The sequence below is a fragment of the Lepisma saccharinum genome, chromosome 21, assembly GCF_977018435.1.
Source record: "Lepisma saccharinum chromosome 21, izLepSacc3.1, whole genome shotgun sequence".
NCBI classification, from domain to species: Eukaryota; Metazoa; Arthropoda; class Insecta; order Zygentoma; family Lepismatidae; genus Lepisma; species Lepisma saccharinum.
The window spans coordinates 24247672-24391850 of NC_139249.1; the positions used below are offsets into that span (position 1 = coordinate 24247672).

Here is a 144179-nt window from a genome sequence, read left to right on the forward strand (position 1 = left end):
GACAAGGCATCTCACAATGTTACCACCTTGTAGCAACCAGCAGTTCTTGATTGCTTTGCCTTTATCATATGTGGTATAAATGCCTTTCTTCCCAAGTGCTTAATATCATGGCTGCTGATCTAGTTACGTAGCATTTACCAGAAAACAGTGACAAAATTGTTTTCACTGGTTGTCCACTATGTTTCTGCAGGCAGCAAATTGCGTAATTGACACATGAAAGACAGTAATAAATTGTCTCATCTGATTTGGGCTTTTAACTTTTACCTCAGAATAAACTAGTCGAAGTTGGTAAATCAATTGGGAGGCCTCTTCAATGGTGTACTGGTAATGTCGTCACCTTGTAATCAAGACGTCCCGGGTTCGATATCTGGTGTAGGCACATATTGGCTGAGATCCCACTTTAAAATGTAGGTCCAGTCCTGATTGGCCTTTCTGTGCATAAAGTGGAGTTAAAAACAAACGTTGCAAATCATTTGGCACATCAAAAATGTGCAAAATTATTTAAGAAAATCAAAGTTGAAGAATAACATGTTTCACAAAGTGAATAACCATTAATTAAAGCTCACTTTGACACAATATTATAGATTTTTGTTCTTTATTTTTTAAAAGAAAAACTGCTTCAGAGATTCAATGATTTGAAAACAAATCTGCAGTAATTGTACATAGCTTTATGTATTAGAGTGCATGTTGGAGCTAATAGTCAAATCAGGTTCACAGTTGGAAAGAGACTTGTCTATATAAAGCTTGGTAGTGAAAGGAGTTAATATATGTGTGAGCTACATGATGTCCAATGAAAGAGCTGTACTTTGAAATTTTGCTTTTCATTATAAAATGTGCACCTGATGGTGCAAGTGTGAGGGAGTATACAATTTACACTTTGGTCTTACTGAATTTATTAGTGTCATTTCTATCACAGCTTCAAGTGTCACTTTTAAACGTTCCCATTGAAAAGAATGGACAGAAAAATGGTGTAATGTAACTATGCCTCCTAAAGAAACCTTTTTGTGAATTTTGTACACAAACGCACACACAAACCCACATCTCTGCATAGAAAAATAAATATTTCATTATGTGCAGGGGAAACAAAATTTAAAACATACATGTTACATTTAACACACAACACTGCCAAAATTTATATACATAACTATCACAGATGTTGACGATGAGGTAAATAGCGGTCTGAGCACAAGCAACACTTTCATACGTACATTTCTCCAATGTGCAAGATTGAACTAAAGTGAATATCTTTCATTCAGGAACTGCATCTACCTTTACCTCGTGAATGCACAACTTTCAGTATTCGTACACACACCTACACACATATCCATGTGCAATCTACGATATTAAAACAACTCAATGATGCCCAACGTTTCCCTTACAAAGAATACAGAGTATACCTAACAAATAACTGCAGTCTTACAGTCTGAAACATGTAAAGAATTTTTGTCAATATTGTCTCATCTATCTCCTTCGTAAAGGAATGAGTTTTCTCAAGATACAACACACATTTATTAAACACACGAACCACATCCTTTGCTAGGCATTATTAGAACGCATTGAACAAGTACTTTTTTTGGAAAACAAATGACATACATGACTTACTGTTCTAAGAAAGCAAATAATATTTTAAACAGCAGAGGCGAAAATATAATACAAGCACTTGTGTTTGCCTTATTTAGTTTCCAGGTCACTTGAGATTGTGCGCAAGGTGTGGGTAAAATACAATCATCCATGCCAAACTGGGGCAAGTGGAGAATATGTATGTACGTATTGTATTAAAATATTTTTTAACACCATGCTTCGTCACTGTAAAGTTTGAGTTTTTGTGTGAAGTCCACTTTATGCACAAATAGGCTAATCGGGACTGAACCTACAGTTTAAAGTGGAATTCCAACCAGTATGTGCCTCCACCCGGTATTGAACCTGGGACCCCATGATTACAAGGTGATGATGTTACCACTACGCCATCAGGGAGGCACTACCACTGTTAAGCAACAACAAACATTTTCAAGGTAAATTATTAAATCATGCTCTTTTAAGGAAGGTGATGAAATTGTAGAAAAATTACCTAACTTCAAAATTTAGTATGGTTTCACTCTATGATCAAGAAATGATAAATAAAATGTTTGTATGTACTACTAGAAAATTGCTACAAATGCAACTATGCATGCTGGAAACTTACTAATCAAATAAAGCATCAACTTTCCATGTGGATAGAATCAGATGTGTTAAAATTTGTAGAAAATAGAAATGAGCACACACGAAAGTTTTACCTATACTGACAAAGTACTGATATAAAATTTACCAACACCAATAACAGATATTCTACCCATCCAATAACAAATCCAGTAAGAAATTGCAAATTTTCCTTGAACTGTTCGCTATCCTCAATTAATGTATGTAATGAACTGACTACAATGGATGGTTTTTACCTCTGGAAAATAAACTGCATATTTAGACATGTACTTTTCCAAATCAGGCCATATGAATTTTGCATTAATGTCGATAAAAATAACAAATGTAGAAGTGTTTTGCAGTAAATTACAGCTTATTTATAGATATTTTGGATCATTAAAATTAGATATAAAACCAATATGCCTATTTCAGCCAACACTGCTGGAATACTGATTAATCTATTTCATCTCTAATGAAAAGTTAAGTCCTCTCCTGTCCATTGCATTGTACACTCTTGTTCACATAAAATGGTACATAGTATATGAGCAATCACAAAATTTCAGAATTGTCAACTTCTGTAGAACTTTTCTCTAAAAATATTGGATCGTGTTGGGAAACAAACCAAGTATATACAGGGTGTGGCAACTAAATCTGATGGTTTTTAATTACAAATAAGAACAAAACTCAAAACTCTTTCATACAATGAAGTCAATTTAATACATGTGCTACATCTCAAGGCATTTTAGGAAAATAACATGACAAGGACAGTTCGTTTTTTAAATACCACACCTGTGAGACTCGGCAACTAAATCTTACAGTTTTTAAAGCAAGACTGAACAGAAGTTGCTTGAGGTAATGACATTCACTTTAATCTGCATGTTTCTGGTCGGAATACCATTTCAGTGTGGGTAAGGAACTTTAAGGAGACGGCATCAGAAATGAAAGGAACACGTGGTGGACATCGTAAGGTTTGAAATCCCGAGTACATAGAACGAGTTCGGGTCTCTGTTTTGAGGAGTCATTAAAAAAATGAACTGTCCTTGTCAAGATATTGCATGAAACTGCATCTCATGTTATTTTACTAAAATGCTTTGAGATGTAGTACAGCATGTACTAAATTGACTTCATTGCATGAGAGAGTTTAGTTTCTATTTGTAATTAAAAACTGTCAGGTTTAGTTGCCACACCCTGTATATTTGTCTCTTTAATTTTAAATCTTGACAACCCCTGTTGTGAGGTAGGGAGAGTGTCTGGACCCAACATATCCCATTTCTGTTTGTTTGACTACATCTTGGAGAGGACATTTTTATGAACTTAAAGGAACCACTATAAACATTAATGGCTCCCACTCCATCTTTGTTCTGTGAGGGCACTGGAGATCTATACACAACCCAAGATACCAATAGTGCAAAAAAGTTCACAGTAGAAACCACTTAGTTGTTGAGTCTGAGGATACAAACAAGAAGTTGGTGGCATGTCATCTTTGTGATTCGCTGCAGAATGAACTGTTTATTCTTATAAAGAATAACAACAGGAATTTTCCAGCACAGGACATTGTCAAGTAACAAAAAAATTGTGTATATGTACTTATTGCACTCACATGCTACTTAACTTTGATAAGGCATGAAATAATAATATTTTTATTTTTATGTTAAGATGTACCAACAGTGCACCTGGATGAATAATTCTTCAAAATGTTAACAAAAAGTAATACTTGATTACATTAAATGGTTAATACTTAAATGAGTAAGTTTAGAAAGCAGTAGAAAGTGATATCGAACATCCATAATGGTTGCACGTAGTTATGTTTTATTTTTTTTCCTAGATCATCTTGAGGAAGAACCAAAATTTGTGTTTAAAAATGTGAAGAATTACACATCCAGATATTTTCCCGTAATTTTTTTTTTTCCTTTCAATTTGAGCACATATGTACTGCCCATTTTGGTACCACCTACATGTTCTCATGTACCTGGAATACTTAAAAAGACATGGACATTTCTCTGAGAGCGTTAATTTATTTCTAGCCTTCACAGTAATTACAATTAGTACAGGCCCTACCAAAAGTTTAAGACCACCTTGTCATTTGTTTTTCAGACAAACAGAAAAAGTACACATGCGAGTGCTTTTCATGAAATAAACACTTTAATACAATATTGGAATTATTATGTAATGTTATTGAAAGGTACATCAAGATCAAGAAAGTGTAAGGGCATATTAATGCACTTATAACTAATAGATGCAACTAAAGATACAATTTGTAAAATCATGAAATCTGAACTTTGAAAATATACTTGGAAACAAACATTTCTCATGAAATTAGATGAATGAAGTGTGAAATTTTAATAGTCTATAGGTCAACCTTTAAGTTTCAAGCACATTTGCACACGTTTTCTCATGCTGCGGACCAATTTCTGGCATTCTTGGGGCATAATCTCATTCCATTCTTTGGAGATTTGTTCACGAAGTTCCTGGACATTCCTTGGCTGGCATCTGGCTACACGAAGACCAATGGTATTACATAGGTTTTCTATAGGATTCAGGTCCGGACTTTGTGCTGGCCAAGGCAACAATGGGATTTCCCTCGCTTGAATCCAAGCCACTTCACGGGTGGCAAGTCTTGCAATAATCCGGTCCTCGCGTACAGACGTTACCCTGGGGCGGCTGCAGCATGGTATATCAACCACTGTACCTTGCTGCTTGAATTTGTTAATTGTGTTTGCCACACAGGTTTTATTCACATTCAATGCGACTGCAATTTCCCTAGAGACCTATTGCATCTGTACAGACCAATTATTTGCCATTTCATGGGCACAGATTTTTTCCCCATTATCACGTAGCTTGTGATTCAAACAGCCTGTTTATTATCAAGCATAACGAAAATAGTTTGGACTTGCACAATGCTATTACTCGAGATATATCTTTCTGCACCATCTATTGACACACATTTCAACTAATGACTGATAAAATTTGTTCACTCCAGCGTAGTCGCTGAGGAAGATATTGTTATCTGAAGACCTCTCAGTTTTCGCTGCATTTTTTTTTTGCGAATTTTAGAAAAAAAAATATAAGAAGAGATATATATATATATTTTTTTAAGTGCCAAAACCTTCATTCATGTTTCACAATACTGGAAAAAATTTAGTATTGTCAAAACGACGTCGGTTACGTGTATACACATTCATCTGTACTTCAAAATGCTGGATTTTTCAGTTAAGAAATTTGATTTTCCACTTTCGTATCTCAAGAACTACAAAACATATGCCAATTTTTTTTTGGCAATATATGCCTCACACACTACATATATTACTTCCATACAATTTCACTCCATATTTGTACCAAAAACTTTCAGTCAGGATTCATTTATATGAAAAAAGTTGGTGGTCTTAAACTTTTGGTAGGGACTGTATTTACTCCATGAAGTACATCATAGAATTTATAAACTTTTACAGCAGTGAGAAGTATCTAAGTCTATTTGCTTTTTACTAAAATATACGTATATATATATACACGAAGTGCATCCAGAAAGTAAGTTCCGATGGACTGTAAAATGAAAGACGAACACCAGAAGACAATGATTTTATTACTGTGGAGTTAGTGATACATAACTTACTTTTCAACATATGCACCATCCTTGTTGAGACATTTGTCGCAACACGGCACCAGCTTTTGTATAACTGTGTCAAAGAAGTCTGCCGCCAAGGACTAGAACCAGGATGTCACACCCGTCTGCAACTCAGCTGCGCTGTCTGGCCAGAAATCTTTTCAGGTGAAGGAACAGGTGGAAGTCGGAAGATATCCCAAACATATTGTTGCAGAGTAACCTGCGTGAGCCTTGCTGTATGGGGCGTGCGTTATCATGCAGTAATGTTATTCCTGCGCTCAGTATTCCACGTCTCTTGTTCTGGATTGCCATCCACAGTTACCGCAAAGTGTCACAATACCGTTCGTCAGTGAAGGTGTGCCCCTGGAGTAAGAACTGGATGAGGAGGACTCAGAAGACGATCTCATGCAGCGGGAAACGGGAGATCTGCGGAAACTGATATGAGAGTTCGGACATTGTGAACCGCCTGTTCTGCAACATTGCTTGCTGCACACTTTCCACCAAATCAGGCATCACCATGGCCACTACGGTGTTCGTTCGTTGTGCACATTGGTGTGGCCTACTGTGAAATTTCTGCACCATCTTCTGATCATTCCTTCACTCATGACATTCGGTCCATACACTTCACACAACTGCCGGTGGATCTCTGATGCCAAGAGCTTCTTAGAGTGGAGAAACCCGATTACCGTGCGTACCTTGCCCTCGGCGGTAAGACTGTATGCACGCAGCCATGTTTACCGTACCACAGTTCTCTCACCACTGACCCCACACGACTGTGCTCGTGCCAGGTTATGGCTTCGTGTTCCTCCTCCACTCCTGCACAAGCGCGTCCCGTTCTGACCACTCGTACCATCTTGGTGCACTTTTGGAACTTACTTTGTGGATGCACCTCGTATATAACTTGACCTTCTTACATTATAAAAGTGAATTTACAAAATATGTTACATAATACTGTATATAACAACTATGTAGACAACTTTTTCAAACAAACTGTAGCACCAGTTCATTAACTTTTCTCGCATTCCAAACTTTGTTTCTCTCTAGTTGTAAGTTTCAGACCATGCTGAACAGATGGCTTCATGCTTGCTCTGCTCCTTTCAAAGCAGCCTTTTGTAGTTCTTCTATTCTCTTGCTTGCTCTACGGGCTCTCCTTGCTTCAAGTTTCATCTGGAAATTCCTGTGAATCCTGTCTCGGTTTTGGATTCCTGTGTGAGCGATTCGCTCTATGATCTGGTGGTGCTCATGTGCCAACGATTCAGCATGGCTTCCTGGTTTGGTAAAAAAAATGAACATGTCAAAATACATTATGGCCAATAATTGTCTTTATTCTGAGCTTTCTTGCAAATGATAAATGAACCATCATTTGTTCCGACTTTTTAGAATATTAATATTAATTAAAAATTAACCAGCAGACCTGCATAAAATCAAGTTATGTCAAAATGTAGCTTGTTCAGTTCTGAGTTAATATATGGTAACAACATTTTATGAGTATGCCTTCATTTTTTTTATCATTGTGCGAACACACAAAAAAAGTGTCAGTTTTGTGGTGATTTTCCAAATTATCATTCTCTTTGAAATCCTATAAATTAAACTGTGTGGTCTGATCATGAAATATAAATACAGTGCAGGTAGAAAGGTTTAAAATAAAACTCTTAATTTTTAGTTGTTTTTTTTTAAATCGGTCAAAAATAAGTTCTTGTCGATTTTGTGAAACAGCTTTTTCTTAGTATTGGGTAGTTCTACAAATGCTATCTTCTTCTTGTTTTGAACCTCTTTGCAACTGTTTTTTTAAAAACATATTACCACTGTAGACTCACATTGTGAAACCGATTTTATACACATTAATATTAGGGCTGAGCTGATATCGGTATCGGAAAGTATCAGTTGAAATTTATCTGCCGATACCAGCCGATACTTGTCTGTCATATTGGTCATTACGGGGTTTGCAAAAATGGCGCAGGACACATTCATGGAGTACAATTATCCTGGAAATTATGCAAAATTCACACTTAATTTTTATTTTGCACCAATTTTGCATGAACAAAAAACTGTATTTTCTGACTACATAACATCTATTTTAATATTCTGATGTAATTCTTGAATATTCTAAACCAAATTTCTTAGTAAATTGATGCATATAATTGGAGAACATTTACATGCCAATATTGATCAATATTTTGAAAAAAAAAAAAATAATTATTGCAATTTTCAAGTATCAGTATCGATACCAATAGTGCAATACCACTCGGTTCAGAGTGGTATCGGCTCAACCCTAATTAATATTCAACACAGTAATGATATATGTTGAATGGGGCAACACTGCACGCACTGTCGCTGCCTGACGTGCAGTGAAAGCCTGCATATCCAACAGTTTAACACATATTTAATACAATGCTAACACAGTATGACATAATATGTTCATACTTTTTCATTGTTTTGTCCAAATTTCATTGGCGTTTCTATCGTAGTTAAGACTAAAAATTGAAGCTAATAAAGGCATATTTTAAAATCAAAATATTTACGGTTTCAATATTTTAAAATATATACATTTAGTCTCACAAAGCCATGCAAGTTATGGAATGCTATCAAAATGTTTGTGCCTGTTCGAACATAGAATTTGTTTTAATTAATGTAGAGTGGAAATTGCCAAAGAGTATGCACCATTTTAGCAGATTTTTGGTCTGTTGTTGACAGTAACACACACACGCACACACAGGTGTGAGCATATATATATTTTGTGAAAACTCACCATACATTTCAACAGCTGAAGGTAGAGGTGGCAGCTGGTCATTGGTGACTTCAGTAGGGCCCGCTTCCTTACTCTTAATGTAAAAAAATACTGTCAATTTTCATACTAAACAATACTATAATTACATGTAACTTACAAATAAGCATAATTTATGGTCAATGAAATTGATAAACTAATAAATTCTTTTTTTTTTTTTGGCAAGTTACTTAGAATTATTATATGTTCATGTAAGATGTGAATATGCTGCATGTTCTTTTATGCCATTGAAAGAAAATATATATGTACATAGTATAAACTAAAAATGCAAGCTGTGCATTTTATCAATTTTTCACTGACCTTAAGAGCAGAAGATGGAATGGAACAGCAAAGTTAAATGTTAATTGTGAAACTTTTTTGTGGGTTAAACCCTAGTTTTAAATTATCTTTCTTTCATTGTTGTTGATGGGAAATTGCACATGTTATGCATGTGTTTTAAAGCGAGGAGTGACAGGTTTGTACCAGGTGGGTATTTATTTCAATGTCATCTGAATGGGCACTGCTATTGAAAAAAAACTAAAACAGTGAGAGTATGAATTTCTCCCCATGTTACAAGTGGAAGCATTTTTAAGTTGATTAGTAAGCTAGATACGTTGTTTGAAAAATATGATAAGAATTTGCAGAATCCTATGTATTCCTTATGGAGAAAAGAAAGTTATCTTCAACTTCAAGGTACGACTAACCAAATGGAAATTTCTACTTTTCCATCTGCCAATCAAATCTTTAACCTGTCCTCCTTCTGTTCATGTGTTTTTCTGTGCCATCTGAAGTTTGATATTCCCGAGAGAACAAGTAAAATAATACTCCCATAAGTGTAATGCTAAGTTTTCTGCCCCTCCTACAACCATCCAGCATACAGACCTCTCTTTTCCCCAACTCGCCTCATTGAAAGGTCAGTGGGGAGGAGCAGTTTATGATCCTTGCATCTGGCTGGACATAAACTGTTCATCCTGTCCATTAATCAACTAAATATCAAACTATTAATATTTTTTTTATTTGTGATGTACCATACAAAAATGTTGATAGCTTCAGTTTGACGCATGGTCAAGCCATATATTTTATATAATTTCTACAATTGAGCATCTTCTACAAATGTTATTTTTAGTAGGGATGGGACCGATATCGGTGTACTGGTAAAATTACCAATTATTTTACCGATCCAATAAATATCTGATAATTTAGTGCAAAATTCTGCCATTTTGTTGCGATTTTTATGGATAATCTCCATGTCCTACTTTCTAAAAAAGTAAATGTCTAAATGTCCAACTTCTTTTTCACTGCAGTCACCTTGAAACACACATTTATTAAGGAGGACAATGTACCTTTCAGGTTCTTCAATGACCATTTCTAATTTTATATCGGATCGGTATAATATCGGTTATCGGTATCGGTAAATTTTATATCGGTACTTTATCGGTATCAGCTAGAATTTCATATCGGCCCATCCCTAATTTTTGGTATTTAGCATCGCTTTACCACTACTTTTGGCTAATTGCAACGATAAGGATGAGTGATCATTGGATGAAATTGATGAAGAGACATTCACCCATGCTGAGACTGGGGCCTGGAAACTTTGGTGGTGAATTCAAAAACTGTCTACTTAATGCACTTGCTCACCAACCTGGTGCTTGAACATCTTCCGTCTGTGCATGCCAGATTTTAGTATATAAATGTGTTGACCGGACAGTTGCATTTTTCTTCCTTTTTAAGTATTTCTCCCTCGTTTTCAAGAAAATATCGTTTTCCTATTGGCTGTTTATGTTAGGAGTGGGGGAACCACGCTACGTGTTTTTGGCGACATAAAAACTTCCACGTTGGCATTTTTAATTGTTGCCAACCTGAACTTTAGCTTACTATTGCTAATTAACATTGATGTGTTATGTAAATTATCAATTTTTCTTGTGTTATTTTATGTTATGAGTTTGTATTATTGTAAGACAGAACAATCTGTTATGCTGCGCCTCGCGCTTGAGGTAGCGGTTGGGGTCTTGCTATTAACTGTGAAGGCGGTGTGCGGACTCTCGTGTTAAATAAGTTGCTTATCACTGCCTACAAGCGTGCATGACCCAACAAATTATAATTTCTAACTTGTGCAAATCAGTATGTACGCGCGCGATTCGTGATTAAAGATTTTGGACATTTTAATTATAAAGTATTTGAATTTTATTTACTGTCACGTGTCGCAATTCGGTGGTTTCCTTCCTGGGGTAAGGGTGGATCGTCTTAATCCCGAACCCTGGGTGAGAACTGGTGCTCCCAACTGACCAGCCGGAGCAAGGAGCGGTGTGTTGCCTATTTGGATCTCCATACCCTGGAGTTATGAGTGGTGGCACGTTGCATTGTTTTTTATTACATTTCTGCAGTTACATTTTGATTGACAGACAAGACTACCACTCAAGCTTGTCAATGTTTCTTATAGTCCCAAGCAGATTTCTTGTACCCTGTGATTATCAGTAGCTACATGTATTGTGTCCACTTGTTTCTTAACTTTCGTTTCTGAACTAACATGTTCGATGGGTACATGCGACTATTATTTTGGGATAGAGGTAGTATATGCCCTCACTGAAACAGGCCTTTTAATTCTGTTCTGCATATCATGATTATGTACTCTAAAGGTAGTTCCAGATCAGGTCTGTGAACTTTCTTTTTTGAATTTCATCAGTTGCGTGTCTGTATATACCTTCAGCATATTTCATAAATCTTAATTTTTTTTTGATGCCTTGGTGACTAAGGACATTGAGAGGTTAACTCATGTTCTTGCCACCAAAGGTTCTGAATTTTGAGTTCTAGCCTGGCCATAAATGTTTCTTTGTGAGTGTTCCTTCATTGACATTTAACCATCATTCATCCTTGTTATTGCAATTAGCAATAGTAGCAGAAGCTTAATGCAAAATGAGAAAAATACAAAGTATCAATTTTTAATTACTACAACTACATGCTAAGCAAGGAATAATTAAATGAGTCCTAAACATAAATGGGCTATGATGAAATTCTAACCAATAATGATACAGCGTTATTACACAATTTAACAAACCCAGTGACCAATTTTCTACGAATGGTTCATTCGCCTCCTTAATTAATACCTATAACTTTGTGACTGCAATGGATGATATTCAGCGAACAACTTCCCCCACAATCATTGTGCAAAATCACGCTTCGCTGCCATATTTTGGGCAGAGTAGGAATCACCCTACTTTGAAGAAAGCATTGTATGTATTATCTTTGCCAAATTAATTCAAGGTATAATTATCATGATCATCTGAGGAATGTGTACAAATAAAACATTGCAAATTTCTCACTGTAAGAAAGCTTTTCATCCACTGTCCTTAACACGTGACAATATGTTTGCCTTGCGTTTGCTCGACTTCATGCTGTTTCATCCCAAAGTGCACTGTGTGATAACTTCAAGTTGAATATCATCAATTGTTTTTCCTTTAAGAAAATAAGTTGTGTATTTGAAAAGATTTACGAAACTATAGTACATGAATTATACTTTTGTGTGCATTTTAATAAATAGGAAATGGCAAAATTATGACTTGGTTACAGGCTATTTATAGAATTGATCAGTTTAGCACAATTATTGAGTTCCTCTATCAGCTGAGAATACTGAATATTTTCTCTCTCTTTCTTTTTTATATATGCATGCGCACACTTCGTGTATGAAGTAAATAATGTTTTCATAATAATTGTAATTTAATAAGAATAATTTATTGGTATGAGCTTGTATAAGCATGATAAAACAACTGCATTTTAAGCATTAGATGTAATTTCAGTCTTAAATTCTGACATCATATAGCATAATAAGCACAGCAACTGGTTGAAGCTGGCTTAATGTTGTTATTTCAAACTAAAAGTGTTTTATACTTGCACATAACATAAATGTAACATTAATAAGAAGTACTCTATTAGGTCATCTTTCAAGTCACTCTGCATGAATCACTTAGTTCCATTATTGTTGACAAATAGGCACTTCGGAGTAAAAATTGCATTATTATTACCTACATGGAGTTGAGTAATTGCCCTGAAATATCCCAATGGCAAGAAGTGGAACAAAATCACAACAGTTGACTGTATAAGACCCCAACTTAGAATTTTGAAAATGGCTTAAAGATGTTTCACAATAAAACCTGTAATGAAAACCTTGGCAGCTTGCACATTTTATACATAAAGGGTGATTCAAAAAGCGCGCCGGTTTGAAATCGCTCGGCATGTTGTTGTTACGTGGTTGGCAACAATGGTGTGTAGTACTATGTATTCTGAGAACCTTCCGATTAAAAAAAACGTTGGTTGAGAATCGCTCGCCATATTGTTGTCAACTGTGCACCATCAGAATTCAGTCTGTGTGTGAACATGGAACGATTCACAACGGAGCAACGTGTACTATTTGTGAAAACGTTTTATCAAAATGGAGAAAGTTGTGCTGCAACTGTCCGACGACTTCGTGCGAATTTTGGACATGATGAAGCACCAACAGTGCGCAGATTTATTAAAAAGTTCAATGAAACAGGAATAACAGTCAACTTGAAAACATCTGGGCATCCGCTTTCTGGACAGTCTGTTGAAAACATTTCATTGGTTCGTGACGGTGTGATTGTTAGTCCAAAAGAAATCGGTTCGTCACCCTTCCCAACAATTGGGCATAGTATATTCTTCACTGTGGTGAATTCTTGTCCATGATCTCCATTACCACCCTATAAAACTCAGTTAACCCAAGAACTGAAAGTGCCCGATCACCAGAAGAGGCAAGATTTTGTTGGCTGGTTTCTGAGAAGACAACAGGAGGACGACGGCTTTGCGAGGAAAATCTTCTTCAGCGACGAATCACACTTCCACTTAAACGGTTGTGTCAACAAGCAAAATTGCTGTATCTGGGGATCAGAAAATCTGTACACGGTTCATGAAAGGGAAATGCATCCACAGCGAGAGATGGTTTGGTGTGGCTTTTGGGCAGGTGGTGTCATCGGCCCTTATTTATTTTTTATTTTTGAAGATGAAGCAGGACAAGCAGTGACAGTTAATGGAGATCGATACCGTACACGTCCGGCGAAACAATTGCATTGCTTCTCGGGAAGTTCCTGGATCGGTTCATCTCCCTTCGTGGTGACCAGCAATGGCCCACAAGGTCATGTGATTTAACCCCTTGCGATTTTTTTTCCTTTGGGGTTATGTTAAGTCTTTGGCGTATGTCAATAAACTCCGAAACATCAGCGAGTTGAAGAATGAAATTCGATGAGTTATCAGCAAGATCGACATGCAAGTTTGTGAGGCTGTGATCAACAATTTCACGAAGAGAGTTTTGTCGTGTCAGCAAAGTAGAGGGGGTCATATGCCCGATATAATTTTCCATGCCTGAAATGGGAAGTGTTGATTAACATGTTTCTGTCCTTGGTACATGTATTTTTTCCAAATAAAGTTCGTATTTTGATATATTAAAACCGGCGTGCTTTTTGAATCACCCTTTATTATGTTTCAGATTTAGTAAGCACATATAGATATGCTTCAAGATCATAAATTTGTATTTTAACTTAGGAAAAGACCATATTTCAGAGACATTTTCTCCTACTAAGAATAAAATATTGTTACCACATTATATTTTTTTAAAAAGCAGTGCAATATAATTGTGTATTTTATGATTTGTACACTTTAAACATTTTATTGGGTGAAAATTACTTAGAATATGTATAACATTAAATTAGATAGGCAAAGAAGTTTTCCATAAACTCAACTTTTTAGAAGACATTATTTAGAGAGTATTACAGGTGAATATCAAACTGCATTGTTAAAATTGCCCCAAACTCGAATCCAGTAGTAACACTGTCAAACCTTGTTTCCATTTTTAATAAAACACTTAAATGCTAACCAAGGCAAAATTTATTGTAAAAATATACACTGGTGGAAATGCTACATTTATAGTGTATTATTTACAATGAATTTTGCCTTGATCAGCATTTTAGTGTTCTAATCCAGTGTTAACACTCTAGCATGGAGCTAATTTTACAATTATATTTAATTATTTTTTAGGTAAGGGCACAACTTATTTGACGATTGAAACATGTTTTAATAATTTATATTATGGTGTGGCCACAATTAACACATTACACTGTCTGTGGTGATAGGGACATGGTCGATGACTGTTCATGGATTGACGTGATGTAACTTGCCTGTTTTAATAAAGACATTTATTTTTATTTCATGCAAGATAGGTTTTTATTTATTTATTTATTCACATAAACATAAAACATAGAGAGGTCTTTCTCAATTTGTTATCTTATTCTTTTACATAAGTTCATTGTGCTGTGCATTCATAATTCCTTCATATTTTTTCTGCCTGCATGTTATTGATCTGGAACTTTCTCTTTCCATTAAGTTATGATTAGGTTTTATAGATGAAAGCTGCCTAACTATTCAGTCTGTGATTGTTAGGTTAGTTCAGTTTAGTTGAGAGTGAGGTTAGGTCAGGTTGTCTTCTACATGCAGGATTATAACACAGTTACAGACAACATATAACATCAAATCATATGAACTTACACTTCTCTCCTCCAGTTCTAAGAGAAGAGCATCATTCTCATCTTCTAGTTCTTCCAATATCTCCATTGTAACCTGTGTGGGGGACGGAGAACAAATGAACTTCAGAGTAAGAACCAAAGACTGAATAATTATGCAGAACAACAAGCAAGAAGCCATCATTTGTAAAATGTGTTCTCTCATAAAATCCACTGTTACTTCTTTAGAAGCAATAAAACAAACATTTTGAAGGTATTTTTTGTTATGAAAAATGCGAATTCATATTTGCAAAATGCCTAATATCACATGTAACAAGTGAACATTTTACAAAGAGATTCAACACCAGAATTCCAAAATAAAACTGTAGATGCATCAGAATTGTAGGAGAACTTGTAAACAGTTTATTTCCCTTCACAAAAAGGAAAAACTTCAAATGCAGGAAGTTTGCATGCACAGGAAAATTCACATGAGATGCAATGTGAAAACAAACATTATTGTGTCTGTTGTTTTAACTTTTCCATTGATAAAACACAGCAAAACAGTAAAATAGAAAAGGCCACAAATGTAATACCACATCCAATAACAACATGATGGAGCAGCAACACAGACCATATAGAAGAGAGTCAAGCAAAATATAAGCAGATGAGATTGTGTCCATTAGAAGAATGAGAGCAAAAACAAGAGAAGATGACTTCATAAACGATGTTATAAGAAACACTGATAAGCAAAATATAAATAAAATGGTAGATTGAATCACTATATAACAACCTTTAATGCCTTGTAACTGCGAAACTCAATATCAAACAAATTTATTCTTAGAATGTTCTTTAGTAGAGGGAAATAATGTATTCAGGCTTAATATGAAACAGAGCTCCTTGAACAATATCTATGCCTTCCTTACTTTCCTAAGAATAGTACAATATGGATATTATGTGGTTTTGCTGGAAGATACGAACTACAATATAACAGAAGAAAAAAATTAACTGATGCAACTAACTGTAAGTTGTATGAAATGTGTGTACGTGCAATGGAACCTCGATATTATGTATTACAGGGGACTAAGGTGGAAAAAATGGACAATGTACAATCCGGGAAAAAATTATGACATTTGCTCCATTGGAGCCATGAAGAATACATGTATAATGCTGGAAAAAGTTAGATCCGGGAATGTAAAATTGGGGTTAATGGCATAAACTGTGCTAATGTAAAGAAACTTGTAACAGTATTTTAAAAAAAGCAATTGCTGTAAATATCTAATATCAGAAGGTGTAGACGACTAATAAATAAATAAATGAAACACTATGGCAATACGAAGAACATCAATAAAGAGAAGATGAAGAGAGAAGCTGAAAAAGAAGTGGATAGTCACAGTTAAGATGGAAGTTGATCCAACTGAAGAATGAAATATGTACCGTGTATAATATAGTGGAGAGTTTTTGTTTATCAATACCTGAAAGATACGCAGAAATGACAACTGACAATGATGATTTACAGACAGTGCATGACTTAAAAGTGTAGTAAAAGGAGATAGCACTGGTCATACATGTTGCATATATTGCGTCAACTTGTTGGTATCATAGAGACAGGTCACGTTTGTGAACAACTTGTAGTTTCTTTGTATGTACTGTACAATCGGTACTGTAGTATTGATACAAGGAAAATAAGTGTTTCATCCCATTGCTCATGATTTTAGAAAAAAAGGTTTGTGACATGATATTTTTTACGTAGAAACAACAATGATATTTTTTATATCAAACTTTGAATAGTGGCTACACTTGAGGGGCCACCCTCTCCACTTCCACTCTAAAGAATAATCTGAAGCTAAATAATGTTTACCCTATAACCGTGCACTATACATATGACATAGGTCATATTAAAAATGTTACAGCTTCTCACAAAATATTCTTGCCTGTTTCAGTAATGTGAGTTTACTAGTTAATAATATTAAAGAAATACGGACAAGGGGAAATTATATCTTTGTTTTTGTTGAATATTGGGCTGACAGTGAATATTCCTAGTGCATATTTTTGGGTGGGATTGCAATAAAGACTTTTTATTTCAATAAAAATACAATCCTGTATTGTTGCATACTTAAACTCCATTAGTATCTTTCCTTGAGCATCCCAGAATTTCTTCTTTGTAGCTGATCAGTGTTAATTGATTCATGTTGAGATGTTGGAATTTTAATCACAGTTTTTAGTTTCTTTATACCTACATTTCAGACTGGTTGTGCCTCCATTCTCGGGGTAGTGTGTTTTGTCTCTAACTAGTTGTCAATCAGTAGTCCCCAAAAGGCATGGATATGTGGATATATGTTGTTATAGTGTCAAGTATGATATAAGCATTAGCATGCAATGTTAGACATTATGCATTGTCTAGTGCTTTAAACTATACTTATTATAACACTACGTTTCGAGAGAGCACGTCTTCAGGTGAAATTTCTTTTGTCTGTGGAGGGGATCGAACCTGTGGTTTTATTACAAATTCAGTGCTCTAACCAACTAATCCACTGCACGTTGTCATTCACTAATATATTTACTGTAGTAACAGACAATTGGCAAACGCTTCTGCTTACCTTCTGCTTTATAAGGCTCAGTCTCTCCCGTTTTAAGCCCAGTGCAGCTTCCCTTACCCTGGCTTCCATTTCTTCTAAGTCATGTCGTATGGAAGTGTTAATAACCTACAAAGAGATCATATATGACTTTCATGCAGCATAAATTCAGTCTTACCCCCTGCATATCATAGCAACATGTCATGAAGGCACAGGGGGGGATGATGTGGAGACAAGGCCCCCATACAATATTGGCCATTAGTGGAGTGTGATTGCACCATGCTCATTTGCCTTTACACCTCCACCAGGATTGCCATTTGTTAGAGGCTGGGTGAACACCAGAGTCGCTCCATTCAGGTACCAGTATATTGGTGGAAATATTTTCACCAGAAATCACCTACCTCTGAAGTCCAACTGAAGTCTCCCATGTGGCAGTCAGATGATGTACCAACTGGACAACCTCAGCTCTGTTATAACTACTAGAGAGTGTAATTAATCAATTAATTAACTGGAGAATAAATAGTTGACATAAGATTCCAACATACAGCGCCTATACATAAAATGAACATAAAAATAGTAGCATGTAGTAATAATAATAATAATAATAATATATCTTTATTGAGCGGGCAAGTTTCAGCGTACTCTGTTTTCCCACCTAAGTGTAATTGCATAGATCAGCACATGAAAATAACAAAAATACATACACTTTCCCCTAAAATGAATCTAGTGAGAAAAAATACAAAAATTATAAATGTATAAAGGTTAATGCTTGAAAAATCATGTTTGAATTGTTCCTTACTAATTGTATTTTTAATAATACAGTTATGATATACTGAAAACCAATATAAATTATTTCTTAGTTAATACTACATTTAGGAGAAGTAGTTATATTATTTATGCAAACTCCATAAATATACTGTCATACTTTAAAGTGGTATTACGTATTAAATATTTCTTACTTATAATTGTTTATGTAGATAACAGAATTATGGTGGTTATTAATAGTATTGCTTATCCTGACAATGTTATTTTAATATTTTTGTTTTGGAAAAAATAGCATAGTGAGAGAGGTCTTTTATGTGCATCTTACACAATAGTCAACAATATATGTAATCAGTGAATAATAATAATAATTCATTATTATTATTATTATTTATTATGTCAATAGGGTTACAATTAAGCCATACATTTCATTTTGAACAATATTAGTACAAATAATGACTTGATGCCCTATGCTGTAAAAAATATACAAAATCAGTCATTGATAACAGTGGGAGTGTTTGACAAAGTTGCTAACAAGAATTAGGAACAGATATTTAAAATTGTTTTTTAAATATATAATTTTTTTTAAAATATTTTTTGTGCTGGTTTGTTCTAACTTTATCTACAAAAGTGACTACAAACTTTGGTTGAACTGTTCGCAATGTAATTATTGAATTTACCTGTTTAATCCACTCGAGCAGCGCTGCTGATCTCTGTTGAAAAAGAGAGTAACATTCTCCAGCATGTGCATGTCGCTCTTCCGTCTGCATGTCAGTGAATATGTACTCAATAGCCTGAAGGGAGAAGCAGAGTTACTAAATATTATATAACATGTTCATATGCTTGTGCATATGTGCAAGAAACTTGAAATATCAGTATTCTTGAAGTAACTAACTAACTCTCTAGCGTTCTTATGCCCGAAGGTTCATGGCTGCAGCAACACAGGCCTTCCATCTGTCCCTATCGTGAGCAACATCTATATACTCTTTTCCATCCCTACCAATTTTCTTTAGGTCCATCTCAACATTATCCCTCCATCTTCGTCTTGGTCTACCTACTGGTCTCTTACCATCAGGTTTCCCAACGAGAATCCTATAAACTCTCTTTCCTCTCCCATTCGTGCCACATGGCCTGCCCACCTAAGTCTTCTTGATTTAATCATTCTAATAATATCTGGACATGAGTACAAATTATGTAGTTCTAAATTATGTAACCTTCTCCACTCACCTGTCTCTTCATCCCTTTTAGGCCCAAATATTATCCTAAGAATATTATTTTCCAATACTCTCAATTTATGTTCCTCTTTCAATGTAAGGGACCAAGTTTTGCATCCATATAATATTGCAGGAAAAATTACTGTTTTGTATATTTTAACTTTTAGTTCCTTAAATATTAAACGAGACGACAAAAGTTTATAAAGAGAAAAGTAACATGCATTTCCTGAATTAAGCCTGCTTTTTATTTCCTCTTTAATATCATTTTTATTTGTTAGTATTACTCCTAAGTACTTGAATTTGGAAACTCGTTCAAACGAGTTGTTATCAATAATTATAATTATATTGTATTCTTGAAGTACAAATTAAATTGTTGGTTCTACCTAAAGAGCTCTGATGTAGTGCAAGTGGCCCTGTGCTTGATTCATGGTGAAAGCACAAACACTTGGAGTTAACAGCATCATTGTGGATCCACTTAAAAACCATAGTAGCAGATTCACATCTTAGTGGCCACGAAACACCAGTGATGGGAATGATCTGCTTACTATGCATCATACAACAAAAACGTACTTAGCAGGTCTAGGCACTCAATGGGCTCTGCACACCACCTAGTTTAGTTTAGTAGATTGTACCTAAGTGTAAGGAGATTGTTTTGGAACAAGGATCCAATACAAGAAGGTAATCTCGGCATCAGAGAATGTTTGGTGGTTGCTTTCGATCTTCCCACCAAAGTTCCTGTGCCGACCTCCATTGTGGAGTGGTTAACACAGCATGCTATGAATAGGGTGACCATAATATTTTGACCCAAAAACGGGACGCCTCAAGGATGTAAGTTTACCCCCATCCGAAAAACTGCAACCATAGAACTATTATTATTATTATTATCATCATCATCATTATTAGTTATAGTATGCATCACATAAATGATACATTATAAACAACAAATAAAATATGATCTCTCATTATGAAAAGGATAATTGTGAGTGCACTGGTCAGCCTTTGATGTTAGGCCTACGCTAAAGTTGAAGAATGCCAGAACTGTTCATAATATCTCCTCCTCCCCTCCCAAACTCACACCCCCAACTCTCGGTAAAGTTAACTCGTACCAACAAGATAGACTTCATTGTTGAAACATGTAAGCAAGATTTTTTCATATGTCCACATATTGTTTAGGATTTAGCAAACACGCTCAACGGGAGTGGATGTGCAGTCACGGACACTTCTGGATGCAATTGGCTTCCAATTGAACCATTATAACCCAGAAGTGTTCATAACTGTTAGAGTACTGCATTGGACCACTTTTGCTCGAAAATATTCGATCGAATCTCCCACGCTCGAGCGTAATTCGCTCGAATATATAGAATATCAAATATAATTTCAATGGGACAATAATCGTACAAATTAATATGCAAAAATCCGTCCCGGTAGTTTCAGCCCATAATCATCTATTCATTTTCATATATTGCTATGTGTTGTAAAGATGGACTAAATTACATTTTAACATGAAAATGATGACTGTGTTCACTTCAGTTTCAATTTCAATGCATCTTTCACTTCACGATCCATGTTTGAAGGGCCAATACTACAGAAAAATTACGGTTACACGTGAACTATTGGGTTTCGAGCGTATACTGATCGTTTTGCCTGTTCGAGCGAAATTCGCTCGTGACGTCATGGTGATCGAAGTGCTGTCAGTTCGTAACGCTATCTAGCGTCGTCCGTGCGAACTATTTGCCGGTCGAGCAAAAAACACTCATTGCAGCACTCTAAATTAACTGTACTAGGCAAGCACAACACAATTCCCACCGTATTCAGAAGTTTGTCATACTTTTATATGGTCCTCTTCTAACTTACCAAAAAATCTGTACCCATTTATCAGACAAGCAAACTTTATTTTTATTTTCTTTCCAGTCTTTTTAAAGTTGTGTTACGATTCCTCTTGATCGAACGGTTTTGTTTTGTCTTCTGAACTAGAAAATATATTAGAATTCACTAATTCATTAGGAATTTTCTTTTGATTTTGTGTAGAGACGCAGGAATTTAAAATTCTTAGTGCAGGCCCGCATTGAAACGACATGTACGCTTCTTGGTCATACTTATTCGCTGCTCTAGAAATAACGGAACCCACACAAAACAAAATCCGCGACGCGAAACAACTTAAACAGTAAACTGCTGCCTGCTCGAATCTTCTCGGCGAAATTGTAGCATCTGGATTGTTATAACATGTTGTGATGTGCGTATTACTCACTGCTAAATAAAAATAAATCAATTAGATCAATTACTTACGTGTGTGAGAGTACGAAATGTCGATCAAAACAACGTTTCAGAGGTCAAGACTGACTCCTTCTTCAGGTAGAACATTTCGTACTCGCACATAAGTAATTGATCTTTGATCTTTTTAACGATTTCATTTTACTGGATTGTCATGCGCAATTAGCCAAAAGTGACAGAAAAGCGACACTAAATAATAACAAATTTCTATGAATAACTTGAAACAGAGTTTCCATGACACTAGTTTACAAATTCCATCGACTTTTTTTTAGCATGAAATATCTCAAATTTTGATTTAATTTTCGAGTTAACTTCTATGTTTTTATAAAATGGGACATATTGAGGATTGAGGACGTCTCCTAAACGGGACTGTCCCGGTCAAAACAGGACATATGGTCATGGCAACCTGAACATGGATGTTGTTTGTGAGTGTTCCTTCATCAACTTCTTCATATCATTCATCCTCATCTTCGCAATTAGTCAATAGTAGCAGAAAAGTGAAATAAAATGAACCAAATCAATCAATCAATCAATTAATCAATCAAAACCAAAGTTCCTGGGTTTCCTCAGCGTCTCAGACAAAAGTAGCACAAAAAGTGATGCTAAATAACAAAAAGGTAATAGTCGTACATTACACATACTATGTACCTATATAGAACATAGGATTGGACGATGATTTTTTTTTTTTTTTTTGTTATTTAGCATCACTTTTGTGCTACTTTTGTCTATTTGAGACGATGAGTATGATTGATGATTAGGGACACTCGTAAAGAACACACATGTCCATGTCAATACTTAGGCCGTGTCCGAAAGGTGCAAGACCGTACTTGAAGCGAGCATCCTCCGAGTATGGTCTTGGAGTGTGATCTTCAAGTCGTGGACTGGAAATGTTGTCTTTCGAATTGCACTTCGACTGCAGCGCCAAATACGATCAGGAGATAAAACTGAGTACTCGTTGTTTTCCTCGCCATTTAAACACTTGTTTTTCACAATAGACATCACATAGCATTTTCAAATGCTCGTACACAAACATTTCCACACATTAGAAGAACTATAACCAACAACTTGCTGGCCAATAACGTATATCTACCTGTACTGCCCGCTTTCTATGTCCATGGTTTTAAACAAATGAACAACGAGTGTGGAAACCACGTGACCTAGTCACCAACCATCTGTACTGCACGCTGTGCACTTGCGTCCTTCTGTTCTTGGCGTTTTCGAACTGTACTAGGTGACGTCACTTCAGCCAAGACCATACTTCAAGTCTGCACTTTGTACCTTTCGGACAGAGCCTCTGGCTGGGATTGAACCCAGGATCCCCTTGGCATCGTAGTATGCTATGCTAACCACTCTACCACAAAGGTCCGCATGGACCGTGAAGGAGAGTGCCAAATGAAAGATGAGATTCTGTAGTGTGTGGGAGTTGTGAAGCTTCAAACGCAATTGATGTGGTTTGGGCATATGAAAAGGATGAAGTGGGAAAGATTTGCAGCTAGAGGCATAATTATATAATAGCATGAAACGGCTGAGGGAAAGACAAACGATCGAGTTGGTAGAAAGATTAGGTGTGGAGAGTGAGAAAAGGAGAAGAATGCAGGATTGGAACATAGTTGAAAGCAGGGTCGTCATTAGGAATCAAAAGGTAATGTCTAAACTACATCTAAAGCCCTGTATTTTGAAGAGGGAAAAAAATATAGAAAATTTCCATTTCTCATAAAATTCAACAATAAAACCAACTTGGTTATCAGTGATTATGTATCTTATTTTAACAATTGTTATCTACATACACACATAGGTGTGTAGCCAGAGACAAAAATTGACAGCATGTAGAGAACATCAAGGCAAGCAATTGTTATTAATAACTTTTGCTACACTGGTCGAAGTTATTCTAAAATTTACAATATTCTAACGTTAAAATTGAACAGTCTGTGTATTCATTTACAAAAATGGGACATAACCATTGCTTTCCATGAGCTTAGCTGCTTGGTAGCTGCTTAAAACCCCTTACAGCTTACCCTCTTCCCACAAATATCCTATGTTCTTGATTTTTAAACTGCTGTATAAATTACTGATCTGAATGTTATGAGTAGTATTACTATTGTTATTATTATTATTGCTGCTATTAGAATGTTTTTACTAATACTATTTTTGGTTCTTTCAGCTCCTTGTGTTTGCTAAATTTCAACTACATTAAAACCTATCTTTGTGGAAAACTGTAGGCCTCTGGAAATCTGGGCGAGTCACATTTACACTTTATTTAATTGTTCAAATTGTCAGTTAACTTATTTCTCATGTAGGGCTACATCCTTCCCCCAACTCCTAATGTTTCTGACAAAAGTGTAAGGGTATCATTATTGTTGGATTATGTGCGATTAGTGTGTCAAGGTAGAACGGGAGCTACCAAGCAGTTATGAAATTTCAAAAACATGTGGAATATTATGAAAACTGGAGCTGATACCGGTAATTTATTTTGCTAAAGGCAGTGAATGTCAGTTCTCAGTGCCGATTACTATGTGCTTACCTTCAATAGAGTGGCGATTTCCTTTGCTGTGCAATATGGGAATTTAATGTTCGATAAACATTGTTGAGCACCTTGCATATTGTGAGCTGATTCTTGCAACAAATTTCTTGCTTCTTCAGCAAGTTGATATTTCACATCTTTGGACCTGAAATTAGATAAATTTAGGTTTGTTTATAGCAAAGAATCTTTGCGTGCTGAAATACATAGCCAAAATGCAATTTAGTACTGTTAAGCGACTGGTTGAATTAAAATAGTTGGATGTGTCGGAACATTAGGCCATTTTGTACCCTTCAATGTATACGGGAAAATATACATTTAAAATTTAAAACAAGGGATGTCAAAAACCTCTTGGGAAAAAATTAAAGTGCATGGTTGTGAAGTGGCCTGCACAAGACAAGCACAACACGTTAAAAAGTAAGAAAATGGTAAAAGCTTCCTCATAGACAGTGGACGAGTCCAGTTCTTCGCTAGATGCTAAGAACATTTGGTAAAACATTGTCGTCATCGCCCAACAGAGATGACGAAGATTAAAAGTCTTCCCGAGGCACATTCAACAAGAATATGCCGAATACTGAAAACAACATCACAAGGACAACACATCGGAGGGTCTAGCCCTTGCAGCCCATGGGTAAGATGGCTGTGTCCAATACGCAGTCGAGTGATAAGAACTTCTTCTCGATGAGAGTGACGGGACGCCATGCACCTATGGTGGGCTTAATGGCATGAAGCTTGTTCCACGTTACCGTATCCCACTCTTCCTGCCAAGTGTCAAGAAGGCAGCAACGAAACCATTCTGCAAGTCGAACTGGCAGAAGGTGGACGAGAACGTCGCCGTCTGCATCAGCAGATTTGGCTGCAGCATCGGCTGCTTCGTTCTCCTTTATGCCCACGCCACTAGAGACCCAGCAGAAGTGGACATTAGCACTGGCAGATAAAGGCAGTAGCGTACGCAGGATTTTATCAAGGGGGGTGGGGGTTATTTCTAAAACTTTCTCCAAATTCACATTACCATTGTTTTATTATACTTTAATTAAATAATAATAATCACAATTAATTAACAATACTTATAATTAATTAATTAGCTGAATTACTACTAATAATACTACTAATACCACTACTACTATTAAGTACTAGAGATCTACATAAATATAGTATTTACGAAAGCAATAGAACAATATCACTTTCTAGTCATTCGATTTTCATCAAATTCTGGGAGCATTTTTTTCTTTGTTACGAAATAATTGTCTGGTCAACGAGGTGAGACATTTTAAGTGTGAAGAAAATCCACAAAAACAAGAAAATATATTAAATTAAATTAAAATAATCAAAGTATGGAACTCATCCAAGGAGCTGCGGTGGTCTGGTCGATAGAGCGTCTGACAAACAAGCGGGAGATCCGGGTTCGATTCCCGGAATTGGTTGGAATTTTTCCGGCTTCTTCTCCTCATAAATGTCCCCGATAATTCACATCTGGATTGTCTCTCTGTTCTTACCAACAAAACATTTTGCAATAGTTAAGCTTATTGTCGTTTGAATAATTGTCTAGTCAACAAGGTGAGAAATTTTAAAAGAGAGACATTCAAACATGCTGCGGTAAACAATGGGAAGGCGGACTGGTGACTGTTCTTGTCCACCTAGCCTTTGTCTATACATTAGTCGCTTACAACGAACCAAGAACTTTCTTTCTCATTGTTCACACAAAAAAGTACATGTTCATTGAACACTGGCGTACGTAGAGGGGTGGCTGATGGGGTTACAGCCCCTACCGAAATTGAGAATATCAGAATTTTCAAATAAAAATCCGTTAAGAACTTTAAAAAATCAAAATGTGTAAATGCGAAACCTCTTTTAAAGTGAGTCCCGATTACCATTTTTGTCTTTGAATGCAATTTTAATAGACTGAAAAGCTCGAAAAACACGAGATATTTTATTATGCATCCTGCCCTCCAAAACGAAGGCACGTGCTATCCACATTTACTATTCCAGCCCATCCCTAAAAAAAAAATCCTGCGTACGCCAGTGTATTGAACATTGTTGCAAGTGAGATACAAAACAAGTTGTCTCTCTTTTAACTCATAGTTGCCCTCATATTTTATTTTCAAGAATACTTGTTAATTTTCAAGGCTTTCTCTCTGAAAGACGCATGTGTTTGGAATGCTGTGCTTTTCTCCGTGCTGCATGGAAATAATAATTCAAATTATTATTATTATTAGTAGTAGTAGTAGTAGTAGTAGTAGTAATAGTATTGTCCTAGATCTTTGACTGTGGTAAGTTAGCCATTTAATTATGTTTTCCACAGCATTTTTCATAACATTTCACAAGCTCAAGGGGGGGGGGTAACCCCCGTAACCCCCCTTGCGTACGCCACTGGATAAAGGCACAAGCCGTTGAAAGATGCGCTGCGATACCAGATGCCGGGAATTCGGCAAAATGATAAAGAAGTTGCATAATTATAAAATTGGTTAGTACAGTAATTTATCTACCCACCCACCAAACTGCCTCCCTAACACTTGAATCCTAAATTATTTGACTATCTATCATACATACTCTGTCATTCCTGGAATCTCCTCCCAGCAGTCGAGAGCTCTCTCCATCTGCTCACATGCTTGACTCACGAGAGACTCTGCTTCTCTCCAGTGAAGATCAGCCCCTGCCACAGCATCTCGCCAAGAAAGGATCTGGTCCATCTCGAGCTCCAGCCTGTTCTCCTCTTTGCTGCCATAATCTCCATCGAAGAGGCGAGCTGATAGAAAAAAAAATTAGCTGGTGTCATCACAAGCCTAGTTGGTCCTTGGCTCGATTTAAACTATGATTCATGCTAAGTTCTAAATCATTTTCTCAGTTAATAGCTATTATATATTTCCAGTACTTTTGCCCGATATCAGTGCATTCTATATTTGCTTGTTTAGTTATGACAGTTGGTCAACCTCCATGGCAAAGTGGTTAGCACAACACACTATGATGCCAGGGACATTGGCGCAACCACAGGGGGGCAGGAGGAGCATTGCCCTTCCCCCAACCTTGGTCGGAAATAAGTTCTAGGGGGCGGCAAGGGGGGCAAACTTTGACGGCCAAGTATACTTGCAGGGAGAGAACCGTAGCTAGGGGACGGCGGGAGACGGCCCTGGGCGCCGAACGATCTAAATGAAAAAAAGTTGTAAAATTAATTGGGTTTATTTTTTTTTGTCTAGTCTACTTTATGCACAGAAAGGCTAATTGATACTGGGCCTATAGCTTAAAGTGAGTTCCGAACCACTATGTGCCTCCACCGGGTATCGAACTCGGGACCCCTTGATCACAAGGCGACGATGTTACCATTACACCATTGGGGAGGCACAAAAGTTGTAAATGATATAATACCATGGCGTTCCGTGAAATTATTTGCGCCCTATTAAATTAATATTGATTTCAGCCTGCAAAAAATTGGATCCAAAAGTTTTCTTGCTCGCTTCGCTCGCAATTTATATTTGTTCGTTGTAATGCATTGTAAATCACCAGACAGAAAAATGAGACTTGTCTTAATTGATTTTGTTTTAAATGCATAAAAAGGTAAAGGTAAAGTACTCCCCTGTGCATAGCACCACGCCATGAAGGCGTATAGGGGGTGTGGGGGTAACGCCCCACACTTTCTTGATCCGGTCGTGAGTGGGGGTGATGTGATCAGCATCACGCTCCTGACCGCCTTTACCCCCCAGGGTTTCCCCAGGTACCCATGTCATTCGACGGTAGGTGGGCGCCGGGGCCGCTTCCATCGTTAGAAAAGTTCCCGGATTTGAACCGGCCGGGGATCGAACCCGTGACCTTAAGCATGGTAGTCAGACGCGTTACCGACTGAGCAACCGCGACCATTTTGTTTTAAATGCATGAACAATTGTTTTAAGGAAAGGGAGCGTGCACATTTGAGAGACAATTTATGTAATTTTTGCTGTTGGTTTATTGTGAGATATATGAATTGGTTGTGTAATATATTTAAATAATATATACTGTATATAATATTTATTAAATAAACTTTGAATGCGTACACAATTTAGTGTCCACGCCACTCACGTTACATATATGTGAAACATATATTGTGCATGAAAGTTATGTTAATGTAAAAAGGAATTATATTTGGAATGCATTTATCAAACGTTTTCTGTCTTTCAAAAATAGTTTATGTGCTTGTTTTTCGTAATTAATGTGAAATTGAACGTGTTAAAAAAAATGAAATCCTTTGTTCGAACACAAATGCTTTAACACAAACTTCTACCCCTTTTTGCGTAATTTACGAGGATAATAACGTCTTTGATACTAGCACTACTAATAGTAATAATGTTGGTCCTGGGTTCGAATCCCGGCTTGGGCATGGATGTTTGCGAGTATCCATTCATCATTTTCATCATACCATCATCACTCCTCCCCATCTTCGCAAATTAGCCAAAAGTGGCACAAGAAGTCAAGTCAAATAAAGCAAATCAATAATAATAATAATAATGTTATAACAACATTTTTAGTAACATTATCATTATTAAAATTATTATTATTATTATTATAGGTACGTTTATCCTGGTACTTGCCCCCCAGACAAAAATTCGTGGTTGCGCCTCTGACCAGGGATGCCAAGTTTGAATCCCAACCTTGGCATGGGTGTTCTTTGTGAGTGTCCCTTCATTAATTTCATCATATCATCACTCATCCTCATCTTTACCATTAGTCAAAAGTGGCAGATAAGCAACTTAAATTAACCAAATGAATCAATTACGACATACGATATTATTTGAGTTGAGTGGCATAAATGCGCAGGCACTCCTTAATTATTGATAAAGGAATTAGATAAGCATTTCCATCTGTTATTTTATTTACCTCCATCTAAAAAATTCATTTGCAACAAAATTCTTTTTAATTGCTTGATTTGACTTTGCCATTGGTAAAGATTTCTCAGCAATGAGGCCAGTTTCTGCGTGAAAGAAAGAGCTGTTATCCTTGGATTGCAAAGAGTAGTTGTGAAATACACAACTTATTATCACAGACATCAGGCCTGCATTTATATACCGGATGGTCCAAAAGTCCCGGAACGGTCACATATCGTGAGAAATACACATCAAATCGGAAAACGAAAAAATACGTGTTTAATAAGTGAAAGAAAGCTATTCAATGATATCACGCGTGATTCCCCACCCCCGCCCCTGGAGGTGGGGCGGGGGGCAACAGTGAAATTTAAAATGGAAACCCCTATTTTGTATTATAGAATCGGAAAGAGGACTTCATTCCGAGTCCAACGAGCTATCAACCATCCTCCTAGCTCAATTAGAAACGGAGATATGGCGATTTTAAATTTTCGCAAACAAAAAAAAAAAAAAAAAAAAAAAAATATATATATATATATATATATATAATTTTTTTAAAAAAATAAAAATAAAATAAAAAATGAAAATTTCATGAAACCCAAAAAAATTCCAAAGGGACGTATCTCTGCCCCTAATTGAGCTAGAGTGAAAGCGATTGCAGATTCGGAATCTGCACGTCAAGACCTTTCAATAGAGTATATGGAAGGGGGGGTTGTCTGTGAAGGCTCAGGTTAATATAATCGTGATAGCTATCGAGTCAACCACCGCTTGAAATAATCAATTGATTTTAGCAAATAGCAAAAGCCTTATATTTACTTTAGTTGATAAATTAAATAAACTTCAGTCAATAAGTATTCCAGGGGATGAACCAACTTTTGATCCCGAGTTCACTTACTGGCCTGGACATGAGTGAATGTGCCCTCATTACTTTCAAATAATCGTCACTCATCTTCATCATACCAATTAGCCAGAAGTGGCAGATAAGCAATGTAAAATAACAAAAATATAAATTCATATAATCTTTGCATTGGGCTACAATTTTGGTGCCTGAGATCATCACATTATCTGCAATTGTAATTATCATCTTCATCCCACCCCTTTACTGGGTCCATGATTGGCCTTTCCTTGTTACATTTGCTTAATCCATAGAAAAGATTATTAACACTTCTACGATCTAACAACTTCAGCATTCTAATTTGTGCCAACCATGCCTAATTCCCTTCCACTTCAATCGACACTTAGAAAACAGTAGCTCGTTTGAAATCCTTCATGGATGCCTACATAATATCTTGACTCAAAAAATATCCTGCGAAAATGTTATCTGTTACAGAGGATATTGTGTCTTTGGAATATCTTGTGACTCACCCAAGAGGCCATCTTGCTTTTCGTAGAGTGTTTGGAGATAGTTGACTTTCTCTGTGAGTATCTTTATCTCCTCCTCCGTTTCTTCTCTCTTCTGCTTCAGGTTTTCTATCTCCTTTTTGGCTAGTTGCTGGAAAATTGGAAACAAATGCTTAAATGCACACAGAAATTGAAATTCTGGCATTCCTGCAATTACTATTGAACCTTATACAATAATGAATTAGGGCCTCCTTGATGGCGTAGTGGTTCGATACGTGGTGGAAGCACATGGCATAGTGGTTCGGATTCCACTTTAAACTGTAAGTCCAGTCCCGATTAGCCTTTCTGTGCATAAAGTGGACTTAAAACAACAATTCAACAAGTACTTAAAATAATAATTACCATTGAAATGAAAATATTGTACAAGTTATGTAATTTTTCAGATGTATGAATGTATCAATGTACTGAATAAGTTCCATTCATTGGCAAAATATTATGAATGACTTCGAATTCTGAAGGACTGCTTGGTTGGAGTGCAGTGCGTATTACCATATTGTATAAAATGTATACAGTATTTATTTAGTTTTCAAACATAAGTGTTTGAAACTAAATTGTTCTAAACAGTTATGACGAACAGTTTTCGTATGTAAATTTTGCCGTCCCGTTTTGCCTTCAGGAGAATATGAAACATGTCCCGTTTTGTTGTTTTAAATATCTTGTCACCTTATGTCACACACATACAAAAGTAAGAGTTTTGAAAATACCATAGTTATATTGTTGTGGTTAACATAATCAGTGCACATGCAGCCAATATTTAGATCGAAATTGTTTACAGATTAATATTATTGGTTGTATTTCAGAAGTACCGTGCGTCCATTTCGATCTGCAGCCGAGAGATCGGGAGAAGCGTGGCGGGCAGCACTGACGGAGATGCCGACATTTGCGGCCTGAAATGCCCGCTTATTTTTATGGACATATGCAGACATTTATATAAATATTGCAAAACGAGCACTAACCTGTGTTATAAGAGTATGGTTTTAATTTTAGTAGCTTAGTGACTGTATGTGCCGATGATTTTGACACGCCCACCTCTTGTGAAACACGGCGTGGAGGTTTGTTTGGAGAACGTTCTAACGCTGCACCAATATCATCGAGTTTTGCTTCGGTTAGAATCCGTCGTTTTTGCTTAGGTGTTTTAAAATTTAACGATACAGTTTCTCGTAATTTAAGGACAAGATATCTAACCGTATCTCTGTGTGGAGTTGAAACGCATGGGAATTTCTGTACAAATTACCTACACACGTCTCTACACGAGTTTGTTTTCACGTAGGTACGTGTCATACATAAAAAATCTTTGTTCTAACGTGAATCTTGCGGCTGGCATTTCAATCGTCTCACTGACACGTCACACATACACACTACAATAACACAAACAAGTAACTGCAAGTAACCAAGAATAACACTCTTGCGCACAGTACGAAATTAACACGCTCTTGGTTTACATTGCTCGCCACTATATTTACAACTCTGTCTTCATCTAGTCGCGAAGGAACAAAAAACTCGAGCTCGGATATTTCGGATTGCGAGGAAGCTCACGAAAACCATTCACTTTTATCGGTTTCGTCTGCAGTGTAATCCTGATACAGTGTTGCACATTCGAAACCTCCAAACGATTCCCATCGCCACAAAACTCTTTCAAGGATATAAACTTAAGCAGGACGTTACTGATCAAAACCATGATTAAAATGCTTTTTTATCTGTGGCTCTTAACATCGTTTCTATAGCGTATTTATTTGTGTATATAAGAGCAGAACTTGGATGAATTACAGAAGAACTTTTGAGTGTTATAACACAGGTTAGTGATCGTTTTGCAATATTTATATAAATGTCTGCATATGTCTATAAAAATAAGCGGGCATTACAGGCCGCAAATGTCGGCTTCTCCGTCAGCGCCGCCCGCCACGCTTCTCCCGATCTCTCGGCTGCAGATCGAAATGGACGCACGGTATTTGTTAATACAGCATTATAATTAAATTATAACTATTAAAATTGTATCGTCCTTGGCCTGCTAAGTTGAGCCTAACCCATTATTTCTGTGTATATGTATGTATGTATGTATGTATGTTTACACACATTACATACACACACGGCCATGATTTCAGGATTTATTTAATTTTCCCTGGACGAAACAAGCTTTTTTTTGTGTTGTTTTAAATGTGTGCAAGTATAGAGATACACTTGGAAAGTATGCAGTTATTGCATGGCAAGGTAACTGTAACAAATTACTTTTTTTTAAGTAACTTTCACAATCCTGAAGAGTACTTCCCGCCCCCCTCTTCCCCCGCCCAGTTCGTGCTCTGGTTGCTGGATTACATAAATAATAGCAGCGACTGTTACTTTCATAAAACGCAGGATAAATTCTTCATGCTGACATTAATTTACAAGATAAAAACTTTTTACGTTTCTCCGGTGCATTGGGACATGTTTTTAGTGTTCATTATAATGGATCAGGACGACCGATCCCTTTGGGCTTTGACGTCACTCCAGGGTCGCGCCAAGGTTACTTCGCGCCGCTTCATCGCACCTTGTTGGCTGACTTCTTACGTCACGGCGCCTGCTGACGTCAGAGGGAGTCGATACCACCGACGTCATGCACGGAAGCGTCGAATTGGCCATAACGCATCGGTGCCTCGGTCTGGCGGAAGGTGGCTTGAATATAGACTCTTTATGTACGTGACGGTTCGCCACAACCTCCACCGATTGTGGTGTGGTCAGAAATTTTGTAAAAGGGAATGACGTGGGATTCTTTTTTGCTGGCTGTTCCTTATTTTTCCGGGTTTTTCCCGGGAGGGGTAAGGAAGGTATTTTTCCAAATGGGGTTAAACATAGTACTACCCCCTCAAAAACACTACTTCAATTAGAAGTTATAATGTTCCAGCAGCGCCATTATAATAAATTAGCATAAATAACTGTGATTGGAATGAAGTTGTGTGTGTCAAATATGTAATTTCAGGTTGACATTAATTTCTCAGGGGCGTGGGCTCTCTTCCGGACGTCCATGCTCATGGGCGTAGCCAGGAATGTTCTAAAGGAAAGAAGGGGTCGCATCGCTGAAGTAAACTTGATTATTTGTTGATTTCGTCAATTTCACGTCTATTTTCTTCAATTTTTGGCTGATCGCGACGATGAGGATGAATGGTGATAAAACGAGAGGGGTGAAGGGACAATTATCAACATACGTGAAGATACAACGTCCACAGAGAATTTGCTGGTTGCGAGTCCAAACGCCAGAGACTCGTTAGCCTACAAAGTGCAGTCCAAGATGCAGTACTTTTGAGCTTTTGCTTTAGTTCACTTTGTATACATATAGGTTATTTGGGATTGGATTTACAGCTTAAAGTTGGATCCGAACCACTGTGTGCCTCCACCCGTATCGAGCCCGGGACTACATGATTACAAGCCGACGACGCCTGACCCTGTGGCAGAGTGGTTAACACATCGCGCTGCGACGCCAAGGGTCCCGGGTTCGAATCCCGCTCGGGCTTGGTTGTTTGTGAATGTCCATTCATCAATTTCATCATTTCATCACTCATCCACATCTTCGCAAATTAGCCAAGAGGCACAAAAGGCGAAGTAAAATAAACTAAACCAATCAATCAAACAACAAAGCGACGACGTTATTACTACGCCATCGGGGAGACCCCAGATACAGTATGTGGAAGAGTTTGTTGCCATCCCTTTACACCACAAATAATAATATTAAATTATCATTATGTCGTTAGGAGCATTCGTATACTTGATCAGGCACAGACGTACCAGTGGCGTGCCAAAGATTTTCAAAAGGGTGGGTGTTACGTACCCGCACAAGTAAACCATATGGCCAATGATTGAAATAAGGAATCATAGATGGCAGCACGCGGAAGAAATATTAGGATCGCAGATTATAGTAACATTGCGCACGTGAATAGAACGAAAGTGTTTGGGAGAACTGAAATTAATTGTGCTTACATAATTTTATGAACTGAGATAAACAATGGAAATGGATAAAGGTGAGATAAAGAAATGATAGACACGTGCAGCATATGTGATTGTATGTTAAGATTAATGAAGTTAAAAAGCGATTACAATTTTATATCTACCGTCTTAGTAGGAACGAGCTTTTCTACTAGACATTTTTTGGTTGTTTTCCCCGACGTGGCGCCAACTCAGTGGTGGCCCCCAAGCACTTCCGTTGCGGCGCATATATTGCTGACCCGGATCGAGGTCGAGCGCGGGACAGGCGGCGCCCTTCGATAAACCCCTTTTTTCTGCTTGTATTGGTCTATTGTGCAGCAAAAATATCGAGTTGAATTATTGTTGTATCTTTGACAAAGCCCAAAAAGAAGGGAAATATAGCAGGGAAGATACGGGAATCAATCCAATGTTTAATAAATGAAGGAATTTGGATATAGATGCCTTTGTAAATAAGAGATATATTTACTAGAAGAATAAATATATGAAAGGTATACGATTTCATCGTTAGAAGAAGAAGTATATCAAATAATAGAAGAAGAAGCCTATTAACCAATAGATGAATCAGCATATTAATTGATAGAAGAAGAAGTCTATTAACTAATTGATAGAAGAAGAAGCTTATTAACCAATTGATAGACGAAGAAGTCTATTAACCAATTGATAGAAGAAGTATATTAACCAATTGATAGAAGAAGAAGTCTATTAACCAATCAACGATAGAAGAAGTCCATTACACAATAGAAAAATAAGTATATCAACTAATAGAAGAAGAAGCCTATTAGCTGACAGAAGAGGAAGTCTTTCACATATCCATAAAGAAGAAGAGGGAGCCTATTAGCAGAGTAAGAAGAAGCTTGTTAGTCAAATAGAAGAAGAAGTCCATCATGAAGAGGAAGTCTTTCACATATCCATAAAGAAGAAGAGGGAGCCTATTAGCAGAGTAAGAAGAAGCTTGTTAGTCAAATAGAAGAAAAAGTCCATCATGTATCCATAAAGATGAAGAAGAAGAAGCCTCACAGTGAAATATATTTAATGGGGATATATGTGACCAAGAAACAAAGAGAGCTCTAAATAGAATCCTCTATATAAATTTAATGTAATATGAAAATTAAGAATATACGGTGCATTGTACCTTCTGTAGTAGGTTAAACAAGTTGTTTCCTTTGTTTTCCTTTTATCCTTCTCAAATAAGTTATCATTCAGTTTTAGTTGCCCTGAGAATCTCATGTTTTACCCTGGCCTAAGCCGGACTGGTGTCACCCCTTCTCCGGGACGTGGCATGGGGTTACGTATACTTTTTTGTAGTAGTCAGCTCTCATTTTGTCATCCTTTCTTGCCTTTGACGATTTTTTAGGAATATTGAATCATGGGGGCTGATGAAGACCCACCAACCCCCTTTCGGCACGCCACTGAGGGGAACGATTCTCTTTGTCAATTGCCTAGACTGGATTTTTACTTCGTGTGTTCGGTTCCTAATATTATTGTATTATTGGCGATTTCATGTGTGTTTTTCCACATTCTGAGTTTAACAGAGGCAATGTGATCCTGGATTTTTCTCTGTTTCTTTTGCTTTACGTCGTAATTTATACCATTAGGATTATCACGACAATTTAATCAATTATGGTATGCCGATAGAAAGCGATTAATGTCGATGCATTGCTATGGATTCAGAGGCAAAGCTATCAATATCAGAAGCAAACATACCTCGGATTTTGTGCTATATTTAAGAATGTCCAAGTTTAGCGAATCAATTTCATAAAAATGTCCTGGATATGAGGAAATTTACCAAATATGTTTTACCTTAATACATTACTACAAATTATGCCTCAATATTAGCTGGATTAAATTATAATTAACGAAGTAGTAAATTTACTTTTCTAAATTAGCATTCATATGCAAGAGAAACTGAAACGATTTCCTCACGCCCCGCAATTAGATGTTAAACACGCCACTGCTCATTAACATTATGAGTGCTGCATCTGCATATCAGTACTTGTAAAGTTCTGGTCCCCAAAGCAACCTCACTTTACTTCAAAGAAAGTTCCGAAAGATCATTTTCCCCCCTTATAACCATATATCAGGTCCACGTGGAGTCCAGTAAATCCTCCCCTGAAACCTTTTCCACCAATAGTGTCCGTCCAAGAAATGACAGCTCTCGTCAACTTCACGTGGACTAAATAGGATGTTGCTAATTCAGTTTCTTTAGAGATTTTTGAACGCGGGGTTTCAATTCTTTATCTTTGATATTTTGTGTTATTGTGCTGTGCTATTTTTTTATATAATATAAAGACCATGGGAGTAAAAAGTCGCAGTGAATGAATGGATGTCTAAACACTGCAGGTAAAAGTGACAACAGCGCTTTGCCGAAAAACAGGTGGTGGCTCGAAACCAGATACGGTTCCGGTTGGCTTCCTCTGGGGTTGTGTCAAAGATGCCGAACTGGTGGTACTTAGAAGACTTAGGGTATAGCCTATATTGTAATTTGTGCTTTGAAGACACAGCAGTGCCTGTACAATTAAAGCTTGTTGAAAAGAGTTAATTATAAACAGGGATTAATCTTAGTTTTGCTTTTAAATGTCGGGTCTTCCAGGATATTGGACAAAACTATATTGGAATATAAAAATGCTATAAAAGCCACACTTAACAGAGATACTTTCATAAATGGTTGATTATTTATTGTATTTATTAATTATTGTAGAATATGTTCTATATGTATCCCTATATCCACATAAATATGTGTGTGTGTGTGTATATATATAATGTAAATATATGTATGTGGATAAGCTTAAGGATATGTGTCCATTAATATGTGCATGTATTTATTTCACTGTTGTTTCTATCCTATTATGGTCATATTTATTCTGTACATTCATGAGAAATTTGATAATATTGGTTGTGGATATATGAATAATTCATGTATGTTGTGTATATGTGTGTTGTGTATATGTTTGTATGTGTTTATATACAAGTATATTATATATGTTTGACCGAGCACGTCATTACTCTACGTTATATAAGATTCCTTATGTTATAGTTAATAACTATGTAATATGTATGCATGCTATTTAATCTCACTTATATTCATATTCACATTATTTATGTTATATTAATGCCTCTGTAATTGGAGATATCCTTTCTCTGTAGAAGGCAAATAAATCAATAAATAAATCAAGTAGAGGCCACAGGCTTTATGCTTGTTTAGTATCATTAAGTTCCCTACATGCGCCTTAACTTGGGTTGAATCATCCTTGTAAACCTTAATTGATAACAAAATATCCTAGAATTGTCGTCTGGTGTAAAATTGCAAAGTACTTGAACCTACGTCACACGAAAATTCCCGAACATCAACAAGTGGCTCATGGACCAACCTGCATGTAGCACCCTGGCTCGTGCAGAAGGGGCTACGTGGGGCTAGAATAGCTTTAGCAACTTGAGAGACATAGCGTGACAGCAACTTATGACGTCACGTCTTTGTCTGCTGTCTGCAAGCTACGCCAACAGCACTAAATCTAGGTCGTGTTCAAAAGGTGCAAGAGTTCAGTCTTGAAGCTTTGGACTGGAAGCGAAAATCTCTCGAATTACACTTCGACTGCAGCGCCAAATACGATCAGTAGATAAAACTAAGAACGCATTGTTTTTCCCGCGTTATAAACACTTATTTTTCACCATAGAATTCACATAGCATTTAGAAAGTTCTTCTTATACTTACATTTCCACACAATAGAAGAACCACAACTAACACCTGGCTGCCTTTCGACTTCCATGATTCCAAACAAGTGAACAAGTGCAGTAAACAAGTCTGCATTGTTGCGTACTGCATGCTGCCGGCTGCATTGACGCTTTCGAACTGCTCTAGGTGACGTCACTTCCAACAAGACCGTGCTTCAGGCCTGCTTTTTGGACCTTTTGGACAGCCCTAACGAGCCTAACCTATTCACATGCTTATCTCGGCTATTAGATGCATACGTGAATAGATTAGGCAGGCAAAGGTTGGTGCTGTTGCTACAGGAGGCGCTAGCCGCTCGTGAAGGGGTTGTTGAAGTACTCACCACCCTGTTGAGCGTCGCCACATACTCCTCGTGCTCCTGGGCCAGGTTCCCGTCGGCTTCCACCCCGAGTTCCTCCAGAGCTTCTTTGACGCTGTTGTCCCCCGCCAGAGGTCTGTCCGGTTCCCTAGCAACGGAAATGAAACAAACCCGTTTAGCCCTTCGCTTCCGGTTATCGCCTCCGCGGATAAGCCATCGACGGCTTCAGCGGCGTGGAAGGGCTCCTCGTTAAGGGCCCGCAAAATGACTCCCTCTGGAAGATGGCGAAGTTAGCCCTAAGATGTCTCGTTTCTACCTCCGTGTGCAGCATTACCTTTGAATTTTTGGAGGCACATTGTGTGTGTGTGTATTTATGTATATATACACAGTATGTAACATTCTTATTCGTACACAAGGATTTTCAAAGAAAATGCTTTAATATCTGAAAGGAAATACACTCTTTTGAAATTGTTTCTTTACAATTCAATAACTAATATCATTAGGAACATAAAATCTTACCCAAATTCTGTATAACCAATGACAATAATAAATTAAATGAAACTGAAAGAGAAACATGAGATTTTTTGTACAACTTTTCTATTCGTACACTTAATAATATAAAAGAAAAAGTTTATTCAGAACAAATTGACTGACAGTTCTAATACTTTGATGCGTATCCTTTAGCTTTAATTACTGCTTGACACCTGTTCTTCATAGAATTAACCCGTTTCCGACATGTTTCAGAGCTTATTTTATTCCACTCGGCTTGCACAACAGTTTTTAACTCTTGTTTGGACTTGACGCCTGCTTTATGGACTCGCCTCTTCAAAATTTCCCATAAATGCTCAATGGGATTTAAGTCTGGTCTTTGAGCTAGTGTTTGTAGTAGTTTGGGCACATTCCATGTTAGCCAATTCATGTTAACTCGCGCCTTATGCTTACTGTCCTTGTCTTGTTGGAATCAGTAGATAGGCGGCATGTCCATTTTTTGGGTACTGCTTTACACTGTTCTTCAATATATCCAGATAGACATATGCAGCCATGATACCATCAATAAACTGGATGGTACCAATACCTTTGGACGACATACAGCCCCAAATCATTAATGACCCACCACCGTGTTTAACTGTTGGAACTGTGTTAATGTGATCATTGCCTTTATTTGATTTTATCCATACCCTATTTATCCCATCTGACCCGTATATATTAATCTTGGACTCGTCTGACCATATGACACTATCCCAAAATTCCTGGTCCTTGTGGATGTGCTCTTTCTCGGATGAAAGTCTATTCCTGCGATTCACCTTATTTACATACGGCCTCTTTCGTAGTATTCTGCCATGATATCCATGCTTCTACAAGGCACATCGAACAGTTTGATCGGACATCATCTTGCCAGCAACATATTCTACTAACTGAGGAACACTTAGTCGGGGGTTTTCTCGCACTCTTTTTAAAATAAAGCATTAATCACTTTTATTCAACCGTCTCTCTTTTGGTTTTCTCTGTGTTAAACCTTCCTCTCTAAATTTGTTTACTATGTACTGAACTGTGGAGTGTGATTTATTTATTGTTTGTCCAATTTTTCTTAACGAATAACCTCTAAGGTCCAAATTTATAATAACATCCTTTAGATCGAAACTAAGTTCCTTCACCTTGCCCATTTCGAACACGCTGATAGATAGACGATAGGCCTACAATAATACCTACACCAGCATTCCGCTTGACGGGGAGCGCGTCTGCATGTTCAAACTTGTTAGGAAGTTGCAAACTGCACGAAATCGCCCGAATAGCGGTGGCGCTGTATGCGACGAAGATTGAAACTCTTGCCTGTACGAATAACAATGTTGCATGAAACAGCGTGTTTTTCTATTTCCACACAAATTATATGCTCTGTTTATTAGTAGATTTGGCATTTTTTCCCTCGAAAATTCTATGTGTACGAATAACAATGTTACATACTGTATATATATATATATATATATATATATATATATATATATATATATATATATATATATATATATATTGCATCAATATCTTAAACATACATAATACATTTTTATGGATTATTGCCGGTACTCAATCATTTTGGACGAATGTTTCCGTAAAATACAATAAACACAAATAAGCACAAAATGCCGACTTCCGTGGCGGAGTGGTTAGTACAGTGGGGTACGAATCCCGGCCTGGGCATGGGTGTTCCTTGTGAATGTCTCTTCCATTACAGTCCGTTTCGCCTTATCCCGTTTCGCAATATCCCGTTTCGCCTTATTGCGTTTTCAGCGCCCAATACAATTTCGCGTGATTTATGTGACACTAACTTTCTAAGACGAAACGGGACTTCATGGGACAAATCTCAGGATAAATAGTACCAAAATTACTAATACAGTTAATATAAATCCGTTTACATAATAAAAAAAGTATATATATCAATGTGGCATGGTGTTTTATTACATTAATAATAATGACCCTTCATGTCGATAATATTCCCTGTTGGGAAATTTTTTGTGTGTAAGGCTAAACAGGATAAGGGAAAATGGGATGATGTCCCGTTTCGCCTTAGAAAGTTCGTGTCACATAAATCACTTGAAATTGTATTGGGGGAGGAAAAAACGCAATATGACGAAACGGGAGGACACGGTCTCTTCATCAATTTCACCATATCATCACTCATCCTCCTCCTGGCTGGCACCGTGGCGGAGTGGTTAGCACAAAGCGCTACGACTCCAGAGGTCCCTGGTTCGAATCCCGGCCTGGGCATGTATGATTGTGCGTGTCCATTCATCAATTTCATCACATCATTATGGCACAAGAGGCGAAGAAAATTTAAAGTATATTAATCAATCAATCATCGCTCATCCTCATTTTCACGTTAGCCAAAAGTGGTAGAAAAACGAAGTAAAATACACAAAATCAATCAATCAACGTTCAAATATTCCCTCTACGGAACTTAATATGAAACAATATTGGACATTTTAATCGAATCAATCTTTCATTAATCAATAGGTTTTCATTTATTATGTCTACAACTTTTTCTTGCACGGTGTCATTCTCCAACACGTACGACTGTTGCAATCAGTTAAGAATGAAGATAAAGCATTTGTCTTTTTCCTTGCCTTTTTTGGTTATGCTGTGGTTTTGCAATATTTAACTGTTTTAATATACATGTTAGGTTAAGAATTAAATTTGTTTCTACTGAAAACTCATATTTCGTGTGCAAATTATTCGAAGTCAGCATGTAAAACTGTGTAATTATCAAAATGTTAATTATGTATATTGTAACTAATTACAGGGTTAAATTTTGAAAATTGAAACTTGGAATGCTCTTAATTCTCGTTATATTTGTTTTGCCCACCCATTGATACTCTTTTTATAGAGGGTCCCTTATTTAGTTCTGCAAGGAAGGTCCAAAGTAAGTATGACTCCCACTGTTGTCTACATAACCAGCACAAGCAGAAGTCGACTGTTAAAAAATATTAACCCCCCTTTTAGAATCCGCACTCGAATTGTTTTACAGAAGACGTTCAATGTACGGTTATTTTTTTTCGACAACCATACCGATTACAAGTTAAAAACAAGCAAGGCGTTACTTCCGAAGAATACATTTCGTGAGGGTTTGATCCCCTAACCCTTTTCCATTAATATGTATCCTCCCATCGGAGAAAAGCAGCCTTCCACAGCTTGAGACTTACGTCTTTTTAAGTATCTTCAGTCGATCGTCGGCCTCTATGATCTCCTTGTTGATCTTGTCCAGCCGATCCTTCAACAGCGCCAGAGTTGGTCCAGGAACTCCCCTTTCTTCCCTCTGGATGTCCCTCTCCACCTTTATGTATGCTTCCAGGATGGACGAGTCTGGGTTCATCAAGGGGATCTGGAAGACAAGCCAAGATGACAATTATATATTTAGAAGTGTACAGGGGAATTCAAATTAGGGGAAGGAAGGGTAAAGTGGCCATGTGAGTTTTCTTCGCTGTATAGCGCTTCCCCCACGCGGGAGCCGGGCGAAACAGTCGCCACGGATGCTGCCAGTTTTGTCTGTGACTTTGAAGCGGGAGGCTGCACTTTTGTAGATGTGAACTCGTTTTATTGTTTTTTCGCATGTCTGAAATTAGATAAGTGGTACAAATTGTTGATTATAGCTAAATAAAAGTAAGTGTTATAATTATATGTTTTTGTGCTGTTTGATCAGCTTGAAATAACCTTTTAAATGATGTGTGTTTGAAAGCGCTAAGTCATGTAAGTTAGACGTTAGACCACAGTTTTTGTAACGGCGTCATTCCGAGCAAAGTGGCCACGAAACAGACAGACTCGAAAGGCAATGAAGGGTGGATTAGATGTTTAAAATGTAAGAAGTGGGTACATGAAGAGTGCGCCGGTTGTGACGCAGAAGAAGATGAGTTTCAGTGCGAATTTTGCAAATAGGCCTACGCCTAATCCTTTATTGATAGACTATTGATTACGAATTGCTATTTACTTTATCTTGTAAAGATTTCATACTTAAGATAATACTTAAAAAACATAATACTTATTCTTAATGTGTATTACTTCATAAAAATGGGGTGTTTTTCCACATATTCGATATTGTAATGCACCAGGAACATGAAATGACTTTCATTCGGTTGAGAAAGGACCATTCTTTGAAAATTAGGCTAAATTTTACCTCTCATTCCCAAAATAGCGGGGAAAGAGGGGCAAACTTCCCATTTGTATGATTTTTTCATTGAAATTTGGGGGCCGCGGCCCACCCAACCCCTCTTATTGCCTTTGGCGTTTTGATTCCTGCACGGTTGCATGCCCTGATGTTTTAGCTGAAAAAAAAAGTTACTGGAAGTAAATTGGTCAAATAGTCTACGAGTTACAACATTTTTTCGGTTTCGTCGAGGCCTTTTGGCGCGAATTTTAAATTCGTACACTTATTTGACAAAAAAATGTTATAACTCGTAGACTATGTGACCAATCTACTTCGGATAACTTTTGTTTTTCAGCTAGAACAACAGGGCATGCAAGCGTGTAGAAATCAAAACGCCAAAGCCAATAAGAGAGGTTGGGTGGGCCGCGGCTCCCAACTTTCAATGAAAAAAAATCATAAAAATGGGGAGTTTTTTCACATATTCTATAATGTAATAGACCCAGAAACATGAAATGACTTTCGTTCGATTGAGAAAGAACCATTCTTTGAAACTATGGCTAAAGTTTGTGTCCTCTTTTAAGTATAGCGGGGGAAGAGGGGGCAAACTCCCCATTTTTATGATTTTTTCATTGAAAGTTGGGGGCCGCGACCAACCCAACCCCTCTTATTGCCTTTGACGTTTTGATTCCTGCACGGTTGCATGCCTTGATGTTTTATCTACAAGACAAAAGTTACCCGAAGTAGATTGGTCAAATAGTCTAAGAGTTATAACATTTTTTGCGAAATAAGTGTACAAATTTAAAATTCGCGCCTGCTTCCATTCGTAACTTTGGAGCCGGGGGGGGGGGGTTGCTGGGTGGGTGGGTTTTCTTCCACATGACATTTCAAAGTTTTATCTGAACGTCTGTTAGCGTTTACAACCTCACTTACAAGTATGAAGGTGCTAAAAGCACATGAACTTTTTAATCAGCACGATGGGTCACCAGTGACCCATCGGCCGACTACGCCTATTTTTTCTATGGGTCACATGGGACCCATTGGCCGAGTAAAGGTTAAAAACAGATAATTCCGAAACATATACAAACTCTAGATCTCGTTTTGGGCTAATTTTGAATGTGATGGAACGGAAAATCAAAAGTTTGTCATTGGAAAGTAGCGAACAAACATGCATCTATTCATTTTAATGCAGGGTACGATTTGAAGGGTCGATAGAAGGGATACCAACCTTGTTTTGAACCATCAAATCTCTGGTTATGAATGAAACATCTCAACCAGGGATCATTATTTCCAACCCACATGTGAACTATATCGTACATACGGTGTTCCAGTTGAATTCAATTAACATTAAGTATACCGTACCATAGCTACATACAAATATTTCGTTATGCAATTTATGGCGGCTGTGGTGCCAATTTATATGGGCCCGTGGGGTCCGAGCCCGCCCAATAATTTAGGGATTTCTTGTGAACTTATCATTCAAGTGTTTCAGCCTACCTAATGTTTTTGAAAAGATGGCACCCCTGGTTGTCTCTCTTTTAGATGCCATGTATTCGTATTCTTTCAGACTTCTGGTGTTTCGCAAGTACTTTTGTATCGAATAATAAAAGTAGGCTTGTTTTGACGTATGCTGGGTCGCTTAGTCGATTAAGGGAGGCAGTGTTGCCACAATCGGAGGGTAAAATTTCCCTTTTCAAGGAGTAAAATTTCCCTTTTCAAGGAATAAAATTTCCCTTTTCAAGGAGTAAAATTTCCCTTTTCAAGGAGTAAAATTTCCCTTTTCAAGGAATAAAATTTCCCTTTTCCGCCCAATCTTCCTTTCACGTAAAGAAATAATGATAACAATAATAAGAAGAATATAATATAAGTACTACTAATAAGTAGTTGTAGTACTGGTCTTAGTAGTAGTAGTAGCAGCAGTAATGCTTTCTTTGGCCCATGTTCGTACGTATGAAAAATGTTTAAAAAAATCACATAATGCTTATATAGATATCCTTCTTGCTACCGGACCAGATGTCCCAGGTCCGAATCCTGGTCAAGCATGTCCAGTTAATGTTTTTTTTCCATCTCTCGTGTCGATCATCACTCATGATGGATATTGAACTTGTACCAAATATAACCGGAACAAAAATCGAGCGCGATGTCTTCAAAATTCCTTGAAATTTTGGTATTTCTCATCGAATTTCCCATATTCCCATTTGCCATATTTCAAGAGACTCTACAAGTACTGAAAGTACTCTTATTGTGTAAGCAAAACCGAAATCCTCCATTTCTTAGAGCAAAGCAAGAAATTGACATGGCTACTCTTGAAACATTGAAAACGGTTGATTCACCGCGTAGGAGAACGGTAGTTCAGGAGATATAGGAAAACCATTCGTTCGACAGCATTTTTTTCAATCTTTGCTGGACAATATGAATAGCCGGTTTGAAGACTTGGGATTCTCTTCGCATGTAGTTCTATTAAATGCACATACATAGATTATTAAGAACGTGTGTTTTATGGTGACATATCAGGTGAAATTTAATGTAAGCGAAAGAATATGTGCGTCAATATACCCTATCCAAGCTAACTCTGTAGCGAGGCTGCGCATAGCGGCAGAGAAGGGGTGTAATCTAGTGGGCAGAGCAAAGCAGTACACGCTGCTGAGAATGCTGGTAACTGCAGTCGCTTCCCCCTCCATACAATCCCGTTCCTCTTGTTCATTGGTGGAGCCGTCACGCGTCACTACTTGCGCAGAGTTGAGTTGGTGTTTTAAGTCCACTTTATGCACATTACGGCTAATCGGGCCTGGAGCTACAGTTTAAAGTGGGATCCGAACCACTATGTGCCTCCAGCAGGTATCGAACCCAGGACCCACTACTTGCGAAGATACTTGTTTTCGTTAACCTGCTCCAGAGATAGATGGGACAGAGTGTAGTTAAAGATTTCCACATGTACAAAGATAATAAAAAAAAGCATTTCCACCTCACTCAAGGATAGTGTGAATTCAATTAAAATTTTACCTATTTCTACAGCTGAATGTGAGCGTGGGTTCAGTGCCACGAATCTAACCTTTACTGAACAGAGCGAGATTAAATATTTGCTTGGATCATAAAATGTATCGCCGTAAATCAATTTCGGTGATAAGCAGTTGGTTTTTTAATGATATATGAGCTTCAATTACCATTTTCAAATCTTCGTTTTAAAAGTAGTTATCGGGAACCATTTTAAGTTCTTTTTTCCGACTTCATTACCGCCTTCATTTGGTTCTTTTTTCCTAAAAATTTTGGGGGGAGGGGGATGTAGCCCCTTCAGCCCCCTCTCTGCGTACGCCAGTGGTTCGAGGCAAATAGTGGTTTTAAACTTTAGGTCCAGTCCCAATTAGCGCAGCTGTGCATCTCTTATACGTCAATATGAAAGAGGAAAATCATAAAAATTCATAACACATTACTACAGTCTAGCAGAATTAACTTGAGAGAAATGGCCGCTCTGTGAGTGATGCAACTGCGCTCCAATTGGCTAGAGCGGGGGATTTCCCGCTGTAACGGGCCAATGGAAACTCTACAAACTCTACTCTAGAGTTCCCGTTGGCCCGTTACAGCGGGAAGTCCACCGCTCTAGCCAATTGGAGCGCAGTTGCATAACTCACAGAGCGGCCATTTCTCTCAAGTTAATTCTGCTGGACTGTAGGAGCCATCACCTACGCTGTAGCTCTCCCAGCAAGCGGTATAAAGAAAATTGTTTACCCTTGGTTCGCCGAGGCAATCTGATATTACGTCACGTGGCTTTTCTTCTGGAGTTTAACGGTTAAATAAGCTGTATACGTGCCACAATAGTTTTAACGCACTGGTAAGTTTTTACAAAGTGGCACGTATCGATAATTTTTTAGGGGTGGGGGCGGGGGGCTAAACAGTGTTTTTTAAAGGGGTATAAACAGTGACCGCACCAGAGGGAGCAAAGGTGGCAAACGCCCCATAGCAAGAAAGAAAAAGGAGATATACAACTGCTCTTTTAGCTTCTTAGTATGGTAATTACGTGTTGTTGTCGTCGTATTTACTGTTCCGTTTAGAATAGTCCCCACCCGGAGATCGAATGGGGGTGAGTACTCCCATCGTAATAGTTCGTTTTCCTGGGAAAGATAATGCCCTGTTTTCAGTTGCCGTCCGCGTAGCTGGAAGGACCTCTACCGCAAGGGAGTGTAATAACTGCGAAAGGGATTACCGTAATCGCGAGAGAGCACAACCGCGAAACGTAACACAGGATTAAACGCGAAAGGAACAAGAGCGAAAGATTTAAAAGCGAAATGGAATAAGCGCGAACGGAATAAACGCGAAAGGAACAAGAGCGAAACGGAATAAACGTGAAGGAACAAGCGCGAAAGGTTTAAAAGCGAAATGGAATAAGCGCGAAAGGAACAAAGCGAAACGGATCAATCGCGAAACCAAAATTGAACACAGGAATAAGCGCGATAAGAATGACAGCGAAACGGATTAAGTACGAAACGAAAATTCAAAACAGGAATAAGCTCGAAAGGAACAATCGCGAAACCAAAATTAAAAACCGGATTAAACGCGAAAGGAATAACAGCGAAACGTATTAAACGCGAAACCAAAATTGAAAAGTGGAATAAGCGCGAAAGGAATAACAGCTAAACGGTTTAACGACGAAAATTTCACTTTCGCGGTAGTTCTGGCGACCCCTACCGCCCTCGAACCGTCGCTGTTTTCCGGAGTATATTACACATCAGTCTCACCCAACCCCCCGATATGAATGGAGGACAGCAACTGTTGTTTGATCAGCGGGTCCATAACAGGCCCGTAGCCAGGAATTCTTATTAGGGGGGGGGGGGGCGAAGTCAATCCTAGAGGGGGCACATTTTTAATATATTGTGTTGCATTGGCAGATATAGCAGGGTACAGAGGGGCACTTGTCCCCCTCCGCCAAAAGTGATATGTAACAGGAAAGGGATGATATCTTGAAACTCCAATGAACAAAAAAAGTTCGAGCAACATCAAATAACAATATTTCGATAATGACTTTTCGGAATACTAAAGAATACAAAGATAAAGTTTAACATAAATAGCGACCGTATCTACTTTATATTTACAGGTCGAAAAGGTTAATAGACGATTAATATGTACCAACAGTTTTGGGCTTCTCTGCAGAACTGATTAAGGAAGTCCATTATAAACCTTGCTTCATAATGTTTCCCTCTAGTTTCCAAGTATGCAATATTTTTACGCACAAAGGAATCTAACGAGAATCCAACAACACCATTGTGTTGTGTTATGCAAGAAAAATCGAATTAATTAAATAATAATGATTACATTACATCTACACTTTGATGAATTGTGTAAAAATTTGTAATACATTTTTTGTATTAGAAGAGGTTAAGGTACGTATCTCCGAGCAGCTTGTAGTAATATAAGCAGAAAGGATGTAAGTTTCGAGTGAGTGGAGGTTTACAGTCTTCAGCTGCGTGGCGGCAGTAGCATGCATGTAATACTAGAAAATTTCGCATACTGTGGGCGCTGTTGTGACGTGATCACCACCTTTGTTCAGTGGCGTCGCGTGCAGTTCGCATACGAGTGTTCACAATACTGTTTTTGTACTGAATGCAGATTTACTCCTCTCCCTTGTAACGTCATCTTCAATTGAAAAAGTGAGAATAACAGTTCAATTTATTTTCAACAATTTTCCCCCAAAATCACGGTATATTTGAAGTAAAACAAGAAGGACCCAGGGAAATTGTCCCCCTCCCCCTTAAAATCCGCCAGGTTTAGGGAATTCTCTCTAAAGTTTGCAACTATGTAGCATAGACCTTTTCGAGTCCCCCTAGACATGCCTTGTACATGCTGCACTCTGGTGCCGAATGTAAGAAGTATTGCCGCTTGCATCAGTGTTCACACAGCGAAGTGAACAGCCCCTTAGCTGTCAGCTCTATGCAACACACACAGCAATTGTGTTCAACGCCCTCCGTCGAACACCGTGGGAGCCAGTGTTACCAACTATCTAGAAAAGTGATCAGACGTGAAAGATGTCGTGTCAAGAGTAAATTGTGTGTATATACTTGTACATCAAACATAGTATTTTTTTTCGAATTAATATACGTATGTGTGTGTGTGCATTTAATATGTACGTAATTTAAGACATATACATGAGTGTTCACTTGCTCATGCGGACATTATCAGGCGACGTGTCTGCCTTTGTTACCATGCACATTAGCGCCGCCATGTTGCTGAATTCGAAACTTACATCCTTTCTGCTTATATTACAACAAGTTGCTCGGATATACGTACATTAACCTCTTGTATATAAAAGGTTTACTTTTCTGACATCTCAAACGGATCACCCGGTACTTTTCCAACATGTTCAATTTCATATTAGCTAATAATGGAAAACAAGCACACAAACCGTATTTTTTAAAGACAGAATATGCATGACGAACTTTTTTTTTTGTACATATGACACGTATAACTTTCATGTACAACATATATTTTACAAATATGCAACATGGAGCGACGTAAAATAAGAAAATACATATGCAACATGTTAACGCTAAATTGTGTACGTATTTAAAGTTTCTTTAATATATATATATATATTATTTAAATACATTACATGATCAATTCATACGCCAAATTGTCTCTCAAATGTGCGCGCTCCTTTTCCTCAAAAGAATTGTTCGTGCATTTAAGCAGCAAGAATCTGAAGTATATATTTGGCCTCACTTCTCTCTCTGGTAATTTAGAATGCATTACAGAGAAGAAGAATATTGGGATCGAAGCGAGCTGGAAAATCTTTAGATCCAAATATTTGCAAACTGAAAACAATATTGATTTAATAGGGCACAAATAATTTCACGGCGTGCCATGGCATTCTCTTTAACTTTTTTTTTTCATATAGATCGTTTTGGTTCCCAGGGCTTTGGATTATAAGAATAGCAGAACTTGCACTTGCGAAATGTACTTTTATTTGTATAAAATTTGAAAGTGAAGGGGCAATTGCCCCTCTGTGCCCCCTGCAACTGCCCTTGGCCGTCTGGAAGAAAAATTCAAGAAAAACATGAAAACTAATTCCATCTTGAGTATCCATTTGTACTTCTATTCTTAGATTCTGCTAGTCATGTTTCTTTACTTCAATGTTTGCCCCCTCCCTTAGATTGGACTTTCGATCAAAATTGGTGGGGGGATAATGCCCCTGCCCCCTGCTGTGGTTGCATCACTGTTTGTGAGTGTCTCATCAATTTCACGTCATCACTCATTGTCACGATTAGCTCGAAGTGGCAGAAAGGCAACGCTAAGTAACAAAAATCAAATATCCATTCCTTCTCCCTACCACATGAATCACTATTACCAATAGGTAGACTTCGGAAACTAGAGATTAAGCAGTTCAACCTTCATAGCAACACATCCAAGAAAAACATCCAAACACATTAGGCACCTTTCATACAAGACTTCTCAAAATGTCACAACTGTTCTAGATACTGAAAATTACGAAATCATTTCCCGAAGTCTGAATCAGGAAGGGATTTTCTCCCCGTAATCCTAGTACGACATTATTCGGAATTCCACACACCTTATTAAATCACAAAATCAATAAGTGTTTTTGTTCTGTTGCTAGAGTAATACAGGATATAATTGTAAAGATTAGTGAGAATTCCAGGTAGGAATATGTTCTGTATTTTTCACAGGGGGGGGGGCAAAGCAGGCTCTCGGGGGGGGGGAGCAATTGCCACCCCTGCCCCGCTCTAGCTAAGGGCCTGGTCCATAAGGACTTGCCGGGAGAACAACCGGACAGATTGAACCGTTTTCTTAGTCAAAATAACATGATTTAACTAAACACAAAAAAGAATGATCACATGAAGACTCTCAGCATTCACTTGATGGCTCGCAGGGTATGGGTAATATCTTTGTTCGTTCGTTGGTCAAATAAAATCAAATTCAAGTTTCTACAAAGAAAAATAAGTATATTTGACTTCTTAGCAAAATAAAACTACTTATGTGCGTAGTTCCATTGGAATTTCAAAGAAATAACAGCATATTACAACTCAGCTTGACCACTCTTTAAATCTCCAAAGTCCGAGGTCTCTCCCCGATGGCGCAGTGGTAGCGTCGCCGCCTTGTAATCAAGGTGTCCCGGGTTCGATACCCGGTGGAGGCACATAGTGTTTCGGATCCTACTTTAAACTGTAGGTCCAGTCCCGATTAGTCTTACTGTGCATGAAGTGAACTTAAAACACCAACTCAATCAATCAATCCAAAGCCCGAACCAAAAACTAAAGACAAAACACAGTCATAATTCCCATGGCAACAGCTCTTACAAGATATGTACATCAAGGTCAGCCACTATCCTGTGACATCATCAGTGATAGGTTTGTTTAACTATTGACTAGAACAATAAACATTTGTACAACATGAAAGCTAATTAGGAAAGTACGTGTCAAGATCAACCGACCTTACCCTCCCCACGTAACGCCACCTGTGGAGTGATCCGAACGCCAAAACAGGTATAGTATCTTATAAAATATCCTCTATCCCATTCTGCCTTACCATTGATAGTTTGCTACAATGCGATTGTGTGAGGTTCGTCTCGAAGGGCCTGTCTAAGAAGGAAGAATCAAAGAAAGAAAGATCGAATGGAGAAAGAAGGAGGAATCAAAAATGAAACAAGGATAAGAGAAGTTAGGAAGGAAGGAAAAAGGAAGTAGAAAACAGAAATCGAAGGAAGGGAAAGTAACGAGGGAAGGAAAAGGAATTGAAAGATAAAAGAAGGTAAAGGAGAGGGAAAGCAAGGATGAATGAAGAAATAGAGGAGGAGGAGGAACGAATTAAAGAAAGAGAGGGGAAGAATGAAAGGATAAAAGAGAGGGAAAGCATGGAAGAATAAATAAAATAGAGGAGGAGGAGGAACGAATCAAAGAAAGAGAGGGGAAGAAGGAAAGGATAAAAGAGAGGGAAAGCAGGGAAGAATGAAGAAATAGAGGAGGAGGAGGAACGAATCAAAGAAAAAGAGGGGAAGGAGTAAAGGATAAAAGAGAGGGAAAGCAGAGAAGAATGAAGAAATAGAAGAGGAGGAGGAACGAATCAAAGAAAAAGAGAGGAAGGAGTAAAGGATAAAAGAGAGGGAAAGCAGGGAAGAATGAAGAAATAGAAGAGGAGGAGGAACGAATGAAAGAAAGAGATCGGAAGGAGGAAAGGATAAGAGAGGGAAAGCAGGGAAGAATGAATAAAATAGAGGAGGAGGAGGAACGAATCAAAGAAAGAGAGGGGAAGAAGGAAAGGATAAAAGAGAGGGAAAGCAGGGAAGAATGAATAAAATAGAGGAGGAGGAGGAACGAATCAAAGAAAGAGATCGGAAGGAGGAAAGGATAAAAGAGAGGGAAAGCAGGGAAGAATGAAGAAATAGAGGAGGAGGAGGAACGAATCAAAGAAAGAGAGGGGAAGAAGGAAAGGATAAAAGAGAGGGAAAGCAGGGAAGAATGAATAAAATAGAGGAGGAGGAGGAACGAATCAAAGAAAGAGATCGGAAGGAGGAAAGGATAAAAGAGAGGGAAAGCAGGGAAGAATGAAGAAATAGAGGAGGAGGAGGAACGAATCAAAGAAAGAGAGGGGAAGAAGGAAAGGATAAAAGAGAGGGAAAGCAGGGAAGAATGAATAAAATAGAGGAGGAGGAGGAACGAATCAAAGAAAGAGATCGGAAGGAGGAAAGGATAAAAGAGAGGGAAAGCAGGGAAGAATGAAGAAATAGAGGAGGAGGAGGAACGAATCAAAGAAAGAGATCGGAAGGAGGAAAGGATAAAAGAGAGGGAAAGCAGGGAAGAATGAATAAAATAGAGGAGGAGGAGGAACGAATCAAAGAAAGAGATCGGAAGGAGGAAAGGATAAAGGAGAGGGAAAGCAGGGAAGAATGAATAAAATGGAGGAGGAGGAGGAACGAATCAAAGAAAGAGAGGGAAAGGAGGGAAGGATCAAAGAAGGAGAAAGGGATGAATCAAAGAAAGAGAAAGAGAAGAATAAAAAATAAAGAAATAAGAAGGAAAGATACCATCCCCAGCACTGGCTACACGTCACCCAATAAAATCCGCTTGGCAAACCATGGCTGTTACACCATGAAGTTTGTCTTCTTTAACATTGTTACACTTAGCTACACGATTTGATTTCAAATTGATACATTAAAAATTTTCTAATTATAGAGACAAAAAATTCGTGGAAACTAATATAGCAGAACAACAAACGAGCTGATGACGTAGGTAATCTGAAAACGAACAAAGAGAATATTTGCTGGCATGCAAAGGAATTATTGATCAGCTGGCTACCAGGCAGGGAATACGAATCTATAAAAGTATAATTAGATCCGTAGTCAGTGAAGCAGCATGAGAAAGAATGATGAAGAGAAAGTTTCTTTCGGAGCAGTCAACAAAAGAACGGGAACGGTAGGCGCAAGACAGATGATGAGATGAAAAATAAGGTTTGTTAAGTCGTTTTGAAAGAGCGGACCAGGATGTAAATGCAAAAGATGGCTGGAATGATGAATGATAGAGGAAGATCCAAACAAAGGATTATTCAAATGGTCAGAGAGGTTGGATAATTTATCTCGTCATAAGCTCTTAAGGCGTATGGAGGCAGTGGACAAAAACTAATATTTAGAAAATGTATACGAATGTAGTAGTGAGAGCGAATCAATCACAGAATGTCATAGAGTATCTTTGTCAGAGAATTTTGGTCGGGTGAGGTAAAATTTAGAAGAAATATTTTCTGTTTCTTTATCTCTCTCTTCCCTCTTTCTCTTTTTCTGTTTCTTTATCTCTCTCTTCCCTCTTTTTTGTTCCTTTATCTCTCTTCCCTCTTTTCTGTTTCTTTCTCTCTCTCTTCGCTCTTTCTCTTTCCTCTTTTTCTGTTTATTTATCTCTTTCCTCCTTTTGTTTCTTTATCTCTCCTTTTCCTCTTTCTCTTCTGTTTCTTTCTCTCTCTATTCCCTCTTTCTCTTTCCTCTTTTTTCTGTTCCTTTATCTCTCTTCCCTCTTTCCCTTTTTCTGTTCCTTTATTTCTCTTCCCTCTTTTCTGTTTCTTTACTTCTCTCTACCCTCTTTCTCTTTCCTCTTTTTCTGTTTCTTTATCTCTCTCTCTCTTCCCTCTTTCTTTTTCTTTTTCTTTTTCTGTTTCTTTATTTCTCTCTTCCCTCTTCCTCATTCCTCGTTTTCTGTTTTTTATCTCGCTCTTCCCTCTTTCTCTTTCCTCTTTTTCTGTTTCTTTATATCTCTCTTCCCTCTTTCTCTTTCCACTTTTCTGTTTCTTTATCTCTCTCTCTCTCTTCCCTCTTTCTTTTTCTTTTTCTGTATCTTTATCTCTCTCTTCCCTCTTCCTCATTCCTCGTTTTCTGTTTCTTTATCTCTCTTCCCTCTTTTTCTGTTTCTTAATCTCTCTCTCTTCCCTCTTTCTTTTTCTTTCTGTTTCTTTATCTCTCTCTTCCCTCTTTCTCATTCCTCGTTTTCTGTTTCTTTAGCTCTCTCTTCCCTCTTTCTCATTCCTCGTTTTCTGTTTCTTTATCTCTCTCTTCCCTCTTTCTGTTTTCTCTTTTTCTGTTTCTTTATCTCACTTCCCTCTTTCTCATTCCTCGTTTTCTGTTTCTTTATATCTCTCTTCCCTCTTTCTGTTTTCTCTTTTTCTGTTTCTGTATCTCTCTCTTCCCTCTTTCTGTTTTCTCTTTTTCTGTTTCTTTATCTCTCTATTCCCTCTTTCTGTGTTCTCTTTTTCTGTTTCTTTATCTCTCTCTTCCCTCTTTCTCATTCCTCGTTTTCTGTTTCTTTATCTCTCTCTTCCCTCTTTCTGTTTTCTCTTTTCCTGTTTCTTTTTCTCTCTATTCCCTCTTATTCCCTCTTTCTGTTTTCTCTTTTCCTGTTTCTTTATATCTCTCTTCCCTCTTTCTCTTTCCGAGTGTTCCGGGTTCGAATCACAGCCTGGTCATGGGTGTTCTTTGTGAGTGTTCCTTCATCAATTTCATCATACCATCCATCATCTTCGCGATTAGCCAAAAGTAGCAGAAAAGCGAAGTAAAATAAACCAAATCAATTAATCAATCTTTCTGGGTGTAGGCCACTGGCGTACGCAAGATTTTTTTTCCGGGAGGGGCTGAAATTGTGTAGATGGATGCTTTCATTGGCGCCAACTTGTCACGTGCCAGTTCGGAAGACACAATGAGAAATGCAAGGAAGAAATGTTTCCCGAGAGCGACGACAGATGGCAGCACGCTATAGAAAGAAGAGCAAAGTTCATTGTAGAAACTTGGAGCGGAGAAGAGCGATTATATATATTATAGTAAATGAAAAATACATAAAGGAAGAGTATAAAAATTATAGAAGGAGTGAATGAAATGTTGTATATAGCAAATTAAGATAATTAAGAATATGCTCATATATGAAACAATTAGGAAAGTTAATAAGTGAGCAAATGAATTCAGAAATGTATCTCTCTCTCCTTTTTGAACCTCTGACGAGGAGAACATCGTCAGCTTTTGTATTTGTCCGTCCCTCGGGGGCGCTGTGTTCAATTAGACGCCCCGAAGCACTTACGGTTGCGCTTCTTATTAGACGCACTGGGCCATAGGCAGCGCTTGCTGTTAGCGATCCTGGGCTATTCCCTTTTTGGTCGTTACATAGGAGGTGGCGCTATTGTCAGTTTAGACGCCCCTAATCGTTCTATAAGTATAGCTTGTGAAGCGGGGAAAGCGAGGGCATATATGTAATAAATAAGATTACGCTTTGAAAGGAAAGACAATAAATTAGAAAGAAGAAGAAGCCTTTTCCTAAATAGAAAGAAGAAGAAGTATTTTCCAAAAATAGAAGAAAGAAAAGAATAAGCCTTCTCCAAAATTAGAAAGAAGAAAAGAAGAAGAAGCCTTCTCCAAAAATAGAAAGAAGAAGAAGAAGTATTTTCCAAAAATAGAAGAAAGAAAAGAAGAATAAGCCTTCTCCAAAATTAGAAAGAAGAAAGGAAGAAAAAGCCTTTTCCAAAACAGAAAGAAGGAAAGAAGAAGAAGTATTTTCCAAAATAGAAGAAGAAAAGAAGAAGAAGCCTTTTCACAAATCAAAGATAGGAAGGAAGAAGAAGCCTTTTCCTGAAATTACGAGAAGGAAGAAGATTTTCTTTCAAGAAGAATATAACCGACGTAAAATTTGGAATCAGCATATACGAGTATGTATATTTCAATGTATATACAAAGCTTCGCTATATATTTTCTCTGTATTGTGTATAGTTTTCAGAATATAGATCCGCATTTAACTATATCCTCTTGGCTATAAAACGCTTTCTTATTTGGAATTCTCGAATAAAGAATCTATCCCCTGAGATTAAGATATCTGTAGCCGTGGTATAAATAACATTCAAGTACGTACCCCTATGAGGCGTAGCATAGTGGCGACCAACGTTGCGGCTAGTAGAATTGTGAATAAGAAAGCGAGAAAGGAAGAAAGCCAAAATGAAGGAAGAAAATAAAATTGAAGGCGAGAACAGAGAAACTATAATGGAGGAAGAAAATAATATCGAAGGCGAGAACAGAGAAACTATAATAAAGGAAATAGAAGACAGAAAGAAAATATTAAACTGCTGTGGAAAAGAGGGAAATAAGGAAGAAACTATCCTATGCAGCTCATGCGAAGAAATGAAACATTGGTCATGTGAGAAGATAAGAAGAGAAAAGTACATAGGAATAAGTGAAAGAGGAAATTACGGATGCAAAAATTGCAAGGAAGAAAAGATAAATGAAAAAGAAGAGAAGAAAAGGGAAAAAGAAGAAGAGAAAGGGAAGGAAAAACCAAAGAAGACAGAAGAGATGAACATGATAGAAATGTTCCAGAAGTTATCGATGCAGATAGAAGAAAGTAATAAAAAGATGGACGAGAATAATAGGAAGGCGGATGAGAATAGTAGAAAGATAGATGAAAATAACAGAGAAGCAAAAGATAATAATAGAGAATTAGAAACACGGATGGATGAGAATAATAGAGAATTAAAAACACAGATGGAAGAAAATAGCAGAAGATTAGAAAGAAAGCTCGAAGAAAAGATAGATGAAAATAGTAGAGAATTAAAAGAGAATAGTAGAAAGTTAGAAGAAAGTAATAAAAAGATGGAAGAAAGGCTCGAGGAAAACAGCAGGAAATTGGAAGCCTCGAGGTCCAAAACCCATGAGATGTTCTTGAGATTGAATGAAACGTGTGAAGGAAATAGAAAGTCGCTGGAAAGCAAGATAGAAGAAACAACGTTGTTAATCGAGAGTACAAGTTTAGATATAAATAGAAGAATAGAAGAGGAGGTTTCGAAAATAAACAAAGAAACGAAAATTTGGAGAGAAAGCTGGTTGAAAGTAAATCTCAAATAGAATTAGCCGTTTCAAAATAAAAGAAAATGAAAGCAAGATAGAGGAAGCTAAGATCCTGATAGAAGATAAAAGTTTGGAAGTGAATAATAGAATCGAAAGGGAAGTTCTGAAACTGAGAGAAGAAAACTCGCATGGACTTCAAGAAGCTCAAGAAAAAGCTCTGAGAATAGAAAAGGAGATTGTGGAAAATCGAACCAAAATGAATGCAGCAGATAAGAGAGGAAAGGAAATGGATAGAAAAATAAACGGAACAGTATCCAGGATGGATAAGACAGAGAAGAGAATGGAAGAAGTGGAAAGAAGATTAGGGAATATATCAGTAAGAGAAAGGAACGCTAGATCCAGTTTTCGATGCAGCGAGGAAGATACTTATATAAAAAAGGAGATAAAAGAAGAAAGCTCTAGCGATGAGTCTACAACAGAAGAAGGAAGGAAAAAAGATTATGGGAAAAGATCTCACCAAAGGTGAAAGAGAAAGTGGAAGAGTAGTGAAGAAGATAGCAACAATGAGAAATTTTTAGATACGCTAGAAGAAGAATACAAAGGCTGTGAAAGATATAAATCAAGGATACCTAGACCTCAGGAATTACAGCATATGCCTAAATTTAATGGAAATATATCAGAGAAATGTCCAAGGAAATTCCTGAAGGAGCTTACCACGGGTATACGTTTAATGAGAATCCCCGATCACATGACTCTTAGTCTCATTGACACGTGTTTCGAACAGTCAGCAGCCGGGTGGTACCAATTAAACCAACACAAATTCAAAGACTTTCGAGAATTCAGTCGAAAGTTTTTAGATTACTATTGTAGCCAAGACATCAAGGAAAGGCAATTGGAAGCCCTAAAACGAAAACACATCGACTGGTCAAAAATTGAAAGTCTGGAGGAACGTACATGGGAAACCTTGAGAAGCTTTAAGAATTTGAAAGAAGGATGGAGTGAAGAAAAATTAGTGAAACAAGTAATCCAAACGCTACCAGTAAGAATCCAAAGAGCTATAGCGGCAGTGAAAATAAAGAAAGTGGATGACTTAATAGAATACCTAAGGACAGAAGATATCTTGAAGAAAACTCAAAACTCTTTGGACAGAGAGAGGAATGACAGGGATGGTCGACCTTATTCAAAGAGACGCTATGATGACGAAGATAATCATAACAGGCAAAAGTTCTCGAGGTTAGAAATCTGGATTTGAGAGGTCAGGACCAGGATAGAGGAAGAGGAACCAACTTGAGAAATAGGAACGATTACGTCAGGAATCAAAAGTTTGTTGGAGATGGAAGGTACCAGGGATATGATAGGACATATAGAGGCCGAAATAGATTTCAGAGATACGGCAGAAGGGGAAGTCCTAGATAGAGAGAGGATAGAGAAGAAAGACAGCAGAATGGAAGAGCATCCAATGATGAAACTGAGAGAAGAAATATATCCAAGGAAGAAGAGAGAAACGAGGCAATGAAGTTAAGTAGAAGCTATTGTACTGATGGAAGAAAGTTCCAAGAAAGATCGCACGGAGAACATTTGGAGAACGCCCAAAGTAATCGAGCGTCAAACATGTAATGCTCTTGCAGCAATCCCCAGGTGTGAGAGCTAGTGAAAAGGAACATGAAATGAGGGGAGAGACAATAGAGAAACCCAGCGACAGTCTAGAATTATGTTTAGTAGGAGAACCAGACTTTGGAAAACTAAAACCTGGAAGAACGTTTTATGTTAACGCTGAAATAATAGAACTGGAAGTTAAATGTTTGGTAGATTGTGGAAGCGTAGTGGAAGTCATGAGTTACGAATGCTGGAAGAGAATAAGAGAGAAGTACCCTCAAGCTAGATTAAATACATGCGAGAAAGACAGGATTAGATTGGTCATGGCAGCCGGCAAGGTCGAATACAAGATACAGGGATCAATAAAAATCATGATGAATATTCAAGGTGAAAATTTCTCAGTAAATTTCTTAGTGGTGAAAGGATTACGGTGTGGGATTATTTTAGGAGTGTCTTTCCTAGAAAAGTATGATGGGCACATTCATGTCAAAGAGAGATGGCTAAAGGTGGAATTGGAAGAGTCGTGTAGACTTAATATTCCTATGGAGACAATATGTGACGAGTCGACAAAAGAAATGTGTGTTCGAAAACAAGGTCTTGTGGTTAATAAAAGGGACGTTATGTTTAAAGAAAGTGAATACGACGAATACAAATATAGAGAAATAAAGGAAAAAGAAAATGAATATGTAGCGTTCGTTAAAGAAATACAAGATAAAGTGAGCGAATGCATAGAAATCTCTGAAAACGAGAGAAGAGAATTGAGAGATGTACTTGTCAAGCATAGGAACTTATTTAGCCAGCGACCTGGACTTACGGATGTGTATTCATATGAAATAGAGGTCGACACAAATCAGCCCATAGTATCCCACTTTTTAATTGTAGGTCCAGTCCCAATTTGCCTCCTGTGCATAGGCTTAAAACTCATATAAAACGAATCAAACCAAAAAGTAGAAGCGACTCGGGAGTAAAACTTGACAACCCGCAAAGTATAAGTAAAGCTTATAAAAGTTGTTGTATGATAGTGAATGAAGTTCCTCCAGAAGCCGCTTATAGCCAGAAACACAGGGAAACACCTTGGGTAACCCATAAGCAACAGTAGCGGAAATTGGGTGCCAAAACTGTGGAGGGAGAGAGTCAAGGAGACTTGGTATACAAAGTGGGGGCAAATTCCCTGGACGCCCCCCCCTTAAACGCCGCCACTGCCCACAATGCAATAAATGAACTTTCACCTGCGTTTTTCTCGGTTTCATACTTTTCAGGCTTTTCAAGTTTTACTCCCGATCCGCTCTTGTAATAGAAATCTTTTTAGATGAAGCAAGCGAAACTCAAAGGGGGATTGAAAGTTTCATTACACTGTGGAAATGATGCTATACTCTGTCCCAGGTATCCTTGGAGCAAACAAAACAAGTCGCAAGTAGTGATTCGAGAGGGCTCGACGAATGAACGCCTGGGAGGGGAAGTGAGTGCATGAGGCTGCAGCTACCAGCTGTTAGGAGCAGCGCGTACTGCTTCGTTCCGCTCACTGGTTTCCTCCCCTTCTCTACCGTTATGCGCGGCCTTGCTCCACAGATTCCCGGAACAGAGTGTAGAGGGCTTTGAGGGCAACTGTGGAAGGGATATGCAACCATCCTGCATCAATAGAACATTAATATTTGATATGTTTTTGTTTTTCGCGTGCTTCTAGTCGAATTTTCATCATTCACGGATCCAAAACAGATGACGTGGGCGTTGAGGCTGCCAAGGGTGTTGTTTGCTTCGACGGGGGGCGTTGCTTCCCCCTCTCCCCCCCTCCCGCCACGCTCTTTCCTGCGTGGGAGGTGCGCCTACTATCGATTCGCAGATAGCATTGTGCACTGCAGGGCCGTATCGAGAGACCAACGAGTTATTTCCATTACTATACAGGGTGACCCAAAAGTAGGTGTACAGTATGTACCACTGTCGGCCTGGCATTGTTGTTTGTAAGTTCATTATCCTTTTCAGATATCTTACTATGAATGATGGCTGGTAATTTGAAAGTACACAGTCGTAGTACTACCATAACTTGTTGTTCATTAATTGTTAATGAATAAAGTCACTGGTACTGTATACCTACTCTTTGGCCACCCTGTATTTGCTCCTGTGCTTCCGCACCTGCAGTCTGCTGCCTGAATACCTATGCTTGTATGCAAACTTACTCCTTCTAGGAGCTAGCTACTCATGGTTACACGAGCTGGACCAACAAAACAAAGTAACAGCTGCTATTATGGAGCTCACTCGTAATGTATTCCATAGGCACTAATTAGTGGGGCGGGGTTGTGGGGGAGTTTTCCCCTCCGGAGACTTATTACACCACCTTTAGATTGCATATATCATATTCGCACGTGTATAGGTCGCACGAAGAATGGGGTGCGGCTCATATTCGAGATAACTAGAAATTGAGTTTTAAGTCTACTTTATGCACAAATAGGCTAATTGGGACTGGACATACAGTTTAAGGTGAGATTCGAAAAAATATTAGCCTCCATCGGGGATCGAACCCGGGATAATTTACTTACAAGGCGACAGAATTACCACAAACCTAACCTCTCTATCTTCCTTTACGATAGATATCAAATAATTTATTTCATCTTGTCATTGATTGGATAACATAGCCAAATGTAGGGTTCACCTGGTACTGCTCTCTGACACGACCAATGTTGCCAGTGAATGTCGTAATAATGTCATAAATCGTCTGAAAATTATCAAAATGTGCTAAAAATTTATCGTTCTTTCGATAAATACCCAAACAGACCATCGATACACATAAAAAAAAATATTGCAAGCGACTCCATAGCTGTCTTTTCATTCGTACAAAAACTTTTTAAACTTTAGTAACTTTTCCCCATACTAAACGTTCATGTAAAGGATCATGTTCTTGTTTAGTGTGTAAAAAATATATGCAGCTAAACTTCTCAATAACGGACAGGCCTGGGGTAAAATAAATGTCCTTTATTAAGAAGTATCCGCTATTCAGAAAAAAGTGTAGGATGTTACACAATAGGATAAGCATATTACAGTACGTCCTTTACAAACATAACTTTTTTTCCCTACATTCAAGGAACAAAATACTGTACTACGTACATATTGTGAATTTAAATTTACTAATTTACTAAAGTATCCCTACATACATTACAAATTTCAAGTGTAATCTTTTGTTAAATTACTGCATTCAAAATGACACACACTTCTCAAGATAACCACAAAGAATACTGTCTGCACTTTTAAAAAGAAATACGTTCGGTGTAACATGAAACAATGCGCGCTAGTTCGAAATACTGGCCATTGTTGTGTCAAATTCCAGGAATTGCGACAGTTTTCTTTCAGGTTGTCCGTTATTAAGAAGTTTTATTTGCGTTGGGGAGGTAGTTTTCAGTGTCTGCGTCAATTATTGAGCAGTAATATTGCCATTAAACCCCATGTATTTCTGCCGGGAAATTTAAAATTGTCCGTAATTTAGAGGTGTCCGCTATTCAGAGATATCCTTAGGAGACGTTTTACTGTACATAGACAACAAAGTTAATGCCGAGTGTAAGGTTCATGTCTCTATCTCTTTTTGTACAAAACTTACGTACGTTCAAAGTCTCGGTTCCGTGACTTTTTTGGACACGTACTTCCTCGCACCCGTGCCGTACAAAATCCGCAGTAATGGCCTGCCCTGCGAGGAATGTGCAGGTTACATAAGCTTGGAGAAGGACTTACATCTGGACATATTTTCTGCATTTTATAAATTCAAACTAAATTTAACTGTCAACTTTTATACTTATAACAGACTGTCGATTGATTTAGTATTTTCATTTGTGTTGTTCTGCATTCATAAACATGAAAAAAATTGCCGCAACAGGTCCATCTTAAAATTGCTATTGCCTTGTCCTTCCTACAGGACTCTTGCCATTAACTTTTTCAATGAAGATCCCGCAAACTACTTTTCTATCCTTTCCCATGCGTGCTACATGGCCTCCCCACTGAGGTTGTCTTGAGTTAATTAACCATGCAGTTAAGTAAAATGCAACCTCTTTCATTCGCCAAAATATCTTTCTTAAGATTTTTTCCCGTTGAATTACTTGAATAATGGTTTTAAGTCCACTTTATGTACAGATAGGCTAATCTGGACTGGACCTACAGTTTGAAGTGGGATCCGAAACAATGTGTTCCCATCGGGTATTGAACCCGGGACCCATTCATTAAATTATTTTTTTTTAAAAAAAAAACGTAATTTAAGTTCTTCTTTAAGAGTGAAGGACCAGGTTTCACACTCATACACCCTAGCAGACTAGCGAGGCCCTGGCGTCTGGGGACCTATGGCCAGTGTAATCTTCTATGGGACTAGCGCATCGGAAGTGACGGCGGAGGATACCTCGAAGGTAGTTCAGAGAAGCAAGGTGTGGTGACAAGGGAAGACAGCGTAACCAGCAGGGGTTAAGGTTCCCAGTTGTCCAGAGTATCGCCACAAATGGGACTAAAGATTGGATATGGATATCGACGCCCTCCATGCGTGCCACTGGCGGCCCTTTGGGTGTGTGCCAGAGGATTCTGGAGGAGAAGCAGCGTGATGACAGAAGATAGCAACCCGCAACACAAGAAATTAATCATTACATTTTTTATATTCTTTTCTGCTTGTTTCGGAACCAATGCTTCCTTCCTTTTGATGAACGGAATCATATATCTTTCCTTATTCATTGAGACACACAACTTACTCGATACGGCGAACCTAGGGCACCGAAGACGGAAGTCTGCGTGACCATCTTAATCGTCATTAGATTGTTGGCATTTCCGGTTTGCGCCAACAGAAGATGTTGTCTGAGCGCAAATATATTTTAGTGGTGATCTACTCTGATTAGAAGGGAAAAAATTAAGACCCCTTTCGTTTCGAAATTTTACCCTTTGTTCATATCCTATGCCCTAATCAACAACCACTATTTCAAAAAACATTAGCCACATTTACAGGTTTTGTAGTTGTGTGCTTGTGCGTATGTGTGTGTTTCTGTACACGCACGCACGCGCACTCTCACACACACTTTTTACTTTACCTCTAATTTTGCGTCATCATTCTCAATTTATCGAATACAGTACGATGTTGCGATAACGTAAATGCCTCCTTAAGGACGAGGCATGTAGCAACAAGGCAGTGTCAGTTCTCATTGAGGCTGGTACATACAGCCTCAACGGTGCATGCTACGTTGAAAATTCAAGCACATTATATTGAAAACCTCATATTTCCAACAACTTTCCCCTTTTTCCATTTTTCGCCATCTGCACTAATAACGCAGTTGTCCTATGGTGTCAGAGTTCTAAAACACCCTGTATATATACAGATTGTCAAAAACTGAACTATTATTATTTGATGGGCTTAGTCTGACACTATTTTGGATGCTACCGTTGAGTTCTGGCACTTCGAAGCCATAAGGTTTGATCCCAAACATGATCAAATAGCTGAAAGGGTTATTTTTGGACTTTTCGCGGCCATATTGGCCGCCATATGTAATATTATTTGATGAAGTTGGTCTTTTGAATTTCTCATTATCATAATACAGTTATAAACTGCAAATTAGGTGAAAATAAAATGTCACGAATGATCAATAACTGCAATAACTAACAGGTTTCAGGAATAGAATCTTCGCCATGACCTCCATTTTGAAGACGCCATTACAGACAAACAAGGGCTTAAAAACTTGGGGTCTGTGACGTTTTAGGTTCGGGAATTAATGTAGTATCAGCCCCCCAAAAGACACGTTCTCCGCCGGAAGTGAAATAATTTCCGACGTTCCGACCCCACTAACACAGCATTTTGCAGACTCGCTAGCTGTAACATCTGAATCCACAGCAAGGATTATAATTCTCTGTGTGGGTTGGTCTTGTATCGTCCAATGCATGCTTGTGATTGTCTCTTCATCCATCTCATTTTATCACCATTCATCTTCGCGATTAGACAAAATTGGCAGCAAAGCGAAGTAAAATCGAATCAATCAAACTTTTTCAACTTTTATATTACATGGTGTTAGAGTTGACGAGCTGTATCCTTGCGAGTGAACCCTGCCCAAGCCCGGCTGCGCAGTAGCAAGGGGGAGGAGCTACCGGCTGCGCGTCATTATCCTTGCGTTCTGTCCTTGCTGTCGACCACCCAAAGGGCGAGTAGGTGGCAAATACATAAACGTATCTCTCTCACACTCTGCGCGGAGTAGCCAAGGCCACCCGCAAAGATACAGCTCGTCAACTCTAGTGTATATGGAAGTGAAGTAAATTCACTGTGCACTGTAAAAGAGCAGACGCCTGTTGTGAGCACCATAAGAAAGAAAGAAGAGAAGTAAAATAACAATAAGGAGAGAGAGAGGGGGAGGAAAGAATTGTAATAAAAGTGAACAAGGGTAGTAGGCTAATAATATTATTTATCGTACTTTTATTTTTATGATTAATAAGTAGAACCTATTTATTAAATAATATAATTGATTCAAAGTACCCATTCTCAAGAGAACGCTGGGTATGTTAAAATACGAGAAAATAGCTCTTACATGATGTAAATAAGGTGACCATACGGCCCTTTTCAGAGGTATGCCCCGGTCGTCCCGTCGATATTATTTAAAAGCACGATTTGTCCCGTTTTATAAAAGTGAGTTAGCTTGAAAAACAAGTCTATATTTGATAGACATTTCATGCTAAATGAAATCTAGATGGAATTTGGTCTGCATTTCAAGCACTTCGTAACAATGAAAATGTTCCATTGTCGTGGAGAACTTTCGAGCAGACAGCAGTTTACTGTTTAAGTTAGCTCTCGTCGCGGGTTGTCATTTTGTGTGTGCGAGTTCCTTTATTTGTACAGCAGCGAATAAGCATGGTCATGAAGCGTACATGTAGTTTCAATACTGACCTGCAACAATAATTTAAATTTCTAAGTCTTGACAACAATCTTCGTTGTGTGTCAGATATGTAGGGACTTTTATGAAGGGTTGATGAATAATAAAGCTGCTACTGCTACTTTTGCAATCCTCAACTTCAGCGTAGGACTAATATTAAAGGTTGATCAGAAGGAACAGAAACAATGACATATATATATATATATATATATATATATATATATATATATATATATATATAGAGAGAGAGAGAGAGAGAGAGAGAGAGAGAGAGAATTATAATAATTAATATATTTTGAAAACGGGAGATAATATTTTATTTATTTTTTATGATGTATCATTTATGTGTTTCATACTTTAATAAATTTTATTAGATTATTAATTATAATAATTGTTATTAACGTATTATTATTTAATATTAATGGTAACAGTATGGTATAGTCAAAACACATTTCTTCAAATTTACAGGAGAAACTACTTACGAAAATGACTTTCTGTAGACTTTTGGAAGCTCGTGGAAGTGTTTTCTCCCTTCGTTCAACTTATTCGGCAGCTAAATCATGTATTTTCCGACATTAATGCACGATAGCTCTTGTCACCATTACAGTCGACTACGTGAATCAAATGTTCCGTGCGTTCGATTATGTAACCCCCTGTTAGTGTAGCAACCACGCGGTAGTTTTACAAGATGACGTGTGAGCGTTTTTTTTTTTCAATTTTATTTTCTAACCTAACCTAACCTAACCTTCCGTGAATGGTTTCGCTTAAAAACCTTCTGTGAATAGTTTGTACGGCATTTTTCGGTTAATAAGTTTGGAAACACTGCATATCAGCTGACACCGTGAGTCAAGATTTGCCCGCCATATTGTGTGTAACGATAGCGAATTAGCAACGAACAATAAATACTTGTAATGTGAAAAATTACGCTTTTTTCAGTGTAAAAAGCAAAATCTCACGTTCAAAAATGTTCCGCTATGCATAACAGGTAAGTACAAATGTAAATAATTAGGAAATAAACGAGTGAAATGTGTTTTCACTATACCATACTGTTACCATATTAATACCTTAATAACAACAATTATTTTATAATTAGGCCTAACCGATTTTTTCAGGACAAGCTGGGGAGTGGGGGGATTACCTGACAGCCTTGAGATATCCCGTTTTGGAGTCATAATATTATGATCACACTAGATGTAAATGAAAGGCGCGTGATCTCTGTCTTATGGAGTTCGTAGGCAGGAAATTGCCACCTGTTATCGATTGACCTAAGCAAACAGATTGAACAATCGATATCATTAATGTTGCAATTTAGCTTATATTTGTTAGGAGTACTATTGTTAGAACGCCAGAACGGTCGGTGTATATTGTTTGCTAAATCACGTGGAGACATGCGACGGCGAATTGAAATATACGTAGATAGTTCTTGATCGGATTAAGGTGACATTTACCAGATCTATTGATTGAGTCATTCATTTGGTTTATTTTACTTAGCTTTTCTGCCACTTTTGGCTAAATGCGAAGATATGGATGAGTGATGATGTGCTGAATTTGATGAATGCACCCTCACAAACACACATGGCCATGCCGGGATTTAAACCCGGGATCCCTGGCGTCGTAGCGCGATATGCTAACCACTCCGACATGGAGTTCGGCTCACTGGATCTATCAATTCATGTTTCATATCTGTAGTGCTGATGGTTTCTGAATTGTTGAAAGGCACGCTATATAAGTCTGCAGTCTGCAATATTGGGGTATTTCAGTTCTACAGCCATTGATGCAAGGCTATCGGCGTTCCGATTTAGTCGGGACAGTCCATTCCTTTTAATCCATGTCCCGACCTTTCTGCCTCGGCTCGGTCACAAATGTTTCACAAATTAGAATAGAGGGGAATTTTCTATACTTTTTACATTATGGAAGAAAGGTTCCTCAATGACTGCAATACAGAACCAACTATATATGTCCACCCGCACCGCAAGGTCTGTAATCCTATTTTCGCCACCACTGAGCAGAAAGATAAAAGAATACTTTATTTTCTTTCTCCGACATCAGGGTTTTTCTGCAACTTATGTCCATTTTGCAACTCAATGGCTTAGGGTTAATTAATATTATGTAAATGGAGAATCCACTTCACAGCAGAATCGTTGCTAGATTTTAGGGGCAAAGAATTGCGTCAAGTACTTTTAACATATATTGTTATTTGTCCAAAACACTCAAATTAAGTACATTATTATTTACGCAATTCTGTCAATCGGAATTTGTTTTTCTGCAACCTTTCTTCTTTTCTACTTGTAATTATCTTGAACATAAATACACAGTTGCGTGACCGTACAACAGTGAACAGACAACTTTCACAGTGTGCAGAAGACATCAAGGCCAAAAAATTTGATGCCACAAGCCGTTGGAAATGGCATTTATCTATCTATTCCACATGTATGCAACCCCATTTAATAGCATTTATTTTTACTGTCGAATAAGATTCTAAAAGCGATAACACACCATAGAAACAATATTACGCCAGCAGACACACTGCCAGGGTGAAGTCACTTAGCCGTTCCCTTCAGATAATTTATTTACAGAGTTCGCACTGACTCCAAAGTCTTGGGCAACTGGAGGAGTCAGAGAAACAAGGCTAGGACTGAGGTCATTGGAAACAAATTATTTTTGCTTGGCAGAATTTGTAACCGGAAACATGTTTCGTTTTATCTTCCGAACAATCTTCTTTTTTGGGTAATATTGCTTATAAAAAGGTTCTTTCATTTATTTTAAAAAATGTTCAACAAACGTGATTCATTTGATTAACTTACAAAATTGAAATGTAACTCTAATTTTTTAGCATATTAAATCATTACACAGTTATGTAAAATACCTGGAAAAGTCAGGGACTTTGCAAAATGGGTGTGAACCCTTATCTATCAACCCCACACACATACCTATGTTGCTTTTCGTAGGCTATTTGAATTGTTTGCATTATGCACACATGTAGTCTGACCCTATCATACATTTTTTTCTTCGCGCTCTGACAAACAAATGTCAGTGTCAACTGCAAATATTTGTCACAAAGTTGCGTACATATAGGTTAGAAAATGTTCTTCAAGATTTCGTAACAAAATGAGCAAATTATATATAAACGAGGGCTATTTTTTTTATCAAGGTCCGATCGGTCGCGAAATAAAAACCACATTGAAAATCCGATGAAGCTGTGCGCGGATGTGTTGCGCAGTGTCTCTAGTATGCCAGTTGATCGCGTCACGTCGCACGTGTCAGTTCGAAGCGCGCAGTGAGCACGGAAACATGCCTAGAACATTAGAGTCGCACGCCAAGTGTGAAGTGCGTACAGTCAATCGATTTCTTCATGCTGAGGGGTGCAATTCATCGACGAATGAACAAAATTGTCACAGGGGACGAGACATGGGTCCATTTCGAAAATGAAGAAACAAAAGAGCAATTCAAACAGTGGATGCATTCCCATTCCCCGGGTAAACCAAAGAAGTGCAAGCGAACCTTCTCCATCAGAAAGTGTATGGCTTCTGTGTTCTGGGACAGGAAAGGAGTGTTGATGGTGGAATTCATGGAACGTGGCACGACCATCACTGCAGCCTCATACAGCGTGATGCTTCAACGTCTACGAAGGGCAATTCAGATCAAGCGAAGAGGAATGTTGTCATCAGGCATTGTCCTTCTTCATGACAATGCTCGGTCACACACTGCAGCTGCAACACAGACACTCCTGGAGCGTTTTCGATGGGAGGTGTTTGATCACCCATCTTACAGCCCAGACTTGGCTCCCTCAGAGTTTCATCTCTTTACGCACATGAAACGCTGGCTAGGAGAACAGCATTTTGGCACAGACAACGAGCTGCAGACCAGCGTAGAGAATTGGCTGAAAGCACAGGCGGCTGCCTTCTATGTCGATGTTATTGGAAAGTTGGTACCACGCTACGACAAATGTCTAAATCTGGACGGCGACTATGTAGGGAAGTAGCTGGAAGGTGTAGCTAAATGTTGCAAATAAAAACATTTTTGATTTCACTGTGGTTTTTATTTCGCGACCGATCGGACCTTGAAAAAAAATAGCCCTCGTATATATATATATATATATATATATATATATATATATATAAATACAGTGTATGATAAGAGAAAATTTATTTAAAATTCGCCTATGGGTCTGCCCCCCCTAAAAAATCCTGGGTACGTACCTGCCTTCTTACAACCTTGGTGACAATGAAGTTCGACCAGAAAGGAATACGTGATTAAATGCACAGAGGCATAGGCGGTGGAATGGGTGACCCGCAGAAGTGACGCATGTGTGTAAGAGGAGGCGTGTGAGCAGGCAAGAATCGTGATCCCAGCATGTTGCACCCAAGGTCACGTAAAGAACGAAAACGGGAAACTATACGCGTGACATTGAACTTCGACCAGGCACCAGACCCATACGGTAAATTCCAGAAAGTGGCGCATTCGACGGAAGCATGACGTCACGGACACGATAAGGGAGTCCGCCGTATATAAGCGCGTGCTGTGCACCGAGGAACCGCAGTGCATCGTCACCATGGCCAGGGGCAAACCTATTGACAACACCGTGAGGAGAAGAGTGGTGGAGTTGCAACGGGATGGACTCAGTGAACGGGAAATAGGGCGCCAACTGAACTTACCCAAGTCAACCGTCCACTGCATCATCAAACACCACCAAAATACGGGTACTACAGAGCCAGGTAAGGCCCCCGGTCGAAAACGCCTACTGAGCGTGCGTGACCTACGGATATTTAGGCGCTATATCCAGACCAACAATCATGTTTCTGTGGCCGAATTACGACTGTGGACTCGAGAACGCTTTCACATTGAAGTGTCAACCAGAACCATTCGCCGTTACCTACAGCGATGCGGTTACCGAGTGTACAAGGCGAAACGTAAACCCTTCCTTTCCATGTTGAACAAAGGCAATCGACTACGGTGGGCACGAATGTACCGGGGATGGACATTAAGGCAGTGGAACAGGGTTTTGTGGACGGACGAATCCATTTTCAATGTTGTGTACGGGAAAATACGGAAAACAGTCATTTGTCGGAAGGAGAAACAGAATGAAGCAAAATGTTATGCACGTCGGGTACAGAAACCTGCGTCAGTGATGGTATGGGGATGCATGACGGCATCTGGGGTTGGCCCACTACACGTCTGTGAGGGCATTGTGAATGCACACGCCTATACACGCATACTGGAGCGGCATCTTCCCACAGTGCGAAGGCACCTGTTCCACAGGCGGCGTCTCATCTTTCAACACGACAATGCCAGGCCTCATACAGCGCGGCTGACAAGAGAATGGTTGACTCGCCATCACATGCGAACTCTGCCATGGCCACCATCGAGTCCCGACCTCTCGCCCATTGAGAATGTGTGGCGTGTTCTTAAGCGACGTGTGCAACAGAGGGGACCCACGACAGTGGCTGCTCTTATCGCCTGCCTGCAGGAGGAATGGCACCACATCGATGTGGAATACCTTGAACGACTCGTCTGCAGCATGCCCCGACGCATTGCCACAGTTATTCGCCGACGGGGCGGCGTCACACCATGGTAAACAGGATCCCCTCTAACAGTGGTCGAACTTCAATGTCACGTGTAGATGGACGAAAATGTTTTATTTTGTGTGGACATCATACATTGCTGCGTTGCAGCGAAAATTTATGTTTTCCTTTGTTCCATGTAGCCTGCTGAATAAAATATGTTCAGCATATGCATGTGTTCTCCTTCTTTCACAACGCACTCCTATATTTGTGACTGGTCGAACTTCATTGTCACTAAGGTTGTATAATATTTCTCTCATATTTGAAACATCTGATCGATTGCCACTGATCTTAAAAATACAGTAAACTTGAGATGCATCGTTGCAACAGAGCACACACACACACACAGATTATATATTTATATATATATATATATATATATATATATATATATATATATATAATATAACCTTTGTTATTTTAAATTTATATCGTACAAGTATCGGTATCGGTATCGGTGGCTATCGGTGAGAGTATCGGCATCGGTATAGGTATCGGTTGAAAGTGGTATCTTGTCAGCCCTAATTTTGACATTTTTATTGTTTTAGATTTTTTTTACCTAAAATGCATCTAATCACGCAAAGATACTTGCAGTTGGCAACACGTAAGTTGTGTCCGCGCCCTTGCAACATGTAGCAATAAAGATATCGGATTTTGTTTTAAGTCAATATTTGTAGTCAATTAGAAAGTAAGGCGTGTTACCATGGAAACGTAAATGTTTTGTTTTGTATTACATTACCAGGCTTAGCAAACGTGGGTTGGTATGTGTCCGGAATGCCTTATGTTTTTCCAATCCTCTTGGTTTATAGCGGCGAAGTTGCTTACTCTCTCCGGAAAACTGTTCATAAACGTCTTCAAGAGTTTGTCAAAGTTTGCTTATTTTGTGCTTTTCTTACCATGTGATGTCATTCGAGATGTGTGTGTTGAAAGGGGAAAGGAGGGGCATCGTGCGTTTTCCTTTCATTCTCTTTGTTTTTCATTCTCTTTCTCTATTTCTTCCTATGTTCATTTATCTTTGTTTCCATTTCTTCTTCTTTTCCCTCTATCTTTGTTTCCCTTTCGTTCTCTGTTTGTTCTCTATTTTCTATCTGCCTCTTTGATTCCCTTTCTTACTATCTACCTCTGTTCCCTTTCTTACTCTGTTTGTTCTTATTTCTTTCGTCCCTATCTACCCAAGCTCTTTCCCTCGTTTCTCTTATCTTCGTTGCCCTTTCTTCATCTTTCTCCTTGTCTCCCTTTTGCCCTATTTTTCTATCTACTTCTTTACTCCTTTCTTTCTCTGCTTGTCTTCCCCACCTACCTATCTCTAACTTTCTCTTAAGCTGTGTGTATGTATGTGCGTTTTGTGGTGTGAGTCTGCTGTGATTCTCTGAACGATACCTAATATTTCTAATCAAACCTGTTTAGACTATGTTGGACTATTTAAGGATGGTTTAGGACCAATGGCTACTCTCCTAATTACTGGAGATGTCGGTATAGTGGGACTTATGGCGTCGCCTATTTTCAACATTCGTGTACCACTTTTAAGAGTAAACTTTGCGACCTTTTTGGTGAAATACCTTTTTCTCCTTGTTGAGGATGCTGTCTTTGTCGTCGTCCAGCTCGTCCAGCCTCTCCATGTTCTCCACGAGGTCCTGCTTCGGCACTTCCAGGCTCTCGGAGTCCTCGTGGACCTCCGACCGGAAGAGAGATATCTGCTTCTGTGACGTCAGCATGTCCGTGGCCTGCAAAGTAGGAACACTGGTTTGTATGTTGTACCGCAACAGCCTGAATGTAGGGGCTATCCACTAGTAAACAACAAAAACAAATCGAATGGCACAATCGATTGTGGAACTTTAGCACACAAAGTTCCGGTTTGGTGTCAATATTACCGTAGGTGAGCAATTCAAGCGCATACTTGCTGCATTTGCACTCCTTTTTGTGGCGGATGAAATGGATCACATAGAAGCACTTCATGACGAGAAGAACAAAATACAGGGTGTCCGGAATGGGACTGACAGTTTTTAAAAGTGTGTTGTTTTAATATGGTAAGGAGTAGCGAGAAACAGAGACATGCATTTTGAAGGCAAACTCACCAAGTTTTATTGGAAGTAGTTACAGCTCAGTAGAGCTCCGTTTGTTGCACGGAGAATGTCCAGTCTGTTTTCAATCTCCCTCCACGTGTTCTGTTGCATCTGACGGGTTACATAAGCAAGAGCATTTCCAATACGGTCCTGCAGTTCTTGTAGATCATCTATCTTTTGGCCAGGATACACCATGTATTTAATGTACCCCCAAGTCAATGGAGAATGAATATCTTTTCGGCTTGTCATGTGGCTTAATGTCGTGCTACAACTTCACCTTGTATGTGTACAAACGTAACCTTTTTGTTCACGACTTCGTGAACAATGAACCTTGGAATTCCTAGCTGCCTCTCCGCCTGTATCGACGCCATTTTTGTTTGAGCGACAATAGCGCCGCCACCGCTATGTACATGTATGAGCATTGGCTGAACCAAACTTACAAATGTACTATTGCTTTTGCAATGCTTTGTTAACAAATAGCTAGGTTTATTGAAATGCAATAACTATTTAAAAACTGTCAGTTACAATCCGGACACCCTGTATATATATCTTGACAAAGTTGAAGGTTTTTCAGATCTGTTGGATGAGTAACTAGAAGGTTATATGGGATTATTCCAGTACATCAGTTTGCTGCGCGCTGTTACATTTGGCGATATTTGTACATATTTAAATGAAAGGATTGTACCTACACTACAAAAGGCGGACGATTAAAGCTTGTAAATCTTTTGATGCCTACAATCATGTTCCAAGTGCAAACGTTAGAGATGTAAGGGTATTAAGCTAAAAAATGCAGGAAAGGACGTTTGTTTCGTTGTGGGTCAGTCAGGGCGAATCAGTAATTCTTATTGTTGTGGTTCCGTACTTGGCGGTCTCTATCGAAATTCCAGTGTTTACCATGTTCATAATAATACATGTAATATCACAACTTATATTGCTTCATAGTTTTTATTAAACCAAATTATGTGGTATTGAATATTATACACGAGTATGTGGATGCTAAAACATATCAGGGGTGGAAAATGGTTAGTAATGTCAATAAAAGTCAGTTTTCATTCATCTTTATAATTTGCCAGTTCTATTTAATACCCAGTTAGGTCAGTATTCTTTGTGTTCATGATTGCGATTTAATTTTTCGTTTTCGTTGCTGCATTCCCCAGATATTTTCAAATCGATTGAACATGTTTTTGTATTATAATTTTTCGTAATTGTAATAACCATTAATATATTGACAGTGTAGCCAAGTTATGGAAGCATTTATTCTGGATCACTGACTTTCTATGTATTCTGATAAGATATAAGGGAGATTTCAGACCGAAGCGACATGCAACACACGTCGCTTGGGAACGAGCCAATGAACAGCAAACTTTCACACCGTAGCGGCATGGCAGGCCGCACAAGCCTGCGTTGGATTGGTGAAATCTTCGAGCGACTCGGCTGTCGCATGTCTCTTCGGTGTGCATTCTGCCTTACAGTTTCTGGGCAATGTTTTCATCTCGTTTCTCAAATTTCACCATGTTTTTTTACCAAGTTATCGTTGTGTACAGTGCATTAATGCTGTTGTTTTGGAGAACAAAATTAATATCTGCAGTACAATTATGAAAACATTGTCTTATCTTCATAAAAATGTACGGCCAGCACCCGTGGCGGATTGGTTAGCACATGGCTCTATGACGACAGGGGTCCCAGGTTCGAATCCCGGCCTGGGCATGAATGTTTGTGAGTGTCCATCCATCATGTCATCACTCATCCACATCTTTGCAAATTAGCCAAAAGTGACACATGAAGCGAAGTAAAATAAAACAATTTCATCAGTCATAGAAATGTTAGTTTTGTGTTCAATAAAATGGTGCGCCATCACTGGGTATGCTGATGTTGGATACCAGATGAAAAACTCATGCATTTGAATGTTGCTTGCTTTCAATCTCCTCTCTCTCTTCTCTCTCTCTCTCTCTCTCTCTCTCTCTCTCTCTCTCTCACACACACACACTCACACACACACTCACACACTATTTTTTTATCTTCTAAAAATGCAAATTTATCGATATGTTTTTGCGGGGAGTTAAATCAGTAATTTTGGTCCTTTAGTTTCCACTCCTGTTGTAGGGATCTGCTGCAAGGCACAACCAGCGCCACCAAACGCCAGAACTAAATACCAAGAGCTCTAAACCTGGCCCTTCTAACCAGGCACGTATCTAGAAATATGTTTCGGGCGGGGGGGGGGGGTCGAACCAAGTGTCTCAGGAATAATAATAATAATAATGTTTAAATTAAAATAATTATATCAAATCAAATTAATACTAATTACAATACATAAATTAATATTATATTATTATTACGCGAATAGGTAAAAATACTGTATAAGAATAGAGATATAACAGCGCATGTCCATTACGTAGCTTACCTGTAGTTAAGATCGGAATAACTTAGGGGAAAGACAGGTAATCACGGTCAGTTGGGAATCGCAGTCACCCTGTTTTCTCAGCTGGAAAGGACAGTGGAGACTCCCAACTAGTGCCGCTATCTGTTCAAGGGATTGGAGAAACACCCTCGCCATTGGTTCAGTTGTATGCGAATGCTCCTAATGCAGTTAGAGGGGATTTTCGTTTTCGAGTGTTTTTCTTGTAAACTTTGGACATCACATTGACAACAGTAAGTATACCTTATTATTATTACTTTGTTCTAATTATTTTAGGTGTCAATACCTACTAAGTGCTCTATAATGTGGAGGTATTAGTTTGAGAAAATATTAATAGTTGTCATGACCTCGATTTTTGTTTTGTAATGGCGTCAGTGCAGGGAATCCCAGTCAAATTGACCGGCATTCTCTCTGCATGTGACCGTAATTCCCTGCAACAACCAGAAAGTGTAATATTTGGTATGATGGCTGTAGGCTAGTGTCTACTGTTTCTAAGCTGGTTTGACGAAATATTTAGGAATCATGTAAAACTCTGTGTAACAAGACCTAGCCAGAAAATTCATGAAGAATCACTTGTGTCATCGTCGGATGAAGATCTGGGAGTAGCAGCACTTTGTGATGACGACATCGATGATGATTTGCCTGCCGACGGTTCAGATGGTGAGCATGTGAAGTGTTTCTATTGTGAAGATTTCGGAAGGAATAATGAAATGTGGTATCAGTGCAGGGGGTGTGGCTATGAAGCTCCTGCAGATTTTGTTTGTGATTCTTGTATGAAAAAGTGTCATTAAATGTCAGTAAACTCATTTTTATTTCTGTGTCTTCTATATAGATTAATTTTTACTTATTTTTTTTCAAAACTTATTTTATATTATTTGAAAACTTCCGAAAGGACATTACATTTTTCTTTAGAAGACGTAATTTTAATTGTTGCCTATCAGTTTTGATTACAGACGAAGTTTTTATTATTTTTATATCTATAAATTCAAGTAATTTCTTATGTAGATCATAATTGTAATGAGTAAAATTGAAATACATGTTTTGAAACTTGAAAAACAAAATGTTTTCTGACTGTATATACCAGGAACCTGGTGACCGTTATTACCTGCATGTGTTGGGAATTGCGGTCAAAGCAGTTGGTTACGATTTTTATTTTTGATAAAAAAAAAAGTAAGAAAGAATTCGATGAATTTGACTAGGTAGTTTCGTAGTACAAAGAATGCAGTATGGGGTGCGATTTTTGTGCAGACATTTAGTGGCTTTTCTTGGATGTAATAAAATGTTTCCCTTAGGTGACCGCCATTACCCGCATCTCGCCTACATAAAGACAAGTGCCCTGGCAATGAATTAATGTCAAATAGATGAATAATTGAATATTTATCGAATAACAAAAATTATGTTACATGTAGTTGGAGAAAAGTAAGTTTCTGATTAATATTTTATGCGTATTATTTTGAGTAGTAGTGTACATAAATTTTCGTTGTAATGTGATTGAAAGCCGTATGATCCCAATATAATCCTTGCCTTCTAAAAAGATCAGAGGATATTAATAACCATTGATTATGCAACCAATGCTAATATTTTAATTGCTTAATTTTAGTGCTTGGTAAGTCTATGGGGGGGGGGTGTCGGACACCTGGACCATTTAGTTTTGCCGTTTGGTTGTTAGTTTTGACCTCTGCTGCAACTAAACTATACTTCCTATCGTCACTCACCATTCCCATGTTGGGGACGCCGTCTGGGGGCCACTGCTTGTCATTGGAGCTGGATCCGCAGCCCATGTCACGTGGGTTGATCCATGGAACATGGCCCATCAGTCTGAAATTAGAATAGAAATTAAATGCACGCTAGTGAAGAATGGGCATCATGTAAATATTTTCGTAGTTCTGTATCGATCGTGACTACACAGCCGAGGTGTAAATATTTAGGAGTATTTGTTAATAACTTATTGGCATATTGGCTTTGTTTTCGTGCTATTATACGGCCGTATGTGGATCTATTGAAGACGAGAATTTCGATGCGGTAGCTGCAAATAAATGCTCGGCGGTCGAAATGTCTGCATTGCTGAAATGACCATATGTTAACGTTACTGTACTCCTACATAGGCCTAATTGGATGTCATTGTTCTCGTGACTTAATACTTCCGTTAATGTGTTCTTGAAATTCACGGCATGTTACTGAATACTCAGAAAGTCATCATAGTCACCATATCTCGGAGAAGTCATCATTATTACTGCGTCCTCGGAAAGACCACCGTGACAGCATCTTCGAAAAGTCACCACCGTGACCTCATTTTCATAGTCACTGTGACCGTACCCCCCGACAGTCATCACTGTGATCGCATCCCCCGAAAGCAACTATCGCGATCCGCAAAGTCACGACCGTGAACATATCGAAAAGTTGTCAGCTTCTTGATCACATCTGCGAAAAGTCACCATCGTCACAATAATTCAAATTTTCGAAATAACGGAAAGCTAGCAATCTCAAGTGTCATAATTATATAAATATGTATTTAAACAGTGTTTGTGGTTGGAGAACAAGATTTTAATAACCCACAATTTGGGTATTTAACACAAAGTCTTACACAACTTAAGATCGAAAATTACAGAACCCTAGCTAGAAATTCCAAAGGCCGGGACGAGAATATAATAAGGTTCCTCCTTCAAAGAACCCACCCCTCTGCTTGGGGTAATTACAATTTTTTTAGTAATCCATACCAATAATTACATGGATTTCATCTTCAGTGCAAATTTCACATGTCAAAGCAAAATTACTCTGCAACAATAAGTTAGAAATGCGAATTTGACACTATTTAGTTTCCTGTTTTATCGAGTAATGTGCAAGGCGTTACTATGAAGTACACAGTTAGTACAGCTATTGCAGCATAGCCTACAGGGAATCAATAATACAATAATATGCCATATCAGCAAAATGACTCACCTGCTTTAAATTAAGCAGTATACCGACACTAAACATTATATTTTAAGAAATTATATTATCAATAAATATCGAGAATATTGTTTGTCTTGTAATGCAGCTATAGTATAATTCTTCACAATCGTCTCATGAAAATGTCAGACACACATTTTTGTATAGCAAGATTGCGAGCGAAGCGAGTAAGAACATTTTTATATCCATTTCTTTGCAGGCTTGCAAGAATATTAATTTAATGGGACGTCAATACTTTCATAGGATCCCTCGATATTTGCTCTTTTCCAGCTTCTCTTTTCCCATGTTCAGTGCAGAAAAGTGCGCATACCATATCGCTAAATATAGTTCACAAATATAATGTTCGAACCCTAAAGAAATCCCTTGACAATCGAAGATTTTACACTTTATTAAGAGCTCCATATCTCCTTCCCTCAAATTTAATATTCTATCCTCCAACCAAAATGTTGGACTTACTGTTGATATTGAAGAGTACCTAGATATTACCTCATCCAAAAAAAAAAATCTCCGTCCCCAAACCACATTTTCCGCTGTAATCTCAGACGTAATATTAATACACAAGAGTTTGATATCCCCTCCAAATTGAATGCTAAGCCCCCTAACTAAAATTCCCAGGATAATCTAAGATTTAACACTGACATTCAATAGTCGGATATTGTCTCCCCCCTCCCCCAACGTATAATTACTCAATCCCCACCTGAATCCACGTGTCGATTTAAGACCCAACGTGTAAGAGTTGGATATCCCCACTTCCTTAATAATAATATAATCCGTTACAATTTCCTTCGCAGTCTAGAATTTGCTATTTATGTAACAGCAATGGATAGTTATTAACGTAATTCAACTTGTAACAAATGCTGTACTATTTCACATCAAATTTCCATCACAAAAAATCGTCCCCCCACTAAAAAGTAAGTTGCTTGGACATAACGTGAGTCCACAAACCCACCTGTGGGCTTTGCTACCTCTAAATACTGCATTTTCTTCATCTAAGGGATTAAATATGGTGTACCTAAGGTGTAAACGTCTTTACATTTATTTTGAAAAATATATAAATGTTGAATTTTATATTACATTATGGCAAAAAATCCCCCACAAAAATTTCGATGACGCAGTCTGCGCCATAATACCCCCCCGTGGGCACCCCAGGTTCCCCTAAAAGTCAACAGCCTGATCGCATCTTTCAAAAGTCACCATCGTCACCGTGCCCTCGGAAAGGCACCACAACTGACCGTGTCTTCGAAGAGTCATCACCGTCACTATGTTTCCAAAGAATCAGCATCATCACCACACACCCCGTCACCATCGTGACAGCATCACCGGAAAGTCACCACATTGTCCGCATCTCCAACACTTGTCTGAAAGATCTAGATGAACAACATACCAAAAATATAGCTAGACCCGCTCGCGACCAGTTCGACTGAACATCCAATGAGAAATTCACCAAGCACTTGCAATTAAATTACAGCACGTGGCGTTCATAAACGGAGACGTCACTCTGGATTCTTTGAAGAGCGGAAAGGGCTGTGGGCGCTGTTGTTTCGCCGTGCCATGACAGAGTGATGACGCAGAGACAGAAGTCGTCTGTTGACGAGTATCGCTCTCAAGTGTATTTTTAAAACGCGGCTGCATTGCGGAGGCCTCTGTCAGATGCAGTTTGCTTAATGCAAGGTGACCGGAATCTCTCTGTGATGCTCTTTCCAGCGCTCTGTCCAGGGTGAAAGGGAACAGGGAGAGTGCGATATGAATTACTCAATGTCTGGGAACAGACCACGTTACAGAGCGAAAAGAACAGTAAGGAAATGAGAAAACGCTTACCAGTACGAGGGACACAGCATGTTATAAAAACCATTGCATTTCATTTTTGTTTTTACTTGATTTATTTTCCTTCGCATTTCTGTCACTTTTGGCTAAGCAATCACGAAGATGAGGATGAGTGATGATATGATGAAAGAGATGAAGGGACACTTACAAAGAACGCCCATATCCAGGCCAGGATTCGAACCCGGGACCCCTGGCGTCGTAGCTCGCTGTGCTTGTTACACCGCCAGGGAGGCCAGATCATGTTATATTTCGTTTGCTTGTGGAACATTAAAACTTTGACATCTTCAGCTGCATATTCGTTCACACAATATCTGAAATAATGTTTGACTGTGTACGTTCGGTAAGAGTGATATTTCATGGCGAAATGTGCCAATTTGCAGGATTATTCTTTAATTTGTTTTAAGTTATTGAAGGGGCCATGTTGGAGAAGAATGTGGAAAGGTATTCTGCATTTTGCAGCACAATGCTCCCTCACACAAGGCTGTCTTGAAGGACTTGGGGTTTCACATCATAGATCATCCACCCTACTGACCAGATCTTTCTCAATCTGACTATTACCTATTTCCTAACCTTGTAAGACACTGAAAGAACAGACATTTTGCAAGGATTCAGAGGTGATAGCTACAGACCAGACAAAATAATTATTTGTGGAAAGGTTAAAGAAACTTGAGGCAACATGTGCCAAGTGTGTTTAACTTCTGGCGAATATGTCGAGTAGCAGCAAAGTTTCAGGATTGCAGATCATTTTCATCTTCGTCGGGCCAGAACTTTTCAGCCGCCTCTTATGTATTCAGTTATCGATGTTTTTGTCTTTGGAATAATAAAAATATGGACAATATAATAATTCCAATCTGTTTTCACAATTGCATTTTCGGTTTACTACTATTTTAAAATATGCTACGTATAGCTATCCAGTATTTTTTCATTCTATTCTCGAGTATCTATGGAAGAGCTATTAGTAATTAGAAAACATAAGTACTTCTTCCATAATACTCTTTAAGATTAAATCAATGACGTCACCAGAGAACGTCAGTAACAGGCCCTCCCCCTTCCGTCCTAGCAACAAATAGAAAAAAAATAGATCTTTAGGGGTATATTAAATGTAACAGCAGTCAGTTAAATATTCCCGTCTCATTCCGCTTCCCCATCCATTTACTTCTGGCGCTGTCACCCGATTAAATTACTTTTATAGATTTACTTTTGTGTTTACAATGATTCACGTCGACACTTGTCTTTTAAGAAGCTAATGCTCGTGAAGGATTTGGAATTCTTAAATTAAAAACTTTTTAAATGGCCTTACAAATTGTGATTGAAAGCGTATTTGGCCTATGTTAGGGTACCATCCAAGCATTTGCCTGGCATAAGCGAGGAAAACCATGGAAAATTCCAGGATGGTCGAACTCTGGTTATGAAAGTGTGTTACGCCGACATCCGTGGCGCAGTGGTTAGCACAGCGCGCTCAACTCCAGGGGCCTCGGGTTCGAATCCTGGCCTGGGCGTGGATGTTCTTTGTGACTGCCCCTTCATTCATTTTATTATCTTTTCGTCGCGATTAGCCAAAAGTGGCAGAAAAGCGACGCTAAATAACAAGAATCAAGTCCAATCGAAATTCCGATACTGCGATACTCCCAAATAATCGTGGAAGTATCATATTTATACGAGTCACCTGTATCATTCCAATAAGGTTTAGCTGGTGACGTAAGTACATTTGCTTTTGAAGTACGCGTAACTATGAGAAAACTGAGTTTCTTTCCATCGGCTACTACCTCAATAAGGAGCTGGAACTTACTTTTATTTAAAGTAACCGCACGATGATTGGATTGGTTCTCGCAATATATATGAGCAAGTAAAAGATTCAGGTTGGCAAATAGCTGTCTCTCTGTACTCGACATGCACACCACCATCGACCTCCGTGAAAACCTGAGTCTCATAATCTGTTTTGCCCGCCCCGAGGTCAAAAATATCGGTCACGGTCAAGCCATGCAATATTCAGCGCTTTTGGTCGATTTATCGAGTTGCTTCATCGTGCGATTATCCCGTTGCTCGGCGACAGGCTTCCATTAACGCCTCAAGGTTTAGGCCATGGATTCCAGTCTCTGTCGCCAGCTTTAGAGATTTCCCATCAGATGTCACGTTATGTATATTTACTTTTGAGAAACAAAAAGGTTCCAAACTGGAGAGACTTTTGTTATTTTGTCACATCCAATTTTTAGGGAACATTGTATTTTGTTGAGATTTTTAATATTTTTTCAGTTATTTTATCTGTAATAGTAAATACAGTTCAAATTACCTGCAACTTTTGACAAAAGTAAATTTTACTGTTTGTTTGAAGTTTTGGTGATCGTTGATTTTTTAATGTTAAGAAGAAGCTAGGGTTGATGGTTGCCATTGACAAAAAAAAAGTGAAAAAAAGGTAAAGTGTTCCCCTGTGCATAGCACCACGCCATGAAGGCGTATAGGGGGACAAAAAAATCTACCTTACTAACTTTTATATTCATCACAATGTAGAGAAAATTTATCTATTTTATTATTATTATTATTTCGATTTTCCTTGCAAATGAATGGTCTTCCTTATAGATTTCCTTATATGTAAAAATCTATTGTCCGCGAAACTACAGGGGAAAGTTATGAATCTCAATTTATGTAACTCCCCCAGCAGAGGGGATTAAAGGGTTCCCCGAAATCAGTTCTGCAGGGATGGGCAAAAGTAGTAGAAACGCCGCCATTGCTTTCTCTGGTGTGTATTAATGTTATTGATCGCTATTAACATTATCGACTTGCAATCAAGATGAATTGGAAAATTACAACACTTGCTGGCTGCTATGGCCCTACAGGGCCAGATGAGAGGTGACTAAACTAATAAGCAAGTAAATGACATGACAGATGTTCAAGTCCCAAACCTTGTGACTGAGAATGGCAGGTTACAGTAAAGGGATAACACCCTGTTCGGTACGAGCAGACTCTCCCCTAGCAGTGTTACTCCTCGCAGCGATGACAATCAAAATACCCCGCAACCTAGATTACTTGGTTTTGTTCATGTTGCCCCGACCTTCATTCACCTTCCACCAGGTGAGCCACGGCAACTTCCTGTGTAAAAAACCTCTTTCCTCAACAAGATCTAGAAGCAGGTTATGACATGTCTGGGCAAGATTCTATTCGTACAGATGGGGTATGTTACGATATTCCTAACTTTTGGAAGTAAACGTCACCGAGGCTGCACACAAATAGTTCACTGTTCTGTGCCAAGCACAGGGCCGGATTAACCTATGGGCAACTGGGGCAATTGCCCTGGGGCCCCCCACCAAAAGGAAGCTGTTAAGGGCCTCCACCAAAACAATCTTTTAACCAGCTGTCTATACTTGTGAAAAATTACATAAAAAGTTGTATTTTAAAAATAAAAAAAACTTCAATATTGTCGTATGTCTACACTGTTCTGGATCCAATGTAGCACAGCGCTCAGTCGATCTGTTTGTAGATATCTGAAGCTCAGTATACTATATACCATGGATTGATTTGGCTGTGGTGTGGAAATAAGGCACACTTATTCAAACAATCATTCTCAGATAGGGTTAAGATAATAAATAATCCTACGAAGTATTTAACTTTATTTCGTTAATAACATCGTATTAGAACTGTGAGTTTTTCTAGGGGGGAAAAATTTGCAACTCCATCACAAATTACATCTGCAGCTCGCGAGCTTCTGAGCATCTACGAGGAGGATCTGCAACCCTCGCTAGAGAATGTGCTGATATAGTTTGCACACCTAGTAAACAGTAGCAATGTCAAACATCAGGAAGACATCCCAATGGAACTGTCTATGTATAATATTGTATGTAAGGACCCGTTCCGCAGTACATTTCCCAATGTCGAAATTCTCTTTAGAATGTATTTGGTCTTAATGGTAACAAACTGCAGCAGAGAAAGTTCTTTCTCAAAAATGAAATTAGTGAAAAACAGGCTTCGTGCTGACATGGGACAGGATCGCTTATCCAATCTTTGTTTATTAAGTATTGAACATGAACGAACATGAACTTCTTCGTGAATTGGACTTCGATGATATAGTAGATGAATTTTCGGCGAAAAAGGCAAGAAAAGTGTGTGTACTTTAAGTGTTAAACTTTTGGAAATTTTATTGAAGAAAGTATAGTTACTACAATTTCCACAATGAACCTGTCTGTAATTGTCCAGTAGATGGACCGTGTATATGTAGTGACATATTTACTCTTACTTGTAAATAATATAATTTATAAGAAATTATGAACGTAAGTACAGTCTACTGCTCAGTGCTCTGTTTCCGTCTGAATCCCCTTAGTATTTACTATATATTGTAGTTACGGTGTTCACTCTTCATAATAGGCAGAATTTTACTGCTGCTATAGCGCTACAATTTTCGTTCTGTACCTTTATTTTACTGCGCTATTCTCCCTGCAAACCTATCTGTGATATGTTCGATTGTGAATGACTACTGATTCTAAAATCAGGTCTACCATTTCACTGCTGAAAGTTGGTGGTTAACATATTGAGCTAATAAAGCTCCTAGTAAAAAAATAATAAAAAAAATGGGGGGGCCCCCACAAAACATTTTGCCCAGGGGCCTCCACAAACTTTGATACGGCACTGGCCAAGCACACCAATGTTAGTTAAGAATACCATTTTTCATCATTTTCTCCTGCCTTGGATAACTGATTCTTACCAGTTTACCTCAAGATATAATTTAGATTTTTTAAACACATCAACGAACATTAAGGGAAAATCGATGCTGAAAGCTAGTATTTACATTCATATGCTGAAATTTCGTAGTAAAACTTGTTTGAATGTTCACATTCATATTGAAAGCATTATGCTTAACATTACAATAGTTAAGAAGTCGCCGACGTCTGTGGCGAAGTGGTTAACACCAGGAGTCCCCGGTGCGATTTCCGTCCTGGACATGTGTGTTCACTGTGAGTGTCCCTACATCAATTTCGTCACATCATCACTCATCCTCATTTAAGCGATTAGCCAAAAGTGGCAGAAAAGCGACGCTAAATAACAAAATTCAAATCTAATCAATTAGTTAAGAAGCAAAAGCAGAGTACAACCACCCGACTAATTGAACAAATAAGATTAGGTAACTTCACTTAGAGGCCCTTAATTTTCCGGGTGTTCATAGCACCACGATTTTAGCAGTTTTATACAATTAATTTACCCCTTGTGCTCTAACATACATTGTATTATGAGGGTCTGTTCTTTTCTCATTCATTCGTTCGTCCTGCACCTTTGAAATTGCTGTTCTAAAGAATCGTTCGTCCTGTACCTTTGAAATTGCTGCTCTGATGAATTGTTCGTCCTGCACATTTGAAATTGCTGCTCTAATGAATCGTTCGTCCTGCACCTTTGAAATTGCTGCTCTAATGAATCGTTCCTCCTGCACCTTTGAAAGTGTTGATCTAATGAATCGTTCGTCCTGCACCTTTGAAATTGCTGCTCTAATGAATCGTTCGTCCTGCACCTTTGAAATTGCTGCTATAATGAATCGTTCGTCCTGCACCTTTGAAATTGCTGCTCTAATGAATCGTTCCTCCTGCACCTTTGAAAGTGTTGATCTAATGAATCGTTCGTCCTGCACCTTTGAAATTACTGCTCTAATGAATCGTTCGTCCTGCACCTTTGAAATTGCTTCTCTAATGAATCGTTCGTCCTGCACTTTGAAATTGTTGCTCTAATGAATCGTTCGTCCTGCACCTTTGAAATTGCTGCTCTAATGAATTGTTCGTCCTGCACCTTTGAAATTGCTGCTATAATGAATCTACAAACTATAAACCCTTAAGGATTGAATCAAGTTACTGCACCAGAGCAACGGATATCTATAATTTGCAATCTGGGGAAGGATGGAATGGCACTAGAGGCGTATATTCGGGGCTATCTAGGATATCTGCGAAGCCCAGACTCAGTGTATAAAATACACAAAAAATATCTATCAGAAAATGTGCATAAAATTGTTCATTTCAATAAGAAGATGAACCTGATTTCTTAGAGGAGTTGGAAACATTGCCTGCTTTCTTTGAATTCGCGAGACGGCTGGCCCATCACCGGCGGGCAACTCCACGTGGGCCAGCGTGGTCAAGCTTGACAGGACCCCGATCAATGTTGCAAACCAATTTTTCCCAGCATGTAATTTCCCCAGGATCGGGGAATTGTGGAGCCAAACTCTTACTTGAGAGAGAACAGGGTTGCATATGGCGGGGGAAAAACCCTCTGAACTTCCTCAACAGTCTGGGTCAATGTTCCAAACAATTTTTCCCAGCATGTAATTTTCCTAGGAATGGGGAATTTTGAAGCGAAATTATCGCAGCAAGGGGGAAGTGTGTCACATGCAGGGACAAGAACATCATTGAACGCTTGCAGAGGAGTTGAAAAAGAGGTCGTTGACCTTCAAACAACTAGAGATACAGTGGGGAGTAGAAAATTGTAGGCTGAGCGGGAATGGTTTATGAGTGCATCTAAAAATTACCGAAAGGAAGGACCAGTTCTAGTCTAGATCGCGTCGAGTGGTATTGGTGCGTGGAATTTATTTAGAGGCAGCGTGTGAATACAGTAGTGAGTGGATTGTATTTTTGTGCATGATATGTGCTGTGTTGTGTAGTGAACTGAAATGAGGGACATGATTAACAAGCTGTCTATTCGGCTTTCGAATGACGATAAGCTCCAAATCGTTGTGGATTTTTCTTGTATCTCCACTTTATGAACAGATAAGCTAATGGGGATCGGACCTACAGTTAGAGTGGTATCTAAACCACCATGTATCGAACCCGGGACTCCTTAGTTTAAAGGAAACTACGTTACCACTGCGCCAACAAGGAGTATCCAAACTTAAAATCATGAAAATATGTAGGTTAAAATTTTATTTTTATTCTCGTATATAGGCCTACATAATATTTCACAATATGGGCCTCTTATTTATGCAAATAAGAATGAAATTCTTGAAATCCTTTCCTTACTGACAGTGTACATTTCCATGTTTTATTTATGAGGTATATATTTTTAATCAGAGTCACATCACTTCAACTCACCACCCCAAATGAGTTAAAAAAAACAAGAACACCCCCACCAGCAAATTTTTGTCCATTCGAACACTATGATATGGTGCGATAGCCCAGGTTCTTAACCAAGTATACGCCACTGAATGGCACCAAAATGGCCATACACTAAACATTACTGAAAACTATAAGGGGCTTCGTGAAAATTTGAGTGAGTGTTCTGATTGAGTGGATAAATCGTTAAACCAGAGAATTCTTTCCACGGAAATAAATTATCAATTACTAACAGTGGCTGCGATTAGGTGGGCAGTTGTCTCCCATCTTTGGTACTTTTTTTCCTTTATCATATGCTTCGTTTACCAGGAGAAGGTAACTGTCCTTGGTTCCCCAGTTTTTGCAGCCAATCGCCCACACTAATGGTCAAGAATTTTTACCTTATGATTTGTAACACAAAGGAAATGTAAGGTAAATTTCAGAAAAATGCACTGACCGACAATTCCACGCAGGTCAAACACTCGGTTGGTAGAGCAGTGGCACGGTATGCCCGATACCTGAGTTCGAATCCTCGCTTAAATATTCTGCATAAATGTTGTTTATTGTCCATTTCAGAGTCATTCTAACAAAGAAAATTAACATGGAGTTCAAATTACTTTCCACAACCTAAAACTCATTGTTTGATTGAATTTGGCTATTTTTGTCGATTTTCGGCCACTTTTGGTTAATCGCGACTATGCCCAGTCCGGGATTCGAATCCGGGACACCTGGCGTCGTAGCTCACTGTATGGGTATGTCGAAAAAGCATCTTTTTCGATTCTAGCTTTCCAGTACATCCATAAATTTGTATTTGACAGTTGTGATTAAGATTTAAAAAAGGGTTATGGTGACAGCGTTTTTCATACCCGTACAGCTAGCTTAAAGTTTTCAAATTTTCTTAAAATTGCACTACACTAAATAAATTTTGACTACGGTCTGCTGTGTCACCTTGCGTGCTGTAACTGGTCGGTTCATGCCTAAGTAGGCGTGTTTCATGGTGTCTACCAGTCTGGAAATCCTTCAAAAGTCATGGAAATGTGAGAGAAATTGACTGTGTTTCTGGAAGAAGAAAATAAGAGGGAAGAAATTTTAAATTTCTTGTGAACAAACTTTACCTCAGTTTGATATACTGAATATTACTGGCAGTTACAGTAGAAATTGCATTTTAAATACTTTAGGAGAAAAACTATTACCTCGTTAATCCGGACTAATGGGGGGGATAAGTTGACCGGTTTAACGAAAGTCCGGATTAACTGAAACAACCTAATAGAACAGTAGAAAGTGCATTAAAACTCCGTTTATAGCAACAAAACACGTTTATTATGATGTATTTAAAGGGCATGGGCCTAAATACACTATACAGTACAGTACAAAGTCTGCGGGAAACTGAATTTCATCAGTGGTTGACTGCCTTTTTTCTGGGAAGTTCTCTTGTTGACTTCTAGCCACATTTAAAACCTTGCATTCTGCTCTTTTCTTTTTTTGGCCATTTGCCTGTCCGGATTAAGCGAAGTCCGGCTTATCGGGGTCCGGATTATCGAGATTTTACTGTATTTGCAAGTAGGAATCTTGGGGGGCAGTTGCTCCTCACACTTTTAGCCACTTTTGTCCCCGCACTATGCTAAATCTTATCTATGAGGGAGAGTAAATTGTCTTTGCCCTCTCAGTTTTGGCACCTTGCCCCTCCCCCTAGTCTTGGAAACCAATCGCCGCTACTGTTAGTAGCTACAGAGCATTCCCTGACATTCGCTACGAGACTCGGCGGCAAGCGGCCCGGCATCAGCGCTTGTCTTTCCCGGTGAACTGGCCAGAGACAGTCGCTAGAGTCGGCTATTAAAATTACAGTTTTCATATTGGGTACTAACCTTGACTACAGAAGGTGTTGAAAATGATGTCCCTCTGCTGCAACTCATTCCTGGCATCTCCGAAGGAAATTGGCATTTACACGTGCAAGTTCGTCTACTGTAATTCTCCCGATTTCTCGTACAATACTCTCTTTTAACTCACGGATGGTGTGCGTATTGTCTTTGTATACTTTATTTCCCCATTTTCCTTTCCACTTTTATTCAGAACTGACCATGTTACTCTAAACTTTTTTACGAGGTTTAATATAAGCGACTGTCGCGGACCCGTTCACCGGGAAAGAGAAGCGCTGATGCCGGGCCGCTTGCCGCCGAGTCTCGTAGCGAATGTCAGGGAATTTTCTGTATTTACATTTAACACTTTCTTGTTGCAATTTTGGTTGATATTAGTATTAATACATATATTATTAAATTTATTATAATTATGTATTATTGATGCTGTAATTGTTATGATGTTTTGTAAAAAGGAATTCTTTGCCAGTCAGTCAAGTGGTAAGTATTATATAAAATCTCACTCCTGATAGCCCTCTCCAACAGTCAATGTCTGTTCAGTTTCCCTTCCGTTATTAGTTTTAACTTGGTTAAGTGCGATGTTTAACTAAATTTTAGTGACCTCACACGTATTGTAAATACCTAAATTGCCCTAATGACTTTGGAAAATCTGGAAAACTCATGGAATTGTATTTTTACTAAATTGTAGACACCCTGTCGTTTTTATCTTATAACCTTTGGTGTTGTTCATGCCTTTGACAAATCAGGGGCCGGTTGCTAAAAACATTGACGGAATTAGCGAAGAAATGTCGCTTTGCCCATTTCTCTTGTTAAGCGTTGCACAGACAAGTGACGACAACAGAAAGGGAGGAGCATGCCCCCTTGGTATGCCTTGTACCCCTCCCCTCTACCAATGAAGTAAGACTAGATGATATTGAAACAATACGAAATTACCCAACTTTACCGTAAGATAAAATATATGATTTCAGATTTATTGTAAAGAGGAAGGAATATTTCAGTACAAATCAGAATTTAAATTTTAATCCAGATAGTTGTACGCAATGGACGGTATATAAAAGTAGGAGCCATGACATAGTTCAGAGAAAAATTTAAAATGCCACTCAAGTCATATTCTAATAGCATTTAGCATTAGTGACGTCAGAATTTGGAAACTGAGGATTATTTTTTCCGAAGAATGTCAGCGAAGTGAAGATATTTTTCTGATCGAGAAAAACATTACTTCTGTCTTTTCATGCACCAGAGACATCATGAACCCTAACGAGGGGAGCGAGAATAGGAGTAAGATACATAGTGAATAGAGAATTAAGTAGAAGAAACGTGAGAGAAGGATGAAGTAAAAAGAGGTAGGAGAATAGAAGCGAATTGGACAGACAGTGAAAATATGATTTTGAAAAGAAATTTGAAATATGGAGAAAAATGTGGTGGGGGAGAAGCAAGATACTGGAAAGAGAATTAAATGAAAGTGGTATATATGGGGGAGAGAATATAAACGAAAAAGTGGAAAAATAGTACTTAAAAAAGTTGAGATATGTGAAGATGGTGGCCGCGGTGGCTCAGTCGGTAACGCGTCTGACTACCATGCTAAAGGTCCCGGGTTCGATCCCCGGCCGGTTCAAATCCGGGAACTTTTCTAACGATGGAAGCGGCCCCGGCGCCCACCCAGCGTCGAATAACATGGGTACCTGGGGGTACCTGGGGAAACCTGGGGGGTAAAGGCGGTCAGGGGCGTGGTGCTGATAACATCATCCTCACTCACGACCGGATCAAGAAAGTGTGGGGCGTTACCCCCACACCCCCTATACGCCTTCATGGCGTGGTCCAACACTTTACTTTTATGTGAGAGAAAGAGAGAGGGGAAGAAGAAAGGAGGAAACTAGACAACAAACGGGAGAGAAAAGGTAATAAAAGCAATAAACAGAAGGAAAGGAAATAAGCAAGAGAAAATAGAGTCAAAGACTGGGGCAAAATCTAGAGAGAAAGATACAACAGAAAAATAGAAAGGAAATAGAAGAATTAGTAAGCAAGTGCCACCTGGACCCTTCCTATGGTCAGGCTGACCGATCATAGGGAGGGTCCAGGTGGCACTTGCTTACTAATTCTTCTATTTCCTTTCTATTTTTCTGTTGTATCTTTCTCTCTAGATTTTGCCCCAGTCTGTCACACAAGAATGCTTTCCCCAATATTTCCGATAAGTACTCGAACAAATAAAGCTTTTACTTTTGTCGATATCAATCAACTTCCCCCTTCCCAAGAAAATTAAGACCCTTCCCCCAAAACATCGTATGAACTTACCTTAATATCTTCTTCCGACAGTTCTGTCTCCTGAGCTACGATTCGGATACCCCGAGTCCATCCTCCCTCAATTGGTCTGCAAGAGGTTTGTCGATTTCTTGGCCGGCATGTCGCACCACCCCGGTGTCCCATAGCAACAGGTAAACACCATTTAGACCACCAAGGATTCGTCCTCAAGGATTTTTCCGCACCAGTGCAACAGAGGACAGCACTTTCTTTCCTCCGTGGACGCGTAGTTACGCACCGTCTCTCATAGATGTCACCACATTCGGGATTGTATCAAAAATAGAGCCACGCATTGCATTTACAAGTGTTTTGTACAGCCAACGGCAAAGGAAATGGTAGGAAAATTAATCTATCGCTGTTTTCATTGTTATTTATTGTACATTTTTTTGTGAAGAACAGAATCGTATTGATTCTAAGCAGATACCCTCAACTTATTGATGTTTTTATTCCAATTCATTATCATCACAGTATGGAAAAAAGGCAATAAAAATAGTGAAGTTCAATTCGCCTTTCATTTCTTTTGCCGTTGGGTGTACAATAAAATTACAAGTAACATTTACATTTTCTGGTCGCGTCCATGGTCGTTGGGGGGAGGGGGAAAGGTCCACCCGTTCCTAGGAAATTAACATCGCTTATTTCAATCTATCAAATAAACAACAAACAGAAAGCGTATTATTTTTATCGTTAACAATATAAATATACTTCAATTAGTATTCGAACAGAATAGCAAAAGTAAAACCTGCGTTAGAATTGAGTGCAAAATACCCGTTCATATTTTCATATTCTACTGCTTAATCTTAAGATTAAAGTTTTCAAAATTTCAGAGGTCACACAACATAAACTTTATGGATTAAATCTTCTATAAGCTTTAAATCTGTGTAAAACCATGTGTTGTCGGAAATTGTTTGAAAATATGAATATTATATGTAAAAATAAGTCAGATATGTGCTAAAAACTCATATATGTAAAAATATGGAAATAAAAATAGCGTTTCTCGAGCTTCCATACCACGATTTGCAAATATACTACAAAATAACGTTGTTGTTACCAAGTTGAAGTTATGCCAAGAATAAAGAAAAAAAGCAGAATGCAAGGTTTTAAATGTGGCTAGAAGTCAACAAGAGAACTTCCCAAAGAAAAGGCAGTCAACCACTGATGAAATTCTGTTTCCCGCAGCCTTTGTACTGTACTGTATAGTGTATTTTGGTCTATGCCCTTTAAATACACCATAATAAACGTGTTTTGTTGCTATAAACGGAGTTTTAATGCACTTTCTACTGTTCTTTTAGGTTACTTCAGTTAATCCGAACGACTTATTCCCCTCCATTAGCCCGGATTAACGAGGTTTTACTGTATTTACAAATAAATCCATTCATTCCCTTGATCAAGAATTTTTCAGCATAGGAGCAGAATTGTACGGAGAAAAAGCAGTAATTGTACTACATGCATAACAATTCTTTATGAAAATATCGTAATCCTAAAACTATAACTACAAGTAAGTCTAAATATTTTTTTATTAGATTGCGGTTTATTTAATGAATATATTATAGTTTATTGCTATTGTTTATAATATTGAACGGTTTGAATTGATTTCTACGGTGCATCTAAGCAAATCTTGCTGACGATAGGCCCAAGTTTCAGCGTCACTTCATCAATTTAATGTAATCGCCATTCATCCCGATTAGACCCAAGAGAATCTATGTAAAGTAACAAATATTTTTAAAAATCGAATAATGTAGACACGTGGCAAGATCAAAGTTTTCATTGATTGATTTGGTTTAATTTACTTCGCCTTTCTGCCACTTTTGGGTAATCGCGATGAAGAGGATGAGTGATGATATGATGAAATTGATGAACGGGCACTCACGGGGTTGGCCTTCCTGTCTCTGTCGTGATCGTAGACATAAAACAGACAACACCATGGTAACGAAGTAAAGCGTTAACTTTCGTGAAAATCTCCATTTCGCGCCTTGGTCACTCACAAATAACACTCATTCTCAGTCCGGGATTCGAACCCGGGACCCCTGGCGTTGTATTGCACTGTGCTAACCACTTCACCAAGGAGGTTGGCAAGAGCAAAGTCTGAAGATCCTTTTCTTCAGTTTCTTCTCTTCGAACGCCCCCCAGTCTTTTGAACTTATAGCTTTGAGTCTCTCAAAGTAACTTCTATGTATGGTTTAAGTTCTCACTGGAACGTCAGTTCGGTATCTTTGCCATAGTTCGAGAGGATGCCGACCGAACGCGAGCACTTGTTTTTCTGAGTGTTTAGACATCCAACACGAACTTCGACGTTACACTCCCAAGGTCTCCACATCTTATATCTCTCTCTATATATAAAAATGGATGTATGTGGGTGTATACGTTTGTTTGTTCCTGCATAACTCCCGAACATCTGGAGCAATTTCAACCAAACCTGGTGCACGTATCACTTGCAATCTGGAAATAATATTTTGGGGGGTAAGACACCTCTAGAACCCTTAGGGTTGGGGTGGGAAGGGGTGACATGTAAAAATAATCCAAAACGACCTATATTAAATTCCGCACAGACATCCGTGACTGTATGCAATCCCGCACAACTATAGTGTTTCTCGGGTTGTCTAACATTCAGGCTGATATGAATTTGTGTTGCGAGAATGACCGATATTAGTGTGGAATCCATAGTTTTTTGGGTCGCTAAGATGAATAGTGACACTCCCAATGCCTTCAACTCTAATACACACCTGGCACCCCTAAGGTTGGACTGGGAAGGGGGTGACATGTAAAACGACCGATATTATACCGCGTTTGTTACAAAATGTCCCGCTTCCCGCGCTTGCTGATCGCTGGCTTTTCTAGCAGAAACCACGCGGCATTGCCGCTGCAGGCCGCGTGAACTCCGTGCTGGGGAAAACCGAAGACAGGCAGCGAGTAATATACACGGAAATGTACACGGTTGCGAATAAAATACGCGAAAATACACAAAAATACACGGCTGCGAATTAAATACGCGGAAATGCACAAATATATGTTGTACTCCGAGATCTTCGTCCTAACTATTGGATCTTCGTTGTTCATCATCTTCATCGTTACTATCGTCATCGTCTTCGTCCGTGTTTAGATCGATAACAAATCTATCAATAATATCATCCATTAGTTGGTCTGTATTGAAATAAAATTCTTCTGTTTCCTGAACCAATTCTCCTTTGATATTTTATTTACTGATGTTTCTAACAACGATTCGATGGCCGAAAGTTTAAATTTGGTGTTGTTTGGCAATGTATCCCTTGACTTGTGACCATATAAGTTCTATTGCATTAAACTCACAATGGTATGGCGGCATTCGCACTATTGTATGGCCATTCACTTGTGCCAAAGTGTCGATTTCGTATTGCTTGAAATTGGGTTTGTTTTCACACACGAGTTTATAAAGTTGCGATTTCGTCATATCAGCGTCATAAAAAGGTTGTGTTCCTGTAGCCATAACTGAAGTTCGCCCTTTCTCGATTTTGATGTGGGTCCTTTATTAATTTCTCTTGAATGATATGGAGCATTATCAATTACTATCACGGAGTTTGGAGGAATGTTGGGAAGTAGCTGATCCGTGAACCACTTTTTATACCTGTCACTGTCCATTTCCTCGTGGTAATCTTTGGTGAATCTGGACCTAAACACGAGTAAGGCATTTGTGACGAAGCCTAACGAAGACCCTGCGTGAACGACGATGACCCTTTGACCTTTCCCTAAAGGCATGTTTACAGGGAGTGGTTTGTCGCCCTCGAGCCATATCTTTGATTTGGTATGGCCGGAATTCACCCACGTTTCGTCCGTGTAAACAATGTGTCGACCGGCTTCTCGGAAACGTCTCATTGTCCGTAGAAAATTATTTCTTCGAACCACAATGTCGTTTCTTTCCATTAAGAAAGTTCTGAAGCCTTCATTTTTTTATATACAAAACCCATATTTTGAAGAACATTTCTAAATTACCACAAAGCACCTTCAAAATTTATTGCTCTCCTCGCTTGTTTGTAAATATTACTTACACTGGGAATTCAATCAGTTTTATACATATTGTATATTGTGCGTCGTATGTAATCACTAGAGCCCGGAAGTTTGGCAAAATGCCTCTTTTTATCTACTGGATATATTGATAAAATTTTTTCGGATATACGTTTTTTATGTTGTTTCGAATGTTTTAGAAGCCTTTTCATTTTGCCTAGTTTGCCTATTTGGGACCCCACTGCCTATTTTTAATTATAATGCCTTTTATTGCCTTTTTCAATGAAATTGGACCATTTTTTTAAAAAAAAAAAGTGTGTATATAAATTATTTTTCTCCCAAAAAAGTTGTTGGCATTTATTTTTCTTCCGTTTATTATGTGAATAATTTTCGGTTTATTTAAGTAATATTGAACTCACGCATGTTTTAACATTGCTGAAGGAGAAAAGTGTGAGAGAAAAGTATTTCATGCTGAGTTAGGATATTGGCTTTCGGTTAACATTTCCTTGTGCATGATTGACTGCTGAAAACCTGTTGCAGAACATCTGCACAATTACGTCATCACGTCCAGCGTCCATGTCAGGACGTTATTGACAAGAAATAGCACTAATGCCCAAGGACCTTTGCATCCATTCCAAAATCAAGTTTTCTATCTTTAGTTTAGTTCTGCACTTTGGAGGGAAAGGATCGTGTAGTTGTCATCATGCCGAAATTTAGTGTGCCATTAAGTGGTAAGTTACATGGTTACGTGCGTGAATTTGGTGAAAATTGAAATGCTCTTCCCAATGTAGATTTTAACATTTTGCCAGAAATTATAGATAAAAGTAAGCGACTTCCAAATGTGCCTTTTTTGTTTATTTTGCCTTTTTTTCATTTTTAGTGCCTATTTTCCACATTATAAATGCCTTTTTGCCTGCCTATTTTAACGAAAATAAATGCCTGAACTTCCGGGATCTAGTAATCACAATCAAAATCATCCACATCACATTTCCTTTTCTTTGCATATTTTCTCTTCTTTCCAGTCGTCTTGAGTGGAGAATTTCTATCATCATCCGCTTCCTTCTCTCTCAGAATTCGTCGGACAGTTATTGTGCTAAGACCCGTTGCTTTGACTGCCCTATACACAACAAGACTTACCGACAGAAAGCTCTTTTGTTTCGGCACGCCTCAAATTCCTCCTTGATGAAAGCATGAACACGTGTAACCAACTCTCTAGCGTCCGACTGCAGCGGTTTCCCTTCCTGATTGTTCCAGCTAAAATGACACTAAACACAAAAACGACACAAGCAAATATCACCAGAATAAATTCCATCCTGGATATTTTAAAACGCAAGAATACACAAATCAGCACACCACACTAATCAGCACCATGCTTACAAAACAAGCTTCTTCAAGACACAAACAAAAGACACGTGGGAGTTAGACCGCAACGTGGCAACATCGTTTGCGTAAGCGCCTCTCTTCTGGCTTCCATTCGCTACTCGCTGCCCAGCAGACGATTTTTTCCTCGTTTCTCATTGGCACCGAAACTGTCGAGCGATCGGTAGCGCGGGAAACGGGACAGGTTCTAACAAACGCTATATAGTGTGGTATCCATAGATTTCGGGGCCGCTGAGATGAATAGTGACACTCCCATTGCCGTTCAACTCTAAGTTCATTTTACACTATAGTTAGAATTAATTATTTTCCTGTCTAATAGAAGGTTGGCATAAATAAATACCCGGGCAACGCCGGGTATCAGCTAGTTGTATATAAAAAGAGCACAGCATAATAACATAACCTAGAAAAGATAACCGCAACCTCACGTTAAGAAATCTCTAAAGAAACCGAATTGGCAACATCTCATTTACTTCACGTGGACTTGACAAGTAATGTCAGTTCCTAAAACGGACGCTATTGGTGGGAAAGGTTTGAGGGGAGGACTTACTGGGCTCCACATGGACTTGACATATGTCAGATGGAAAAGGAACTTTCTTCGAAGTAAAGTGGCGTTCCAATTTGGACTGTGACTGTACGCGAATTGTGTTATTTTTCTCTATACAGTTGTTCATGAATTATACAGGCGTAGTCTGAATAATAATCAGGTAATTCTCTTTGAGAAAGAGGGCCACGGAACGTATTTCTTTGGAGGAACGTTACATGCCCCCCCCCTTTTCTCTTCCCTCTCCTAGCTTGCATCCTGCCATTCATCACCAGATGGATTTTCCCATTCACAGTGACGTCGGCGAAGCATGAATCACAGAGAGCACAATGTTTACGTCGCTCTCATAAAAATTTACCGCTCGCAAACACCAGCCATAAAAGGGCAAGAGGGAGCTCTGGAAAAGAAAAAAAAATAGAGGGAATGCTTTTGCCAGGATCTCTCTCCTGGTACCACTAAGAGTCATATTTCAGCACTATTATGTTCAATGTTTAAAGTTGCAGGACGCTTTTTGTGTGCGTGGGAGGGGTTTTTGTTTGATGCTGAATTGGGATTTACGATGAGCAAACATGGCGGCGTTCACGTTGCGGACATTTCCCCTGAATTGTCCCTTACGGTTATGCTTCCCGCGAAGCACGTGCAGGTAGAACAGTTTCAAAATCGTTCTGCTTGTGGTCGTCGCGTGTTTACGTCATATTAAAAGCAGTATCGTGTTTGCGATTTTTATGCGAGGTTGAAACTCATTTTTTAAAAGGTTTTGATCGGTGTGTGAGGCGGAGTGTCATCCTGTAAAAGGACAAAAGTAGAATCATTTCTCATTTGTTCTTGCGAGCCGGAAATCTGTCGCTGTCGCTGACAATTATTTTTGCAAATAAATTGCGCTACTGAAATTTTAACATTTATAATGTTTTGTTTTCTCTGATTACAAGTTTAGCTTACCTCCGTGGCGTAGTGGTTAGCGAATCACGCTACAACGCCAAGGGTCGAGGGTTTGAATCCAGACCTGGACATTGGTGTTCTTTGTGTTTGTCCCTGCAGCAATTTCATCACTCATCCTCATCTTCACGATTAGCCAAACGTGCAGAAAAGCGCCAAATTACTCAATTAATCAATTATAAGTTCAATTTTCGTCTTCATTTCTCTTATATTTGTACATTGTGGCTATAGTTTGAGATTAAGTCGAATTTATGCACTGAAAGGCTAATCGGGACTGGACCTATAGTTTAAAGTGAGATCCGGATCACTATGTGCCTCCACCGGTTATCTAACCAGGGACCTCTTGATTACAATGCCACGACGTTATATCTACGCCATCGGTGAGGCCCAGCGTGGTGAGAATTGGTTAAAAATGGATGTACAGAGTTCACGAATGTAAGCGGAAAAGATAACACAAATTTCACCAGCATTAGTGAAAATTGCAAACTGAGGATTTGGAAGAGTTTGTCAATACACTTGGTAGATGATAAACGTTATTTTTTTTTAAATTGAAGTGGGGACGGAGGGGTTATGGAATTCCTTCTCTCTCTATGTTTTTTTTTACCATGTTTTGCAAAATCTGAATGCTTTCCCCTTCTCCAGCGGCGACGTCTGACTTTTTGGTGTCGGTCGCTCTCTTGATGATTGTCAGATGTGAATAGGCCACATCTTCAAAGAAAAATTTATTCTGGTACTCATATTGATTTGACTCGCGTACTTTCGACGTGGCCTTTGGCCACGTCTTGTACGCTCGCATGCGTGACCTTCGGCCACTTTGTGGGCGTAATCATATTATAGATGGGGTAAAATGTCTGCATGTTGTATTGGATGAAGGGGAACAAGTGTATAAGTTCGCTAATTTGAAAAGTTTCGAAAGTTACTTTATGTGTGTATCCTCCTATGAGCTCTAATAAGGTACAAATATTCAAAATTTTATTGTCTAATTTCTTAATAATAAACTGAGTAAGTAATAACCGTTTCAAGATAATTAGTTGGATGTTTTTGAATAAACGAATTCAATAGCGACACTAAATTGAAAATGCAATATTTACATCTTTTGTCATTTTCACATTTTTTAACGTAATTGGATAATAACTGTTTTCCGTCATTCCTCCCAAATTCCTATCTTGCGTCTGTAATAAATTCTGACGCTCGTATTTTGAAATACGAAATGTTTAGTATAATTCTCACTTACACTAGTTTTTGGGGTGAAAATAAACTTTCTTCAAGTTCCCTAGAAACGTCCGTTTCCATGGTGAACAACAAGCACGGCAAACTCTCTAAATAAGTGTTTGTTATTATACCTCTAAACATTTAGTTAAAACAACCACGATGTAGATAATAATTTCGCATTGAGTTTACCAATATATACGTAATTGTATCTGGGCTGAAACTCTTTATTATGTAGATGTCACCCCTGTTTGAGCCACCCTTTCAAAGCCAGGAGTTGATGCATCTGTGTGTTGTAGATCTGTGAGAAATATAATGTATCTCGACAATTAAGAATTGAAGGAAACAATGTGTGCTGCAAAAAACGCTCGTGTCAACGGTTGCTAAGGACGTGAAAAAAGGGAATTTTCACCCTTAAGGAAGGGCCGAATGAGCGATTTTTGAATTTTCTCGGTCATTTGGGACGATTTCATGGGGGTCGTAATCGGACATTTTTCGCCTCCGAGGCATCCTTCATGGAGAACATTTATGTCAGTGAGTCAGTCAGTGGTGGGATTGGGGCTTTATATATATTGGATTTGATTTTTGTTGTTATTTAGTCTCGCTTTTCTGGCACTTTTTGGCTAATTGTGACCATGAGCATGGGTGATATAATGACATTGATGAAGGGACCCTCACACCGGGATTCGAACCCGAAATGAATTACACCAAATCAATTGTTTGCATTGCAATTGTATTAAATTCTAGGTTCATGTTCGTATCCATGATCCAAGGCTTAGTAAATGTGTGCTCTGAAATCTGACATCCTGGTTCGAATCTGCTAATGATTCACATCGTATTCATCATTACTTCTGTGATTTCACTTCTTTCATGAGATTTGCGTATTACATTTTACCAGGGTGGGTCATCGCCACTCTCCCTCCTCCTTCTGAGATTATATGAACCATCATAGTAATTTCGTGTTGTTCGTCGATAATCTATAGAATTAAGACTTGATTTTAGGATGAGGAAAATCATAATCGCTCTACTGTATGTCTTCGAGAAAGGAATAGAACTGTAAGTTCTACAAAAAAAATGTTTTTAACAAATAATAATGGTCTCATAATTAAGCAAGTACAGTTAAGCAGCTGAAGACTTAAGAAATGTCGAGAAATCCCCTTAAAGGTGTTAAAAATAACGTGTCATTTTTTAGATCACCTATAAAGTTAATAATAGATATTAAAATACTTGTGTTTTTGTCTTGGAGGGCAAGAATCATAGTACTGGTGAATGTTTGAGTTGAGTTGGTGTTTGAAGTTCACTTTATGCATAGTAAGGCTAATCAGGACTGGACCTACGGTTTAAAGTGGGATGTTCCTCCACCGCGTATCCAACCCGGGACCCCTTCATTACAAGGCGACGACGGATTGGTGAATGTAGTTGAGTAGTTTGACACAACCGGTTCTTTAGTGATTTAGGAGACAAAACATCAATTTCTATACAACTTTTCCGGAATGTCTGGAGTAGCGACGCGCAGAGGGGAAAGCTTGTGGGCGGGCCAAACTAGGTGGGGAAGAGTGCGGGATGAAAGCAACGAAGTGCTGCGCTGTGTATAACGGCCGTAAAGCAAAACGCTTTCTGCTGCCAATTTCTTCTTTTATTCTCAACAATGGCCAGTGTATTGTTTTACACAAATAACAAATAATATCGCGCGTTTATTGTCTTTTAAGAAAACAATGCAATGCAATGCAAGAACGCCAGTAGTTGGACTGTGAATGGCACATAACTTATTTGTTTACACATGTATTTTTTTTGCACAACTGCCACCCAAAATTCCCTGTGAATGAGCCTTCGTAATGCCTCTAGCTCAACTCCATCGAAGTCTGCAAATCGTTGAGCTCGTTTCGGATGCTTCTTGCCCGGCATTTCCAACAGGGATGTTCCATCCTTTTCTCGCGATTGTTTCGCTTCCTTCGGGATATTATAAACGGTGGTGGATTTCCCAATTTCCGTTAGGGCAGCTGTCTCCAAAATACATTCATTTACTGTTTTACCTCGTGCAAATAGGTTCTCGAACACAGTCAACACTATGCGGCGCTCTCCTGACGCGAGCTGACATGTTTAGTACAGAACTACTGTACCGCGAATGAGCAATCGAGTCGCCCCCTCCCGCGCATGCCTCTCCCTTCCCCTTCGCGCGCGTGTTCATTGGGCGAGGCACGCACCCTTCAACGTGCGCCAAGAACACGTTCGCGTTCTCTTACTCCAGACATTCCGGAAAAGGAATATAGTATTTTATTTTTGACTTGAAGTTTATATTTACTATGCCAAGGTTTTGCTCTCTCTCTCTCTCTCTCTCTGTCTCTCTCTCTCTCCCTCCCTCTATTCTTCTTGCACTTACGGTGAAGTCAACATGGATGCATGGATTCTGCATCGTAGAATTTTTGGCGAAACACAGTTAAAAGTTTTCGTAATACTGCAAAGATACTGAAAAAGTGCAATAAGCGTCAAAAAACCAATGATTGATTTGATTTATTTTACTTCACTTTTCTGCCAGTTCTGGCTCATCTCTCGATGATGACGAGTGTTGATGAGATGGATGAAGGGACAATCACGATATGGATGAGACAACAATCCCAGAGAGGATTATACTGGATGGGAGTCCAGACGCCAGTGCCTCGCTACTCTGCGCATTTGTGTGTCTTGAGAAAGAGTCAACCCTTACACCCCGAAAAGACCTAGATATGTAATAAAATCAATGTTTTCTAGTCCCAACTGAAGAGAAAGGGACTATAATCATTAGGGCTTGGAAGTTGAAGACCTATAAATTGCCAAAAAAGACCTATAAAATACCTAAAAATATCAAAAAAAGGACCTAAAAACGGAAAAAAGGACGTATAAATGTGATCCAGTTCAGTTTTCATTACATATTTAATGAATAAAAAAAATACAAAATTTTGGTGGTATGGAACACACAGTGCGAAAAAAAACTATGTGAATGAAATGCATCTTCTTTCAGACATTATATATTTTTTAGATTAACATAATTTGAAAAATCATATTTGAAGAATCATATTTGGCCTAACCACACTAGGGTTACAGAAATAGGACTTGGGAAACCTTACCTCAGTTGGCATTGCAGTATATCACAATAGTCATCTCCAGCGCGACCTTCCAGACAAGTTCCGGTTAAAGGACCTTGTACCGTACCTGCTTCAGTCGTCCAAAAATGTTTTTCTCTCGTTTCAGGGATGGTTCAAATATATTTATTTATTTATTTTTCTTTACTACAGAAAGGATGTTTAAGAAGTGATGATGATTCGAATTGAGAATGGGCAGTATAAATAGTCGAAAGAAGGTAAAGTTGCAAAAAAAGCCGTTAAGACCTAAAAAAGGCTAAAAAAGGGACCAATAAGCCAAAAAACGCCGAAAAAGGCAAAAAAGGACAAATAAAACCCACCTTTTTCTTCTGGCCTACAATGACCCACGTATTATGTTGGGCCTCTCTTCGGATACTAGGAAAAAGAAGGATTTTTCCTCAACTTACGAGTCCTAATAATCATGTTTAAGGTTTCGTAAAGACAATAACATTCACCAGCTGCTGGGTTGAAAACACTTCAAACGTGGAAAAGTACATTTCGTAATATCGTCTCCTCTTTTTGTTCAATTCGAACTCTTGTTATAACAGAGTCTTTCTCGACAAAACTAGGTTAAACTGTTAAAATTGCGAGCCGTTTTGTGCAAAATTTTTAACAACGTTTTGAATTTTCTTCCGATTCCTGTGGTGTTTAGCTTCTGAGGACTTTTTTCATGCAAGGATATCTCTGTTGGCGAATTGACGTTTCCACTCCGTCCTCTTTGAACCAGTAGGACCGTAACCACAATCTCACTTTACGGCGAACCATTATAAGTGAGACCTGAAAGCTCCAAAGTTGGAAACCCATTTGCTTCTCCCACGGAGCTAGGGGGAGTAAACATTCTTTAAGGATTTTTGTTACAAAGGAAATCGAGCCCTGAAGTGTCCTTTGAACTTTCGAGAAAACTCCCTTTTCTCCTCCTCGGTAATTTTGTAGAATTTCCCCCGCGGGGACTTCTGTTGTGGCAATTGAGGGTGGTTGCGGGAATCGAAGACCGCGGGGAAAGTTGTGGCCGGTAACTGCCAAAGTAGGCGATATCTGAGACAACGGTGACGCAAGAGAAATTCAGAAATCCTGGTCCTCTTGCTGCTTTTGTCCGTGTCTGCGTCCGCGTGAAAAGGAACGAGAGACTCTTAAGATAAAGTTGGAGTTGCTGTTATTTGATTCCTGAATTGAGCTTCTCCTCCATTCATTCTCGTGGCGAGGTGTTCAGGTCGTATAAACTTGTGGAGGTAAAGGCAGAATAGGGGATTTGGCTGCATTCTGTTCTCTCAAACCTCTATGCAATTTCCTGTTACCTGTCTACTTAGAATCGCAAGTATTATAATTTAACGTTATCGTTCCTTTGCCTTCGTACCTGTATTCTGAGGAAGTTCGCTGTTAGATTGGCTGTGCCATCCTATTTCACTGGTAGAATGTTCGTACCGTACTATGACAACTCTCAGGCAACTTACTGCTATACTGACTGTGCCCACAAGTTTGAACTGTCAAATAATTTGATACGAAATTGACTGTGCCCCGATTTTCTGTCAAGAAGTTCTCTACTAGACCGATTCTACCCTGCTGCTCAGTTAAGAAATTTTCTACTAGATTGAGAAGAACTTTTCTATTAGATTATCTCGAACCTCCTGTTGTGTCCAGAAGATTTCTATTACATTGTCTGGGACAAGCTGTTCTGTCCAGAAGTTTTCTATTAGATTGTCTGGGACCTGCTGTTTTGTCAAGACGTTTTCTATTAGATTGTCTAGGACCTGCTGTTTTGTCAAGAAGTTTTCTATTAGATTGTCTAGGACCTGCTGTTCTGTGAATAAGTTTTCTATTAGATTGTCTGAGACCTGCTGTTGTGTCCAGAAGTTTTCTATTATATTATATGAGACCTGCTGTTGTGTCCAGAAGTTTTGTATTAGATTGTCGGGACCTGTTGTTGTGTCCAGACGTTTTCTATTAGATTATCTCGAACCTGCTGTAGTGTCCAGAAGATTTCCATTAGATTGTCTGGGACCTGCTGTTGTGTCCAGAAGTTTTCTATTAGATTATATGAGACCTGCTGTTCTGTCCAGAAGTTTTCTATTAGATTGTCTGGGACAAGCTGTTATGTCCAGAAGTTTTCTATTAGATTGTCTAGGACCTGCTGTTTTGTCAAGAAATTCTCTATTAGATTGTCTAGGAGCTGCTGTACTGTGAATAAGTTTTCTATTAGATTGTCTGGGATTTGCTGTTCTGTGAATAAGTTTTATATTAGATTATCTGGGACCTGCTGTTCTGTCCGGAAGTTTTCTATTAGATTGTCTGGGACAAGCTGTTCTTTCGAGAAGTTTTCTATTAAATTGTCTGGGACCTGCTGTTCTGTGAAGAAGTTTTCTATTAAATTGTCTGGGCTCTGTTGGTCTGTCAAGAAGTTTACTACTAGTTTTACTGTAATATCATGATTGACCTCTCAATGATTAACACATCTCTAGATTTTATGTATCCGTTTGTTTAAACTTTCAGTTATTTTACCTCTCGATCGACTTATTATTATTATTATTATTATTATTATTATTATTATTATTATTATTATTATTATTATTCTAATTCTCAAGTTTCTTCTGCTACTTCTCTCGTGAGAGAAGTACGTTGATGAAACATAATCTTGAAAAGAACCTATTACATGACATTAATTGTAATCTAGGTACACCAGATTCAAAATTTAATAACAAATAGACATTAGAGTACAGCAAAATAGAGAGAAATAGACTTTACACAGGCTATTGAGAGCTATGCACAAATAGACGCAATAAGTAGTTGAAGAAAACTATCTAATAATTCAGAAATGCCAAAAGACAGAAACGTAAGAATTTGACACAACGTAAATTAAACACAATGCCTGAAATACAAGTAAATAAAATACGCAATCATTGAGATTATTATTTGTACGTAGCTAAATTGAAAGTAAATAAGATACACAATATATAAAATTAATTTTGTGCGAGGCTGAAGTGGAAGTAAATAAAATACAAAATCATGGAGATGATTCTGTGTATGTGACTGAAATTATTCTGAGGTGGATGGATGCCGACGTTTCTTCATGCTGTTCCCACAGGAATTCCCGCACTCCTTCCATTCTGGAGACATGGTCTGAAACTTAATACAGCCGTCCGGTCGGAAGGCATGTCGGGAGGACAAACAGAGCGGTCTCGGGACGCAACTTCATCTCTCTAAAAGGGATTAAGTTGACGTCGTCCCCGCCCGCAAAAAGGAGAAAGGGCAGTTAGGAAGATTTAGTTCCACGGCTTCCTCAGAACGTTGCGATATCTTTATTACGAGCTCGGCAAGGAAATAAAAGTCCTTCTTCGGTCAAAATTTGCTACGGCAAGTAGAAGTAGTGAGCTGGGTTATTGGCGTAACCAGACATGGCATAGGGGGATCGGAACCTTCCCGAAATTTTGTCAAATTACACTGCTCCATATTGTTTTCTTTTTACAAAATAAAAATAAACTTTTGATTAGATTATGAGGTGCTAAATATCAAAATAACATTATTGGTTAGCCTGCAATGTTAATTGTACATCATCCATTCTGTAGTGCTTTAATGTACACTTATGTTAATACCTCTTTTGTGTTACAATAAGGTACTAAAAAGCACTAGACAATGAATAATGCCTAATTAACATTCCATGATAATGTAAAAACATTGTCATTACTAGATCTCGGATTTGTATGTAATTACATATTCTATAATATTCCTTTCTAGATACATACCTTGAACAGGGAAAAATGTCAACGAATGATATAACTGATATGATTTAGCATAAGTCGGCTTCCGTGGTGGAGTGGTTAGCACATCGCGCTACAACGCCAGGGGTTCCGGGTTCGAATCCCGACCTGGGCACGAATGTTTGCGAGTGTCCATTCATTAATTTAACCATATCATCACTCATCCCCATCTTCGCAAATTAGCCAAAAGTGGCACAAAAAGCAAAGTAAAATAAACAAAATCAATCAATCATGATTTTGCATAAGTTTTATGTTACATATTTGTTTACATATTTGCCAAGATATTACATATTTTAGACATTTGCTAATTTACTTTACATAAAACAACATATTTCGGTATTTTTTCCAATGTTGATCCTTTTCCCTATTTTTGATCTCTGAAACACGATGAAGAAAATTTGTAGATCATGTGAAGTCATATTTTCTAATCAATGAAATGCACGGTCACCTAAAATTGACTGCCAAGTCCAAAGACAGAGAAAACAAAATAGGGAACTGGTATATGTTGAAAGATGCTGGGTTTCTCGCCACCCCCTTCCCCCCGTTCTACACACACTCACTTCTGAACAACTTATGTCCTTACAATTATGTTGGATATGTTCAAATATAATAAATGTCTAGCAGAATTCGATATTCGATTATTATTAATATTGTATATTCTTTGATACTACATAATTTAGCTCCATGTCCTTTTCATAATATATACTTTATCAATTATTGTTACATATTTATGTACATATTTTCTACTTTGATATTACATAAAAATCCAGGTTCTTATCATTACCATTCAGAGAATTATTGACAACATATTTTTAAAAAAATGATGGTACAAAGATCCAGCTTTGATTGAACGATTTTTCATTCAAGAAATTGTTCATGTGCCATACACGGTAGTTTGAACGTGGTGGCATTGATTCCACTCACATCAGGTTCTCTCTCCTCCAATCAAAACTCAACAAGAGCCATTCCATTGACAATTAATTATTTCTATCTCCACCACCACGTTTCAAATTAATCCTGAAATCCAGCCACAACACTGAAATTTTTGAGCCCGCAGTTAGAAATGAATGTCAATAATTCGTGGATGTTCTAAATTTAGTATGCAACGAAGATTATCTTACGTGCCTTAGACGATTACACAAAAATCATTTCACCTTAGCACCCAGAAAAGACACATAGTTGGAAACAGAGTTGCCAAATTTAGCTCTTCCCGACGGCACAAATTAACACATATAGTGTCGTAAAGTAATTGTAAAATAACGTTACTTCTATGGCTGAAAGTAACTCTGTTACAGTCACAGCTACTTACATTTGAAAGTAGCTTGTTATAGTTACTTCTAAATAGTTACTACAAACTCCGGTATGAACCTTACTTTTCACAGTCTCAATACCGATAAATGTTGAGCATTGTCCAAAATTGCTCCTAAGTGGATAACATTACATGTTGAACACTTTTTCGTGACCACGAAGTCGCGTGAGATAAAAAGTCCAACCACATTCTGTATGGAAGTAATTATATTTAGCCTTTTAGGTGAAAGTACAGTTGGCAAGTGAAAGCCACCTGCTAGTAAGTTCCTAACAACTTTCTAATAGTCTGGAGGGGAGTAATGTTTGTGTATATATATCGTCCTGTTTTGTACCTTGTTACATTTGTACTGGGTACAGAGTCTGAAGAAGACCTTGCTAGAAGGTTGAAACGTTACGTTTAGTTTACGTTTTTAATAAAATAAATTACTGCCTTGGTCAGCATATTTAGTTTTCATAATCATGGAAACAAGGCTTAATGGTGTTATACATTAAAACTTTCAACAATAAAACTTTGAACCCTTCTCTATCCATTGATGTATGGCACGTGTTTCTATCTTTTATAGTTCGTGAGAAATGAACATTTGAAATCTGCTCTTTCTTTTTTAATAATCCTGTATATTAATAGGGCAAGTGCTGAATAATCAGTTGGTATTATTAGTGATTATTGAAAATCATTATTTTTTATTTTTCACGCATTTAAGCCCATTTAAGCTCAGTCCCCGTCCCCTTTCCTACTCTGTGCGCTATAGAATTGCAACATCTAGGATAAATCATCAACAACGGCCACAGGCTGCACTGAAGCGCTAGTAGATGACACACGAGCACTTTATTGAAACGTGTAGGTAATTGAATAAGCTAGTGTTTTCTCGTGCTGCGATCAAATTTTGGTTGCAGATTGTGAGAAATAACTTTTACACTATTCACAGTTCTTTTCAAAGTATTGTTAATTATACATATTTCGCTTAAACTATTCGTAACAATACCTCTCTTTGTTCGTACTTGACAGCGATTTCCTCTAGGTGGATCACTTCCGAGTGCAGTGTTTCCAACCTTACCAAAGTCTTTCCGTTTCAACATGCAGAAGCCCAAATAATCTCTACCATTGTTCCTCATATTTAAGTTTTCCGTTTTGTTCTCCATTAAAATATTATAATTTGACGTCTAACTTCATGTTATAAGCATGAATGTAAGTAAACATTTCTTCACTGTGTTTCTCGACTAGTAGAGATACCTGTAGTCAGTTTGTTACCCTCTGCTGGTGCTCAGGAGCTATGTCGCCACATCAACGATTTCTGGACTTCGACATATTTCAAGACAGTCAGGTAACTTTTGGAGAAGTTTGTACATAATGTTTCGGGTCCGACTTTAAACTGTAGGTCCAGTCCCGATTAGCCTTTCTGTGCATAAAGTGGGCTTAAAAACCAACTCTACATCAACATCTTTATTCGTTGAACGAAGAATCCTCACTCAAAGAGTCGCATATTCAGGCTTCTCGCATATTTTTCTATCCTATTTTTCACCATTCTTCTCTCAGCAGATTTTGTATTGAGCATGGATGAAGATACGATGCAGAACGGCTGATGTTAACTGACACCAACATTCTCCTGACAGGTGGAAAGGTTCATTACGGCATCTATCAATCCTCATTGGGCAATGAGCACGGTATGAGGCGCAGCATAAACAGGCTGTCATGAGGGACAATCAATGATTTCTCTCCCTGTAAATTACACAATTCCCTGTGAAGCAGGGCGGTAAATACATGAACATCACTCCACTACACACAGTATGGGTGATAGAAATGTCGATATATATCGAAGCGAAGAATCGATAATGGCTAGACTGAGGCAGGAAGGTACTAAAAATTTCCTGACATGCACAAAGAGAAAGTAAAACCAGTTGATGTATTCGGAACATAGACACTATGTAAGCTGACCAAAGGAGGCATTCTAACATTGCGTGTGTGACATTCACACACAATGTAAGGTTCTACACTTGGAATCAGATTGAAACATAATTCACTGATTTCCTAGAATTAAGAAGTACTTAGTGGTGTCTGATAATAAATGAAAAAATCTTGAAGATATAGAGTGGGTGCACGAGAACATTGATATAAATGTGTTACGTGCGTGCCACTTTAAAAATGAAGCAAAATTGAACTTCATTTCTCTATTATACACGTCAACTACAGATGCTAATAGTTTTTGCTTGTGAAACATGCAAATTACAGGCATTCACAAACATTTAAGTCTTAATACATTGAAAAACAACAATGATTTTCAGATTTACATTTATTTATTCAATTACTGCTTCAACAGAGGTGAATCCTACAATTACAGATAAGCAATCTTACAAGAGATAAGTTTATAAACACATACACATAAAAAAAACCTAAACAGAACAAATGCAATTAGGATACATACAAACATACATACATAAATAGTACAAGTAATCAATTACATAATCGCAAATAATCAACTTAAACAATCGATATCTTTTACTTGAATTTCACCATACAAGTACAAATTACTTGTAATTAGTTATAATTACATACATTGAATACAGTATTTGTACATAATTGTTCACTAACTTGTTATATGTATTTATTATTTTGTGAATTTATTTTGCAGGGTGTTGGGAGTTAGTATTTTTTTTATGGTTTCTTCAAAGACTCTCAGTACTCCTGTCATTCCTAGCCTCGTCCCGTAACTCTGTTTACAGAGTTTATGTACCTCAGACGAAACGTTTAAGTGTATCATCAAAACAGATGCATTCTGGTGCACCAAAACGCATCAACTAATGCATTGAACTCCATCTCGACTGAGAGAAATCCTCACTTGAATCAAATGATGCACTTTGGTGTTTCTTTCACGACATACAAAAAATGCACCCAAATGCATCAAATGTGAATCTGATTCTTTGAAGAAACCATAAAACACACTTTAGTGCATCAATCGATGCATTCTGGTGCATCAATCGATATGATGCATTTAGTTCTCTGAATGTACAATCAAGCTGGATTTTATTTCTCCATTTCTTGTTACTCTTACTGTCCATCTGCTATATTTCATTCTGGGCAATCAGAGTCATGTGCCTGTTCATCTTATTTTCCTTTTAGCCTGGTGCAAATTCTCAGAAATGTGGCTGTAAAAGTGTAGGAAGCATTTTTGAGGAAAAGCGGACAAACAACATTTTCTGAATGTAATTGATGTGCTGATTCCGAATATTTTGTTTGCCACTCTCGATTTTGATGTTATGTGCTTCAAATCGCTAAAAAACAAAATGGCGGCCATACGAAATAAGCTCCAAATAATTTTTGAAGGAGCAGACACAAAATAGTGATCTTGGTGTCAATCATTATGTTTTTGGGTATGCTGAATCCAAATATTATGTTTTCTAATCTGAAATTTTAAGCTATGTGCTCCAAATCGCTAAAAAACAAAATGGCGGCAATACGAAATGAGGTCCTAATAACTTTTAAAGGAGCAGAAAGAAAATAGTGATCTTGGTGTCAAACATTATGTTTTTGGGCATGCTGAATACAAATATTATGTTTTCTAATCTGAAATTTTAAGCTATGTGCTCCAAATCGCTAAAAAACAAAATGGCGGCCATACGAAATGAGCTCCAAATAACTTTTGAAAGAGCAGAAAGAAAATAGTGATCTTTGTGTCAAACATTATGTTTCTTTTTAAACTTTATTTGAGAATGATAGAAACATAGAACCATGGATCCACTTATAAATTTGAAAAGACCTGCACCTGTGAGCCATCATCTTAAGATGTTTCATATCACTTCCTCCAGAACATTGCCACAAACAAAGGATTTAGCTACTTCAGATATTCAAGATACTCTCCTCAAAGCTGAAACACTGGACCAGGTAAAGCTAGACACCTTCGTGAAGGAGAGGGTGATGACCCCTGGTAAGAGTCACACACAAGTCAAGTGATCCTCTACATAATTCAAATGTAAGGACGTTCAAGTCCCTCTATGAAGTTCAATTGGTAGTAAGTGGCAAGGAAACCATTTTGAAAACTGACAGGAATATTCTCCAGCGCCTCGCAACTGCCTATAAGGCAGGTCGTAATGTGGATCTAAATCGCATTTTGTGTCATGAACTAATGCCAATTCCAATCTCCCTTGCCAACACAAACGGAAGTCTGAGAACAGGAAAGAAAGCCATTCTAGCTGATGTGATGGCCAAGGATGTAATTTGTCCACCTGATATATCAATTCCGTCTGCGTCATGCCTTAAAATAGATGGTCAAGCATTAGTTGTTGCACTTGGAAAGCCTGCAGGAGTTTTTAAACTTTGGTGAACTGGCAGATGCATTTCTTAACCTTGTTCTTTCTATGGAAGAAGCTTTAAGGGGATTGATGTCACCTTTGATCGGTATAACGAAACTTCAATCAAGGCTGGAACAAGGGATAGGTTCTTGAAACATACTCATTTAGTAAGGAGAGTAATAGAAAATGGATCCGTGCCAATCCCCAACAAATTCAGTGACTTTCTTGCTAACTCAGTGAATAAAAAAGATTTGGCCTGTTTTCTCTCTAATCATTTGATCAACAATGCTCCTAAAGACAAAATAATTGTGGTTTCCGGTGGATTTCACAAGGAGGATGACGTACGGACAAACAATCGTGATTTGTCTATTGAAGGATTGCAGTTAAACCACGAAGAGGCGGACACGCACATTATCCTTCACTGTCTTCATTCTGGTGCTGATAACATTGTTGTCTCAGCACGTGATGCAGATGTATTAGTGCAATTGGTAACGTTATTTCACAAGATTAGATGTACGAAATTGTGGTTGCGATTAGGAACATAAAAAAGAAAAAGAAAAAAAATCCAGTACATGAAGTCAGGCAGAAGCTTTCATTTACGGATCCTGTCTTCGAAACTCTCATCCCATTCCACGCCATAACAGGATGCGACACAGTATCCTACATTGCTGGGATCAGTAAGAAGACAGCATGGAAAATATTTAACACTAATAATAATGATCTACTAAATCTTGGTATTGACGAATTGAAACAAGAAACAGCACACAAGGCAGAGAAGTTCGTATGCAAGTTGTATGGTGTACCGGAGGCAAGCAGCTGTGATGAAGCCAGAGTAAAGCTGTTCAGAAAAGGAGAAACACCACAAGCACTGCCCCCCACTACCGATGCCCTACGGTTTCATGTACAACGGGCCCACTATCAAGCCATGGTGTGGAGGCAGTCGGTCATACCAAAACCTGTGTTACCACCACCTACTATCTTGGGATGGAAAATGGTTGATGGACAGCTCGTTCCAAAACTTCAATCGCTGCCACGAATTGAACAACCCTGCTACGACATTGTCACCTGTGGATGTTTGGGTGGTTGTATATCCGCTACATGTTCCTGCAGGAAAGGCCAGCTTGTATGTACTGCAGCTTGCAAATATGCAGATACTGGCACTAAGGAGTGCATGAATATCCGTGACTAGAAAAATGTTATACTATTCTTGTAGGTAAAATAAGGTTGAATAAGGATAACGTGCTGATTTATCATACACTGATACTGTTAATATTTCAATATGGTCTTATGCTTTGAATAATATTATTATTTTGCATCTTTACTTTAACAATGTTCTATACTTTTTTCTGTATTAAAAACCTACTGTTACACTTCTTATTACTAGTTTAAAAGTATGGATACGAAACATAGCATGGATGAACGTAGCCGCCATTTTGTTTTTTTTGCGATTTGGAACAAACAGCTTAAAATTTCAGATTAGAAACATAATATTTGGATTCAGCATACCAAAAAACATAATGTATGACACCAAGATCACTATTTTGTTTCTGCTCCTTCAAAAATTTATAGGAACTCATTTCGTATGGCCGCCATTTTGTTTTTTAGCGATTTGGAGCACACAGCTTAAAATTTCAGATTAGGAAACATAATATTTGGATTCAGCATACCCAAAAACATAATGTTTGACACCAAGATCACTATTTTGTTTCTGCTCCTTCAAAAGTTAATAGGAACTCATTTCGTATGGCCGCCATTTTGTTTTTTTAGCGATTTTAAACATATAACACCAAAATCTAGAGTGGCAAACAAAATATTCGTAATCAGCACATCAAATACATTCAGAAAATGTTGTTTTCCCGCTTTTCCTCAAAAATGCTTCCTACACTCAGAATTTTCGAAAATTGTCCCACTCTATTTAGGTGATTGCCTATTGTCAGTGACGGCGATTGGGTGCCAAAATTGGAAGGGTGGAGGCAGGAACAGTTAACTTCCCTTTGGTAGACAAAGCTTAGCATTAAGAGGCCATAGTGCGGGGACAAAAGTGACAAATGTGAGAGTCGCAACTAGCCCCACGCCCTCTAATCGCCTCCACTGACTATTTGTAAGGTCCTTTTTGGTCTTTGCTCTGATTGTTGTCCCATGCCTTGAACGATTCATTCTTTCTCAATTTTTGTAGCGTTCTAGTAACACGCCTTGTCCACGATCGCAAAAATTACCGCTGAACTTCAATCAGGGTTGGCATGTTTAAAACAAAAATGTTTTAAACAACATGTTTTAAATGTTTAAAACACGCGGCTTTGTTTTTTTTTCACAGTGTTTTAAACATGTCCCAGGGCGAGCCTCAGCTACTGGGCGGGTTCGCAGGGTGGTGGATAGCGGAACGGTCTGCAGATATGCAGATTAGGGACCATGACGGTTAGACCGGAGTCCCCCCGAACCGAGGCGACCAGGTTATCATGGTGTGGGAGTGTAGTTCTTGGCAAGACTACACTCATTAAATACCACAATGCTTGATAACGGCCTGGTGACATGGCGAGTAAGCACCGCCATTAAATAGGTGCTGCCCCCGCTGCCTTGCGGGTAGGGATTAACTCAAAGGCTAAGGGAAGGAAAACCCTGAAAGAAAACCATGGGTAGAGAGAGCTCTGTAAGGCGTGGTGAAGCCAATCTCTCTAAGGGAGTAAACCCAATACAAATCCTGGTCCTCCAGGTTGGGGGTTGAGGCATTGGGCTGACGACCCAATCCTCGGAAAATATCCGCTGTTCAGAGACCCAACAATGAGCCTCGGATATGGAAGGAAACCAGAAGACGAACACGGCTACGAGTTAAGGTAAATGATCTCAGGATGGGGACATGGAATGTGCAAACAATGCTACAAGCTAGTAAGCTACCAGAAATTGTTGATGAATTTATAAAATATAAGTTGCATGTTCTGGCACTGCAAGAAATAAGATGGCCGGGGAGTGGTCAGATAGACAAGGGAAACTGCACAGTTTTGTACAGTGGTGCTGAAACAAGAGGACACAGGGGTACAGGCTTTATAATAAGTAGAGAAGCTAGGAAATCACTAATGGAATTTATACCAGTAAATGACAGACTGTGCAAAATTAGACTTAAAGGCAAGTTCTATAACATCTCCATCATCTCTGCTTACGCACCTAACGAGGAAGCAGAAGAACTGGACAAGGAAAATTTTTATGACGAGTTGGACTTGTTAAATGAAAGTACAAATAGACATGATATACTACTTGTCATGGGTGACTTCAATGCAAAAATTGGAAGAGAATCTGAAGTCAAAGAAGTGGCAGGAAAGAATTCTTTACATTCAGTCACCAGTGAGAATGGTTGGAGATTAATACAGTACTGTATACAAAATAAAATGCTTGCAAAAAGTACCCAATTCCCTAGGAAAGATATTCATAAAGGCACCTGGAGAGCTCCCGGCGGAACATACACAAACCAGATAGATCATGTTCTGGTGAACAGCAGATATGCCACATCTGTTATAGACGTTAAAACACGAAGAGGGGCCAACTGTGACAGTGATCACTTCCTAGTCAAATCTATATTGCGGCAACGATTGTCTAATATAGGCAAAATCAAGGGAAAAAGGAGAACTGGTTGGGATATAGAAAAGTTAAAGAAAGACTGCGATAAGAGAGCTTTTCAGGAACAAATACACCAACAATCAAGTGATGAGAATGAAAATAATAGCATTGAGGAAATATGGAATGATGTGAAGAAAACTCTGACTGAAACATCAGAAGAGATATTAGGGCAAAGGAAGAGATCTAACAGAAAAGATTGGTATGATGAAGAGTGTAGAGTACTAATAGGGAAGAAAAATGAGTTACGGAAAAAGATGATTCAAAGAGAAACAAGAGCATCGATGAATGCATATAAAGATGCTAGGAAGGAAGCGACTAAAATCTGTAGGAGGAAAAAGACATATTGGATGCAGGAGCGAGTAAGGAAAATAGAGGAACATCAGACAGAGGGTAATACAAGACAAATGTACAAAGCTGTTAGAAATCTTAGTACTGGATATCAACCAAGGTTAAACCTATGCAAAGACAAAAATGGGAAGCTTATTACGGATCAAGCCAAATGTCTGGAAAGATGGTCAGAATATTTTCAGGAGCTCTATGAATCTAAATTTAATATAACAGATAATGCAGATGAAGACCAAACCCAAGTTACAGAATGTGAGGTACAAAGACCATCGTTTGAAGAAGTAAAGTGTGCAATATCAAAATTAAATAATAATAAAGCACCTGGAGAAGATTTGCTCCCTGCGGAGATATTTAAAAAGGGTGGAGAAACACTTTGAAAGAAAGTTCATGAGCTACTTTGCATGATATGGGATCAAGAGAAAATACCATGTAGTTGGAAATATGGAGTTATCTTCCCCATCCATAAAAAGGGTGATAAAAGGAATTGTGGCAACTACAGGGCGATAACACTATTAAATATTGGATACAAAATATTTTCCAATATCCTATATATGAGAGCATCTAAGCAGGCAGAAGAAATCCTAGGGGAATATCAATGTGGATTCCGTCCAAATAGATCTACCATAGATCACATCTTCACCATATCTCAAATTATGGAAAAATTCTATGAGCAAAATATAGATCTACACTTTTTATTTATAGACTATCAACGAGCATTTGATAGCTTACACAGAGCTGGGATCATGAAAGTATTCAAGAAAGTAGGATTTCCAGATAAATTAATAAGATTGATAAAGGTAACCTTGGAAAATACAACAGCGGGAGTCATGGTGCAGGGAGAAGTCTCACCAACCATTAACATAGAAACAGGAGTGAGGCAAGGGGATGCTCTGTCCACCCTAATTTTCATTATTGTACTACATGATATTATCAGTCCACTGCAAAAAAGGGGGAGTATATTCTACAAAACAACACAGATACTTGCTTATGCTGACGATATTGTGATAATATCAAGGACACTTGCTGATCTTAAGAGCACTTTTTTAAAGATAGATAGTAAATCCAGAGAAATAGGACTATTAATTAATGAAACTAAAACAAGATATATATATATATATATATATATGAGAATGTCCAGATCGCCAGCCAGACGAAACTCTCTGGCTTTGAATGTAGGCACATATCACTTTGAGGGAGTACCCACTTTTACTTACCTTGGAGCTCTTTACATAACAACATAGAAGAAGAAGAGATTGTTAACCAAAGGATACAGGCTGGAAATAGACAGTATTATGCACATATAGAATTATTTAAGTCAAAAAACCTCTCTAGGAACACAAAATTAAGACTGTATAGGACACTTATTAGACCAGTTATAGCATATGGTGCAGAATCTTGGAAACTTACATCTAAAGCAGAAAGCAAGGTAATGTGTTTTGAAAGGAAGATATTACGTAAGATCTTTGGCCCCGTTAGGAATGAAGATGGATCCTATAGAATTAGGAATAATATGGAGTTAGAAGGATTGATTCAATATGAACATATGGTGATATATATATAAAATCTCAACGCTTAAGATGGGCAGGACATCTGATGAGAATGGAAGAGGATAGGCTACCACGCCTGGTATTCAATCAGAAATTGTGGGGAACAAGGCCAAAAGGAAGACCGAGGGGAAGATGGATCGATGCGGTTGAGGAAGATTTGAGAAGGATGAATATACGCAATTGGAAAAATGTAGCTCAAGATAGAACGAGGTGGAGGAAGATTGTTTGGGATGCCAGAGCCCACCAAGGGCTGTAGAGCAAAAGAAGAAGAAGAAGAAGTTTTAAACATGTTTTTTTCAGACTTGTTTAAAATACATTTTAGTAGTTGATGTTTGATAGCACAGACTAGTTTGATAGTTTGTGGTTATTTGCATGTTTTGCAACTTTGCCTTTTCATTCAATCCATGTCATTGTGCATACAAATCTGTTCAGTGACTGAAACAAGAAACATATCGTGATGGATACCCGTGGGCTACGTTTAAGACACTTGACTATGTTGTTTTTTTTTACAAGTGTTTAAAACATTTTTGAAAATTGAATACTGTGTGGATGAAACACTTCTATTCTTCACTTAACATAATGCACATAGTTATTAATGTCAATATTTAGTTCCATTCATGACAAAAATCTATTTTAAAAAACAGAGTACCTGCCACGTGGACTGAGTGGGCCCTGGCAACTGTGGATAAGTTGAAGCTTCTCGAATAGCCAACATGCGAGATTTAAGACTAACATAAATATGTTTTAAGAAGTTAGTTAAGCTTTTACTTTATAATAGGAACACAGTCAGTCCATGCTTGGATGATAAACAGATTCCTTATTAATCATTATTCTTAGAAAATAAGTCTTCTTGGCATTATGTTTTAAACGTTTTATTTGTTTAAAACATCTTTTTTCGGTTCCTGTTTAAAACAATGCTTAAAATATTTAAAACATGTTTAAAACACAAAAACTGTTTGCTTTGTTTATTTTATAAAAAGACACAAATTTTGCCAGCCTTGGTCTCAATATGTATTTTTGATATGTTAGGCCTCCGAAATAGAGCAAGGACTAACGTTGTTTTAATCAAGAGGCCTCGGATCTAATCCCGGATGGGACAAATTTCAAGGGTTCTGATGTCCAGTTCCTTTATCCTACCCCCAAAATGGTCTTCATCAAACTGTATCAACCTTTTTATTATGATTATTCACTTTAAAATAATTTTAAAAAAATATCATTTTAAAAAATTGGAAATTTTCGTTAACTTTAAAGGACCGGCCACCCTGCTACATCTTCCGGAGAGTACGTAACCCTGCTGCAGAGTAATTTCCCATCCATCTTCACCCTCAGCGCCAACCTCTGCTGCTCTCTCTTGCCTGGAAAGCTCCGGGCAAGGCACTTGATGGATCCAATTTACCTCGTTCGACGAACATTCAATTTCCCGCGGCTCCTTTCCCGTGATAGACACCAGTGACGTCTAGCGGCAGTCATCGGAAGCTTGGTCAAAATGTGTTACCCCTTAATTGTCGAAATTTGAATCTGACGTCAGCTCATGTGAATATCGTTTAATGCACAGCATGGTCAACACAGATAACTTGGTACGCAAAATTGCCAACTTTTATGGAAATTTCAAGCATATTTGAAATTTGTGTGCGGAAAAATGTACCCAAGTTTATAGTTTATTCAGAAGAAGAAATGAGATAGAGATACTCCGTAGAAGGTAGAGAGACAGAAGGAGAAATAAAGATAAAGATACTCCGAAAGAGAAAGTATATATATATATATATACAGGGTGATTCAAAAGTCGCGCGACATAGGACAACTCCGTTATTTGTGCAGATACCGAAAAAACGATAGAGGGCATAAGTGTAGGAAATACTTTGTTGGAAATCATGAGCGTAATTCTTGCGACAGCCGATGGACCATTTATTTTTCTGCTTGAAATCACAAACAAAACAAAACAAAATGACTGTCAAAATGGCAAACGGAAAGAAACACAAACAAATGAATGTCATAGCCGTACTCCATTTACGACAGAACAACAAAATTGACAATCGTAATAGAAATAGCAACCGCTCGGAGTGGCAAATACGGGACCAATGGGAACATCCCCGTGTATGCCACACCACACATTTAACCTTGGGTCAGTCTGATGATGAGGATGTACAGCAATGTATGGGTTCTCGGTTGCCCAATACACAGCGTTATGTCTATTCACCGTTCCGTTTAGATGGAAACAGGCCTCATCGCTGAAAAGAATATCAGCTTCAAGGTGTGGCTGCTGCGTTCGTCCTTCAGTAAACCACTCACAGAACTGCACCCGTCTATCTGTGTCATCTCCATGTAGATCCTGGACAAAATGCACACGATATGGACGGAAATGATTTATGGATAGTATCCTGGACAGGGATGCTTGACTGATGACTCATTCTTGAGCCACTTTTCGTGTTGACCGTGTTGGACTGACTGTCAGCTTAGCTAGTACTCTTGCTGAGGTTGCATGATCTGTTGCTGTACGTGGCCGCCCAGACCGTCGTTTGTCATGGATACTGCCTGTTGCCTTGAACCGCTCCAGTAAACGACCAATGGTTGCATGATGTGGCTGTGGTTGATCTGGATGCCGTCTGTGATATTCCACCGCAGCTTCCCGTAGACTCATCCCTGCAACATGGATAAGAACAATTTCCACCTTTTCCTGAATTGTGTACTGGGACATTGTTGTTAATTACTGGAAAAAAAGAAAAATTCAACATTACGGTCATGATTTAAAACTTATTTTCCAACAATTTTGTTCTTGTTTCCTGCACACAATGAAAATAATACAAATGCAACATGACGGTCATGATATCAAACATATGTCCAACAATTTTGCCCTCTATCGTTTTTTCGGTATCTGCACAAATAACGGAGTTGTCCTATGTCGCGCGACTTTTGAATCACCCTGTATATATATATATATTGTAACGAGCGTTTCTGCAAGTTACATAATGGGGCGTTGTCTCTGCCAAGAGTAGGAAAGCAAAACCAGGAAATAGGACTTGCGTCACTATCACTTGTCTCGTCCTCAACACGTGTGATACAGACCAGGCCCTTCCTTCCCCCCCCCCAAACTATCAAGGGCAAGGTTCCTGACAAGGCTACCTACAGGAAGTTTGGTGGTTTAGCTCAACAAGGCCAGAACCTTGGCCGTGAATATTCTGGGGGGCATCCCTGACGATAAGCTCGAGGTCTACGGACCACAAGCCTTCGTCATGGTCAGCAAGGCCATACCTCCCCCCCAGAAAGGACTGTCAGCTAAAATAACCACAAGGTTGCGGTATACTAAGTTGGGTTGGGGAATTGAGACAAGGACGCCCATGTTAATAAATACTAGGAGAATCATAGATCGGGGGGCTGAGTCCAGATATTCCGAGAGACGACAAGAGGCCGCGCCATAGCTCGCTGCTCCTATCTTAGAGGGTAAGCCTCAACTTGACCAAGTGGTGACACTTGGGACTTATTACTTATAGGAATAGCTCAAGTCACTAAATGGCCATAGAGATAGGGAGTTAGTCTATAATCACTACTGTTAACCATTAGAATAATAAATAACAGATATATATATTAAACGGGTTGTGTATTAATGTCTACCATCTGAGAAAATAGTCCCCCTCGTAACGCCAGACACCCCGCAAGCGTTACAATATATATATATATATATATATATATATAGGGATATAGGGGAGAGTTGCCGAAATTGGATTAGTTGGTACTATTTTGCTTCTGCATCAAAAACAAGACACAGAAAAAGAACGAAATTGTAGGTATGAGATGCACAAACTATTAGCTTTCACTTCGTATATGTATTTCAACAAGAAATGCAGGAACCAATATAATAGGGTACATAAACGAAAGTAGTGACATCGGTCCATTATAGGCAACTGGTTTCCTAACTTGGACCACAGGTTGCTTAGGTTGGACCGCTCACAAGAGGCATGTACGTATCTAGACACCTGCAGCACTCACTGCACACACCATTGTGGTATTTACTCCACGTTTGCCGCTTGTAACAGCACCTACCTGTGATTTTCCATTCTTTGCTAAAATTTTTGTGGACGTTTCTGGACTGTGGTGAAACCTGACTCATCCACGTTGAATATTCGGTCAGCTGTAAAACCAAACAAACCATACCTTCTACTACACTCGTTCAAGCCTTGGTTCTCATTATTGTATGCTGCTATAGCCATTTTCAATTCCATCTCTGTCCACAGCCCATACTTGCCCCGGTCCAATTTGGTAAACACGTGGTGGTCCAACTTAGGCAATTATACCCCGTTAATAAAAATATGACGGTACACGAACATACGCAACTAAACCATAGTTTTACCACGTGTAGTTATAATATACTACACGACATTTGATTACTTACCCCTAGTCTACACAAGAGATTAAGATCCGAAGCACAATAATTGCAACACGAACAATGAAAACACAATAACAGCACTCCTACTTCGTCGAACGTCTCTAGTTGACTGACCATTCAGTCATTTGTACTTGGCACTGACGCCAACCAGTAGTGCCAACTCACTTGTTTCAAATACTCGTCTATAGGCAAAAACAAAGGTCCAATTTCGGCAACTCTCCCCTATATATACATATATATACACACAAACTATGTAGCCAAAAGTCACCGGACACCAACACCCAAGTATCATGGCTGAGTCTACTTTACTTATTTGGTCTCGTGTCATTAGTTTCGGTCAATGGCAACATGAACACTGGTGTTCATGAGTACATTTTAGACAATAGCATGCTGCCCACACTGTGGCAACAGTTTGGAATGGGCTCTTTTCTCTATCAGCACGATAATGCCTCTGCCCATAAAACAGGATCCATTGAATCGTGGTTTGAGGACAATCAGGTGGATGTGCTTAGCTTGCTCGCTCAAAGTCCCGATTGGAACCCCATAGAACATATTTAGGATGAGCTGAAGGGCCGGTTACGTGCCAGACCCACTCGACCGAAATCTACCCATGAACTCTTCACGAGTCTACAGGACGAATGTAAAAGAAATCCACCACCAATACGCCAGAACTTAGTGGAAAGCCTGCCCTGAAGAGTAAATGCTGTAATAATAGTGAAATAAGGTCCAGCATCTTATTAGTTATCTGCCTGGTGTCTTTGGAGTGAACAGCACTGGGTGTCCGGTGACTTTTGAATATATATATATGGATATGAGAAAGGAGGATGACTTTTACCTGGGGGAAACATCAACTACCTCAATCTCAGAATCAATAACCACTGCTCTCCTGCACCCACAATCTGGACTTCACTGTCGGCGTCCATACCAACCATCACAGCATCCCTTTCAACGACTGCTCCCAGGTAGCGATCATCCATCTGTTACTCCAATTTGCCAACACTTCAGTTCACAAAAGATAGGAGAGGGACTATATATCAGCCATGAGTGCAACTACACCGCCTGGCCTGAACAAGGCCACCCAGTAACTTACCCACCCCCACCCAACCTCCCCCCTGCCCTCACCTCATCCCACTACTCACAGTTTTCGACGAGCCTGGTAATAGAACAGTGTTTTTTTCCGTACTTCTACTTCTTCGATCCAGCCCTGGTAACTCCGTATGTCTTTTATCTTCCGGTTCCGTCTTTTCTTCTTCTACTGATGATGCAGCCCGTGTCTCCGAAAACTTTGACTTTTTCTACTATCTGGTGAATGTTTCCTTTTTACTTCCTTGCTTTATATATATATATATATCATGGGCGGATATTCCGTGGAATGAAAGGAATGAGTCATTCCCTTATAAAGTAGAACACATGCTATAACTTGACAAGTTTAAAAACAAGACGCTGCAATCTATTGTTTGCGCACCTCACATCACATTTCCCCACTCCATTGTCTGCGGCGACTTTGGTTCGCAGTGTTGCAACCTGGAGCAAGCGGAATCGTCTGAGAATTTTCAACGAAATTTGAATATGAAAGGCATGAATTAGTATCCCCTCACCTACGCTACCTATTGATTACGCTAAATTCTAAATACATTTTGATATTTTCCCTTTAAACCTTAAAGGAATTAAGTTATATTAATGATATTTCTTACCAGCATAAGAAATGTATGAAATAAAACGATAGAAAAATGAAAAATATATAAACGATAGAACTGAGCTCGCCTTCTAAATGTTTTCCAGTTCTCCTTCTTCAGTTTCACTCTCCCACTCATCCGAGTCTGTGTATACCGATGAATCTGTGTCCGTGTCTGAATCGGCTGCCTTCACCAAGTCTAATTATCAGTTCATCTACACGCTCGTCCATAAGTCCATCTCTTTCAAAGTAAGAATCTTGCAGCCAAGAGTAAAGAGCATGAACATTTCTATGCTTTAGAAAAGAACACAGGCAAGCGTGTTATCAGATGGCCTTCTCGTAGTGATTGTTGTACGATAAACAAACGAACCACCACCCCACTCGGTTTAAAAAAACAACAACAACAAAAAAACAGGCCACTGCTCCATGTCGCATTCAGAAAATGAAGTCATTAGCCCTGTAGTTTCTCTTCGTTATAAACCTTAACGCACGTGAGTAATAGTACAGTTTACTATCGGCGCACCGCACGCATTTTCAAAGGCCGGATTAAATAAAATGAACCACTGATATAATAGGAGCCTGCATGCACCGTCACGCTAAACAGTGAAAATCGTTTGTCATATTTGTTTTAGCTTAATTTTGCTGATTTGGCACCACTGGTACTCTCAACGCCACACCAGTGAGTAGAAGAGTGGTGGGGAGGATGACGTAATAAGAAGTGCTCCGCAGCGATCTGCGCATATCGGGACTTAACTTGTCAGGCTATAATTTATGAAATGTGTTTTTGTTGTCAATTTACTTTTACATATTCATTGAAACCGTTCCATCTCATATCGTCTTCTAGGGTTGTAAAAATCACGAGTGGTTTCTCCACGTCCGTACGAGGTCGTCCACCCTCGGCATATTTCGTGACACTTCGGCGGAAAAGGAGCCTTCAGCCACCTCGGCCATATGCTCCGTGACTCGGCATTCTTCGTAGATCTTCGGCATAGTAAACGCATGACCGCTACTCATTCCAGCCTAACAGCTTCTTGCGAGTTAAATGTGCCTAAAAAAATATTTATATTGTAATATTTTCCCTTCAGTTACAGCGAATTTTGTGCTGTGTGTTGTCCCAGTGTATTTCATGTGCGCAATTCCTGGAATCTGTATGAAAAACATATGTTTAAAAATCACACTTAACAGTTGGCCAAATCACTGCGCTTCGATGGACTCGAAGGGAATGAATCAGCAGAACTCATTCCGCGTCTTGCGGCAGCCAGCTGATGGCGCTGGTGAGTGCTGGAAACACTCTTCGTCCAGGGCCTGACATCGAGAAGTTTTGAAAGCCTGATTTATACTCTACCGAGTGTAATAAAGAAAACAACGTGTTCATTTTAATCTAGACCAATGTGTAATAATAGTTTGGTTGCAGAAGAGCATTAAAACTACTGTTGGCTTTGCGTCCTATTTTCAAATGCTTTCTTCTTTGAAGTCCACTTTATACATAGATAGGCTAATCGGAATTGGACATACAGTTGAAAGTGGGAACCGAATCACTATGTGTCTCCACCTGGTATCAAACTCGATACCCCTTCATTACAAGGCGACGGTGTTACCACTATACCACGAAGAGGGTGAATAGACTTGCAAGAAGGTCAACAGCGGAAACTGGAGATCAGAACTAATGGATATGAAGAACGCGAGAAACGTTTTTTTCTGAAGACGCTTTCTGTCCATTGTAATTAAGTTAATGGTCAACATTTTGTCTTCGCTCCTCTCAGAAGAGCAATAAGTGTCGCTAATTCCTCTGATATCTGGAAGGGAGCACAATAACTTTTGTTTCATTTTAAGAAAATGAAGAGCGATTATAGAAGAATGGTGTGGGGAATGTATTCTTGCGAGTAAATAGACTGTGGGGGAGGGGTGCGTTTCACTTTGAGGGACTGAGTGTGGGGTGTTATTGATGGGACTGGGGGAGCTGATGTTTGGGGATTGCCATAGAGATTGTTTGGGGCGGAGGGGGATGGTACTAATGGGCGAGATAACAACGCCAAAGGCGCACTTATTGTTGGAATTTCGTAGTCGTTAACCTTTCGAATGGGTTTGCTACAAGTTCTGATTTTGTAATACAAGTAAACGAGAATTATACTGAGCGTTAGAATAACGAATAAGGCAATGGATAAATAAGACGCAACATGACTTGGGGATTGGAGGAGAACATGGAGTGAGAGAGCATTAGCTTTCTTGGGCCATAAAAATAACGGAATCAAATGAAATATTTTATGCTGATATAAAGTGCAGGTAGTTAGGCAGGCGAGCCATATAAATAGTATTATTATCTTTGTGCTGAATGACCGTAAGATTGGGCGGAATGGTGACGACACGGAATTTTGTTATGTTGAGGTGGGGAATTTCAAGTGACCAATCGTGGTGGAATAACATGGTAGCATTGAATACAGGGGAAGTGTTATAAGTAACGTTAAGTTTAAAATCAAGGTTTTTTTGTCCATGCAGCGGATAGGATATGGATTGTGTGGTGAAGTGTGGAGTTGTGAAATCCACATGGAAAAATGGGATGGATTCTTATGTCTTCTGATATTATAACATCAACGTTGCACTTAACATGTAACAGTATTGCTCCTGGGTGTTCGTGAGATTCGAGATCTACTATCTCATACGTGCCGTTGGAGTGTAAATAAGTAATATTGGGAGGAGATTGATAATAGCAAATAAATTTAGATCTAACTGAATTATATCCGTGTTTGAAGACTCATGACATGTGTACGAACAGGCTTGTCTAGTTTGTTCTACTGTTTTCGCTTTTATGAATGGTATCTGGTAGTACATGTCAACAAGTTTGGTCGAAATAGCTAAGTCAAAACCTTCACTAAGATTTTTTTTTTTCAATTTTGTTAAGGTCCCTGAGTAATACTGTTTTCGGGATAACGTGCTCGCTTGCAAAGTGGTGTTTACAATTGGCTATGGCATCTTCAAATATATATATATATATATAGGCTTACCATATTTTTTGGGTCCAACCCAGACATATTCGCGATTAACTCGTTACTGCTGAATTTAATTTTTTTTTTACAAAAATAAATTGAAATTACTTAAAAGCCTTAACATTTTATTGGAACATTAATTTATAAATTGTACAAGAAAAATATTAATATTATTTTCTAAAATCTCTTGTTTGTTGAAGCAGTAGCATTAATAGCACTCCTTTGTTTAACTGTTTTCACGTGGTCTTCAATTCACCTCTTCCTTTATGTGCAAGAGAAAATACTCCATTACAGAGTGTACATTACTTTGTACACGTTCACTGTCACTGTCGTTACACAGTTTCAAGAATTTGTATTCCTGCTGCAGGTTAACGTTAAATGCACACTTTCATTTACCCATTGCCAAATGCAAAGCCCTTGTAAATAGTTATAATTATCAAAAACGTGTAGACGAGTTACGTCACACGCTTGCAAGACAACCAAGACGCTCACGGAAGTACGGAAACGGAACCGTTCGGAAGTCGATTTCTCGAAGAAAGAAAAGAATCGATCCTTATAATCAATCGATCCTTGCCGGTCATAAATTCTGGTCGTGAATATTCAATACCGGTAGCTATTTTCATGTTCAGATTCTCAAAACTCCGGACATCACACACCGGACAACACTAAAAAACCAGGACTGTCCGGGCTAATCCCGGACGTATGGTAAGCCTATATATATATATATATATATATATATATATATATATATATATATATATATATATATATATATATATATATATGAGATATGAGAGAGAGAGAGAGAGAGGATGTGTACAAAATGTGGGCCCCCTTTTGTTTTTGGCGCATATCAAGGAAACCTTGAAGCCAAAATAAACTGTACTAAAGCCTGAAATAGTACGTTATGTACTTATTTAGTGTCTCCTCCCACAGCAAGAAAGAAATTGCTTCATTGTGAAAATCCTATTTCTTCGAAGAGATGCAATTTTCAAAATTGGGAAAAAACGTTCCTGAAGTGGGCCCCCTTATATTTAGTACAATCAAAAGCAGCAAGCAACAGCATAAATTATAGTGATATATGCTGAAACACGATACATGAAAGGCTGTGGAATAAAATAAAACTTTTTTTCTGAAATGTTAAACAGACCGTATTACAAGATTTCTTCAAGATCATCGTTTTGTTTCGTATAGAATCTATGCGGCCTTCTTATCTTGATTCCACGTTCTTGGTTTCTCTCCTGTTTTCGCTATTCTCCTGGAACATGTACCAGAATTCCATGATTGGAATGTGGGTGAAAACGCATTCTGTGCATGTTACACAACAACAACACAAAGGGGCCCACTTTAGGACCACTAGGGGCTGTTTTTTCATGATAAATATTTCTCACGTATTTCCATCCATTACTTAGAAATTGCATACAAAGATAGCTACTATACTTAGGAATAGGTATATAGAAAAATTGACGCATTTGCCTCTCAAATGACCAAAGTAAGGCAATTGAACGTGGGAGTAATGAAACTTTACACTTGCACAAAATCACTCACGAGCTGATTGGAGAACAACAGACACAGTAATCAACATGGGCGCAAGCACTGCATGTGGAAATAAAATGAACTACGAGATCCGTGTAGTTGCGCCATGCTACGGCATCATCAAGAGCAGAAATGCAGGGGATCCGCTTTAAGGACAGGGCCCGTATTTGGTACACTTCCTCTATATACTTGTATATATATATATATATATATATATATACACACACCTGATCAGACATCTGCTTTATTGTCAACCGAGGGTACATAGGATATATCAAAATATATTACAGTAAACACTGCATGAGAAACAACGAACGACAAAACAGAGAGAACCAAAAGAAGAAATCGAATTGAGATATACTCCGAAGATGGAACAGAAATGAAGATATACTTCCAATAAAGAAATATAGAAATAGGGAAACACAGTGAAGGAGAAATAAATAGAAAAACAGGAGAATAAAGAATAGTCACATGCAGAGAAAAAGAGAGGAAGATGGAATAAATGTTAATATCTTAGCAGCATAACCAACCAAACGGAATTCTCTAGACACCAATGAATAAATTACACGTAGACAACACTTGTAATCTACGGAACATCGCTACTCCCTAGTAGTGGAGATGATAATCTGGAGTATGTCCTAACATGAAACAATTTACATCTTTCCAGCCACTGATTTCGGCGATCCTGAGAATTCACGTTCCATAAATTCCCATTCATATTTGAACAACCCTCGTATTGTGTCGTGGAGTAAGCTCAATCAATGATGCTCCTGCAGTGGGACATTAACACGGAACGTGCCATGAATCTCCAAAAAATAATCGAAGATGATCTCTTCACGTCTCTACGTGGTCCTATGACCTTTTCTCTCTCCCGAAATCACTACGATGCTCGTCTGTAGGGGGTTGGAGGGAGAGCAATCTTCCCATGAATCACCGGGAGAGGAAAATGAAAAAAACGCCCACGCGATACAAAATTACCTGCCTCTCCTTCGCACCTGATTTTCGCCAGGAATTAAGGAAAGGAGTTGGGGGTTGAGATTTAGGGGAGTGGATTTAAACCAACGCCCCCGCGGCTTAAAAACTTATGAGCCTGACTCCTAAAAGGGGCATATCTAGGTTATTTCCCGTTGTTGAAAATGCGCTGCCAGGATTGGAAGCGATACAACTTCTTCCCTCCTTTGCAGAATTGATTAAGGTGCCATAAATGAAGTATAATAACTGCCCCACCCCCTAAGTTCCCAGTACCTAAGTTACCGTACCGTGCCACTTGATTTTGTGATAGCCATATGGAAAATACACTCCAGCTAGAGCTTTTTTAGGCATAAGAACTTTGTTATCAATAAATTATAGCTAGGGAGAGGATTTTAAGGTGCAAAATTATGGTCGGGAAAGGAGTAAAAAGAAAGGAGTAAAATGCCTTTATTCAATGCTCTCCTTTACTGCGCCTTCTGTATATAATAGGCGCGAACCGCACAGAGAACTATGGTTCAGCCGAATAGGTTTCGTTGAAGTTTGTGTTTTCTCTCGCGGGTTTTGCTGCATTATCTTGGGAACTATTGTGACTGCCATGATTATACCTTCAGTAAAAAAGTACCCGGAATTTGGCTGGTAAAAGTCCCACATTGGAGGTATCGACAAGTCATTTTGTCCGTAGGATGGCAGCACTGTACTGAGGGGTAGAGTAATCTATCCATCAGTTTGTGCACAGCAGCTGTATAGGTACCAGTAGTATAAGCCGGAGACACATTAAACTCGTTTGTTTTCAAATAAAAATCATTGCTACTTACCTCATATGCATAGCGGAAGATTTTTCAAGGTGGGGATCACTTTTTTTCCCATGAAAATAGCGTTATTTTTAACATTATAATCATTTATTGGTCGTTGCTAATTCGGCGCGCAAATTTTGACTCACGTTGTCTATCGTCAGCTGATATGCAGTATCGTCAGCTGATGTGCAGTGTTTCCAAACTTATGAACCGATAAATGCCGCACAAACTATTCACAAAAGGTTTTTAAGCGAAAATTGAGGCTACACTCTACTTTACGTCCGTATCTGCATCGTGATTGCTTCTTTGCGTTCGCGGTGCGCGATCGTGCTTACTTCGGGTAAGTACCTTTTTCTTTTTACACTTTCTGTTCACGATAGCCCCACTATCCATTCACGGGGTCGAGGTATGCCTACGAGGTTAGGTTAAGCCTGTTAGGTTAGGTTCCATTAGCACTCATTTCACCCCTAAATATGTGCTTCATCATCTAAAAAAATCCTCAGTACGTTCAATTGCGCATATCCGGACAACATCGGTTTTTCTCGATTTACTCCTTCAGGAAATTTTTGCTCGCTTTGGGATTTACGTTGTTGAATTCCTTATAAAATAAGTTTCCAACGATATATGACACGTATTCCTTAGGAAAAGGACGTAAACTATAGTCTTACCTTACATTGGAAAAAAAACCGCTCACACGTCATCTTGTCAAACTTCCGCGTGGTTGCTACACTGTGAGGGGGTTACATAACCGAACGCACGGAACATTTGATTCACGTAGTCGACGGTAATGGCGGCACGAGCATTCGTACAACGGAGATGCATGATTGACGAAAAATACCTTATTTACAGGCAAAATACGTTGCACGATTCTAAAAAACAATTTCTCCGGCTTCAAAACGTCCCCAAGAACGCAATTCCGTAAGTACTTTCTCGTCTTTTCTCCTGTAAATTTTAAGAAATCCGTCTCCGGCTTATACTACTGTTACCGCTGTATACGTTACTTCTATTGACGAGTGTCCTGCGATTTGCAGAATGAAGACAAATATCGAGCAAAAAATTTGTTTGAAATTTTGTGTTGCCAACGGACTGTCGTGCGCTGAATCGTTGAAAATGCTATAAAAAGCTTTAGGTGATTCGTGTCTGTCGGCAACACAAGCGTATGCATGGTACAAGGCTTTCAAAGAAGGGAGAGAAGTTGTTGCTGATTTGGCACGTTCTGGTCGACCTTCCACGTCGACGACTGACGAAAACGTCGGAAAAATCAGATCAATGGTGCTTGGAAACCGGCGTGTGAGTGTGAGAGAGGTGGCTCGTGAGCTTGGCATATCACACATATCCGTTCACAACATTTTGACTGATGTGTTGGGCATGAAACGCGTCGCGGCACAACTTGTTCCGAAGGAGCTGAATTTCTTGCAAAAGGCATATCGCAGGGATGTTGCTGAAGACATGATTTCGCGAGCCTATAGTGACTCAACCTTCATGAAACGTTTCATAACTGGTGATGAGACATGGGTGTATGAGTATGACATGCAAACAGGTCAACAATATTTGGAATGGCGCTTCGAAAATGAACCAAAACCCAAAAAACCATGCCAAAGTCGCTCAAAAATTAAGGTCATGCTGATTGTTTGCTTTGATTATCGTGGTGTTTCGCACTCAGAATTCTTTCCAGCGGAACAAACTGTGAATAAAGAGTTTTATGTGACCGTTATGAGGCGTCTGCGTGAGAATGTTTGCCGAAAAAGACCAGAGTTATGGAAAAAACAATTCTTGGATTTTGCACCATGATAATGCGTCGTCGTACACGTAGACTCTTGTTCGCGAGTTTTTGGTCAAAAACTCAACACGTGTCCTCGTCCAAGCCCCACATTCTCCAGATATGGTTCCGTGTGATTTTCTCTCTTTCCGCGACTCAAGTTACCACTTCGGGGAAGGCGTTCTGAATCAATTGAATCCATTAAAGGAAATTCGCAGAAGGAACTCAGGGCGATACCGTCTTCTGCGTTTGAAAGTGTTTTGAAGACTGGGTTAAGCGTTGGCATATGTGTTTTGCATCTGATGGGGCCTATTTTGAACGCGACAAAATAAATGTTGATGATTAACCACGTATTTTGTGTTTTATTCACAAATTCCGGCTGCTTTTTGTACGTAGTGGTATTATAGCATTTTTTCTGTAGCTCTCGTACTGATCTACAAAAGTAGACTTTTATGTGGCTGATCAAGAAGAGTGAAAATCATTTTTTGTGCACATTTCTTTTAACAAAACATGAAAGAAAAGGATGAAAAAAGCTACTGAAGCATCAAAGACAGGGTAACAATGGCATAAATGTGCTAATCTCACGAAAAGGTGCAACAAAGTGTGTTCCTTTTACTTGATCCCATGTCCCAAAATACATATCTCAAACGATCAGTATGGAAAATGCTTAATTTTTGGAAAGGTGCTGCATCTTTAAATCCGTTTCCTAGTTATAACATTTTTTTTTTAAATTTTCCACATATACATGTTCTGTCATAGGCGTACGCATGGGGTTGTCTAGGCACCAACTAATGTTTCCTAAAAAAATAAGTACCAGCCGACCAATCGGGTGACTGAAGTTGGTATTACCTCAGAACTTTTTCTTATGGATTCGTGGAGTAATCGTTCGATAAAATAATAATAACGAAAAAGAATTAAACGAAAAAATCTAAATTGTTAATACTGAAGTAAGGAGTGATGATAACTGCAAACAATTTTAAACGTAAATATTCCACACCGAAATAAGCAAGGATGGAAGAACTGCGGAAAAAAATACTATATAGCATAAAGCACGAAAATGAACGAAACTACCGGAAATCACCCTGTATATTGAAGCAACCATACGGCACGTAACAGCAACATCTCAAGAATGGGTCACTGTTGATAATAACAGTTATCGCGTTGGTTGATGTAACCTGCTTTCTCGTACTGTTCGAGATATCAAAAGTTGCGTGCTACTCAGCAGGACATGGTTTTAACTATTTTTTTCCTCCCTCTCTCTCCACTTGAATTACCCTTTGACACGCTACAAGCCACAAGGATCAAGAATTTCTATTCACAGCTTGCCTCCAGCAGAGTTTATATTATTGCTAGTAATAGTTCCAGAGACTGGTATTGCGATTGTTATTACAGACCACTGAGTTTCAGAAACTACATTCAGATTTCCGGTCGTTGTAATACGACTTCGACGTCTACAATTGTGCATGAAATGACGCAAAGGAAAAGTCCTTTGAGAAACATGACATTACCTCCCCCGCGAAACCTCAAAAGTCAATTTTGATAATTGGATTTGTTGTCCGTGTTCAAACATTGAAAGTACAAAAAAAAATATAAAAAAATCTTCTTACAAGAATAAAATGAAAAAAGTTTAGTTTGCAATGTGTTTGTCGTCATTCTTTTCTTTCTTTTTTATTCTCTTTTCCACTTCCTGTATTTGATTTTGCTGCCGCTTTGTATGAAAGGGAGCAGAGGGAGTCCCGCAAGGAACTCGGCGGGTGAGTCGCTGGCTTCCTTTCTGTTCAATATCGAGTTACATGATTTTCTCGATGGACGATAGCAAAGTACTCAAGTACTCGAGCCAATCTGAGTGATGTACTGATTGGCGTGACTAACGGCGAAGTCAAGAATTTTAGGTTCGTATAGCGATCGATAAATATTACGTGTTTTCCGTTTAATTTATTTCATAATTCATCACGTTAACATAATTTTAAAATCTACTTCCTTATTGAATTAATATTCAGTAACTTAAATCTTTTAAGCAGGTCTAATCTCCGGGAAGCCATCACCACTAGACAAGTCTTAATGCTTTCCTTTCTTGTGACCCTGTTTTTCTGTTCCCCTAACCGATTCTCTTATGATTAATAACTGAGAGTTGTGATGGTATAAGCATTCGTGAATATTTACTGAACCATTTTAACCATGTGGTTTCTGTTTTGTGTCTCATAATACATTTACAACGTCAATAGATGTCAAGAATAAAATGGCTAAAGGTTCTAGGAAGCGAGCAGATTGATCCTAACAGGTTTATATTCTGTGACTTTGTTCATGCGATTTTGTGGAGCAATGGTGTACATGTGGTACAGTTATAAGAATGGTTATGTTAAAAATAAATGTGTCAAGAGGATCGATTGGGATAATATATATATATATATATATATATATATATATATATATATATATATATATATCTTATGGCGTTTTTTAATTTATCCAAGGACATGTAGTTAAATTTTACATGGTACCCTACTGGCATGTGTACATTTGGAATTTTTTGATTCAACTGGCAAGAAATTTTTATTGTTTGTTCATAGTTCTTCGGGATGGATAGAGATGTGGCAAGTTAGTGTACTACGGCGATCAAGACCATTGAATGTTTAAATAAATGTGTAAGTTTTGGTTGGCCAGCACATATCACCGCAGATATTGCTCCACCTTTCATAAGCAATGAGTTTGAACAGTTTTGCAAAAATAATGGAATTAGGTTGATGTGCTCTCCACCCTGGGATCCAGAGAGTAATTAATTGGCTGAACGTTGGGTACAAACAGTGAAAGGCACGCCGAAAAAATAAAGAAAACTATATAAGTTACGATGAAATGCATGAAACCTTATATCTGGACAGTTTCATAACTAACATCTTTTCGTATGATTATTAACAAAGAGTTGAGACGAGATATAGGTACAGGGATAAGCATTAGTAAATATTTACTAAACCAATTTTGACTATACATTTTCTTTTGTGTGTCTCATAATATATTTACAATTCCAACGGGTTTCAGACAGAATTATTGTCGCAGTGAGGCAAATCTACTCTACTTTTTTTCTTTTTCTATTCGCACTGCCATCTTTTGGTAAAACGTTAAACCTGTGTTTTTATACAAGGTTTTCAGACCGTTCATGATTTTAGGTGGCTGCCTTGCTCAATACATAGGCACCGATTTTTGGAATGGGGCACGGGACTTATGTCCACCCCCCACAATTGTTTAAAAGGGTGTGTGTGCGTCCAAGACCCCAAATTTATTGGAAATCGACGCCACTGATTCAACACATTAGAGGTGTCGATTTTGTTATGGTTTAGACGCTGTTTCAATGTTAATTGAGTCATGCAACGACGATTTTATTTCGGCGTAAAAGCATTTCGCGAAAATTCGTTCTCAATATACGTCAGACGGGAATTTCCGAAGATACAAAAAATTGTCCGGCGAGCCCACCTGTATACATTCAACAGTGGACATTAGCATTCATATTGCATATGACCGAGTTCTATTCGTTTCGCTGCCCTTCGCCCCCTTCCCTCCTCCTTATATGCAAGCAACATCAAGTCTCTTTGAATTCGTCGTGTGGCAAATGGAACTCGGACGTGAGTGTGCTTTGAGCAATCAAAATCCTGCGTACGAGGCTCGGAATCTAATTCCTGCTTCACAAAGACGCCCCCCTGGAGAACATCTGAGCGCTGGCGTCTGCAATTGCACAAAGTAATTAATAACATTGAAACTATAGAGGCTCTTTTCTCATATTTCAGCTTTTCTACAGCACAAATGGGACGCAGAACAGCAATAGGAGTGACGTATGGTGAGAAAATACATGGTGCGGCAAAGAAAACTTAACTGAACTTACCTGAAAGCTTGTTGTTCCTCTAAACAATACGTTACTAAGTTGGGTTACAGGACAATTAAGGTCGAACACAGAAGAAATTGGTGACTGTTTTTTTAATGCAATCAGTGAGTAGTGTTTGCCTCAAGTTACCCCAAGCAACCAGTCATCATGGTTCTTCACCGAGCGCCTGCTTGAAGCGACACTCACAAAGAACAAATGATAATGTCGGTCGTGTATTAGACAACGTTTTGCAACTTTATTTTCATATAAATCCACAGCCGACCTTCACGCCGAAAAAAGTGTGCAGCATATGTCCCTTGAACTTCAAATTGAAGAAACAAGTGTTCGTCAAATGGTGAAGGAAATTGGTGCACGCTCGTACAGATTCTGCATGAAATTAAATGAAACGCGAGCTCAGTGTTCCAACATCCAAGATATGATCAGACGAATGGGGAATATGTTGTCAATAATGGTGGCAGACATGTTGAACATGTAATTGTTTGATATGAAGTGTACTGTATCACGCAGTTGCGTACTTCTCAGAAATAAATGTTCAGCTTCAGTTAAGTTTTTTTGCCGCACCCTGTAGTTTGCATATTGTTGTTGCATTTCACCACACGTATGGTGTATAGCCTATACATTCGCATTTTTGCTGCAAGTTCACATTTTTTCAAGGATAAATGAACGTAACTGCAGATAATATAATATACAATAGCTATAATTTCGATCAAAGAAATATAAAGCTACCAAGGGATCGAAATGAATATTTTCACTAAACGGAACACTCTCCTTCTGTTAACGTAGTGGTGATGCAACCCCCCGGAATGAAGACATATGGAGGGATATGGAGGTAGCCCTCTCTCCCCCCCCCCACACACATTCACAATCTAGACCAGTGATGCCCAACCTACGGCCCGCGGGCCAGATCCGACCCGCCACATATGTTGCATTTCTTTACCATAAACGTGTCGAAAAAAGTTTCATTTTATTTCTCCTTCTTAATATATACATGAAATGAACTTTTATCAACAGAGAAACAACAGAATGCAACACATACTCATAACATAAATCACATTGACAGTCATCAAGTCACTTGGAAGGAAATTAATTGTCCCTTACAGGAACGTAGCTGGGCGCCCCAGCGCCCTTGGTAAAAAGGTAATTTGCCGCCCCTATAAGGTGAAAGCTTTATTGTCTCCTACGTCCCTGCTTCCTTACGTTGCTTTTTACTACAATGAAATCATTGCCAGACTAATATATACCACTCTGGGTTGCGTTCAGAAACATTACATTTGTTACATTTTGAACATTACCGTCGTTCAGAAAGAAAACGGGAATGATGAAATTTTACATTTTACATTTTTCAGAATCTGGGTAATTGTGTGAAATCTGTATTCAATATTTTCGCTCATAAACCCAGTGTATTAGTTTCTGAACACAACCCTGATATTGAAGCTTGCACGAAACATATTGCATTGTTGAGCCATGCAAGGAAAACAAAGAAAGAAACAAAATGAAACAATCAACAATTCAGGCAGTTACTAGTGTGTTTTCGGGGCGGATAATTGTGAGGAAGATGGCTTCTGAGCGGAAAAAGCGGAAAGTGGATTCCGAGTGCAGAAACTTCCAGGAGAAATGTACAAGTTCGTACTTTTTTGTGCAGCAGCATGAAAAAGCTTTGTGTCTTATCTGTAAAGAAACTGTGGCGGTGTTTGAAGAACACAACATCAAGAGACACTACGAAACGAAGCATAAAAACAAGTACGACGATTACGTCGGATCATCCCGCGAAGAAAAAACTTCAAAGTTACGCAACGAAATTGGAGGACTGAAGAAACTCTTCAAGAAAAGAAGGCAAGAGAATGAAGCAGCAGTGAGGGCAAGTTTTCGGGTGGATCACATTTTGAGTAGAGAGGCCAAGCCATTTTCTAACGGCGAAACGGTAAAAAAGGTGTGTGCTATCTATTGCGGAAGAAATTTGCCCGGAAAAGAAATGTGTGGTCGAAACTGTTAGTCTTTCTCGCATGACTGTTACGAGACGAGTTGAAGATTTGGGAAGCAACCTTCTGTCACAACTGCAGAGCGCAGCTAAGACTTTTGAGGTGTTTTCGATTGCCGCTGACGAATCTACAGATATCAGTGACACTGCCCTAATACTAGTGTTTATTCGGGGTACAAACAGTGTATTTCAAATTACTGAAGAACTTGGTGCAATGCAAAGCATGCATGGCACCACCACTGCTGAAGATTTGTTTCGAGACGTGTCTGCGATAATTAACAAACTTGGACTTCCTTGGAATAAATTGGTAGGTGTGACAACAGACGGTGCGCGAAGTATGATGGGACGTCACAACGGACTGGTTGCCAAAACACGTCAAAAGGTCCTTGAATGCAACGGTTCACGACCTATCGAGCTGCATTTCATTATTCACCAGCAACATCTATGTGGCAAGGTTCTAAACTTAAAGCACGTTATGCAGGTTGTCATCAAAACTGTGAACTTCATCAAATCTCACGCATTAAATCACAGGACTTTCAAGGAGTTTCTGAGTGACATTGAATCAGAACACGAGGATGTCGTGTTTCACAGTGATGTCCGTTGGTTAAGTCGAGGAAAGGTGTTGAAACGCTTTTTCAATCTGAGGCATGAAATTTATATTTTCGTGACAGAAAAATCAAAAGTGCCGGAGCTCATCGATTCATCGTGGTTGTGTGATTTGGCGATTTTGTGCGACATCACGTGCCACTTGAGTGAACTTAACGTAAAGCTGCAAGGTACGCGTAAAAGTAAATTGATCTCGGGCGTATATGCAGACATCAAGGCTTTTGAAACAAAGCTACAATTATTCGTACAACAAAGTGAAAAAAATCAACTGCACTTTCCGACGTGCACAACATTGTTTCAGGAACAGCCTGATGTTGCCTTTTCGAAGACAAGAATAATCAGACTTTTGAAGCTGTTGCAAGAAAACTTTAACGAACGATTTTCCGATTTTCCTGACCTGGGTGATAAAGTACGTCTTTTTCAAAATACGTTTTCGGCAGATCCATCAACTGCACCAGCCACACTGCAACTAGAACTCTCATTGAACTGCAATGTCAGGCATCTATATACGACAAGTTTCGCGAACAACAATTAACAGAATTTTATGCTCAACTTTCACCTGAAGATTTTCCAAAACTCAGGAAGCAAGCGCTGAAAATGGTTTCAGTGTTTGCTAGCACGTACGTATGTGAACAAACATTTTCTGTGTTAAAACGAGCGCAACCATTACTCCGAAATCGTATTACAGACGAACATCTTGATTCTGTGTTGCGGATTGGTGTGTCAAGTTTTGAACCAGACATTGAAAAGTTAGTTTCTGCAAAGCAACCACAAACATCGCACTATTAAATTGTAAGTACAAAAAAACTATTTTAATTCTTTGATTTTGGCTTCATGCTATTTTTACAAATATTAATTGTCTGTATGTGTGAAGAATTTTCTTACGTTTGCGATATTAGCGTTTAAAATCTGCAATTAAACGACGCCGTACGATTTGTATGCTATTTATGTCAGAAGATGTTCTGGCCCGCGAAGATCGTGCTAAATCTTAATGTGGCCCGTGGGCAAGAGGTCTAGACCATTTGTGAAGATGATGTGTGGCCCTTGACTTTGAAACCTGGAAGTTTAGTGGTCTTCCTATTATGACGTAAGCACCACTAAGAAGGGATTGTCCTAAATTTTAACCCAAATGTCCGAATGAGGGTTATATTCAAAAGTTTTCAACAGATGGCACTGTGTATAAAGTATTATACATATTGATATAGTGAACACACTTAATACACAAATATAATACATCGAGGTCGAAGACGCGTGCATGTCATTAGTGTTATGTAAGACGGGTTTAATAACTATATTGTGTATGTGCTTGAATCCATCGCATATAATTTGTGTAATTTCTTCTTACTATTGTGATGTCAACTGTCCATAACAAAAAATGTATGTCAAAAATATCTATTACGTAAGGGTGTTCTTATGTCCGTTACATGCGTAATAGTGTATATTTTTATCAATGTATAAAGAATAATTACAGACTAAATATCCAAAATATGACTGTTCAATAACAACTTTGTATAAAATAAAAGCTTTCATGTGATTACTTACAAGGTCAAAGTTTCAAAATGTTATGTTCGTGAGTTTACGTTAGCAACAAACACAAACTCCACAACTTTGATAATAATAATAATACCAATAAACATACAGTATTCAGCTTACGAGTTTCTATGTTCACTACTATATTCCGCAATACTACATTTTTAGAACAGTGACTGTGATTATGATGATATCCTTCTTCCTGTCAAAGATTTTCATAATTACAATAAAATTGTGTTAAAAATGACAGTTACACCGGATCTAATGCCTTGTGATTTATCTCTTGATGTTATATCAAAGGCAGAGTTTTTGTTCCTCCACTTAGCGTAAACGATCCAAAAGAACGCATCACAACAGGTGATGTGAATGTTGATGAGGACTTGCTCCTATGTGTTTGGAACAAATTGCATTATCGTATTGATATCTGTTTTTTGTCACAAAGGGCTCACACATAAAACATCTGTAAGTTAGTCGTGCAAACTTAAAAACTATGTATGTATCTTGATTGTTTCATTAACACTTCGATTTCTATAAAACTTTGAAATATCTTATTTTTTTAAAGTAATCCTGTATATACGTATGGGCCAATTGTAGGCATGAGCTGCTATAAAACCGTTAGAATAATTACTATTTGTACGATCAAGAGAGAAACCATATTAAATGCGTTTTCTCATATACATTTCATAATTGGATTACGTGTTATAGTATTTGAAATTACAGGAAATTCGTGTGTGCAAAAATGCGGTTAATTTGAGAGAAACAATTAAATGGTAAGGTTATACTTTCAATTCATTATTTTATAATCCTTTATATTAACATTTAAGAGTATTTTTTGGATTGATGCATAAGTTCGAAGAGTTTGCATTTGGTATGGCAACACTGCGGTGTTAGGAGTTTGTTCATCATTTAATGTTTGGAGTGGCATTGTTGTGCTTATGAATACGCATTGAATTTTACAGATTTGAAGAAAGACGGTGTTATTTATGGGCTAAAGAACAATACTTGTCCAGAGGGTGAAAAAAAATTCCGACATATTCTTCTGTCTGTGTTTAACATAGGGGCAAAGGCAGCGGAGGCGCCTCGAAACATTTGTCCCTTGTACGAGGAGACTGGCAACGGGGAAAGCAGGGCATGAAAATGGTTTCGTCGTTACAAAGAGGGCATTTTTGACTTCAGCTTTTCTCTATGTTCAGGAAGAGCATCGGGCTTTAATGAAGACAGTTTTAACGCTTTAATCCACGAGGATCCACATCAGTCGACTGGAGAACCATCGTGGGACATTTGCATTGCATGGGTAAGATTCAGCATACAGCACGCTTTAAATTAAAACAACCAATTCAGCGAGCAGGCCAGGAAGACAGCATCAAGTGCTGCGACGCGATAATGCACACCTTCACTCCGCTAACATGACAAGAGCTGTTATCCAGGAACTTGGTTGGGTAGTTATTCCACATCCTCCTTACTTCCCCGATCTTGCACCCTCGGATGGCTACCTTTTCAGCTCTCAATATATCAATCTTCAAGGAAGCTCCTTTGGTGGAAAATGCTCTTTAAACTTGGCTTGACGACGCTTTTAACCCCGAATCAGCCGATTTCTTCAGGCGTTGAATTGAAAAACTGGCCCAGCGTTGGTAGACAGGCAGAGACAATGGTGGAAAATATATCACTGATTAATTTATGTATTTTGTTCATCTCAAATTACAAATAAAAATACTTTTGGCACGGTGAGAAAATCGCTACGAACTTATGTTTCAACCCAATATACATGTATAAGAGCTGCGATGGTTCAGTCTGTGTGACAGAGTGGTTAGCAATCGCGCTACTGCGCTATGGATCCCGGGTAAAACATGGGATGTTTGTGCTTTTCCTGAGTGAGATAATAGAGAATCGAGTAGATCTGATACGAGAAAATAGATTGGCAGCGGAAGCTTCCACTTGTAGGAGTTTTCCTTTACTTTGATCGATGTATTCGTTGTGTGTTAAACATGTTTAGTGAAATATAATCCGATTGTATCGCAACATTTGATAAGTAACTCCAGTTTCTTCATGAGAACTATCCGGTCGTCCAGATATTCCTCCGTGTGGGAGAGATTTCGAGCGTGGGTTGGGCAATTTCCGTTGTTCGAAACTTTACTGTCTACTGGCTCAAACTAATCCAAGTTGCAATACAAGTTATATAACAGGGCTTTGGCTTACAAAAGAAAGTGTAGAAGTTTGATGGAAGAGAGATGACGCTTAGATTTGTTTCGGTTTATTTTACTTCTCTTTTCTTCACTTTTTGGCTACTCGCGAAGAGGAGGATGAGTAATGATATGATGAAATTGCTGAATGGACACTCACAAACGTCCATTCCGAGACAGGGATTCGAACACGGGACCCCTGGCGTCGTAGCGCGATGTGCTAACCAATTCGCCACGGGTGCTGGCAGAGGACGCTTGTCTGACTCTTAGCACGCGTTTATCAGAGTCCTTTCCTTCCTCTGGCTTCCAAAGTGAAGGTTGAGGACAGGAAGTTGCTGTGGGTTAGTGCTGGCAAGTACGACTTTGACCTTGAATATGATAATACAACCTTGGTGACAATGAAGTTCGACCAGAAAGGAATACGTGATTAAATGCACAGAGGCATAGGCGGTGGAATGGGTGACCCGCAGAAGTGACGCATGTGTGTAAGAGGAGGCGTGTGAGCAGGCAAGAATCGTGATCCCAGCATGTTGCACCCAAGGTCACGTAAAGAACGAAAACGGGGAACTATACGCGTGACATTGAACTTCGACCAGGCACCAGACCCATACGGTAAAATTCCAGATAGTGGCGCATTCGACGGAAGCATGACGTCACGGACACGATAAGGGAGTTCGCCGTATATAAGCGCGTGCTGTGCACCGAGGAACCGCAGTGCATCATCACCATGGCCAGGGGCAAACCTATTGACAACACCGTGAGGAGAAGAGTGGTGGAGTTGCAACGGGATGGACTCAGTGAACGGGAAATAGGGCGCCAACTGAACTTACCCAAGTCAACCGTCCACTGCATCATCAAACACCACCAAAATACGGGTACTACAGAGCCAGGTAAGGCCCCCGGTCGAAAACGCCTGCTGAGCTTGCGTGACCTACGGATATTTAGGCGCTATATCCAGACCAACAATCATGTTTCTGTGGCCGAATTACGACTGTGGACTCGAGAACGCTTTCACATTGAAGTGTCAACCAGAACCATTCGCAGTTACCTACAGCGATGCGGTTACCGAGTGTACAAGGCGAAACGTAAACCCTTCCTTTCCATGTTGAACAAAGGCAATCGACTACGGTGGGCACGAATGTACCGGGGATGGACATTTCGGCAGTGGAACAGGGTTTTGTGGACGGACGAATCCATTTTCAATGTTGTGTACGGGAAAATACGGAAAACAGTCATTTGTCGGAAGGAGGAACAGAATGAAGCAAAATTTTATGCACGTCGGGTACAGAAACCTGCGTCAGTGATGGTATGGGGATGCATGACGGCATCTGGGGTTGGCCCACTACACGTCTGTGAGGGCATTGTGAATGCACACGCCTATACACGCATACTGGAGCGGCATCTTCCCACAGTGCGAAGGCACCTGTTCCACAGGTGGCGTCTCAACTTTCAACACGACAATGCCAGGCCTCATACAGCGCGGCTGACAAGAGAATGGTTGACTCGCCATCACATGCGAACTCTGCCATGGCCACCATCGAGTCCCGACCTCTCGCCCATTGAGAATGTGTGGCGTGTTCTTAAGCGACGTGTGCAACAGAGGGGACCCACGACAGTGGCTGCTCTTATCGCCTGCCTGCAGGAGGAATGGCACCGCATCGATGTGGAATACCTTGAACGACTCGTCCGCAGCATGCCCCGACGCATTGCCACAGTTATTCGCCGACGGGGCGGCGTCACACCATGGTAAACAGGATCCCCTCTAACAGTGGTCGAACTTCAATGTCACGTGTAGATGAACGAAAATATTTTATTTTGTGTGGACACCATACATTGCTGCGTTGCAGCGGAAATTTATGTTTTCCTTTGTTCCATGTAGCCTGC

General features: G+C 38.7%; 4 protein-coding genes across 6 annotated transcripts in view; 2 read left to right on the top strand and 2 right to left on the bottom strand.

Annotated features, from left to right (window-relative positions):
• Positions 1-6211: 6211 nt before the first annotated feature.
• synr (BH3-only protein sayonara) lies at positions 6212-92096 on the bottom strand. 3 transcript variants are annotated; one of them, XM_083142558.1, is made up of 13 exons: positions 92016-92096; positions 77740-77842; positions 73105-73269; positions 42286-42464; positions 38615-38738; positions 30576-30702; positions 26932-27127; positions 24385-24529; positions 19059-19172; positions 17641-17745; positions 15090-15161; positions 8526-8598; positions 6212-7044 (listed from the first exon to the last, which is right to left on the bottom strand). In XM_083142558.1, exons 2-13 carry the CDS (start codon positions 77836-77838, stop codon positions 6854-6856), a joined length of 1590 nt encoding a protein of 529 aa, XP_082998684.1. In that variant the 5' UTR covers positions 77839-77842; positions 92016-92096; the 3' UTR covers positions 6212-6853. The 3 variants fall into 3 exon arrangements, with proteins under 3 accessions (XP_082998684.1, XP_082998685.1, XP_082998686.1); XM_083142559.1 differs by lacking the exon at positions 15090-15161; XM_083142560.1 differs by lacking the exon at positions 8526-8598 and having other exon boundaries at positions 6873-7044.
• A 3345-nt stretch (positions 92097-95441) lies between these two features.
• LOC146004108 (uncharacterized) lies at positions 95442-95867 on the bottom strand. The gene has a single exon (XM_083142772.1). The coding sequence runs from the start codon at positions 95865-95867 to the stop codon at positions 95442-95444; it is 426 nt and encodes a 141-aa protein (XP_082998898.1).
• A 19504-nt stretch (positions 95868-115371) lies between these two features.
• LOC146004109 (protein CFDP2-like) lies at positions 115372-116856 on the top strand. Its single transcript, XM_083142773.1, has one exon. It carries the CDS (start codon positions 115372-115374, stop codon positions 116854-116856), a length of 1485 nt encoding a protein of 494 aa, XP_082998899.1.
• A 21148-nt stretch (positions 116857-138004) lies between these two features.
• LOC146004110 (general transcription factor II-I repeat domain-containing protein 2B-like) overlaps positions 138005-144179 on the top strand; it is a 9888-nt gene continuing 3713 nt past the window's right edge. The window contains exon 1 of the mRNA XM_083142774.1: positions 138005-138755. Coding sequence (XP_082998900.1) covers positions 138005-138755 — 751 coding nt within the window. The remainder of the gene's footprint in view (positions 138756-144179) is intronic.

Coding starts and splice junctions, on each gene's coding strand:
- synr (XM_083142558.1), bottom strand. CDS start 77,838: ATGGGCCATGTTCCATGGATCAACCCACGTGACATGGGCTGCGGATCC. Junction 27,128..30,575: donor AAAGCAAGATGGCCTCTTGG/GTGAGTCACAAG, acceptor TTTTTCTATCAG/CTCGCCTCTTCGATGGAGAT. Junction 17,746..19,058: donor TGCTCGAGTGGATTAAACAG/GTAAATTCAATA, acceptor ATCTCTTTGTAG/GTTATTAACACTTCCATACG.
- LOC146004108 (XM_083142772.1), bottom strand. CDS start 95,867: ATGAGACGTTTCCGAGAAGCCGGTCGACACATTGTTTACACGGACGAA.
- LOC146004109 (XM_083142773.1), top strand. CDS start 115,372: ATGGGGACATGGAATGTGCAAACAATGCTACAAGCTAGTAAGCTACCA.